Source organism: Bos grunniens, chromosome 1 (genome assembly GCF_055505025.1).
Source record: "Bos grunniens cultivar Pamir isolate PY7600 chromosome 1, Bosgru_T2T1.0, whole genome shotgun sequence".
In the NCBI taxonomy this organism is placed as follows: Eukaryota; Metazoa; Chordata; class Mammalia; order Artiodactyla; family Bovidae; genus Bos; species Bos grunniens.
In genome coordinates this window covers 150,593,913-150,738,091 of record NC_141165.1, presented here as the reverse complement: position 1 = coordinate 150,738,091, position 144,179 = coordinate 150,593,913, and the positions used below count along the sequence as shown (strand labels likewise).

The 144,179-nt window shown below is 42.6% G+C and overlaps 1 protein-coding gene and 1 non-coding gene across 6 annotated transcripts; both read right to left on the bottom strand.

The window, feature by feature from the left end:
* Positions 1-28,883: 28,883 nt before the first annotated feature.
* On the bottom strand, positions 28,884-28,991 carry LOC147380301 (U6 spliceosomal RNA). The gene has a single exon (XR_015135516.1). It is a non-coding gene; the product is annotated as a U6 spliceosomal RNA (small nuclear RNA).
* An 11,505-nt stretch (positions 28,992-40,496) lies between these two features.
* Positions 40,497-108,313, bottom strand: BACH1 (BTB domain and CNC homolog 1). Of its 5 annotated transcripts, XR_015168127.1 has the most exons (6): positions 108,158-108,313; positions 81,723-82,016; positions 76,786-78,123; positions 74,977-75,183; positions 53,819-53,991; positions 40,497-47,706 (listed from the first exon to the last, which is right to left on the bottom strand). XR_015168127.1 is itself a non-coding variant. In XM_086412969.1 (5 exons), exons 2-5 carry the CDS (start codon positions 81,954-81,956, stop codon positions 47,611-47,613), a joined length of 1,875 nt encoding a protein of 624 aa, XP_086269095.1. In that variant the 5' UTR covers positions 81,957-82,016; positions 108,158-108,313; the 3' UTR covers positions 40,497-47,610. The 5 variants fall into 5 exon arrangements, 4 of the variants coding, with proteins under 4 accessions (XP_086269095.1, XP_086269081.1, XP_086269072.1 ...); XM_086412969.1 differs by lacking the exon at positions 53,819-53,991; XM_086412955.1 differs by lacking the exons at positions 40,497-47,706; positions 53,819-53,991 and adding an exon at positions 62,864-66,720 and having other exon boundaries at positions 81,723-82,019.
* Positions 108,314-144,179: the final 35,866 nt, after the last annotated feature.

Genomic DNA, 144,179 nt, shown 5'->3' with positions numbered 1-144,179 from the left:
AGAAAAGCAGAGACATTACTTTGCCAACAAAGGTCCGTCTAGTCAAGGCTATGGTTTTTCCAGTGGTCATGTATGGATATAAGAGTTGGACTGTCAAGAAAGCTGAGTGCTGAAGAATTGATGCTTTTGAACTGTGGTCTTGGAGAAGACTCTTGAGAGTCCCTTGGACTGCAAGGAGATCAAACCAGTTCCTCCTAAAGGAGATCAGTCCTGGGTGTTCATTGGAAGGAATGATGCTAAAGCTGAAACTCCAGTACTTTGGCCACCTCATGCAAAGAGTTGACTCATTGGAAAAGACTCTGATGCTGGGAGGGATTGGGGGCAGGAGGAGAAGGGGACGACAGAGGATGAGATGGTTTGATGGCATCACCGACTTGATGGACATGAGTTTGGGTAAACTCTGGGAGTTAGTGATGCACAGGGAGGCCTGGAGTGCTGTGATTCATGGGGTCGCAAAGAGTCAGACACGACTGAGCAACTGAACTGAACTGAAGATGGTTGAATGGCATCATTGATGCAGTGGACATGAACTTGGGCGAAGTTTGGCAGATGCTGAGGAGCAGGGAAGCCTGGCATGCTGCAGTCCAATGGGTGGTGAAGAGCTGGAGACAACTTGGCAACTGAAGAATATCAAGGCATTCTTTTATGCACATTAAACAGGATTCCAGGAGCACATCTCCCCCGACCCACACCACATCATAATCGTGACTTTTATAGAAGAATATTCCTGCAGACAAGGAGAACACTCAGCTCATACCTGTTCCTTGATCCTGATCCTACCATATCCAGGCAATACCTCCTTCTTATTACCGCTTTAGAAAGCCATGTATTTTAAGAAGTTTCTTAAAATAGATCTTTCCATTCTTAAGCTCCAAATTCAGTTTCAATAATGGAACCAAATGTAAATGACCAGCAATTGACAAAATCAAAAAATTAAAAACAAAAAAAACCTCCTTGAAACAGTAAAAAAATGCTCAATTCCCTGAAAGCCTTTTCCTTGCCACTGTAATCAAAATAATGATTATTATGAAATATAAATTTTCAGGGAAGAGAAGCTTTTTTTTCCTTCAATTTTTATAATAGTTTTCTAGGTTGGATCCTTCTGAATTCATGTGAACAGAGGGATGGTCGGCTGCTTTTTATTCCTCCCCTTGGTGCTTTGCAAATACTAAAACTGATGGCCAGGATGTTGGTAAGGGGAAAATATTGAAATAACACAAAAAGAGTAATGTCTGAACTCAGATTTATTCTATCCACTATACTAAAATACTTGGGTAAAACTCACTGTGGCAAAGTATCGATATTACATGATAACATCCACAATAAAAATGATATTTTCTGTTGATGTTGCTGTACAGAAGAGCATAGAAAACACCAAAACTGTGTGGAAAACACCTGCTTCTTCCCAGCTTTTCCTTTTGGCTGAGACCAAATGGATTCCCAGAGAAATGCTATAAGCCCTCCAGAGGCACCAGACACGGAGCTCTCCCATTCTTATTTATGGCTTGTCCAGAAGACCCTTTGGTTGTGCAGAGGAGGAATATTAGCTATATGTCAGTCATACTTTACTTGTGAGAGAATTTGGTCACTTATAGCATGTTAATAGAAAGCACACTTAAAAAACATTCAATCAAAAACAACTTGTCAAATACAGAAGACTAGAAAACACAGTGACCCTGCAAAAAGAAGTACTCACTCGGGAAAGAGCTCGCTTTACCCAAACAGTACCCTATGCAGACCACGAGGAAGGGAATCCTAGGACAGAAACACAAAGAGCCTGGATCTCAGAAAGAGGAAGTCAAAAAATATTCTTAACAGCATTTATCTTTCATGGAATAAGAGAAGGGAAGAGAATAGACGCCAGAGGAGGCAATGTGGTCACTTCTTTTTTTTTTTTTACCCTGGGTGGGACATGAATGTGGTCACTTCTTGCCTTTTCTGAGCTGAAACCCCAACAACACTTAACATTCAGATGACTTGCCTGCTTTTTACAGCTCTTTTCTCTTAAAAAATTTTTATTTGGGGAAATATTTAAGACATAGAAAAGGAAACAGCAAATAAGTACCTATGCACCCACCTTTAGTTTAAGAAATAAAATAACACTTTGTTCTTACTGTTGTTCAGTCACTAAGTCGTGTCTGACTCTTTGTGACTCCATGGAGCATGCCAGGCTTCCCTGTCCTTCACTATCTCCTGGAGTTTGCCCAAGTTCATGTCCACTGAGTTGGTGGTTGATGCTATGCAACCACCTCATCTCAAAAAACACTAATCCAGTATATTTAATGCCCTGGGTTTACTCATTACAAATATATCCCCATGGCTGCAATCACCATCTGCAGTGATTTTGGAGCCCAAAAAATAAAGTCTGACACTGTTTCCACTGTTTCCCCATCTATTTCCCATGAAGTGATGGGACCAGGTGCCATGATCTTAGCTTTCTGAATGTTGAGCTTTAAGCTAACTTTTTCACTCTCCTCTTTCACTTTCATCAAGAGGCTTTTTAGTTCCTCTTCACTTTTTGCCATAAGGGTGGTGTCATCTGCATATCTGAGGTTATTGATATTTCTCCCAGCAATCTTGATTCCAGCTTGTGCTTCTTCAGGCCCAGTGTTTCTCATGATGTACTCTGCATAGAAGTTAAATAAGCAGGGTGACAATATACAGCCTTGACGTACTCCTTTTCCTATTTGGAACCAGTCTGTTGTTCCATGTCCTGTTCTAACTGCTGCTTCCTGAACTGCATATAAATTTCTCAAGAGGCAGGTCAGGTGGTCTGGTATTCCCATCTCTTTCAGAATTTTCCACAGTTTATTGTGATCCACACAGTCAAAGGCTTTGGCATAGTCAATAAAGCAGAAATAGATATTTTTCTGGAACTCTCTTGCTTTTTCCATGATCCAGTAAATGTTGGCAATTTGATCTCTGGTTCCTCTGCCTTTTCTAAAACCAGCTTGAACATCTGGAGGTTCACGGTTCATGTATTGCCAAAGTCTGGCTTGGAGAATTTTGAGCATTACTTTACTAGCGTGTGAGATGAGTGCAATTGTGTGGTAGTTTGAGCATTCTTTGGCATTGCCTTTCTTTGGGATTGGAATTGAAAACTGACCTTTTCTAGTCCTGTGGCCACTGCTGAGTTTTCCAAGTTTGCTGGCATATTGAGTGCAGCACTTTCACAGCATCATCTTTCAGGATTTGAAATAGCTCTACTGGAATTCCATCACCTCCACTAGCTTTGTTCCTAGTGATGCTTTCTAAAGCCCACTTGACTTCACATTCCAGGATGTCTGGCTCTAAGTGAGTGATGGGTTTGTCTTTTCCAATCATTTTTGACAGTTTTATTCTGTGTATATGTAACCTTTAACAATTCTTGAATTGTGTTATATGTTTTTAACTTTTATATACTTTTTTAAATTTGCTAACCATTAAATATGTTTTAACTTTTTAGCATTTACATAGCTTTATGTATTTAACTTTTACATAGTCTTCAATTTTCTAAAGTATCACTATGTTTATACGGTTCTTTTATGAATATACTTGGCTCTAGTGTATTAATCTTCAGTGCTGCATAGTAGTCCTTTGTGTGAACACACCACCATGAGTTTATCCACTTTTCTGTTGATGACTTAGGTTTGCTATTACAAACGCTTTTACAAAACATATTTTGCTGTGAGCATCTCTGTCTCCTGGACAAGTTGCCATGGGGTATATTCCTGTGGGTTGTTGAGTTATAAGGCAAGTGATCTGCAACTTTATTAAATATTGTAAAACTGATCTCCAGTGTGGCTCCCCCAATTTACATTCCCCCTGCTTGTGTAGGACCTGCCACTGCTTTACATCCTTGTCATGACGTAGTATTGTCAGGTTTTCAAAATTTCTGTCAATGTGATAGGTGTGAACTTACAATCATCTTCTCAAGTGATTATTAGTTATTTCTGTTTCCTCATCAGTGAGGTTCCAAGTCACCATGTTTTTTTATGTGTTACCTTTTTATTGTATTGCTTGTCCTTTTCATAGTGATGAGAATGAGTTCTTCTGTATACACTGCATACTAAGTCTCTGGTGATTGTACATGCTGCAGATATCTTTTTCACTCTTATTGTGATGTCTTTTGATGAACAAAATTTTCATTGTAGTATATGCCATTCATATTTTTTATAATTTGTACTTTACCAGTTTTATTTATTTCATGTCAGAAGTCTTAAAGATATTCTTCTTCATTTTCTTCTAAATTTTTTCAGTTTTTTATCTTCATAGTCAAATTTTTAATATATCTTAACTCAATTTCTTTATGAAATAGTATGGCATAGTGATTAAGAGTGTGGAATCTGAAGCTAGACTGCTTGGGCTCACATCTCAGCTCTATTGTTTTTTAGCCAGTCACTTAACATTTATGCGCCCTAGTTTCTTAATCTGTAAAATGGGTATAAAAAATAACAGTGTCTATTGATAGATAAGTGTGAAGTTGCAACAAGGATAAGCAAAAAACTCTTAGAACCATATGCACTAAATGTGTTTAAGTGATTACTGTTATTACATGAAGTAGGGACCTAATTTTATTTTTGTATGTAGATAGCCAAATTTTCCACTCATTTATATTATTTAGTCCCTGTCTCTCTCACTTTCTAACAATGCCATTTCTGTCACACATCAGCTTTCATACAGTATGAGCATTTTTCTAGCTTCTTTATTATTCCATTGGTCTATTTGTCTATCCTCTAGAAAAATTTCCAGTCTACTTTTTAAATTCCCTTAGTCTAGAAGTCTCTAGTGGAGGTGATGGAATCCCAGTTGATCTATTTCAAATCCTGAAAGATGATGCTGTGAAAGTGCTACACTCAATATGCCAGCACATTTGGAAAACTCAGCAGTAGCCACAGGACTGGAAAAGGTCAGTTTTCATTCCAATCCCAAAGAAAGGCAATGCCAAAGAATGCTCAAACTACCACACAATTGCATTCATCTCACATGCTAATAAAGTAATGCTCAAAATTCTCCAAGCCAGGCTTCAGCAATACATGAACCATGAACTTCCTGATGTTCAAGCTGGTTTTAGAAAAGGCAGAGGAACCAGAGACCAAATTGCCAACATTTACTGGATCATGGAAAAAGCAAGAGAGTTCCAGAAAAACATCTATTTCTGCTTTATTGACTATGCCAAAGCCTTTGACTGTGTGCATCACAATCAACTGTGGAAAATTCTGAAAAAGATGGGAATACCAGACCACCTGACCTGCCTCTTGAGAAACCTATATACAGGTCAGGAAGCAACAGTTAGAACTGGACATGGAACAGACTGGTTCCAAATAGGAAAAGGAGTATGTCAAGGCTGTATATTGTCACCCTGCTTATTTAACTTCTATGCAGAGTACATCATGAGAAATGCTGGGCTGGAAGAAGCACAAGCTGGAATCAAGATTGCTTGGAGAAATATCAATAACTTCAGATATGCAGATGACACCGCTCTTATGGCAGAAAGTGAAGACTAAAGAGCCTCTTGATGAAAGTGAAAGAGGAGAGTGAAAAAGTTAGCTTAAAGCTCAACATTCAGAAAACGAAGATCATGGCATCCGGTCCCATCACTTCATGGGAAATAGATGGGGAAACAGTGGAAACAGTGTCAGACTTTATTTTTCTGGGCTCCAAAATCACTGCAGATGGTGATTGCAGCCATGAAATTAAAAGACACTTACTCCTTGGAAGGAAAGTTATAACCAACCTAGATAGCATATTCAAAAGCAGAGACATTACTTTGCCAACAAAGGTCCGTCTAGTCAAGGCTATGGTTTTTCCAGTGGTCATGTATGGATGTGAGAGTTGGACTGTGAAGAAAGCTGAGTGCTGAAGAATTGATGCTTTTGAACTGTGGTGTTGGAGAAGACTCTTGAGAGTCCCTTGGACTGCAAGGAGGTCCAACCAGTCCATTCTAAAGGAGATCAGCCCTGGGATTTCTTTGGAAGGAATGATGCTAAAGCTGAAACTCCAGTACTTTGGCCACCTCATGCAAAGAGTTGACTCATTGGAAAAGACTCTGATGCTGGGAGGGATTGGGGGCAGGAGGAGAAGGGGACGACAGAGGCTGAGATGGCTGGATGGCATCACTGACTCGATGGATGTGAGTCTGAGTGAACTCCGGGAGCTGGTGATGGACAGGGAGACCTGGCGTGCTGCGATTCATGGGGTTGCAAAGAGTCAGAAATGACTGAGTGACTGAACTGAGCTGAGAAGTCTCTAAAGTTGTTACTCTGGCCTCTTCTTCTTTTATCTACAATCCCACCTCAACAACATTATTTTTTTTCTTTTTTTAATTCATTTATGTTTTAACTGAAGGATAATTGCTTTACAGAGTTGTTGTTTTCTATCAAACCACAACGTGAGTCAGGCACAGATGTACATATGCCCCCTCCCTCTTGAACCTTCCTCCCATCTCCCAGCCATCCCACCTCTCTAGGTTGATACAGAGCCCCTGTTTGAGTTCCCTGAGACATATAGCAAATTCCCATTGGCTGTCTATTTTACATATGGTAATATAAGTCTCCATGTCACTCTTTCCATACATCTCACCCTCTCCTCCCCTCTCCCCTTGTCCATAAGTCTGAACAACATTATTTGTAGTTGTTTGATAAATAACTGAAGGACAAGGGCACTCTTTGTTCCCTGGGGCTGCCGAAACAATATACCACAAACTGGGGAACTTAAACTAGTTGTCTCTCATTTATAGAAGCTGGAAATTTAAAATCAAGATGTTGGCAGAGTCATGGTCCCTCAGGGGCCTATAAAGAAATCCTCCCTTTTCTTTCCCTAGCTTCGCATGCTTTGCTGACAATTTTTGGTGTCCCTTGGGTTACAGATTCATTGTCAAATCATGTCTTCATGTGGCATTTTTCCTGTGTCCCTGTTTTTACATGGAGTTCTTTTTGTAAGGACATCAATCATATTGGATTAAAGATCCCACCTACCCCTGTAGGGCCTCATCTTAACTAATTATGTCTGCAACAACTCTTATTTTCAAACCAGGTAACATTCTAAGGGACTGGGAGTTGGGACTTTCTTTTGTGTGGGGGTAGCATTCAACCCATAACAAGAGCACAGCCCAAAATGCTAACGTTTGAATTCAATCACATCTTTCAATCCTCACCTGAACACTGCAATCCACCTGCTGAGAATTCTTGCCTTTCTCTTTCAGTTACAGTGGTTCAATCCTCCTAGACCCAGTTGTCCTAACTCAGACAAATTTTAAACCAAATAACTGCAAACTTCAAAGAACGATCTATATCAGGAGTTAGCAAAGAATGAAGATTTTAGAATCTTACCCCCAGAGATCCTGATTTAGTGGTTCGAGTTGATCAATGCCAATGCAGATAGTCAAGGGACCACACTTTGGGAAGCACTAAGCCAGACAATAGTGTCATAAGGCACGTTTCTATGGAAGCAGCAATCTGTGGCATAGCCCACCTCATTACTCAACATGCAGGCAGCTGCTTATCAAGCCAAAGGTCTTGGAAAAGGCTGTCTGCAGAGAACTTGAGTTTTCTTGATAAGTTCTCTGGAAAGTTAGATTAATACCACTTCAGAGTTTAAATCCCACTCTTAGAGGATCACAGAATTGAACTGGTTTCATTTTTTAATTAGTAATTCAATTGTGTCTTCAATTTTCACAGGCTGCAAATTCCCTCAAGGTCTAAAGTAGGACACTGCAGGAATCTATTCTACATTAATAAAGCTTGGACCAGAGGTTGCTTTTTTATCCAGAAAAATAAAATTAAAAGACAACAGCTGGTATTTGTTAAAATCCCACTACTTGCCAGCATTTTTCTGGCCACTACTGATACAGCATTGAACAAAATAGACATAATCCCTGTTATTGCAGAGCTTTTATTCTCATTAATGGGAGATGATTGAGAAGCAAGAAAAATTAGTAAAATTAGTGAAAACTCCAGGATGATAGACATTTTTGACTGTTTCATTTAATACTGCATTCCAAGTGCCTAGAATGATCGTTGGCACATAGTTGCAGGTCAACAAATGTATGTGTGGGTGCATGCTAAATTGCTTCATTTGTGTTCAACACTTTGCAATCTGATGGATCCTGGCCCACCAGACTCCTCTGACTGTGGGATTCTCCAGGAAACAATACTGGAGTGGGTTACCATGCCTTCCTCCTGGGGATCTTCCTGACTCAGTGATTGAACCCACATCTCTAATGTCTCCTGCACTGGCAGGGGGTTCTTTAGCACTAGCACCACCTGCATATGTTGACTACCAAATAGTGATGAGTGCAATGGCAAAATAAGGTAGGAATATGGAATAAAGTGCAGGAGGGGATACAATTTTAAATGAGAGAATCAAGAAAAGGTTCATAGAGAAAAGGGTCTTTGGAGTAAAGATCTGAAGGAAGTGAGGATGCAAGCCATGCATGTACCTGAGAAAGAAAGGGACCAGAACTCAGCCTGTGCAAGGGCCCTGAGGCGGGACCAAACTTGGTATATTCAAGGAATAGGGTGGAGACAAGGAAAGGAGGGAGAGAGAGGTAGGATCATGGAAAGATAAGGGCATTATGGATGGACAGTTTGGGAAGAGCCAAAAGTACCCCTGTAATGAGCTTAGCATTTGCTCTGAGAAGGGAAAACCCCAAGGGTTTAAGCAATGGAATAATAGAAACTGCTCATATTTAACAAGTGTATATTCAGCTGCTGTGTTTTGAATACACTGAAGTGCATAAGCAGGAAGTCATCACAAAAACCCACAAAAAATTAGAGTGTCTTGGAACAGAATGGTAGTAGTAGTACAATAAGAAGAAATAGAATTCTAGGTGTATTTTGAAGACTTGGGCAACAGGATTTGCTGAGGGATGAAATTTCAGGTGTGAGAAAAAGAGAGTAGTTGAAGATGTAGCCGGGCAAATGGGCGACAAAGGGAGACAGAAAGGTTCTGTATATTGATTGTGGCAGTGGTTTCATGATACATTCTTCAGTTGAAATTCATTGAATTGTGCAGTTTAAATGGACAGTCTAATGGGCATAAATTATATCTCAAAAGTTGATTAAAATTTTTTTAAAGAGGATAAAGCTAGGGGTTTTATCTTAAGTGACCAAAATAATGGAGTTGCAATTTACATAAATGAGAAGGACAAAAAGAGAAGGCTATTTTGTTGATGGGGAAATAGCAGGAGCTGAAACTCACGTTGAGCTTGAAATACCTATAAGATATGGAAGCAGAGATGTTAAACAGACAGTCAGATATAAAAATCTGGGGTTCAGGAAATAAGCCAGGCTGGAAATACACATATGGAAATTATAACACATAGATAAAGCCATAAGGCTGTATAAGATTATTACAAGATTGAGTATAGATAGAAAATAGATGAGAGCTAAGGACCAATCCCTGAGATGCTCCAGCATTAAGAGATGGTGAAGATGACGAGGAACAGCAAAGATTCTGAGAAGGAGGAGCAGTGATTAAGGAGGACAAGAAGTGGAGTCTGGTACCCAAGAAGGCTAGTGAAGGAAGGTTTCAGAGAGAAAGGAATAATCCTGTGGCAAACACTGCTGATAAAACAGGCTAAATGAAGACTGAGAACTGCTCATTCATGTAGGCAACCTGGAGGTCATTACTAATGGGCTGATAGTGAAGAAAGAGAAAAGAGAAATTAGAGTTAGCCCATATAGTTAATCCATTCATGACGTTTTACTGCAAGAAATGGGAGTGAGTGGTAAGTGAAGGAGAAAGTGCGGTCAAGGGAGAGTTTCCTTAAGATGAGAAAAATCATAGCATGTTTTCTCGCTGATGGGAATGACCCAGTAGAGAAAGAAATGTCAGTGCCTTAAAGGAGCTAGGGGGAAATTGTTAGAGCATTGTTTCTGAGTAAGTAAGAGACAATGGAATTGAGAGCATCGGCAGAAGTGGTGGCTTGTGTCAGGAGCCCAGAGAGCTCTTTAGTTATAGAAACAAGGAGGAGACTGAAGCACAATAAAGCGAGGTGAGGCCAGGGGAGCTGCTGCTACGTCTTCTCTGATTTGTTCTATTTTCTCAATGAAAGAAGCAGCAATATAATCATTGACAGTGAATGTGAGAGAGAGGGATTACCAGGTGGCTCAGTGGTAAAGAATTTGCCTGCCAGTGCAAGAGACACAGGTTCGATCCCTGGGTCAGGAAGATCCCCAGGAGAAGGAAATAGCAACCCACTCCAATATTCTTGCCTGGGAAATCCCTTGGACAGAGGAGCCTGATGGGCTACAGTCCATGGGGTCACAAAGAGTTGGACATGACTTAGCGACTAAGCACACACACACATGAGTGAGAAACTGTTGGAGACTTGACAAGAGAGATCAAACTACGCCAATAGCCAGCTAGTAGGAGAAGGCAATGGCACCTCACTCCAGTCCTCTTGCCTGGAAAATCCCATGGGCAGAGGAGCCTGGTAGGCTGCAGTCCATGAAGTCGCTAAGAGTCAGACACGACTGAGCAACTTCACTTTCACTTTTCACTTTCATGCATTGGAGAAGGAAATGGCAACCCACTCCAGTGTTTTTGCCTGGAGAATCCCAGGGATGGGGGAGCTTGGTGGGCTGCTGTCTATGGGATCGCACAGAGTCGGACATGACTGAAGCGACTTAGCAGCAGCAGCAGCAGCAGAGGGACTGGCAAACCCCAGCCCCTTGGCCCACCTCTTTTTATATGGCCTGTGAGTTAAGAATGGCTTTTACATTTTTTCAAAGTAAATGTAAAGGTAACTATAGCCTTTTAGTAAGAACAGGTGCTTGAAGAGCTCAGGATATTTACTCTCAGCTCACAAAGTCTGTAATATCTACTAATGGCCTTTTAGGAAAAAACTGACTGTCCCTTGATGTAGGAGAATGAGAGATTGAGTGGGTTGAGACTGTACAGCAAGACATGCCAGACGACAGGAAGGCGCTGGGTGGGAGCTTGATAGAATGTCAACACACGGAATCCTCACACAGGCACTGCAAGTGAAATATTAATAACCCAATTTTAGAGATACGCTAATTGGCTTTCAGGGAAGTTCAGTAACTTTCTCAAGGTCACACAAATAGTAAGTGTTGGGATAATGACTTAATTAGCAAATATACAGCTACCTCAAATTCCTGTTTCCTTTCCACTCTGCCATGTCGCATTACAGAAGACTGTGGTCTCTTTCCCTTTACCTAGATTTCTTGCATCTGCAATGGCAAATTGATGCATAAAGGAAGCAGCACGTGCAGCCAATGAGCCACTTCTTAAGCTGGACAGATGTAGGGGTAGACCTCTCCCTGCTCTTGGCTTTGTGACCTTGAGCAAGCTATGTAGCATGTCCAAGTCTCTGATTTTCTCATCTGTAAAATCGGATTAGTAATAATTGCACCATTTGAAGTTGTTGATCAGTTCAGTTCAGTTCAGTCACTCAGGCATGTCCAACTCTTTGTGACCCCATGGACTGCAGCACACCAGGCTTCCCTGTCCATCACCAACTCCCCAAGGTTATTCAAACTCATGTCCATCGAGTCACTGATGCCATCCAACCATCTAATCCTCTATCTTTCCCTTCTCCTCCCACCTTCAATTTTCCCCAGCATCAGGGTCTTTTCCAATGAATCAGTTCTTCACATCAGGTGGCCAAAGCATTGCAGTTTCAGCTTCAGCATCAGGCCCTTCAATGAATATTCAGGACCGATTTCCTTTAGGATGGGCTGGCTGGATCTCCTTGCAGTCCAAGGGACTCTCTAGAGTCTACTCCAACACCACAGTTCTAAAGCATCAATTCTTTGGCCCTCAGCTTTCTTTCTTTTTTTTTTAATTATTATTTTTTTTAATTTTATTTTATTTTAAACTTTACATAATTGTATTAGTTTTGCCAAATATCAAAATGAATCCACTTATAGTCCTACTCTCACATCCATACATGACCACTGGAAAAACCACAGCCTTGACTAGACGGACCTTTGTTAGCAAAGTAATATCTCTGCTAGTCAGCCATGTTTTACCTGTAAAAATGATGGTTTCATATATTTCAAACTATTACCTACCATCCAAGGATACTGTGTGGGTTAAAGTTGTTTTTGTTGTCGCTTAGTTGCTTAGTCATGTCTGATTCTTTGTGACCCCGTGGACTGTAGCCAGCCAGCCTCCTCTGTCCATGAAATTTCCTAGGCAAGAATACTGGAATGGAAGAATGCCATTTCTTTCTCCAGGGGATCTTCCCAACCCAGGGATCAAACTTGCGCCTCCTGTGTCTCTTGCATTGGCAGGCAGATTCTTCATCACTGAGCCACCTGGGAAGCCACTGGATTTACGTTAATATACGTCTAGCACAAAAGCGACTTAGCGCAGCAGCACAAATAAAATGCCAGCATTTAAAGAGCAGCTCTTCTATGGACAATAATAACAGGAGCATCCTTACACCTAAAAAAGTATTTATTTGGAGAGAAGGAGCTGCAAAATGACTCCAACTATGTTCACCTGGCCCAGAGGCACGGGGGGAAATGAAGGGAGGAAGTCTGCAGGAATCCTAGTTGTGGTCAGTCAGCCTCAAATCACACTAACCCTAAGTCTAAAACCATCTTGATAACATTTGGCTTGGAGGAGCCCTGCAGGCCACTTCATGACCACCTTCTAATACTTGGATGACTCATGGGGTAGTCAGCCATTTGACTGAGACATCTCACTCTGCTGGGCCACAGGGCATAGAAATAGGTATAGTGAGTGGAAGTTACATGGAGACAGTTACAAGACATTGAGCTAAAACATTCTGGTACTTAGAATTATTAAGCATGGAATGAGCTGCAGTGGGAGGTAGAGAGTTCAAGGGGAGACCAGGAAAGCATTAGATCATGTATTACTAAAGGAACCACATAATGGGCATGTTCATCCCATAATAAACTAAAAGATCTTCAATCTTTGAGATTCTTTCCAACTCTAAAATAGTATTAGTTAATAGCCCATGACTTCTTGCTCCTTGGAAGAAAAGCTATGACAAACCTAGATGTCACTTTGTCAACAAAGGCCCATATACTCAAAGTTATGGTTTTCCAGTAGTCGTGTACATATGTGAGAGCTGGACCATAAAGAAGGCTGAGCCCCAGAGATGCTTTTGAACCGTGGTGCTGGAGAAGGCTCTTGAGAGTCCCTTGGACTGTAAGGAGATCCAACCAGTCAATCCTAAAGGAAATCAACCCTGAATACTCTTTGGGAGGACTGATGCTGAAGCTGAAGCTCCAAAACTTTGGCCACCTGATGTGAAGAACTGACTCATCAGAAAAGACCCTGATGCTGGGAAAGATTTAATGTAGGAGGAGAAGGGGATGACAGAGGATGAGATGGCTGGATGGCATCACTGACTCGATGGACATGAGTTTGAGCAACTTCTGGGAGATAGTAAAGGACAGGAAAGACTGGCGTGCTGCAGCCCATGGGGTCTCATGACTTAGTGACTGAACAACAACAGTGGCCCTGACTTTGGGCTAGTAATGCTGTAAAGCGAGAACAGCTAGTTAAGTATACCAACCCCACATCCAAGGAGCCATGGCTGTGTGGGTGCAGGAGGGCCTAGAGGAGCTATCCCATGATGAAGGTCAGGAAGGGTGGCAGTGAGGAGATACCCCTCATGCAAGGTAAGGAGCAATGGCTGAGCTTTGCTGGAGCAGCCATGAAGAGATACCCCACGACCAAGGTAAGAGAAACCCAAGTAAGATGGTAGGTGTTGCAAGAGGAGGGCATCAGAGGGCAGACACACTGAAACCATACTCACAGAAAACTAGTCAATCTAATCACACTAGGACCACAGCCTTGTCAAACTCAATGAAACTAAGCCATGCCTGTGGGGCAACCCAAGGTGGGCGGGTCATGGTGGAGAGATCTGACAGAATGTGGTCCACTGGAGAAGGGAATGGGAAACCACTTCAGTATTCTTGCCTTGAGAACCCCATGAACAGTATGAAAAGGCAAAATGATAGGATACTGAAAGAGAAACCCCCCAGGTCAGTAGGTGCCCAATATGCTACTGGAGATCAGTGGAGAAATAACTCCAGAAAGAATGAAGGGATGGAGCCAAAGCAAAAACAATACCCAGCTGTGGATGTGACTGGTGATAGAAGCAAGGTCTGATGCTGTAAAGAGCAATATTGCATAGGAACCTGGAACATCAGGTCCATGAATCAAGGCAAATTGGAAGTGGTCAAACAAGAGATGGCAAGAGTGAATGTCAACATTCTAGGAATCAGCAAATTGAAATGGACTGGAATGGGTGAATTTAACTCAGATGACCATTATATCTACTACTGCGGGCAGGAATCCCTCAGAAGAAATGGAGTGGCCATCATGGTCAACAAAAGAGTCTGAAATGCAGTACCTGGATGCAATCTCAAAAAGGACAGAATGATCTCTGTTCGTTTCCAAGGCAAACTATTCAATATCACCATAATCCAAGTCTATGCCCCAACCAGTAACACTGAAGAAGCTGAAGTTGAATGGTTCTATGAAGACCTACAAGACCTTTTAGAACTAACACCCAAAAAAGATGTCCTTTTCATTATAGGGGACTGGAATGCAAAAGTAGGAAGTCAAGAAACACCTGGAGTAACAGGCAAATTTGGTCTTGGAATACAGAATGAAGCAGGGCAAAGACTAATAGAGTTTTGCCAAGAAAATGCACTGGTCATAACAAACACCCTCTTCCAACAACACAAGAGAAGACTCTTTACATGGACATCACCAGATGGTCAACACCGAAATCAGATTGATTATATTTTTTGCAGCCAAAGATGGAGAAGCTCTATACAGTCAACAAAAACAAAATCAGGAGCTGACTGTGGCTCAGACCATGAACTCCTTATTGCCAAATTCAGACTTAAATTGAAGAAAGTAGGGAAAACCACTAGACCATTCAGGTATGACCTAAATCAAATCCTTTATGATTATACAGTGGAAGTGAGAAATAGATTTAAGGGCCTAGATCTGATAGATAGAGTGCCTGATGAACTATGGAATGAGGTTCGTGACATTGTACAGGAAACAGGGATCAAGACCATCCCCATGAAAAAGAAATGCAAAAAAGCAAAATGGCTGTCTGGGGAGGCCTTACAAATAGCTGTGAAAAGAAAAGAAGCGAAAAGCAAAGGAGAAAAGGAAAGATATAAACATCTGATTGCAGAGTTCCAAAGAATAGCAAGAAGAGATAAGAAAGCCTTCCTCAGCGATCAATGCAAAGAAATAGAGGAAAACAACAGAATGGGAAAGACTAGAGATCTCTTCAAGAAAATCAGAGATACCAAAGGAACATTTCATGCAAAGATGGGCTCGATAAAGGACAGAAATGGGATGGACCTAACAGAAGCAGAAGATATCAAGAAGAGATGGCAAGAATACACAGAAGAACTGTACAAAAAAGATCTTCATGACCCAGATAATCACGATGGTGTGATCACTGACCTAGAGCCAGACATCCTGGAATGTGAAGTCAAGTGGGCCTTAGAAAGCATCTCTATGAACAAAGCTAGTGGAGGTGATAGAATTCCAGTTGAGCTATTCCAAATCCTGAAAGATGATGCTGTGAAAGTGCTACACTCAATATGCCAGCAAATTTGGAAAACTCAGCAGTGGCCACAGGACTGGAAAAGGTCAGTTTTCATTCCAATCCCAAAGAAAGACAATGCCAAAGAATGCTAAACTACTGCACAATTGCACTCATCTCACATGGTAGTAAAGTAATGCTCAAAATTCTCCAAGCCAGGCTTCAGCAATATGTGAACCGTGAACTTCCTGATGTTCAAGCTGGTTTTAGAAAAGGCAGAGGAACCAGAGATCAAATTGCCAACATCCGCTGGATCATGGAAAAAGCAAGAGAGTTCCAGAAAAACATCTATTCTGCTTTATTGACTATGCCAAAGCCTTTGACTGTGTGGATCACAAGAAACTGTAGAAAATTCTGAAAGAGATGGGAATACCAGACCACCTGACACACAGGAAGCAACAGTTAGAACTAGACATGGAACAACAGACTGATTCCAAATAGGAAAAGGAGTACGTCAAGGCTGTATATTGTCACCCTGTTTATTTAACTTATATGCAGAGTACATCATGAGAAACGCTGGACTGGAAGAAGCACAAGCTGAAATCAAGATTGCCAGGAGAAATATCAATAACCTCAGATATGCATATGACACCACCCTTATGGCAGAAAGTGAAGAGGAACTAAAAAGCCTCTTGATGAAAGTGAAAGAGGAGAGTGAAAAAGTTGGCTTAAAGCTCAACATTCAGAAAATGAAGATCATGGCATCCGGTCCCATCACTTCATGGGAAATAGATGGGGAAACAGTGGAAACAGTGTTAGACTTTATTTTTCTGGGCTCCAAAATCACTGCAGATGGTGACTGCAGCCATGAAATTAAAAGACACTTACTCCTTGGAAGGAAAGTTACGACCAACCTAGAAAGCATATTCAAAAGCAAAGACATTACTTTGCCAACGAAGATTCATCTAGTCAGGCTATGGTTTTCCCTGTGGTCATGTATGGATGTGAAAGCTGGACTGTGAAGAAGGCTGAGCACCGAAGAATTGATGCTTTTGAACTGTGGTGTTGGAGAAGACTCTTAAGAGTCCCTTGGACTGCAAGGAGATCCAACCAGTCCATTTTCTGAAGGAGATCAGCCCTGGGATTTCTTTGGAAGGAATGATGCTAAAGCTGAAACTCCAGTACTTTGGCCACCTCACGCGAAGAGTTGACTCATTGGAAAAGACTCTGATGCTGGGAGGGATTGGGGGCAAGAGGAGAAGGGGACGACAGAGGATGAGATGGCTGGATGGCATCACTGACTCAATGGACGTGAGTCTGAGTGAACTCCAGGAGTTGGTGATGGACAGGGAGGCCTGGCGTGCTGCGATTCATGGGGTCACACAGAGTCAGACACGACTGAGCGACTGATCTGATCTGATCTGATAGTACCTAACGGGGCTTCCCCAGTGGCTCATCGGTAAAGAATCTACCTGCAGTGCAGGAGACCTAGTTCAATCCCTGGGTTGAGAAGTTCCCCTAGAGGAGGGCATGGCAACCCACTCCAGTAATCTTTCCTGGAGAATCCCATGAACAGAGGAGCCTGGTGGGCTACAGTCCATAGAGTCACAGAATCAGACAGGACTGGAGCAACTGAGCATGCAGCACGCATAGTGCCCAATACAGAGCAAGCATCTAAGCAACTTTTGACCCTTTCCTCTTGATTCCTCTGTTCCTGAATGCAGGAAGTCTTACGAGGCTGTCTTATCATTCAGCAGTTGTATTCTCTCTCTCCTTTATTTCATTCTGTTTGATTTATCATCTATCTGCTAATTAAGAAACAGACGAAGGAAGAGCTGATTTTAAAGCAACAAGTTTAAGCTCAAATTTTAATCCAAATCCATTGTCATGAAACTGTTATCATATCACAGTCAGTATTTTATATTTAAACTGGCTTTTCCAAGAATAGATCACTGGGATTTATATCACTGTTAGGGAAAGAAATTGTTTTCTGAGAATAGATTGAAAATAAGCAATTGTCATTTGAAAGATATTTAGATCACTCACAGATAGATGGAACAGAATTGATACCTACTTTAGTCTGATTGATCAGAAAAGCCATCCATGTCAAAGACAATATTTAAGCTGATTTCCAATAGACAAGTCACATGAGTCAACAGTGGAGAGAAAAGAACAGAAGGAGCAGCATGTGTGAACATCTTGAAGTAGGAAAGATTTGGGTGTGTTTGAAAAAGAGTGACTCTGGTATAGTGATGGCGTAGTGCAACCTAAGTTTGGAGAGATCAGCAGAGACAGATCAGGTAGAGCCACAGGGCCAAGAAGACTTGCAAGGAGGTCGGATTTGTTACAAATAAAATAAAAAGCCACCAGAAGCTTTATGTTCTGGAAGATGATTACTTTTGCCTGTGATGTGGAAATGGATTATAGAGGAGCAAATGTGGAATCAGAGAGACCATCAAGGAGATATCAACATAGTCTATGAAGGATGGGCTGTGACCAAGAATCAAAAAGAGGGAGAAAAGAGAGAGTCTAGACAGGCTGCAGAGTAGAGTCAGTTGAAGTTGCCAGGGCTTTGGGTAGGGTTATGGGAAAAGGAAATCAGGACTGATTCACATTTCTGGATTGAGTATGTGCGTGCTCAGTCACTTCAGTCATGTCTGACACTTTATGACCCTGTGGACTATAGTCTGCCAGGCTCCTCAGTCCATGGGATTCTCCAGGCAAGAATACTGGAGTGGGTTGCCATGTTCTCCTCCAGGGGATCTTCCCGACACAGGGATTGAACCTGGGCCTCCTGCATTACATGCAGATTCTTTACCATTGAACCACCAGGGAAGCCCCTGGATTAACTAAAGGATAATTGTGCCGTTTATTGGTATAGAACAGACGGAGGGAGGGGTTCACTTATAGAAAAGAAATGAGAAGTTCTATCTTAGATGTATTCATTGGAAGGACTAATGTTGAAACTGAAGCTCCAATACTTTGGCCACCTGACTCAAAGAGCCGACACAATTGGAAAGACCCTGGTGCTCAGAAAGATTGAAGGCAAAAGGAGAAGGGAGAGGCAGAGGATGAGATGGTTAGATAGCATCACTGACTCAATGGACATGAATGTGAGCAAAGTCCAAGAAATATTGAAGGACAGAGGAACCTGACATGCTTTGGTCCATGGGGTCACAGAGCCAGACACAACTTAGCGACGGAACAGCAACAATCTTAGGTGTATATGATTCCAAGTGTCTGTAAGACATACAGAGCCATCAGGTAAGCAGCATTGCATACGGTGCTCAGAAAAAAAGAAATCATCTAGGTTGGAGATATAAACTTTGGAGTCTTGAGTCATAATGATTTTTAAAGACAGAGAATTAATAGGATCACTCAGGGAGAAAGAGTAAAAGAGGATCCACAGCTTAAACCAGAGGAATGCCAATACTTCAAGGGAGGAATAGGAGCCAGCTGAGAAGAAAACTGACTGAGGAAGCCAGTGCATTTGGAAAATTAGAAAACAATAGTGCAATGAGAGCCAAGAGAAGAGAGTGTTTCAAGAAGCAAATGGCCAGCCCCATCACATACCCAAGGGGTGGATAAGAGGACAGAGAAGGAGACATTGCAATCGGCTGTGTGAGGATTGTCAGTGATGCTGAGACAAGAAATTTCAGTACAGTGGTGAGGCAGTGTAGGAGCCATATTGGAATATATTAAAGAAAAGTTCAGGAGGTGGAACCAATACAGTTAACAATCCTTGAGAATTTGGGTTATACAGAATAATGGAAAATGAGTGAAATTAATCTTCAAGGAGCTATGAAACCAAGGTTTGTTTGTTTCTAAGATAAAGATGGAAAATTAGAATATGGTTACAAAACTGATCTGGTAAAGGAACTTCCCTGGTGGGTCCAGTGGCTAAGACTCCACCCTCCCAGTGCAGGGGACCTGGGTCCAGTCCCTGGTCAGGGAACTAAATCCCACATGCTGCAGCTGAAACTTCACATGCCTCCACTAAAAGCTCACATGTCACAGCTAAGACGCGGTGCAGCCAAAGAAATACATATATTTTTTTTTCCTAAACCTGATCTGGGAAAGATGGAAAATTTCATAAAAGTGGGAAACCAAAGTGAAATGTTTTAGAAGTCAAAGAGCACTGGATCCAGACGATAAAGGCAAGACCTGTAACTGGCCCAGATGAACAAAGTGCCCCCATCATGAAGGGAGGGAAAAGGTGAAGTTAGCGACTCCAGCACTCTTGCCTGGAAAATCCCATGGACGGAGAAGCCTGGTGGGCCGCAGTCCGTGGGGTCACGAAGAGTCAGACACGACTGAGTGACTTCACTTTCACTTTTCATTTTCATGCATTGGAGAAGGAAATGGGGACCCACTCCAGTGTTCTTGCCTGGAGAATCTCAGGGACGGGGGAGCCTGGTGGGCTGCTGCCTGTGGGGTCGCACAGAGTCGGACACGACTGAAGCGACTTAGCAGCAGCAGCAGCGCCTTATGAGGGCTGTTGTTGTTAGTCATCAGTCGTGTCTGACTCTTTGCAACCCATGGACTGCAGCACACCAGACTTCCTTGTCCTTCACCATCTCCTGGAGTTTGCTCAAACTCATGCCCATTGAGTAAGTGATGTCATCCAACCGTCTCATCCTCTGTCGTCCCCTTCTCCTGTCCTCAGTCTTTCCCAGCATCAGAGTCTTTTCCAATGAGTCAGCTCTTCTCATCAGGTGACCAAAATATTGGAGCTTCAGCTTCAGGATCAGTCCTTCCGATGAATATTCAGGGTTGATTTCCCTTAGGATTGACTGGTTTGATCTCCTTGCAGTCCAAGGGACTCTCAAGAGTCTTCTCCAGCACGCTAATTCGAAAGCATCAGTTCTTTGGTGCTCAGCCTTTTTTTATGGTCCAACTCTCTCATCTATACATGATTACTGGACCACAGAGAATAATCAAACAAATACAGAATGCAGGAAATCAACAGGAAAAATGACTCATCTCTTCAACAAATAAATGGCTTGTTTAAAAACAAAGAGGTGGGAGAGGAGGAAACTGTTAAACAATAATAGAAGCATAAAAGATAAATCAACCAAACTCTATTAAAAAAAAAAAAAAAAAAAAACTTGTTTGAGTCCTGATGGAACAAATAGGACAATTAACAAATTTTGAGACAATTGAAAAACTTTCAACATGTATTGGAATAATATTTCAAATAATAATTTTGTTAGATGTGATAATACTATTGTGGGTATGTTGTTTTAAAGTCTTTATGTGTTAGAAATGAGATGCGTGTATGCATGCTGCCTCTTCAGCTGTGTCCAACTCTTCGAGACCCCCCTACCAACTGTAGCCCAACAGTCTCCTCTGTCCATGGGATTCTCCAGGCAAGAATACTGGAGTGGGTTGCCAAGTCCTCCTCCAGGGGATCTTCCTGACCCAGGAATCAAACCTATGTGTCTTATGTGTCTTGCATTGGCAGGCAGGTTCTTTACCACTAGCGCCACCCGAGAAGCCCCAGAAATGAGGTATTTACTAGTAAAGTTACTGCGGCCCAAGAGTGCAGAATGGTTAAACACAGTTGGCAAAATAATGATAATTATTGCATCTGGGTGATAGCACCATCAAAGTTTATTATACTCTTCTCTCTAATTCCGGATACGCTTGCAATTTTCCATAATAAAATACTTTAAACAAAGTTGAAATGGAAAAGACAATGTGCCATTAAAATCTGAGCCTTGAGACCTGAAGCTTATAAAGTCCTTTCAGAATCTGAAATCACTTGCAATTTTATAGTATGCAAGAATGATCCAAATACCAATGTGTACTGTTATTCTGCTGAACTGACATTCACCTGTTTGCAGTGTCTTTATAAGAATCCATCATAGCTGGAGACATCCAGTAATCTGCAAAGAGCTGCTTGTCTTTAGCATTTGGCAGACAATAAACAGGTTACAAGTCTCGCTAAATCATCCATCCACTTCCATCTTTAAGCAGGTGAATGACTATGATGGTGGGATTCAACTTCACAGCCAATTACCCCATCTGACTCAGATTTCTTGAGACAAACAGGAGAATAAGGAAACATAAATAGTGGCTGTGTGCAGCCAGATGTACAAATATTTATCTAGCTACTCCACCACTGCAGAGAGTTTTAATGATGTAGTCTGACAGCATAAACGGCAGACACCAATATTGTATGTGTGTCTGAGATATGACAATGTAGCAGCCCCTCTGGGGTGCTTACACCATTTAGGAGTTTCATTCCAATGAAATCCAAATGCGAGAAGCATCCAGCTGTGTGGAATACATCAGGCTTTCTCTTCCTCTTTTCCCCTCTCCCGAACACCTTTGGGACCTGGACTCATTCCAAAAGCCCTGCAGTTTCCTCACAATGATCTATGTCCCCACGTGGCCCTGGTTAAACTGTACCTCTGTATCACCACCACCGCCATTTCCATCACCACTCACACACACACACACATACACACACACACAGGAATTCCTGTTTCTAGCACAGGGTACAGTAGAAATAGATCTCAACGTGTGGTGCTGAGACTTGCAGCATCACCTGGAAACTCCTGAAATTTGCAAAATTCTTGGACTCCCCCCACCCCAGACCTAAGGAACCAGAAGCTCTGGGCTGGGGGCTAACACTCCAAGCTTTAATAAATCCTCCAGGTGCTTTCTAGGCACGGTGAATCTTGGGGAAAGTAGAGAAGGGTCATGCCCGTAAATGAAGGGTAAGCTGGGAGGTTAACACTCAAAGTCTTTTTAATCCTTAAAAATCTCAGGCTGGGAATTCCCTGGTGGGACAGTGGATAAGACTCCACCTGCCAATTCAGGGTATATGGGTTCGGTCCTTGGTCCTGGAAGATTCCACATGCCCTGGGGGCAACTAAGCACAAGGGTGCCTAGAGATCATGCTGTGAGATGAGAAGAAGCCACTGCAATGAGAAGCCCATGCACGGCAGTGAGACCCCACTCACCGCAACTTTAGAAAGCCAGAGGACCGCAGTGAAGACTCAGCGCAGCCACAGATAAGTAAATAAATAAATCTAGGGCAGAGTGGGAGAAGGCAATGGCAACCCACTCCAGTACTCTTGCCCGGAGAATCCCATGGATGGAGGAGCCTGGTAGGCTGCAGTCCATGGGGTCGCTAACAGTCAGGCACGACTGAGCAACTTCACTTTCACTTCTCACTTTCATGCATTGGAGAAGGAAATGGCAACCCACTCCAGTGTTCTTGCCTGGAGAATCCCAGGGACGGGAGAGCCTGATGGGCTGCCGTCTATGGGGTCGCACAGAGTCGGACACGACTGAGGTGACTTAGCAGTAGCAGCAGCAGCAGGGCAGAGTGAGTATAAGACATTCTCATTTTACACAAGAACAAAAATGAATAATTAAGAAATCAAAAGACACATGGTCAATGTGAATTCATTAGAGAAATCACAGAGGTGGGTGAAAACAGGCCAGATAATCCAAAACCAGTGTTAACAAAATAAGTGCTAAATGACTGTTATTGTTTCAGCGTATCTTCCAAACTGAGGTTAACGTAACAGCAGTGTGTGTTGAATCCATTTGTCAACAAGTGCTAATTGAACACCTCTGATGTCCTTTTCTTCAAAGCACAACCACCAATGGAGACACCCAGAAAGAGAGTCTTTGGGGAATTCCCCGAAGGATGTAGGAATTACATCATAATATGAGTAATGTGTATAAGAGACATTAGAGTAAACTTTAAAGGGATTATTAGAAAGTGAGAAAATTATTGGGGTATTCTCTTCTCTGTCTCTGTCTAGTGTATAGAAGAAAAAAAAATCTATATTTTAAAAGGAACAAATATAATGGAAACAGTGTCCAAAGACATCTACTCCACATCTCAGTTCAGTGTGAAGTTTTCCTCCTTCTGACTTATTTCACTCTATATATATTGACAAATATATACGGAATCTAGAAAAATGGTACAGATAAGCCTGTTTGCAGGGCAGGAATAGACACAGACAGAGAACAGACGGGTGAACACAGTGGGGGAAAGGGAGGGTGGGATGAATTGGGAGATAGGATTGACATATATATACCACCATGTGTGAAATAGCCAGTGGGAACCTGATATACAGCACAGAGTGTTCCGTTCAGTGTTCTGTGATGACCTAGATGGGTGGGATTGGGGTGCGGGGGTTAGGAGGAAATCCCAAGCAGGAACAGGACATATGTATACCGGATACACTTCGTTGTACAGTAGAAACTAACACAACATCATAAAGCAATTATACTCCAATAAAACACTTGTTGTTTAGTTGCTGAGTCATGTTGGACTCTTCGCGACAGCATGGACTACATATAGCCCACCAGGCCCCTTGGTCCAAGAGATTTCCCAGGCAAGAATACTGAAGTGGGTTGCCATTCCCTTCTCCAGGGGATCTTCCAGATTGAACCTGGGTCCTCTGCATTGGAGGCAGATTCTTTACCATCGGAGCCACTAGGGAAGTCCAAAAAAATTTTAATTTTTTTTTTTTAATGTGAAGTAAATTGTTGCTAAATTCGAACTCAAAACCAGTATGTCTCTTACTGAACTTTGTGTTTATTGGATCCTGCCAAGAAGCCAGTTCATGAAATCCACTTCTTTGGAAAATCTCCAGGGAGAGAATTTCTGAAATGAGGATTCTGAAGTACAAGTATGTGGGTTATGTCTCTAATTTCCCAGAATACATGTGATTTCTCATAATTAAAATGCCCAGGGTTTTTCTTTGATTTTTATTAGGTTATAAAACTGGTGGGGTAATTATTCATGTTAAAAAGAATTATTTTCAGTTTTAAGCTATCACCATATTCCAAACTCTTTTCCATTTCTCTTCATGGTGGTGAGGCTGTATTTATAAATGTAGAATAAAGTCACCCAGATGATAATATTTCAAATACTCCCTGCCTTCTTTTTAATTAATAAACCCAAAAGCCATCTTTTGCAGAAATGACTGCCTTAAGCTTCAAAAAAGTTTTCAGCTTAAAAGTAGCAAAGTTCAACATTTTATAGTCGGCTGTTTTATTGCAAATTTATGTGGTAGTAGGAAAAATCAGAAAATTGAATCAGGAGATTCAAAAGATGTTAAAATATGGCAGAAACCAGAACAATATTGTAAAGCAATTATCCTCCAATTAAAATAAATGTAAATATAAATTTTAAAAAATGCTAAAGGGGACATTTTCCTCCCTCCATACCACCCTCCTTAAACTTTTACATAATGCAAAAAAAAAAAAATCTTATTTTTCCTTTCTAAAATAATTTGCCTAAATTTTACTGAAGGCTTTTATTATCATTATGACATCTAAAGAGTTAGAATTGAATGTATTTCTGTGGAAATAGACAAAGATCAATCAAATGAGAATAATGAAGGGCTATTTATTCAGAACTTGGATAAGAAGTGAGTCGGCCACTGTCCCTGGCATCTTGGCAAAGATGCAAAGGCAGGCAGGGAAGTAGAGAACTTGATGGTACAAAACAGAGAGGCTTCAGGTGTGCTCTGAGTGCAGGCTGTGGGCTCAGGAAAGCTGGAGGAGGGCTAAATCATAGCAGGGCGTCTTCTGTGAGTGGTTAAGGGTACATATTTGGCTTTTTCTGGTTGACCCTCAGTTGGAAGCGGGACAAAAAATTGGGAAGCTATTTTTAATCAAGTTCTGGGCATTTGGGGTCGACTGTTACAAAAATTACTGTGTAGCCAATGCTCCCTAGATTGTTATTAGAAATAGTAGTCTGACCTCTAAAAAGTCAGCAGTCTGACATATGACAGGCTGGCTTCCTGGATAGTTTATTGTCAGTAAAGGGGCTGGTTTCCTGGGCAAGTTTGTTGTAGGTTGTGGGTCAGAGTTCTATTTTTATATAGGGCCTGGCCATTGTCTGCTTCTATGTTTAGTTTCTCCTTTCCAAGTCAATTATAATTTAATGAGTAGCTGCAATACTGATGTAGCTCAGATTCAGAATAGGACGCCTACCTCTGTGGAAATTTTGGCCCAGCAATCAGAGGAGGTGTTGTACAATTCCCATGTGTATGAGGACCTGTCCAAGTGATAATAATTTGGGATCTTTGGAGAGACAAATCGAAGTGAACCACCCCGGGACAAAGATGGGGCCACAAAGAAAGGTTTGAAAAAATGTCTGGCACAGGCAGATGGTTTCCAGAAAGCAGAGGTAAGACAAATCAGCAAAGCCAGTAAGCTCTAAGACATGAGACAAGATCAGTTCAGTTCAGTTGCTCAGTCGTGTCCAGCTCCTTACTGCAGCACGCCAAGCCTCTCTGTCCATCACCAACTCCCGAGGTTTACTTAAACTCATGTTCACTGGGTCGGTGATGCCATCCAACCATCTCATCCTGTCATCCCCTTTTCCTCCTGCCTTCAATCTTCCCCAGCATCAGGGTCTTTTGCAGTGAGTCAGTTCTTCACATCAGGTGGCCTAAGTATTGGAGTTTCAGCCTCAGCATCAGTCCTTTCAATGAATATGCATGACTGGTTTCCTTTAGGATGGACTGGTTGGATCTCCTTGCAGTCCAAGGAACTCTCAAGAGTCTTCTCCAACACCACAGCTCAAAAGCATCAATTCTTCGGGCCTCAGCTTTCTTCATAATCCAATTCCACATCCATACATGACCACTGGAAAAACCATAGCTTTGACTAGATGGACTTTTGTTGGCAAAGTAACATCTCTGCTTTTTAATATGCTGTCTAGGTTGGTCATAACTTTTCTTCCAAGGAGCAAGTGTCTTTTAATTTCATGGCTGGAAATGTGAGAGGACATGCATCCTAAAGGCCTAAAGGCTCAGAAAGAGAGTCCAAAACCACTCTGCATACCTAACAAAACTCATCCACTGGCAACAGGGCCCAGAGGCCTGCCTGTCTAGGACCCCTGTCCAACCTGATATTCAGCCTGTGTACACTGGTTTGACCTAGCAATTAGTCAGTTCCCCTTTCCATTATGGTGCCAAGACAACTGGTCATTAAGTATGCATTTTAATATTACCCCCACTTCAAAGTGACAGCCAGAATGTAGCCTCAACCAATGGTTACCAAGAATAAACTATTTGGATATAGTTTTGTAAATATACTGTTTCCTTTCAATCTTGTTCTTTAGTCGCTAAGGCATGTCCAACTCTGCAACCACATGGACAGCAGCATGCCATGCTTCCTTGTCCTTCACTATGTCCCAGAATTTGCTCAGACTCATGTCCTTTCAATCTAGATGCTGTGTAAATTGTCTCAAGCTTGATCTGAGCTCAGAATGTATGAGAAGCTAAAAGAAGGAATCAAAGAAAAGTACCCTGATAAGAAGAGGGTACACTTTCCTTATTGAGTGAGGGCCATAGGAAACCTTGAAGTTTGAAATCACACACTCATGTCACCAGGGCAGGTTGAAGGACAACTCCTTGGGATCTGTGGCCATGGAAGGGATTACGTCAATGCTGCAACTGAGGTCATTGCAGAAGCTTCCGAAATGGAAGCCCAGGGACATCCTTGGTGGTCCAGTGGTTAAGACTCCATGTTACCACTGCAGGGGGCACAAGTTCAATCCTTTGTTGGGGAATTAAGATCCTGCATGGAAAAAAAAAGAAAGATGGGAGGCCAAGTCAGAGCAGAGAATGAAGAGGATAAAGAAGAGCATTAATTCTGAGAGTTTCAGCAAGAGAATTGCCAGTCCCCCCTGGATCCCATGGACGGAGGAGCCTGGTAGGCTACAGTCCATGGGGTCACAAAGAGTTAGACATGACTGAGCGACTTCACTTCACTTCATTGATAATGTGACTCCGTCAGGAAGTCACGGTGATGGACACTGCAGGGGTATTTCTGAGTGTGTGTTCAGAGCAGAGACACTGTCTTCCCACCTCATATGTTAATTTGCCCCTGCATCCTCCCAGGTTAGCATCCACCTTAGGTTAAAAAAAAAAGAGGGGTGGACATTTAACAAACATTTTTTACCATTTGAATGTTTCATAATATTTAAGTCCATTTCTATGGCAGTAAATGAACAGATGATATTTGGGGGAAAATATCCAAAATTCACACATGACATGCCACAAGGATGGTAAACTAGTTACTAAAATAGCCAAATAATGTAAAGGTAGTTTTTAAAATACCTTTTTTTTCAGGTCAATATTTGAAATCCCACAAATTCTATGATTCCTGAAAATAAAACTGTACTGAGTATAATTATGATGTTATTTTTTTCTAGTTACTTCTATTTAATGGATATGCATTACAGACCAAAATAGATTTGCTTATTCTGGGAAAGGGGAATTCCTCCCCTTCTTTTGTGCATTTTTAGTTTCTGCCGTTTAATTTCGAGAAGGATCTGCTGGGGGGGTGGGGTGGGGAGCAGGTTTCCCTAGTAGCTCAGCTGGTAAAAAATCCACCTGCTATGCAGGAAACCCTGATTCAATTCCTGGGTTGGGAAGATCCACTGGAGAAGGGATAGGCTACCCACTCCGGTATTCTTGGGCTTCCCTGGTGGTTCAGATGGTAAAGAATGTGCCTACAATGCAGGAGACCTGAGTTCAATCCTTGGGTTGGGAAGACCCCCTGGAGGAGGGCATGGCAACCCACTCCAGTATTCTTGCCTAGAGAATCTTCATGGACTGAGGAGCCTGGCAGGCTGCAGTCCATGGGGTTGCAAAGAGTCAGACACCAGTGAGCGACTAAGCACAGTATATCTGCTCGGGGACAGTGTTGCAGCTGCTATATGAACCAGGTCCAATCCCAAGTCCACAAGCCTTTCCAATCAGAACAGCTTTTCTCTCAAGAAAAGACACCATCTCTTGGCAATATGTTCAGGGATGTTTATAGACATTTCAAAATTTCAGTTTCAGAGCCTTGCAACTTAACTCTTTTTTTTTTAAAGGCCCAATTTACTTATTTCTTCCTTTTAATTAACTTTTATTGGAGTGTAGTTTCTTTACAATGCTGTATTAGTTTCAGGCATACAGCAAAGTGAGTCACTTTTACGTATACATATATCCACTCTTCTTCAGATTTCCTTCCCATTTAGATCCCCACAGATCATGGGGTAAGGTTCCCGGTGCTAAACAGTAAGTTCTCGTTAGCTATTTGTTTTATGCCCAGTATCAATGGTGTATATGTGTCAATCCCAGTCTCCCAAGTGATCCCATACCCCTCTTCCCCCACCTTGGTGTCCATAAGTTTCCTCCCTACATCTTTGTCTCTACTTCTGCTTTGTCAGTAAGTTCATCTATACCTCCTTTCTGGATTTCACACATAAGGGATATTATATGATATTTGTTTTTCTCTTTCTAATTTAGTTCACTCTGTATGAGTGTCTCTAGGTCCATGCCTCTGCAAATGGCACTATTTCATTCATTTTTATGGCTGAGTCATATTCCACTGTAAAAAATATATATATATGAAATGCTTTACAAATTTGCATGTCATCCTTGTGCAGGAGTCATGCTGATCTTCTCTGTATCCTTCCAATTTTAGTATTTGTTGTTGTTGTTTTAGTCGCTAAGTCATGTCCAACTGTTTCAAGACCCCACATACTATATACCACCCCAGGCTCCTCTGTGGGCTTTCCAGGCAAGAATACTGAAGTGGGTTGCCATTTCCTTCTCCAGGGCATTTTCCTGACCCAGGGATCGAACCTGTGTCTCCTGCATTGCAGGTGGATTCTTTACTGCTGAGCCACCTGGGAAGCCCTAATTTTAGTGCAAGCGCTGCCAAAGTGAACAACCAACTTAACTCTTTAAAATATGAATAGAGTAGATGATACAGATCCCTCATCTCGCACACAGTGGGGTGCTGATGATAGTAATTCTGTTGTCTCAGAATCGTTGACTGAGACCTGGAGCAGAAGGCAGAGACACACCAAGCACCTCCCACTCTAAAGACAGCTGCCGACAGCTGGAGGCGTGAACCCCTGCAGAACATTTTAATAGACCAGAGTCAACAAGCTGTACTGATCTCAACCATTTCCCTGCCCTAAGCAAGCACAAGACCACGAAGAGGAGAGGGAGGAGAGACTGCCTGTCATGAGTCATCAGTGAAAAGGTGAGAGCCTCAGTACTTTCCATGGAGGAATAAAAAAGGGGAATACTCACAGATATTGGGGTGTCAGAAACAAGAGGGGGTGGGCATCTTGATCCCCAGGGGACACAGGCCGATGGGGCAGTCATGCTGAGCTGCTCAATCTCGGAGCCTCTCTGAGCAGGGGAGAGGAAGACTCAGAGGGCAGAGAGAGAGAGACTAGAAGTGGGAAAACCAGCCCTCCTGCTACCTGGTGTTTCCAGGAAACCTGAGTCTGCAGTGACTCATGGTTGACTGCAGAAGATAGCTGGGCTAAAGCCATGCTTACTGTACTCCAAACAAGAGGTCCACGCACAGGGTGGGTGTCCCCAGTGATGGAAAAAGAATGGCAGGGTGTATCACTGGTAGTGAAAGCTGCAGTGGGATTCAAAGAACTTGAGCTAGTTAGTCTCCCTTGGTAGGAAACTTGATGGAAACAAGAGATGGAGCTCTGGGTTCATATTAAGAGGTGCGTAAAGAACTCACACGTGCACCCCAAGAAGGAAGCAGCATGGGATGTCCACCCTCAGGGGGTATCTGTACTTGGTCCATCTCAACCTAAGAAGGAATAGCCAATGGAATTATCTGGAGGTCCAGTGGTTAGGACTCCATGCTTCCACTGCAGGGGACATGGGTTTGATGCTCGGTCAGGGAACTAAGATCCCACATGCCGTGGCGCAGCCATAGATAAATAAACACATGTTTAAAACAGGAAGCAATAGCCAAGGGATGGCCAATGCACACCGGGAATGACAGATCCATCCCTTTCCATCTCCCCTCTGTAATCAAGAAGAAAAGTGCCCCAAGAAATGAGAGATAAGGAGTAAAAAAGCAGGCTAAGCTTTCTTCTTCCTCTAAGACCCCTTGGAAAAGCATGGCCAGGGTCAGGAGGAGGAGAGGAGACAGATGGATCTAAAATAGATATTTTAAGCTTGACCCGCCATTTTAAAATATTCATAAGTAAATAAAAAATGCATGGAACTCTGTATGAGGCAGCATTTTCCTCCTCAAATGAATAAACATTTGCAGGTAGTAAATTGCAAGAAGAGCTCTCCAGCCGAGAGGGATGTAGCCCTGAGGTCAGGGAATCACAATGATGAAGCAGGAGCATGGCAGAAGTGACCCCTGCACAGGATTTCAATTCCAGGCCACTGTTTTCTTAGACTTCAGGAAAACTAAAGGTAAGCAGCAAAGTTTAAAGTATTTCATCAAAACTTCAATGAAAGATTTGAAATATGTGAGCAACTGGGTCATAAAAACCAAAAAAAAAAAAAGAGAGGAACTGATCCCCAGCAGGCTCGCCATCACCTCTGGGATTTTGCAGAGGTGAGGAGATCACTTTAGAAGGTACCCTGAGGCCAGGCTCCCCTACTAGAAGGGCAAGAAGTAGGTACTTGCTTTGGCTTAGAAAAGGCTGGGGAGAAAAAAAGCAGCCTGAAGAATAGATAAAGAAGACTTTGCAAAAGCAGAGAAAACTCCCTACCCTAGTGAATACACTAGAGCAGTGACTTTCACACTCCTAGTACCAAAATCCATGATAAGAATAACACACACTGTGACCAGGACCCTGGCCACCTGGACATGCATCACTAAGATTCGTGAAACAGGATTTACTCGCTATGTGCAATGAAGGGACTCTGGTCTTTTACATTCTGTTCTCTTTTTAAATGCTGGTCACAGCTCATATAAATTGATTTCCAGATCCTAGTAGCCTACCAGTGGCAGTATGAACAACTCTCATTAGGGCCAGATGACTCTTAAGAGGGAATTTGGGTCACACACCATGGACACCGTTTGTTTCTTCTCTCCCAAATACGATTCCCATGTCCACAGCCCCCTCTAATGTCATCAGATTGGAATCATGTATTCCTTTAAAAAATGCTTATTTTTAATTATTTGGCTGTGCCAGGTCTTAGCTGTGGCATGGGGCACGTGGGATCTAATTCCCTGACCAGGGATCGAACCTGGGCCCCCTGCACTGGGAGCATGGAGTGGTAACTGCTGAAACACCAGGAAAACCCCTGGAATCACTTACTCCTGATAACCTGCTTTCCAGATGAGTTCAAGGTTACATCTCTCTACTGGTTCTCTTATCTAACTATCTTCCATGCCTTTCTAGCTCTCCCCCTTGTAGACATGGATTAGCCTACCCAACATTGAAAGTGAAAATGAAAGTCGCTCAGTCGTGTCCGACTCTTTGCAACCCCATGAAATATACAGTCCATGGAATTCTCTAGGCCAGAATACTGGAGTGGGTAGCCTTTCCCTTCTCCAGGAGATGTTCCATAGCCAGCGTTCAAACCCAGGTCTCTCACACTGCAGGCAGATTCTTTATGAGCTAAGCCACAAGGGAAGCCCACCCAATATTATCTCCACTAATTAAACACTTTCCAATCCCTTGGTGAGTTAGTCACTACATCGTGTCTGACTCTTTGCTATCCCATGGACTGTAGCCCACCAGGCTCCTCTGACCAGGGATTTTTTTCTGGCAAGAATACTGGAGTAGGTTGCCATTTTCTTTTCCAGGGTATCTTCCCGACCCACAAATCGAACCCAGGTCCCCTGCATTGAAGGTGGATTCCTGCACTGCAGGTGGTTTCTTTACCGACCGAGCTACAAGGGAAGCCAATCCCTTAAATATCCAATATGTACAAGTCATCCACAGGGCCTTCTTCATAAGCATGTCTGAATAATAACAGTAACAAGTAACATTTATAGATGCCAGGGTGTGTCAATCACTGTCCTCAGCTTTATCAATCTATATCTCTGTATTGGTCATCTTTGTAGTCATCCCATAAATAAGGAAAGACAGACCCGGGAAGGATAAGTAAGGACACATAGCTGTTAAGTATATACTTTGAATACAAGGGATCTTGGAAAATTAGCAGGTCATAGAAAAGCATGACACAAAGAATAAGTTTGATCTTCTGATGGGGGGAAGAGGGTCATAAGACATGGAACATCAGTGGGTCTTATGCAGAGTCTCTTCCAGGTTTTACGCTCATGGCTCATGGCATAGAATAACCCTTCTGTACCAAAGGGTTCCAACCAAGAGACTTCTTGCTCTCTCAAAAAGACACACATTTGTTTCAGTTTCAGTCAAAATTTCTACTTTGTAAAGTCAAATCTTGCAATAATTTTATCCCCACAAAACAGAGAAGCGAGATACACATCCTGATAGCATTTGGATGTGTTAACCATCTTTTCCTACCATTTTCACTTGTTTGAAGAATTGTAGATCCTGCGTTACTTGGAATATTGCCTAGAAAAGTCTTTCTCAAGGGAAAGTTCCTCAGAGTAACTGTGCTCATAGGTCCTCAGTTTTCTAGTTTAATGTGACAGCAGAATCTAGGGGCATACAAATCATGTTTAACAACGCTAGATCCTTCACTTAGGATGATATTCCTTTCCACTCCTCCAGGGGGCACCATTTACATAGAATTCAATACAAATGGCACCCGCGGGGATTAGGCAGAGTGGTACTCCTGAAAAATCGTTCTGCTTGAAACCTCTTCAGATATCAGACACCTGGAAAAATAAAATAAATTAATCAAATGAGTTAATTGAATTAATGTTCATAAGGTTGCTCGCTTCCCTTGTAGCTCAGTCGGTAAAGAATCTGCCTGCAATGCAGAAGACCCAGGTTCGATTCCTGGGTCTGGAAGATCCCCTGGAGAAGGAAATGGCAAACCACTCTAGTATTCTTGCCTGGAAAAACCCATGGACAGAGGAGCCTGGTAGGCTACAGTCCATGAGTCCGCAAGAGACATGACTTAGTGACTAAAGAACCACCAAGGTTGCTTAGTGTCCAGAGAATCGGTAGGAAAGGTAGAAACAGATCGTTTCATCACTTCTTCCTTTCAGAGGGAAACTGTCTGTTCTGTTATTAATAATTAATGCCTCTCTTCCAACTGTTAGGTAGTTAGAATAGGGGAAAAAAGTCCAGAATGGTGGTGGCTAAAAGACAAAGAAGGGAAAAGCCCGCCAAAATAGAACAAAGGAAGGTCTGAGGACCAGAGTGAGGACCTCAGGTAGAACAAACAGCATTTCTGACTGGCCCAGTTTACACAGGGCAGGCCCAGGGGGAGGAAAAGACACATAAAAAGAGGAGCCAAAATTGGGCCAGGGGTTTCCCTTCTCTTCACATCTTTTAGGTTAGCCCACCCTCACACCTCCAGGATGTGTTTTCCTTTGTTTTCTAAATAAACTGAGCTGTAACATGGAGCTGTAACACTGGTCCATCCAAGGGCTGTAACACTGGTCCGTCCATCGCTTTGAATTTTTGTTGCAACAAGACAGAACCGATGAAATTACAAATTCCCCCATATTCTCTCTAGAATGTGTTAGTTTCCCTATTGGTCAGGACTTATTCTCAACCATTCTTTCTAAGGTGATTTTGTGGATATCTGATTTCATTCCCATTATGCTGATTGTCACATAAAATTCTCTGAGTTCTCTGAGTTCCTGAATGTAGTGCTGGTTCTCATAGTATGGTCCCTGGGTGTCAGCAGCAGCATCACTTGGGAACTTGTCAGACGTGCAAATACTTGGGCCCTAACCCAGACCAGATGAGACACTCTCTAGGTGTGGTACCAGACATCAGTGTGTTTTCTAGTCTTACAGATGATTCTGACGCATGCTAAACTTTGAGAACTATTGCCTTAACATATAATTTCCAATTCCACTGACACCAGAAACACCCATGAGGTTTTTTAAACTACGTTGCTGTTGTCATTCAGTCACTAAGTCAGGTCTGACTCTTTGCAACCCCAAGGACTGCAGCACGCCCCTGTCCTTTACCATCTCCTGAAGTCAGCTCAAACTCATGTCCATTGAGTTGGTGATGCCATCCAACCATCTCATCCTCTGTTGTCCCCTTCTCCTCCTGCCCTCAGGGTCTTTTCCAGTGAGTCAGCTCTTCGCATCAGGTGGCCAAAGTATTGGAGCTTCAGTTTCAGCATCAGTCCCCCAAGTGAATATTCAGGTTGATTTCCTTTAGAATTGACTGGTTTGATCTCCTTGAGTCTAAGAGATTCTTTCAGACACCACAATTCGAAAACATCAGTTCCTCAGTGCTCGACCTTCTTTATAGTCCAACTCTCATATCCATGCATGACTACTGGAAAACCCATAGCTTTGACTATACAGGCCTTTGTCAGCAAAGCGATGTCTCTGCTTTTTGTTACGCTGTCTATAGGTGCCCTGGATTCTCTCCGGGCCACTGGGAGAGTAAAAATAACTTTGGAATCAAAAAGATCTGGGTGGAAATTTTAGTTTTATCACTCACCAGTGTGTTCCTGGATAAGGCTGCATTTTCTCATCTCTGAAGTGATGATAGTAGGACCTGCCTCCTAGGAATGTGTTGGAGGTAAAATGTAGCAAATGCCTCATACAGAGATTGACAGTGAATCCTCTTCCTTGGCCTCTATCACAGCTGGAATCTCATTTGCCCAGCCTGTGAGGGTGCAGGTCTCATCTTACCCAGAATCACAAAACAAGAGTTGCCAGAAGCTGTTTCCAAAGTTTCACAAATAGCCTAACATTTTCACAGCAGTTATTGGGGGTTTTGCCATGAATCAGTGGGAACAATACAGCCCTGAGATCCCACGAGCTATTTCAAACTCTAGATTGATGAGTACAGGAGTTCCTAGGAAGTGATATTTACCAACTGAGAGCATTATAATTGTTAAAGTAGCTGTTATGAACCAGATCATATTCCTGCTGACAACAGGGAGGCAAAGAATTTCAATGGTTGCCTAGAAAATTGAGTAAAAGTTCCCCAAGTCACCTGCCACACACAGGTTTGTTTTTCCTTAATTATCTGGGTAATTGCTTTGCGTCCTCTATCTGCCTTTACCAAGAGACACCTGGGCAGAAGAGTGAGCAGTTTGAGTGTTTACGGGGCTGCCTGCTGAGTGCAGCTTCAGGCTGCCCATCTTGGTGTGGTGACTTCTCCACTGTCAGTGGGACACGCCTATCAACTCCTCCCGTCCCCCGCACCAGAACTAATGAGGCCTTTCTAATTAATCTGGGTCCCTGCTCTGGCAGAATTACATGGTTTGTCCTTTTTTTAATGTACATGAAATTATCTGCCTAAAATCAAATCATTTCATTGGAAAACATAATACTCAGATCAATTTGATAATATACATACAAATTTGCGAAGGAGTCAAGACAGAAACAATCAGGTCTCATCAAGGCAGCAGTCGTTTTCTTAAATGTCATTTTTGACAAATCTGTACAAATCAAACCAACACTCATCAAACACTGTCTCTGAATGAGAGTACAGAGCTCACTAGACAGTTATCACTGGATTTCCTGAATGTAAGATAAAAGGTAAACATTAGAAGCCAAAGTTGAGATTGGAGCTGGTGAGAGAGTTAGCAAATACACCACTTATGGTGCAGAAAAGACATTTTTCGGAGGCACCAAAACATCCTTCTTGGCCTGAAGATGGTAGGCCAAGTGCAAGTACAAGTCAAAGTTTCACTCAAAGACACAGGACTTGAATTGCAGATGCCGAGTGACACAGATCAGCTGTCCCTCCCGGATGACACAGGAGGTTTAGTCTTGCTTATGCTACTTCTCTGTGTTTGTGAAAAGGCCCATTGTATGAGTCAGGATAGGCCAGGCTATGCTGCCGTAACAAATAACCCCAAGTCTCAATAAGTTATTGCTACAAATGTTTACCTATTGCCTGCTTTGTTAGTCAGGATTTTCCAGAAAAACAGAACAAATTGTAGATAGATAATGAGAAATTGGCTCATGCGATTATGGAGACTAAGACATCCCCAAAATCTGCAACCTGGAGACCTAGGAAAACTGGTTGTGTAGTTCAGTCCCAGTCTGAAAGCTTGAGAACAAGGGGAGCTCATGGTAGAAATCCCAGCTCAAGCACAGAAGATAAAATGAGATGTCCCAGCTCAAGAGCTGAAACAGAGAAAATCAAGAATTCTTCCTCCTCTGGTTCTGTTCATGCTCTCAACAGGTTGGATCATACCCACCTACACGGAGGAGGTAAATTTACTGAGTCCCATCATTCGAATGCTAATATCATGTGGAAACCCTCTCACAGACACATCTGGGAAAAATGTTTAGTTAATACCTGGGCACCCTGTGATCCACTCAAGCTGACATGTAAAATTAACCATCACACCAATGTAACATGTCAAACAAAAGTTGGCTGTGGCTTTGACCCACTCACCTTCACTCAATGAACCACAGTAAGGAGGACGAGCAACATTCCAGGACCAGTTGGGACAGACTGAGGGAAGGGAGACATGGGAGAAATATGCACTGATTCTTAGTGCTTCTGCCTGGAAGTGATGCATGATCCTTGCGCACATACCTCACTGGCCGCAGCAAGTCAAATGGGCTCTCCTGAGTTCAGCATGGTGGGAAAGTAAAATCCTTCCACAGCAAAAGATGGAGGGGAAAATGAGGTATTAGGCAAACAGAAAAAGATGTTTCTCACTCTAACATACTAACGGAATTCTGATGGGGTCCCCAAATAAATGCTCCTTCTAGACCATACTCCACAGACTTCCCCTCAGTGCCCCACTGCACTTCTTACCACTACTCCATGCAAGCCAGGCTTCTGCTGTACTCGAGGAGAGTTGCAAGCCCCTCCTTCAGTCCCTAAAAGTGCTGCACATGTCTGGATGAGCATTTAAGACAATTTATTGCAGGCTTGATTATATTCTTTGCAGCCAAATATGGAGAAGCTCTATACAGTCAGCAAAAACAAGACCAGGAGCTGACTGTGGCTCAGACCATGAACTCCTTATTGCCAAATTCAGACCTAAATTGAAGAAAGTAGGGAAAACCACTAAATCATTCAGGTATGACCTAAATCAAATCCCTTATGATTATACAGTGGAAGTGAGAAATAAATTCAAGGAATCTGATAGATAGAGTGCCTGATGAACTATGGATGGAGGTTTGTGACATTGTACAGGAGACAGGGATCAAGACCATCCCCATGGAAAAGAAATGCAAAAAAGCAAAATGGCTGTCTGGGGAGGCCTTACAAATAGCTGTGAAAAGAAGAGGAGTGAAAAGCAAAGGAGAAAAGGAAAGATATAAGCATCTGAATGCAGAGTTCCAAAGAATAGCAAGGAGAGATAAGAAAGCTTTCCTCAGCAATCAATGCAAAGAAATAGAGGAAAACAACAGAATGGGAAGAACTAGAGATCTCTTCAAGAAATTAGAGATACCAAGGGAACATTTCATGCAAAGATGGGCTCAATAAAGGACAGAAATGGGAGGGACCTAACAGAAGCAGAAGATATTAAGAATAGGTGGCAAGAAGAACTGTACAAAAAAGATCTTCATGACCAAGATAATCACGATGGTGTGATCACTGACCTAGAGCCAGATATCCTGGAATGTGAAGTCAAGTGGGCCTTAGAACCTTCTTACACTACTGGTGGGAATGCAAACTAGTACAGCCACTATGGAGAACAGTGTGGAGATTGCTTAAAAAACTGGAAATAGAACTGCCTTATGATCCAGCAATCCCACTGCTGGGCATACACACTGAGGAAACCAGAAGGGAAAGAGACACATGTACCCCAATGTTCATCGCAGCACTGTTTATAATAGCCAGGACATGGAAGCAACCTAGATGCCCATCAGCAGATGAATGGATAAGAAAGCTGTGGTACATATACACAATGGAGTATTACTCAGCCATTAAAAAGAATACATTTGAATCAGTTCTAATGAGGTGGATGAAACTGGAACCTATTATACAGAGTGAAGTAAGCCAGAAAGAAAAACACCAATACAGTATACTAACACACATATATGGAATTTAGAAAGATGGTACCAATAACCCTGTGTACGAGACAGCAAAAGAGACACTGATGTATAGATCAGTCTTATGGACTCTGTGGGAGAGGGAGAGGGTGGGGAGATTTGGGAGAATGGCATTGAAACATGTATAATATCATGTATGAAACGAGTTGCCAGTGCAGGTTCGATGCACGATACTGGGTGCTTGGGGCTGGTGCACTGGGACGACCCAGAGGGAGGGTATGGGGAGGGAGGAGGGAGGAGGGTTCAGGATGGGGAGCATGGGTATACCTGTGGCGGACTCATTTTGATGTTTGGCAAAACTAATACAATATTGTAAAGTTTAAAAATAAAATTAAAAAAAGAAGAAAAAGAAAATAAAAATAGTCAGTCAAAAAAAAAAAAAAAAAAGAAAGCACCACTATGAACAAAGCTAGTGGAGGTGATGGAATTCCAGTGGAGCTATTTCAAATCCTGAAAGATGATGCTGTGAAAGTGCTGCACTCAATATGCCAGCACATTTGGAAAACTCAGCAGTGGCCACAGGACTGGAAAAGGTCAGTTTTCATTCCAATCCCAAAGAAAGGCAATGCCAAAGAATGCTCAAACTACTGCACAATTGCACTCATCTCACACGCTAGTAAAGTAATGCTCAAAATTCTCTAAGCCACGCTTCAGCAATACGTGAACTATGAACTTCCAGATGTTCAAGCTGGTTTTAGAAAAGGCAGAGGAACCAGAAATCAAATTGCCAACATCCGCTGGATCATGGAAAAAGCAAGAGAGTTCCAGAAAAACATCTATTTCTGCTTTATTGACTATGCCAAAGCCTTTGACTGTGTGGATCACAATAAACTGTGGAAAATTCTGAAAGAGGTGGGAATACCAGACCACCTGACCTGCCTCTTGAGAAACCTATATTCAGGTCAGGAAGCAATAGTTAGAACTGGACATGGAACAGCAGACTGGTTCCAAATAGGAAAAGGAGTATGTCAAGGCTGTATATTATCACCCTGCTTATTTAACTTCTATGCAGAGTACATCATGAGAAACGCTGGACTGGAAGAAGCACAAGCTGGAATCAAGATTGCTGGGAGAAATATCAGTAACCTCAGATATGCATATGACACCACCCTTATAGCAGAAAGTGAAGAGGAACTAAAATGCCTCCTGATGAAAGTGAAAGAGGAGAGTGAAAAAGTTGGCTTAAAGCTCAACATTCAGAAAATTAAGATCACGGCATCTGGTCCTATCACTTCATGGGATGGGGAAACAGTGTCAGACTTTATTTTTCTGGGCTTCAAAATCACTGCAGATGGTGATTCCAGCCATGAAATTAAAAGACACTTACTCCTTGGAAGGAAAGTTATAACCAACCTAGATAGCATATTGAAAATCAGAGACATTACTTTGCCAACAAAGGTCCGTCTAGTCAAGGCTATGGTTTTTCCAGCAGTTATGTATGGATGTGAGAGTTGGACTGTGAAGAAAGCTGAGCACTGAAGAATTGATGCTTTTGAACTGTGGTGTTGGAGAAGACTCTTGAGAGTCCCTTGGACTGCAAGGAGATGCAACCAGTCCATGCTAAAGGAGATCAGTCCTGGGTGTTCTTTGGAAGGACTGATGCTAAAGCTGAAACTCCAATACTTTGGCCACCTCATGTGAAGAGTTGACTCATTGGAAAAGACTCTGATGCTGGGAGGGATTGGGGGCAGGAGGAGAAGGGGACAACAGAGGATGAGATGGCTGGATGGCATCACTGACTCGATGGACATGAGTTTGGGCGTACTCCAGGAGTTGGTGATGGACAGGGAGGCCTGGCGTGCTGCGATTCATGGGGTCGCAAAGAGTCAGACATGACTGAGCGACTGAACTGAACTGAAAGATAACAAGGACATTATAAAGGAGAAAAATGAAAGAAAACAATAATCCTGGATAGGAAATATACACTGGTCCTTGAATTGAATCCCTCAGCCATATGCCCTCCACTAGTTTTCCTTCTCTGTGGGCTCCCCAAGCCCACCTGTCACCTTGAGCTCTCAGTCCCCAGGGAATAGTCCTGACCCCGCTTTTTCTCACTGAAAGACATCATTCATCATATCCTCACTCAAACCCCACCATAACCCCACAGAGATTCGATTTGCTCACAAAATTCAGCTCTGATGATTTTATTCAGAGTTGTTTAGCATCTACAGTTTCAATTTGTTGATTCTAAGATAGAATTTTGACTTTTGCATGAACAATGAGCCCATAGAAGAGCAATTTTACTCAAAGATGATGAGTATCTTCTACCTGAGTAAGAGGAAATTACAGCTAGATTCATAATACAATTTGTGTCCATTGTACTCCAAAAGATAATGACACTGTGTGTGTGTGTGTGTGTGTGTGTGTGTGTGTTGTGCTTATTGTGGACATAGATATGCATGTGTAAAGCGAGTACTTCTTTTACATTTTACATTTAAAGTCGCTCAGTCGTGTCCAACTCTTTGAGACTCCATGGACTATACAGTCCGTGGAATTCTCCAGGCCAGAATACTGGAGTGGGTAGCCATTCCCTTCTCCAGGGGATGTCCCCAACCCAGAGATCAAACCCAGGTCTTCCGCATTGCAGGGGGATTCTTTACCAACTGAGCCACCAGGGAAGCCAAAAATCTCACACTCGTAATTTGTTTCCTCCTGCCGCTTAACAGAGAGATAAAAAATGTCTGACAGTTGCAGCCTATTTCCTCTGTTTGGACACCCCTAGCTTTCCTGCCTGTTACCCTCTCATTCTCCCCTTTTCTTTTAGGAGAATTATGTTGCCTAGGGAAAGGGGCATTGTTCTCATTCTGTAACTGCTTCTGAGCTGAGAAGGGGCATCTTCCCTAAACTGGTGATGCAACATATTTTCCTAACCCTCATATTGAGGATCTCTGATCCAGGGGCACCAAGTAGTAGTTCGAGGAAGCTGCCGAAGTGGCAAGAGTGTGAGCAACCATTTGTAACTTAAAAGCCTTCATGCGTCTAGAAACAAATCCAGTTACACAGTTACAGATGCAGGGAGCAAACAGCAAAATCAGAACAATCAGCAAAGTTAGAAGTCACATTATGTCCACAGTTAAGGTACAGAGTGTTGCACCAGTCCATTTTAGGATTGTTAGATGTCATCAGATTAAGAAGAGGCATCATGTATGATTGTTGTTGTCGAAGGTATTCACAGACTTGGAGGAAGTCATTTCCTTGAAGTGGAGACGCCCACCATAGGGAAGCCCTCCGATGAAAAGGGAAGCACTCTGCAGACCCAGCAGTTAGACTGATTGTGGAAGGCAGCATAGGAATGACCCCAGGACAGGAAGGCATTGTCTTGAGGATCAAACGGCAGACTCAGGACTTTTGGAGTCAGCAGAAGCAGGCTCACATAGATTATCAGGCCTGTCCAGATCAAATTCAAAGGAAGTTGTGATGCTCATTGTCCTCGTAGGAGTCCACATGGTATGAAGAAGCACTGTGGGGAGAGCCAACCTGTCTTGGGTCCTTTGGATGCCCCGCAGTCTGCAACCCTCCACTCGGTGCTCTGATGTCAATGGGGTGCCAGAGACCCACAGGCAGGGTCTTTCCCAGCCCCCATGCATTAGCTCCAGAGTACTTCCTGGGTGTTCATATATACATAGTTTGAATATTCATGTAAATAATATTTTATGTTTTGCATTTTCACTTAGGTCATAAACATGTTTCAATATTTTATATAATTCTCTTAATTAACATGGTTAAAAACTACACAATATTTCATCCTGATACAATATAATATTCCATCTATACAATATTCCATCTTGAAAAACTGACATAATTTAATAAAGCATTCTCTTAATTTAGATAGTTTGCTTTAGTTTGCTTTATTTAGTATTATGAATGAGCTTGTCATAAACTGCTTCATGCTTATGAATGTTTGCTTCTGTGAGATTATTTTACTGAGGTAAATTTCCAGGCATAAATTCAATATTTCACATAACTGCCTTAATTAACATGGTTAAAAACTATAACATTCCTGACTTAATAATATAAATATTATTACTTTGTCCTAGTTTTATATGCCTTCCTCAATTTACATTGATTATGAATAATTTTACTGCAGTATTAGATAATATCTTTATTTGAAACTTGTGTTAGCTCAGTTTAATTTGATCAACTAATAAACTCAATGAAATACACATAGTTTACTTCTAATATGAAGAAATTTAAAAAAAAAAAGAAGAAGAAGAAATGTTAACCCCTCCAGAATTAGCCTATAAATATTTGCACTGGGATAAAGGAAGCTTCTTTTTATATAAAGGCCTTCTGATATACACAAATTATATGTGTATGATAACCTTTTGATTGCAAGTAACAGAAATCAAACTTACACTAATTTATGCAAGAATCAGAAACCAACACAATACTATAAAGCAATTATCCTCCAATTAAAAATAAATTTTAAAATTAAAAAAAAAGAATTAGAATATTATTAAAACTCTCTTCCATCTCCTTCTGTCTAGACCTTGCTTCATCTTCTCCTACTGGAGACAGATGTCTGCACCTGGAGCCATTCCCAACAGTTCTACTCCCAAAGAGAAAACGAGCTGTTTGTTGCATATTGGAAGACTGCTTCCAATTCTTCATCCCTCAATGCAGCCACATATTAGCCACGACCTGATTGCAGGCAGTATATCTGTCTGCCCTGGCTTTGGGCTGGTGCACGTGACTTGCTTTGGCCAATAACAAACGGGTGGAGATGACAGCGTGCCACTTCTGAGATGACATCTCTGATACTTTGTATGTTCTTGCTTGCTCTTTTGTGGAACATTCCCCACTAGTCTGCTGGAAGTTAAAGAGACACATGCAACAGATGTGGAAACCTGAAATGTGGACTAGAGATACCCCAGCTGCATGTACTTTTATTTTTTGAGTTATATTTTAAATATTACAGTAATCCATTTTTTTTAAACTAACATAAAAAGTGAGCTAATTACTAGTTAATACAATAAATAATAAATACCTGTAGACCACCAGGCTCCTCTATCCATGGAATTTTCCAGGCAACAATACTGGAGTGGACTGCCATTTCCTTCCCCAGGGGATCTCCCTGACCAAGGGATTGAACCTGAATCTCTCGAGTCTCCTGCATTGACAAAAGGGTTCTTTACCAGCTGAGCCACCAGGGGAAGCCCCAAATAATAAAACTATATGTAATTGGAATCTCCATTATGGCCAGCAATTCTAAAGAAAGAAAAAGGAAAAGAAGAAACAAAATGCAATACTTACCAAAAGTCAGAAACAGCAATGTTTCTTTAGATTAAAAAAAAATCTTAAAATGTGTATTTGGTAATAAACATATTTTAAAATCCAAGTGAAAAAGAAGTAGTCTTTTAAAACATCATTTACCATAACTGAGGAAAAATAGGAACTGTTTTCACAGGGAAGTAAAGAGTATTGTCTCTCAAGTCACAGGTTAAAAGGCTGCCTTTAACGTCTTTTTGTTGCCATCTGGCCCCCAGCATCAGCTCCCAGCAAGGGTTCAGAGTAATCTATTTGGTGCCAAATGCAGGTGACCAACTGAGCGGCTGAACACACATAACTGTGCAGGTGAGCTAACCTAGTGGAAGAAGATGCAGAAGGAACCAGCTAGAAAAGCGAGGCAAAGGAGAAAGAAATAGTACCAGGATTAAACAGAACAAGGGCTGAGACTCACGGCCAGAGAGAGCACAGAGGAGAGCTGCACACGCACCCTGGTTCCCAGGGCCCAGGAGCGACCACAGCAGCGATCTTCAGTGAGCAAGGCAGACCACAGCAGAGCAGAGAACCCTGGAACACCAGACAGCTGTTTCTGAAGAAATCCATCCAAAAGCGAAGCAGGATCAACAAGAACAGGATCCAGAGGAATGAAGTTCGCAGGAGGGGAGGCAATGCCAGCTTCTGTCTAGGGAAATTACACACAGGGCTTGATACCCAAGCATCTAAGAGAACCAAGCCGAAACAGGCTGGGTAAGCAGCCTCGCCTCCTTGCGAAGGGCATTCCGGGGAGCGATCGCTTTCAGTTATGAAGCAGACAAAAATTATTTCCAAATGCCATTATTTCCAAAGATAGTTCTATTGATATGCTTCCCCATGCCTCTCCCGAGATCCATGATGAACTGCAAACGGCCTGCAGATCATAGAGTACAGAGTAGAAATAGCTGGGATGGGCAAGAGCAAAGCAGAGACTGAAAACTGGGCGCCCTTCAGGACTGTTCCACTAAAGACTTTAAAGATCATGTAACATCTTTATCAAACGACATAGTCATTTGAACTGCAGGAAAAAAATCTGTAACTGGGAGGAGTGGTTCTTTTCATACAGGAAGGTTTTTCCTGTAGTTGATTAACTTCAACGCTGGGCAGTAGAAAATAGGTTAATATGGGGAGAGTTAAAAGGTAAACTTTCCTCTCTCGAATCATTTTCAGACATTTGAGAATGTATACCTTTTTTTTTAACTTCCTCTTGGAAGGGTTTAAGGATGATAAGAGACTGAAAAGGGAATTTGTATTAGAAAAGGAGGAGATTTATGACAGAAAGCACCTCTCTTTTCTTGGTTGGGCTCAAAATACCTTGAAATAACTTTGTAGTTCCCATAAACCTGTCCATGCCTTCTTTAATCCAAAGAGAGACCAGTTAGGTGTCCCCTGAGAAGGTTCCATGGTAAAAGAATCCACCTGCAGGGGATGAAGTTTCAATCTTAGGGTCTTGAAGATCCCCTGGAGGAGGAAATGTCAACCCACTCCAGTATTCTTACCTAGAAAATCCCACGGACAGAGGGGCCTGGTGGGATACTGTCCACAGGATCTCAAAGAGTCAGACATGACTTAGCGACTGACAATTTCACTTCACTTTAACATCTCTATAGGGCGTCCCTGGTGGCTCAGAGGTAAAGAATCTGCCTACGGATGCAGGAGACAAGATGTGGGCTCAATCCCATCAAGAAGATCCCCTGGAGAAGGAAATGGCAACCTACTCCAGTATTCTTGCCTGGGGAATCCTATGGACAGAAGCACCTGGTGGGATACTGTCCATGGGGTCACGAAGAGTCAGACATAACTTAGCGATTAAACAACAATAACATCTTTACAACTATGGACATATGTTGATCCAACTTTTGATATCTGCAGCAGGAAATCAGGCTAAATGCGAAAAGTCTCCTCCCTTGTCTTTTATCTTTTTAAGTATTTATGAGCACTTGCCAAGAATTAACCAGAACAATGGTTGTATCAGTCAGGGTTCTCCAGAGAAAGAGAGATAGACTAAAAGAATAAGTGTGTGTGTGCACATGTACATCCACACACACTGGGACCCGTTCCTACAGATAGGGTGGGATCCATGTCACCCACAGCACCTGGTCTGTGAGTGGGAGAGGGGATGCTTCTGGGGGAAGGGGGTGCTTCTGCGCTGGCTGGAGACAGGTACCTTACAGGCTAGAGAGACAACCAATAGAAGACCACCCCTGCCAGATGGCAAGAAAGTGTCAGGGCCTTTTCCCCATGAATTCATTTTCCTCCTGTAAAGTAGGGAGCTCACATAATTACAGGGAGAAGAAATTAAAATAATTTGAAAACCATTCATCCCATCTACAAAATACTCAGTCTCATCTATACAGTTATTTATGGTTTTCTAAAGTACTTTGTGTGTCAGTACTTTGACTTGCATAACAGCAGCTCTAGGGGGCCACCTGGAGCTCTAGAGGCTTCCCAGATGGCTCAGCGGTAAAGAATCTGCCTGCCAAAGCAGGAGACATAGGGGACGTGGGTTCGATCCCCAGGCTCCAGACAAGGGGCCTGGTGGGCTACAGTTCATGGGGTCGCCAAAGAGTCGGACACGACTTAGCAACTAAACAATGGGGGCACCATCTAGTGGGTAATAGGACCCCCGCTGGACACCTGACGTGAACCAGGCTTCTGTGCCACTGCTCAGGGTGTGTCCCTCTCGTGCTTACTGAACAGGAAACTCCCAGCCTACATGTCTGCTGGGAGGGAGATTCTCGGAGGTTCCATGAGAGGGTGCTCAGAGGCTGAGTGAGAGCAGACGAGGAGGTGCAGAAAGAGAAGAAGAGGTTCAAGGCAAGAAAAGGAAAGCTCAGAACAAAGTGCCCACTGCCAACAGCACGAGTGGTATTCGTTTTCACAACTGGGTGACGAACAAACAGAAATGGATTATCTCACATATCTAGAAGCTAAAAGTCCACGATCAAGGTGATGGCAGGGTTAGTTCCTTCTGAGGAGTGTGAGGAAGAGTCCACCCTTTCTAGCTTCTGCTTGCAGGCAATCTTTGGTGCTCCTTGGCTTGTAGGCACATCAGTCATCTCTGTCTTCATCTTTACATGGCGCTCTCCCTGCATGTGAGTCTGTCTCCTCCAGAGGTCCTCGTTGTGTAAGCACATCAGTCATGCTGGATTAGGATGCATTCTGCACTGCTGTGTGCTTGTGTGCCTCATAGCCAATCTTTACGAACCCAGAGACTGTAGCCCACCAGGCTTCTCTGTCCCTAGGATTCTCCAGTCAAGAAGACTGCACTGGGTTGCCATTTCCTCCTCCAGGGGATCTCCTCGACTCAGGGATCAAACTTGTGTCTCCTGTGTCTCCTGCATTGCAGGCAGGTTCTTTACCAAGCAGCCATTGAGGAGGTTCAGTTCAGATCAGTTCAGCTCAGTCGTTCAGTTGTGTCTGACTCTTTGCAACCCCATGAACCACAGCACACCAGGCCTCCCTGTCCATCACCAACTCCCGGAGTTTACCCAAACTCATGTCCATTGAGTCGGTGATGCCATCCAACCATCTCACCCTCTGTCATTCCCTTCTCCTTCTACCTTCAATCTTTCCCAGCATCAGGGTCTTTTCCAATGAATCAGCTCTTCGCATCAGGTGGCCAAAGTATTGGAGTTTCAGTTTCAACATCAGTCCTTCCAATGAACACTCAGGACTGATCTCCTTTAGGATGGACTGGTAGGATCTCCTTGCAGTCCAAGAGACTCTCAAGAGTCTTCTCCAACACCACAGTTCAAAAGCATCAGTTCTTCGGCACTCAGCTTTCTTTACAGTACAACTCACATACATACATGACCACTGGAAAAACCATAGCCTTGACTAGATGGACCTTTGCTCAGATGCATCCTAAAGGCTTCATTTTAACTTGATTACTTCTGTAAAGACTTCAGCTCCAAATCAGGTCACTTTTTGAGGTACTGGGGTTTAGGTCTTCAACATCTGAATTTTTGAGGAAACATGTTTCAATCCATAACAGATACTAGGTGTTTAGAGCTGAGCCCACCGACCACAGGTGAATATTGAGCATTTGAAATGTGGCTAGATGGAACAGAGATGAGCTGTGAATGTAAAAAAGACACAAGAGTTCAAATACGCAGAGTGAAAAAAAAAATGTAGGATACCTCCATAATCTTTATACTGATTACCTGCTAAATACTTTTGACATATTGGGTTAAATACACTATAACACAGAATGAAGATTAATTTCCTCTCTTTATTTTTACATTTTTCAATCTATGCGGCATCAAGAAAATTTAAAATTGCACATGCAGTTTGCATGTGTGGCTTGCCTTAGATTTCTATTGCACAGCACTATTCTAGAACCTGAAATTCACCAGGTCCCTGACACCTGGACACTTAGTGAGAAGATATTCTGAGCTTCTCATACAGTTCTCTGACAATGAAGGCAAAATTAAGCATTTGATTCACTTAAAATGTGACATGAAGTAGATGGTAAACATTAAACATTATACCTGTGCAACCTACTCTAAATGTGAAATAAGGCTTTGTCTAATCTAAGTGACAAAGGCTGTATATTGTCACCCTGCTTATTTAACTTATATGCAGAGTTGCTATTGCTAAGTTGCTTCAGTCGTGTCCGACTCTGTGCGACCCCATAGACGGCAGCCCACCAGGCTCCCCTGTCCCTGGGATTCTCCAGGCAAGAACACTGGAGTGGGTTACCATTTCCTTCTCCAATGCATGAAAGTGAAAAGTGAAAGTGAAGTCGCTCAGTCATGTCCGACCCTCAGCGACCTTCCAGGCTCCTCCATCCATGGGATTTTCCAGGCAAGAGTACTGGAGTGGGGTGCCATTGCCTTCTCCGTATATGCAGAGTACATCATGCAAAATGCCAGGCTGGATGAAGCATAAGCTGGAATTAAGAATGCTGGGAAAAACAGCAATAACCTCAGATATGCAGATAGCACCACCCTTATGGCAAAGAAAAGCTGAGAAAGGGAAGAGGAACTAAAGAGCCTTTTGATGAAAGTGACAGAGGAGAGTAAAAAACCTGGCTTAAAACTCAATATTCAAAAAACTAAGATCATGGCATCCAATCCCATCACTTCACGGCAGATAGATGGGGAAACAGTGGAAACAGTGACACACTTTATTTTCTGGGCTCCAGAATCACTGCAGATGGTGACTGCAGCCATGAAATTAAAAGATGCTTGCTCCTCGGAAGAAAAGCTATGACAAGCTTAGCATACTAAAAAGCAGAGACATCACTTTGCCAACAAAGGTTCATATAGTCAAAGCGATGGTTTCTCCAGTGGTCATGTATGGATGTGAGAGTTGGACCATAAAGAAGGCTGAGCATCGAAGAATTGATGCTTTTGAACTGCGTTGTTGGAGAAGACTCTTGAGAGGCCTTTGGACGGCAAGGAGATCAAACCAATCAATCCTGAATATTCACTGGAAGGGCTGATGCTGAAACTGAAGCTCCAGTCCTTTGGCCACCTGACGCAAAAAGCTGACTCATTGGAAAAGACTCTGATGCTGGGGAAGATTGAAGGCAAGAGGAGAAGGGGGTGAAAGAGGATCAGATGTTTGGATGGCATCATCATGGACATGACTTTGAGCAAGTTCTGGGAGATGGTAAAGGACAGGAAAGCCTGGCATGCTGCAGTCCATGGGGTCGCAAAGAGTCAGACACAACTGAGAGGCTCAACAACAAAAGTGACAGAAGATACATTTGGTCAATAAGGGTCACACTTTATTTTTATTACTAAGAACTTAATTTGGAACAGGCCACCCAATATCATCTTTAATAGTGGTTCCTGTTTAAGGTAATCACTTTTTCATTTACCTCGTATGAGAAAAATGCGGCTACCTAGCAAGGGTGCCTTTTATTAATGATTACCTCAGAATGGTACCAGTCATTATAAAAGACGGTTTTCCAAGTGAGTTTTTGCATGTGCTCCTTGCCGATAAATCATGGGTTCCTTAGTGGAGTCCCATCAGTGCAGATGGATTTTGCTTTATGAAATGCACTGGGTTGTAAATACTCTGACCTTGTTTATAAAGGGAACCGGTTAGTTCACTTAATAAAGACATTAATTTGCCATGCAGCTTGGACTGATTACTCATTAGCTGCTCTCTCCTGACCAGCAGCTCTGACTTAACAAACGCAGTTGCTCTAATCGTAGGCAGTGGTGTGCTGCCACCTACGGCTGGAAAATAAAAAGGATCCTGTGTGGAGTCCTGCAAAAGCCACAGTATTGAAAAGAGTTAGAGTGGGGGGAAAAAAAAGGTTAGAACAAAATGCGTTAAAAAATATACAACTTCAAGAGGGAGGGGCCATATGTGTACCTATGACAGATTCATGTTGATGTATGGCAGAAACTAAGGCAATACTGTGAAGCAATTACCCTTCAATTAAAAATAAATGTATTTTTTGGACCTTTCTCATGGACCTTTCCCATGTTAAAATCATTGTAAAACACTGACTTCCAGCAAAAGAAAGCCTCGATGAAGCAGGTCATATAATATCACAATTGCAAAGCCTTAACCCAATTATTCTTGGTGGGGCTGGTGCAATTCTGATACATCAAACAGTGTGCGGTCTACTATAATCACTTCCCAAGTAGGACACTGTTTCTGTTTCCCAGAACTCGCCTTGGGATCTCCACAAACATGACTTCAAAAGTGGATCGTATGTTAAAGGCAGAAATGTAAAGCTTTGGTGCAAATCTTCCTCCTTGACCCAAGCCTTACGTATCAACCACGCACTAGACCTCTCCACACGGAAGCACACGCTGTGCCTTGCACACTGCCCAGTCATCACTGAAGCCTTCCTCAAACCCGCTTTCATCTTTCTGAACAGCCTCACTGACTAGCAACCACTTCTACTCATCATTCAAGAGGGAAATCTGGGAATAGTCCACGATTCTTCTGTCCTTTTTTACCAATCCTCCTTCCCACCTAACAGCAGTCTCCCTTTTCCTACCTGTTTCATGCATCTGGCTCCTGCTCACTTGCCTTCCAGCACTTTCTTAGTAGAGCCCACCATGATCCCTCCTCTGACTATAGCCCTGGTCTCTTATTCATCTCCCTACCTGTTTTATGCATCTGGCTCCTGCTTACTTGCCAACCCAGACTTTCTTAGTCCAGCCCACCATCATCCCTTGTCTGACTATAGCCATGGTCTCTTATCCATCTCCTCCATTCCATTCTTTCTCTCCACAATCAGCTCTCCTCACAATGGCCAAAGCAAACTTCCTAAAACACAGGACTGATCATATCACGTCTTTCAGAAGTTTCCTGTTGTCTTTAAGATAAATTCCAGATCCATCACGTACTTATCACGGCCTGGACTCTTCTCAGCCCTCTCCTGGCTCATCGCGCGCCCCTCCTCCAATCTGGAATCCTCATCACAGGGACCACACACACAGCATTCAGTCATGCTAGATACACATTTCAGGTCTACAAACCAACCAGGTGCTCTCTCGCCCCTCAGCTTTCCCAGGCGTGGTCATCTAGGCTCAGAACACTCCTCTCCAGCCCCCTTAAAACAGTTTCCTGTTCACCTTCCAGAACTTCACTGGTTGGCTCCTTGCAATCCCTCCTCAGTGTCTGTGTGTGCATGGATGCTCAGTCATGTCTGACACTTTGTGACACCTATAGACTGTAGCCCGCCAGGCTCCTCTGTCCATGGGATTCTCCAGGCAAGGATACCGGAATGGGTTGTCATTTCCTTCTCCAGGGGATCTTCCAGGCCCAGGGATCAAACCGCATCTCTTACATGTCTCCTGCATTGGCAGGTGGGTTCTTTATCACTAGCACCACGTGGGATCCCCAGTTTCTGTACCTGAGGGTAAATCTCAGGAAGGCAGCTGGAGTCTAGAGTCCAGATATTCTAGCATTCATTCCAGTTATCTATTGCTATGTAACCACCCCCTAAACTTTGTGACATAACTATAATTTTTCTTTGTGTTCATGGAATCTGTGCCTGCCCAGTTGCTTCAGTCGAGTCTGACTCTTTGTGACCCCATGGACTGTAGCCCACCAGGTTCCTCTGTCCATGGGATTTTCCAGGCAAGAATACTGGAGTGGGTTGCCATGCCCTTCTCTAGGGGATCTTCCCAACTGAGGAATCGAACCCTCTTATGATTCCTGCATTGGCAGGCAGGTTCTTTACCACTAGTGCCACCTGGGAAATCCTGTGGAATCTGTGAGTCATGGACAAAGATGGTTTGTCTCTGTTCCATGGTATCTGAGATCTCAGTTGGGGAGACTCAAACAGCTGGATATGGCTTGAATGACTGGGGATTAGGGTCATCTGGAGGCTTCTTTACTGTGGCTCTGAGCCTGGATCCAGCCAGTACCATCAATGGACATGCCTAACATAGGGTCTTTCTGTGTGACCTGGGCCTCCTCACAGCCTGAGGGCCTTGAATATCTGGGCTTGTTCATGGTGACCAAGGGTTCCAAAAACAAGTATTCTGGTATATTAAAAAAAAAAAAAAAATTAGGAGCTGCATGTCCTTTTGAGAGCTAGGTTCCAGAAGTCTCATAGAATGAGTTCTATTGGACTTCCCTGGTAGCTCAGATGGTAAAGAATGCACCCACAATGCAGAAGACCAGGATTCGATCCCTGAGTTGGGAAGATCCCCTGCAAAAGGAAATGGCAACCCACTCCAGTATTCTTGCCTGGAGAATTCCATGGACAGAGGAGCCTGGCGGGGCTAAACAGTTCATGGGGTCACAAAGGGCACGACTGAGCAACTGACACGAACTACTGGTGAATGCAGCCACAAGTCTACCCAGGTTCAAGAAGAGGGGCCATGACACAGATCCCATTTGTCAATGGAGGAGTGTCAGAGAATCTGTGGGCAGCCCGAGTCCCTGCTGGATGGTGGAGGCTAGAAGAGCAAGCAAGAACAGATCATTTAAGAGTGACTCCCAGAAACCAGCTCCATGAAGGGTAGATGGAGAGAAAAGTCAGACCGCAAGACTTCAATCAGGGAACAGAGAAGAAAATCTGCACGCTTTACTAGCAAATGCCTCTGTGCAATGATATATCCCGGATGTGGAAATAAAAACTAAATCTTCTAGTTAAATATTGCACATACCTGGTGCATTAAATGGGCCAGATTCAGAAAAGACAGTCCTGTAACGTCTGCTCTTCTTCCACCACTTGTAATACTATGCGACGTCTCTTCCCTACCCCCTGGTGGCAGCTCGGGCAAATCTCAAAACTCTACCATCGTTTTTGACTCAAAGAGTAGTTTTATTTTCAGGTGTTCAAAAACCCGGAACAGAATCTATTCAAAATGTACATTGTGTTTCAAAAATGGCATAGCTTCACACCAAAATCCAGCAGTCTGGCTTCTTTTGAAAATCTGGGGACTTCCTGACAGTCCAGTGGTTGAGACCACCTTCCAGCACACGAGGTGTGAGCTGAATCTCTGGTCGGGGAGCTGAGACCCCACGTGCCTTGCGGCCAAAAGAACAAAGCATAAAAAGGAAGCCACACGGTAATGAATTCAGTAAAGAGTTTCAAAATGATTTACACCAAAAAAAAGAAAGAAAAGAAAACCTGAAGATCTGGTAACAGCTGAGCTGCCCTGCAACAAACGGCAGGCTCAGAGGAACGCTTGCCCCTTTCGGACAAGGGGAATGCCACAGCCCTGCTCGTCCGGTTCTGTGAATTGCCTCCCGGCTCTGGGACTCGCCCCAGAATGGACACATGGCGTCTTCTTTACTCCCTGGCTCCCGTTCCTCCTCCTTGGCCCCTGTTTTTAGTTTTCTCTATACTGTTGATCTGTTTCATCCAGGGAGGCAACCAGACAGCAGCTTTCCCCTGGGGGTGGGGGGCGGGGTGCATCTCTGTGGTCCCCTCAGGGATCTCCCACAGGGACATGTGTGAGGCACCTTCCACGCGACATCTGACAATTACTGCTCCATCTGACACTCGCCTTCACTGTACAAATGTCTTGTCCCTTATGAGGGACGACATTTCTTTCTTTTTTTTGAAGGGGACAACAGGATGAGATGGCTGGATGGCCTCACCAACTCAATGGACATGAGTTTGAGTAAACTCCGGGAGTTGGTGATGGACAGGGAGGCTTGGCGTGCTGCAGTCCATGGGGTCACAAAGAGTTGGACACGACTGAGCGACTGAATGAAGGATGAAGGCACGTCCTTACAGGGCTTCAGCCTACTTACCTGCCATGGCACACACTTGGCAGCAAGGCGGGCCCCGCTGTGGTAACAGGGCAGGCTGCCCTGCTCTCTCTGCCCAGCCCATCCTCTCCTGCAGCTCAGCTGGCCTCCCCATCATTAGACCTCTCCACTGAGGACGCGGGGCCTCTCCCATCACACAGATGGCCGGCTCCCCACTGCAAATTATTAAGAGCACACATCAGGTTTTTATGTTCTGTGCACAGGTCAGAAAAGAACTTCCAGACACAAGACAGAATGAAAGGAAAACAGAGTTTATTAGACCAGGAGACACTGTGAGCAGGCCAGCTTTTCCAGTGGTGAGGGAGTGTGTGTGCTAAGTCACTTCGGTTGTGTCTGACCCTTTGTGATCCCATGAACTCCTCCATCCATGAGATTTCCCAGGCAAGGATACTGGAGTGGGTTGTCATGCCTTTCTCCAGAGGATCTTCCAGACCCAGGGATCGAACCCACATTTCACGTTTCTTGCATTTGGCACATGGGTTCTTCATCAGTAGCGCCACCTGGAAGCCCATGACAAATATGGGTCACCTGCCTGTTTTGGTAGCCAGGGAACAAAGGAATGGAGTAGGAAGCTTGTGAGTCATTTGCTGATTGGGTGGGATACGTGTCATTTCCTTACACAGGGAAGGAGAAGAACATGATTTCTAACATGGGACAGGAAAGGGACGAGCCAGGTGCCGGGGACCGCTCAAAAATTCCGCAACGGTTCCAACACGGCAGGAAGGGTAACGAGGATCTGGTACTTTATGTTCCTGCGTCTACGGCCCCTTGAGCTCATCTCATACTTTTGGCCTCTGGGCACCACAAGGTTCCTTAAGAACCCTTTCTTACTTGCCTCGGAGAGCAACCCAGGGGGAAACACACCAGTATCTCGGGTCAGACGCATCCAGCCGGGAGCAAATGTTGGCCTCCCCTTCCAGAGACACCCCATCTGGGTGAGGTTCTCCTGGTAGGCCCCCTTTCACTGAACTGGGAGGATCAGAAACTCCCCTTCCGTGCCCCACAGCAGCCTCCATTCTGATGAATTCACCTGAAAGAATCTAGTCTCTCAATGGACCTTGAGGCTTCTCTTATCTAGACTGGAAACCAGAGATTGGCCAAAATTCTCATCCGGCCTCTGCTAGTAAACCCTGGAGGTGCTTCCCAAGCGATTCTATGGTAAAAAATCTGCTTACCAATGCAGGAGATGCAGAAGATGCAGGTTCGATGCCTGCGTCGGGATGATCCCCTGGAGGAGGAAATGGCTACCCATTCCAGTATTCTTGCCCGGGAACTTCATGGACAGAGGAGCCTGATGGGCTACAGTCCACAGAGTCGCAAGGTGTCAGACACAACTGAGCACACACATGCGAGCAGTAAGCCCTGTACAAATGCGTCTATGCTGACATCTCTCTTTAATATGTGGGATCAATGTCTCCCACTGTCCTCAGCTATGAGGCTTGAGCTGAAATTCTAAGACAACAATGTCCCATGACACTCCTGTTACATATGAGACTGCATTTTCCTTGATGTATCAACGTTAGACTCTATATTTAGCAGTATGCAATAGAACTTTCTACAGGGATAGAAATGGTCCGTGTCTGCACTGTGCAAAGTGGCAGCCAGCAGCAACATGTGGCTGTTGAGAACTTGAAATGTCACTAGTGAGGCTGAGAAATTGAATTTTTATTACTACTTCATTTGAATTCACATAAGTTTACACAGCTTATTGTGGCTAGCAGGTACTGTATTAGAGGGCACCACTCTATGTAATAATAAGACTAAAATTTATTATATGCTAGCTATGTACTAATTGGGCTTCCCTGGTGACTCAGACAGTAAAGAATCCACTTGCAAGGTGGGAGACCTGGGTTCAAGCCCTGGGTTGGGAAGATTCCCTGGAGGAGGGAACAGCTACCCACTCCAGAATTCTTGCCTGGAGAATTCCTTGGACAGAGAAGCCTGGTGGGCTACAGTCCATGGGGTGGCAAAGAGTCGGACACAACTGAGAAACTTTCATTTTATGTACTAACTGGTTTTCTAAAAGGAATTATTCCAAACATTGTTTTATTTGATTCTTACTATAGCCATGCAAGATTGATCTCTTCTCCATTTTTTACTTCATAACTTAAGTCAAAAAATAATCTTCAAAGTATAACCAACTAAAGCTCATTTAACTTCCCTCAGTTCTTTATTCAAATAGCATCTTCTCAGATGACTTTCCTTTGCCAGCTTGTACAAAGCTCCCACTCTGCTCTTCTGCTTCTGTGCTTATTTTTCTCAAGGCCTTTTTCACCTTCTAATATACTCAGTGCTTTATATTTCTGCTTCTGGTCCCTTTGTCTGGACTAGAATGTAAACTTGGTGAGGATACAGATTTTCATCTCTCTCTCTCATGGGTCCCTGGAGCCAAAACAGTGTTTAGTGGTTCCTCCTGGAGCTTACTAGGATTTTGTTGAATGAATGAATGAGCTGCCTTCTAGAAGAGACAGTCCTGCTTCACGAAATCCCCACTGTTCTGCTGAGCCCTTGTCGGAGTTTGCAAGTGAGATGGTCCAAAGCCATCCTCGGAGACTGAGAGAGGAGAGAGCTGCATGTGGGCTCCCCAGGGCAATCGGGGGAAGAAGGGAAGAGGCAAGAGTCGGTGAGCTGTTATGAGGCCGAGACCCCACATGAAGCTGGGCAGGCTGTGAAAATCCCCCAGGGGAGGGGGAGACCTCAAGATGGAGCTATCACAGTGTTCACACTGAAGCTGTCTATATTAAACTGAAATAAATATATTCCCCCAAATTGCAATAAAGCCTACTCTACCCATTCAGCTCTAGTGCCAGAGGCAGTTCTTTACTGAAGTATAGTTGATGTACAATATTATATTTTATAGGTATATAATAGAGTGACACAATTTTAAAGGTTATTCTCTATTTACAGTTATTATAAAATACTGGCTATACTTCCTCTGCTGTACAATATATCCTTGTAGTTTATTTTAATATATAATAGTTTGTACCTCTTAATCCTGTACCCAGGGAGTATTTTGTTTGCTTACTTACCTGCTTACTTATTCATTTGGGTGAAATTAAAGGAAGCTATTGACTTTAATGACTTTATCAACAATGTCTAAAATATAGCACAAGAAACAATAAGGTGAACTATTTGGATGGAAGAAACTGCCTAAGACAGCAAGGAGATCAAACCAGTCAATCTTAAAGGAAATCAACCTTGAATATTCATTGGAAGGACTGATGCTGAAGCTGAAGCTCCAATACTCTGGCCAGCTGATGCAAAGAACTGACTCATCAGAAAAGACCCTGATGCTGGGAAAGACTGAGGGCAGGAGGAGAAGGGGACAACAGAGGATGAGATGGTTGGATGGCGTCACCGACTCGATGGACGTGAGTTTGAGCAAGCTCCAGGAGTTGCTGATGGACCAGGAAGCCTGGTGTGCTGTGGTCCATAGGGTCACAAAACATGGGATGCGACTGAGCAGCTGAAATGAACTGAACTGAAGTACCTAATTCAGAGTCACCATGAGACTCTAAGCCAATCGCACCACAAATATCCACGTTCACTCTCCAGAAATCCACCTTTCCTTCCCAATTTAAGGAGAGTATTCACTCACTATGTGTCAAATAGCTGACTAGGACTTTAAAAGAATATGAATGAAAGTTTGAGTCAATCTGACTTCGGTCTCAAGGGCCAGAAGACCCAGTATGGCATATGTACAGATAAAGAAGCTACAGGAGAAATCAAGTGGACTCTCCTACAGCTGTTCAGTAATGAAGTGTCAGAACCTGGCTTAAAAACTCAGTGTCTTCACTCCAGGCCCACGTTCCTTCAGTCCCCATCGTCTTCTTTCTGAAAAGATCTGGACTTTTGCCTGAGTCATTACTTAAATCTGTGCAATTCCTTTAGTCCTTAAGTGCATACTTCCTTTTTAGCCTATTTAAAACACATTTGCAGCTGTCAGGTCTGCCAGACCCTAGCAAACACAAGGCCCGTCTATGAAGTGCTTGGACTAGCCAAATTCCCCTACTTTATCTTAGCAGCTTGAACTCTTTTAATTTATACACGCTCCACTCCTCATTCTTGTCAGTTTCAAACTCCATTTTTGATTCCACACCAAGCTGCCCTCTCAGGTTATACTAATTTATCTGGTGGGCCAAAACAGGGCTGTCTGAGCAGATACCCAAATTTCTAGGCATGGTACGAAGGATTTCTTGGCAGACTAAATTTACCACAACAGACACCTCAAATATCAGATGTTGAGCACAGTAGATGAGGTCTTCTAAAAAAAAAAAGCAAATAAAAATCTCAAAGAAGCCTGAAACACAATGTTAAAAAAAAATTCTTTTTTTTTTTTTTTTAAAGAAAAATTTATTTCAAAGGTACTGGTAGTGGTCCTGTTCATTTAAGGTTGTTATCGTTTAAATCAAAGCAAACCAAACAGAAGTTTAGCGATTTCACAAAAGATAATTCTTTGAAATTAATAGTCCAAAGCAAAAAGACTCAAAGTTTCTGAGGTGGATCAAAGAGGTATTATTTTAGAAAGATTAAATTACAGTGAATATTTCCATATTTAATCGTGCTCTGGGTATTATTTGCAAGACTTGCCTCGAAAGAGATTAATATCACACCAGAAACCTGCCTAACAAGACAGTATCCAGAAAATTATTTAGGTCCAGTCTCCAGAAAGAAGGAAGTTAACTGTTTAGGAAACAGTGGCTTTCCAGACAGTGAGTAAATGGAAGCTAAAAGGGGAGAAGGGAAACAGTGTCTGCTGAAAAGCCCAAGAACAAGTGAAGTCGTTCAGTCGTGTCTGACTCTGTGCGACCCCATAGACGGCAGCCCACCAAGCTCCCCTGTCCCCGGGATTCTCCAGGCAAGAACACTGGAGTGGGTTGCTATTTCCTTCTCCAATGCATGAAAGTGAAAAGTGAAAGTGAAGTCGCTCAGTCGTGTCCGACCCTCAGCGACCCGATGGACTGCAGCCTTCCAGGCTCCTCCATCCATGGGATTTTCCAGGCAAGAGTACTGGAGTGGGGTGCCACTGCCTTCTCTGTTACTGTCTGAGTTCTTTCTAAATGAAAAGAGGATATGTGACAATCAGTTTTTAAAATCCTTTCCATTTTCTTTTCACTTACACTTCTAGAACAGTGACTTCCCTGGTGGTCCAGTGGTTGAGACCCCACCTCCCAGTGCAGGGGCCGTGGGTTCAGTCACTGATGGGGAAACTAAGCCCCTGGACCACAACTAGAGAAGGCCCTGCCCACCACGAAAAGACCCAGTGCAGCCAGAATAAAAAGTAAATTAAAAATGAAAATAAACGTCCAAAACCTACAACAGTGTAGATAACAGAGGTGAAGGGGAGAAAAAGAAGTGCTTGGGCTTAAGCACAAGGTAATACTTTGTTTTTAACCCTGAACCTACAGCTGCCTCTAGAAGCAGAGGAGGAAGTGGGGAGGCTGGAAACGTGAGTTCATGACCTTCACTGAGGCCTGCTTCTCTCTATACCTTGCTGTTTCTCTTCTTGTAAGCTCTCCATAAGGTCACAAACACTCCGACACGACTGAGTACACACCCAGTAATAGTGTAAGCTTTCCAAAGTCACCAGAGTCACTGCCTCCAGATAATTCCTTCCCACATTTCCCCTTTAATCTCCTACGCTCTGGTTTCTGGGAGATCATCCGTTAACCTCTTTACCCCTTCCATCTCTGGAGAGCTGGGAGTTGATTCATGAATTTGGAAAAAATAACTGGCTCTTCTCCGCTTGGGCATGGACCTTCTTCCTCTTGGGATACGCGTGCAGCACGTCTTGTGCTCAGCCCCACTGCACAGCCATGCAGATGAAGCAGAGGCAGGGCGGGCGGTGTGCTGCTGCTTAGAGGACAATCTCTCAAAATCTCTCTTCGTGGAAACCAGGAGCAGGGAAACGTTCATTTCCTCCAACAGGGAACAAACTGATGACACAAACGTGCCTCATCCCGGAGTTCACACCCAGATCTCTCTCTAAGCTACATCTTCAACTACAGTTTATTGTTTCCTTTTGGTTTTCCACCCACCATTCCTTCATTTTATTTCGCTACTTGCTCATCACCCAGGAAGGGACTATGAAATCCTCCCCAGATACCAAATATTTGGTGGGGGCGTGGCAGGGGGGTGGGCGGAGGGCAGTGTTTAGAGATACTGAGAAACCACAATCAGAATAGAATTGGGTGGTGAGGACCCATGTGATCTGGAACCTCACGGCACCATGGCGCACAGTGGGGGCCAGGGGATCTAACTTTGGTGTTGCCTGGGGGCTTGCACTGGGCCCAGTGGGTTTTCACAGTAGCTAGCGCAAGTGGCTTGGGTAAGAGCTTTTAAACCAGACTGTGAGCCTTTTGAATTTGGACGGTCATTGTGGCTTATATTTTACTTGTAAAATATGACTTTCTGTGGGGTTCTAACTGCCTCTGTGAGCTTTTGAAAAGGCTCAGTGGGCATCTTTAAGCCATAGGTGCCAGGACCTCAGCAGAGGTGTGGGTCACCCTTCACAGGATCAACAGCACTCCTTTGGAGACTCCAAAGTGGTAATGGCTCCATGCCAAGACTCTAAAGTGACTCAGAGTTAATCATGACACACACAACAGTAGCACGTATTTGTGCCACTTGGTTTGAAATTGAGCCAATATCCAACCATTAGCACAGCTACACGCCCAGAACACATACCCAGTGTGCCCAAAGGCTGTGGCAGATGACGAGTACCCCAGAGAGTTTCCTCGTCAGTGCCCACTTGCCAGATTCTACTGCCTACGGACCTAAATTCAGCTGACAGAAATACCCCTGCCCACAGAAAAAGCAAGGGAATTCCAGAAAAATATCTGCTTCTGCTTCACTGGCTATGCTAAAGCCTCTGACTGTGTGGATCACAATAAACCCGTGGGAAATTCTTAAAAGAGATAGGAATACCAGACCACCCTACCTGGCTCCTAAGACACAGGTATGCAGGTCAATAAGCAACAGGTAGAACCGGGCATGAAATAATGGACTGGTTCAAAACTGGGAAAGAAGTACGTCAAGGCTGTCACCGTGTTTAACTTATATGCAGAGCACATAATGCAAAATGCCAGACTGGATGAGTCACAAGCTGGAATCAAGATTGCCAGGAGAAATAGCAACAAGTTCAGACATGCAGATGATACCACTCAAGTGCAGAAAGCAAAGAGGAACTAAAGAGCCTCTTGATGAAAGTGAAAGAGAAAGTGAAAAAGCTCTCTTAAAACTCAACGTTCAAAAAAGTGAATATCATGGTATCTGGTCCCATCGCTTCATGGCAAACAGAAAGGGGAAAAGTGGAAAAAGTGACAGATTTTATTTTCTTGGGCTCCAAAATCACTGCAGATGGTGACTGCATTAAAAGACACTTACTTCTTGGAAGGAAAGCTATGACAAACCTAGACAACATATTAAAAACTAGAGACATTACTTTGCCAAAATAGGTCAGTATAGTCAAAGCTATTGTTTTCCCAGTGATTATATATGGATGTGAGAGTTGGACCATAAAGGCTGAGTGCCAAGGAATTGATGCTTTTGAACTGTGGTGTTGGAGAAGACTCTTGAGACTCCTTTGGACTGCAAGGAGATCCAACCAGTCCATCCTAAAGGAAATCAGTCCTGAATATTCATTGGAAGGTCTGCCGCTGAAGCTGAAGCTCCAATACTCTGGCCACCTGATGCAAAGAGCCGACTCATCAGAAAAGACCCTGATGCTGGGAAAGATTGAAGGCGGGAGAAGAAGGGGACAACAGAAGATGAGATGGTTAGACAGCATCACTGACTTGATGGACATGAGTTTGAGCAAGCTCCGGGAGATGGTGAAGGATAGGGAAGCCTGGCGTGCTGCAGTCTACGGGGTTGAAAAGAGTTAGACACGACTTAACAACTGCAAAACAGCAAAAGGACCTTAGAAAATGTGTGCAACATGGAATAAATGAACTTGCAGCAGCACGATTGTAGGGGCCCTGCGCAACACCAAGAGCACAACAGCCTTGCGAGCACAGCCCAGCAGCATGAGCCCTCAGCCTGGGCAGGCAACCTCAAGGCACGACTTCCAGAAAGGACTTCACAGGGCTGTTAGAACTGGGAAACATGTACACTGCTTTCCTGCTTTTTTCAAGGCAGCTGGGTCCCAATGCATTACAGTGTGCTGGTAAGGTTCTAGCTTTTAACTGGCAGTGCCAGGCCAGTGTCACTGACCCTACGCTTGCCACCCAATTCCAGTCTGTATGCAGGACCAAGGATCCAAGGCTGGTCCCTCAATAATCCAAAGTGGCTTGTCTTTAGGTGCCTCTGGATTGCTTACATCCATGTAAAGGAGAAAACATCCTTGGGAAGGCAACTTTCTTAGCTCTAAACATTGCTTTGCAAGGGGCAGCCTACTCATCTCTGAGGCTCCAATCTGAATATGCCTGTTCACATAGGGATGTGGCCTCCAAGCCCCTAGGGGGAGCTCTCACTCAATCCATCCTGGGTACCAGAAACCCCTTGGAAGCATAAGAGCACATGAAGGTATTATGCAATGGTGAAGTCTCTCCCCCAGAAACAGTCAATGTCTAAGGTCAAAACTAAGCCTCCACCTACCACGCAACATTACACGCAGAGGAGACTCACAAAATAACTAGACCAGCAGACCTTGATCTGGATTGCCGGTAACTCTGAGCAGCTGCCCAAAGCATGATTACAAAGGCCTGGTTAGAAGTTGAATGTAACATGGTTGATTTGATCCTGCAGATAAATTTTTCAAAACTGAGGACTGAAAGAGATACCCCTTAACCCTACAGTTCTAGCCAAAGACTAAAATTAAATCAGAAACAAGGTTAAAACCTGTGCTTCTTTAAATACCTGGTGATTGCTGAGAACCTTTTCAGGCATGATAATCAACTAATGAAAAAGACCCCTTCATACAGATGCCAGAGCCATACTGTTTATTGACCAAAAGACCAAAATTAGTAAATTCGTATGAGAGGTGAGAAAATGGAAATGGAATGTACAAATCTAGTCGATCAGAAGCAGTTTTCGAGACTTTTATTGAACTGTCATTTTATTACCAACATTTAACATTCCTAGTTTTGCTACATTTGGGCAAGCACAATAGGAAGAAAATGTAAATTAAATACTTTGAAAGTTCACCTTTAATGAAACATGATCTTGATAGGATATTGATATATAAATTTAGTGGTTTTATTGCATTGTTAGAAAATTATATTATGAAAGATACAAAAAAAATCAATAGCTGTTATTATTTCTGTTTATTTTACAATCAGTATGCCATCTTTTGCCATTATGGCTTTAAATTTTCATTCTGCCCAACAGGTTTCAAAGAATAGTTTATTACATGCTTTAATAAAACAGTTAAAATATTTACAAATTCAAAATAGATGTTTCATAACTGAAAAAAAAGTTCACCTGAGAATTCATTATAACATTGCCATTTTTTTATTTTTTTTCTCCAAGTTGTTAATGTGGCTGAGTGTCCACATGCAACCTGTATCGTCTACTGTGTCAAATATATTTGATTCCTTATTTTAAATTAGTTAAGCATTAAGCTATAGTAAATTATAAGATGTACAGATGTAGTACTTAGATTTATATCCATGTTTGTTCTGGATATAGCAACTTAACAAATTATTTGCTACAGCTGCAGGATTCAAATAATGAGAAACACTTTAAGGTATGGTTATTTTACTGAGTTAGACCTAACAGCTTTTAAAAATCATCAAGCAGTGAGAAGGCTAACTCATAAAATAAGGAACCATAATCGTGTAAATACACCATATACAAACTGAAAATCACCTTTGCAAAGTTCTGCATGAAGGAAAAGATATACACTGTATACACATAATCCTGTCATTTGTCTTCGGCAGCATCAAAAAAAAATCAATTTAAAACAAATTTTCTTAGAAAAAACGTCTTTAGAAGTTAATGTTAAAATAGGCATAAATGTGTAATGCTATGCAATATATAAAAAACTTCCCCACTTTATGGCCAAAAGACAAAGATAAAAAAATTTTTATCTCTCTGTTCCTCTGGATTACAACTTGAAAATCATGTAGGTATGAGGTAGTGTAGTTACTTGTATTACATGCTGGTTATTAAAAGTAATGCTCTATTTTATGAAATAATACACTTGGCCAATAATTAGAATATCATTAAAATAAACCTTAATGCTAAACTGTTTATATGTAGCGAGAAATTTAATCCAAGTGCCTTAAAAACTGTATTTAAACTCTGAAGACAGCTAGGTTTCATCATAAAATAGGAAGTAATCTTTCAAGGCAGTTATTTACAGTAGCAATTAAAGTACGAGACTGACACTTGTACATACACAGACTGGTGCGAAAAATAGCCGAGTGCACACTGAGGTAGGAAATGAAGGAGTCCGCCGGCTTGGGTAAGATTTTACACACTGTAAACCAGAAAAGGTTTTATATTATTTTATATTTTGAATTTAAAATTACAAGTATCAAAGAAATAGCTAGATGGAAGAATACACACACACACACACGCATACACCATTGATCACTGTTTTGTAGTATGGGATTCATTATCATAGAATTATATTCTCCTTGACAAATTCTTAGGTGTACTTATAAAAGCCTCTAGAAAATAAACAAGTCCAACTAGTTTTTTCCTACAACAGCTAAGCTGATAATAGAAATAACATACAAACCACTGAAAAGATAGTGGCAATAGCTCCCGCAACACCAGCCCCCATGAAAAAGGGTAACATTAGACGAATTACTCTGAAATGGGAAGCCTGGTCCCCATGTCGCCTCACAGGCCTATTGGCTTCAGACCCATTCCTACACGTTAACTACACAAGCCCTCTGCCAGACTCAAGATGCACTCTACACAAGTCAGGTGTCTAACCTCAGTGAAATGAAGTACTTTCCAATCCAAACTCTAAAAATTACTTTCTGTACCCTTTCAAACTGGATTCTGCAAACGTTTCTCTGAATGCAAATATTCAATGTTGCTTTCATCACTGACAGGTCCACAGCTTTCTATAACAGCAGAATGGCTAAGAACCATTGCATAATGGCATGGGATAAGGGTTCAGATTATTAGAAAACTATCTTAAAACAGGATTGAATAAACACAAAGACTGATTTTAAAATGCCCAAGTCCAAAATGATGGGTGTGCCCTTACGCGCTAGATTTGGGGAGGAGAGCAAGAGTAAATCTGGCTTCCAAATTCACACAGTGGTACAAAATTATGTTTTTAGCCTATCTCACAAACCTACATGGTTGTTGTGGACACATTTTGATCTATCGTAATGCTTTTTACAAAGAAACCACAGACCTTCAGAGACAGGATGGGAAATGAACTGCCACTCCTGATAAATGCAGGCCATCTTTCCCTGCAACAGCGGGTTCCCTTGTATGAGTGGCCTCTGGCGGGCAGGCCCCCAGCCTTGTCCCGGGTGAGCACTCCAGGATTCCAGGGAGGCTAAGACAAGGCTGCCATCACAGGAGCTCACGCCACTGTGTCCTGAGTTTTATTTCTCCTTCAAAAGGACGAGAATGTGAGCAAACAGAAAGATCATGCTGGACCCAGATGTAGAAGAGAAGAAGAGGAAAAGAGGGAAATGACACTTATCTACTGCTGATGCAGCCACGACTCTTAAAGTCGACACTGAGGAGGATCAGGAGCCTCTGCCAGAGGCCAGCCTCCTGCCCGGGGTTCCTAACTGTTTCCAACGTAGCCGAGAATCACAGCTACAGGCCAACCAGTCTCCACTTTCAGCGAGAGCTGAAAGAGCAACACGCCAGGGTTCAGGCAAGATGGTCTCTATGTGTTCCCACTTCAGGCCTACAGCACTGTGCCCGAGGTGGTGACACCTCACTTTTCAGTAGCATGGAACTCTGTCAGCATTACTTGGAAGAACATTTTCTTTTAAACCAGTATGTTGTAAGAAGGCCGGATGATTAATCTTTTGCAGGCTACTTCTTTAGAGCAGGAAGTGTCTGCAGAGGTTTCAACCTGTTTAACTGTTGTCTGATTCGCTACAGTTTTTCACTTTCTTGTTTACTTTGAACACTGGGAAGAATCATTGCTAATAGCTGTTATTCTTTAAAACTGAGCAGTTTTCAGTACCCTTGCTGGAAAATCCCATGGACAGAGGAGCCTGGTATATGCTACAGTCCACGGGGTCACAAAAAGTCAGACATGACTGAGCGACTTCACTTTCTTTCTTTCAAAGCCTTACTGCATTTCCATGTGGGAGTTTTCAGCATCCAGGTAGCAGATCATTTCTGCCCCTCCTGTGGAAATGAAGGAAAAGTCAAGGCTGACATCAAAGGAATTCCCTTAACAGCAAAGTATGAGGGAAGACAAACCATACTGTCAAGAGACAGGAGGCCATATCAGGCTTTTAAGACAATGTCAAGATGTCAGTAGGAAATAGCCGGAGGTGCGTTTACTCATCAGTAGTACACTTGTCGGTCATCTGTTGACAGAAGTCTGAGATGCCCCCGCTCTGGCGGCAGGGCTCCCTCGTCTCTGAGAGGGTGCTGGTGGCCGTCTGGGACTCCTGGCCCCGCATACCGCCCGCCTCGCCGCCCTTGGTGCTGGGGTAACATAGGCTGGGCTCCCCGGCAGGCAGTCCAGCTGCAGGCCTTTCAGACAGACTCAGGATCGAGGGTAACACGAGCTCACTATCAGGAGTGCTCTTGCCTTTCTCGGAAATTAACAGGGAGAGCGGGCAGTCGGAGGCTGAGTACTTGGCAAGGATCTGTATCTGTTCTTGACTCAGAGCCGCTTCTTTACAGACTTGCTGGCAGAGCCCGGTCAGGTTCTGCTTGGTCTCGCCCAACGTGGACAAAATGTGATCCCTCTCCTTCAACAAGCTCTCCTTTTCGTTTTGCTGTAGGCGAGAAAGAGAGTACGGTGAGCTGTGTTGATGAGCTCGTCAACATGGCTAGGGTGTGCATTCATTCATATCCACGGCACCTCCTCATCATGTAAGGTCATGGGGAATTTTTCCTGCCAATTCCATTCAAAAATATACTCAATCCTGAGGCTCATAAGCCCTCATCCCTAACAGGCCTACACATATCTTGGAGTTCAGAAGTACTCAGATTCTAGAGACAAAGTATACATGCACACATAATTCCTCCAGCAGCATCTGAAGCAGCACCCCACTCTCAGGCACCTTCCCATTTCTAAATAAGACACACGAAAGCATCAATAGACAAAGTAGGATACATAACAACTGGGTACCCTGATCTAGCCTTGTGTCAGTTTTTTGGCCAAAATAGTTGCAACAGACTTGCACAGTTTTCAGAGTTTTTTGGATCTGTGGACTGCAGATAAACCCCTGCAGACTCTGGGGATGAAATACAACCTCCACAAAAGCACAACTGAAGTGATCGTAACTCCAAAGATTCCAATCACGACTGGACATTAGCTGTGCCAGACACTGTGCTAGATGTTTCCAAACATACCATTTCAACTATGTAATCCTCACGATGACTGCTGATTTCAGGACTATCAAACACATTTTACAGATGGGGTTCAGATTTTAACATGCCCAGAGTCAGAAAGCTAGTACGTGAGTGATTGACATGTGAAGAATGGAGGGGGAGGGGAATTGTGTTTATTAATTACTATTATTGCTATTAATTACTATTATTGCTAAATCGTGTCCAACTCTTTTGCGACCCTGTGGGCTTTCCACAGGACTTACTAGACACACTGGAGTGGGTTGCTATTTCCTTGTCCAGGGGATCTTCCTGACTCAGGAACTGAACCCAAGGCTCCTGCCACATCTCTTACACTGCAGGTGGGTTCTTTACCACTGAGCCACCATGGTTTCCCAGGTGGCACTAGTGGTCAAGAATCTGCCTGACAATGCAGGAGACATCAACAGACTCGGGTTCAATCCTTGGGTCAGGAAATCCCTTGGAGGAGGAAATGGCAACCCACTCCAGTATTCTTGCCTGGAAAATCCCATGGGCAGAGGAGCCTGATGGGCTACAATCTGTGCAGACACAGAGAGTCAGACACGACTGAGCACAATTATTACCCCTATTGGTACTGTTATTATTTTCATGTTAAATGATTATCCCTGTAAGAAAGCCTACCATGAAGTTTTGGTCAGGTTTTCCCAGTCCCAGCCACCATGTCCGCCATCACTGGTCACTGCGGACAGCGTGTCTTTTTTTCTATCATTGTGCCACCTCATCCTTCCGATTCTACCACTGCACTGCGCCTAATCTAGTATGAGCTAGAAAACCAAATCATCAAGCTGGTTATAACGTAAGAGAAAATAAGTGTTGACAGAGGGTCAAAGATTTCTCTTGTGAAATCTATGATAAATCTCCTGGCTTCTGCTCTTTGGCAACTTCAGGGGAGCCAGAGCTGTTAAATGTTGCCAGTTAACATTTAGACAGGTTGCTTCACAGTAGCCATCTGCAATGGCCAACCTTTAAATAGATGCTCTTTCGGGACTAAAATAGTTAAAAGGTTAAAAAAGAAACCTGCTTTACACAAAAGTACTGCTGTGGTTTTATATTAAAGTTTTCCTAAATAAATAAATAAAGTTTTCCTACAAAACTGCGGGTGACTCCAACTATGGGTAGTCAGGTTTTAAATATTTCAGGGCCATCTAAGACTTTGAAAAACGTTGCACTGAATAAGAAACACTAAATTTTTCTATTGCAAGGTACATACTTCTATTTACTGAAAGTGAAAGTGAAGTCGCTTAGTCGTGTCCAACTCTTTGCAACCCCAAGGACTGTAGCCTACCAGGCTCCTCAGTCCATGGGATTTTCCAGGCAAGAGTACTGGAGTGGGTTGCCATTTCCTTCTCCAGGGGATCCTTCTGACCCAGGGATCAAACCCCAGTCTCCTGCATTGTAGAAAGATGCTTTACCATCTGAGCCACCAGGAAAGCCCCTGTTTACTGAAGCATGATGTATATCCTGAATGAACACATATTTCACACACACACAGAAGGAGCAACTCTCCAGCAGCAAGCATGCATTCTGGAGTCTAATACCTGCTATAAGAGACTAGGGATTTTTACAGAAAGGGGTGGCTCCCCATCTCTAAACAAGAGGTGGCTTCCCAGGTGGCTCAGAATCCCAGGTAAAGAGAAGGCTTTACCCAGGTGGTAAAGAATCCGCCTGTCAGCGCAGGAGACACAGGAGACTTGGGTTTGATCCCTGGGTCGGGAAGAGCCCCGGGAGGACAGCATGGCAACCCACTCCAGTCTTCTTGCCTGGAGAGTCTCATGGACAGAGGAGCCTGGTGGGCCACAGTTCACAGGGTGGCAAAGAGTCAACCATGGCTGAGCACGCACACAGATGCAAGGCAAACCTATGAGACACTGCTGTAAATGGCACAGGCACACCAACGGGATCGTGTCAACAGCACGCACCAGCTGGCTGAGGAGGCTGGCTCTCCCCGGCAAGCCCGGGAAAACACTGACATCAAGAAGACCAACAACTATTATGAGTTCTAAGAAATTAAACTAGAAAAAGATTAATCCATGAGTCCACTGTGATACTAAAAGGATGTGGTCGGACGGAGGAAAAAGAGGAGGGAAGGAAAGTTCTTTTTAAAGAGGAATACCAATAAATGTAAGTGGAATAACAAAACTGGAAAAATCCTGATTTTGCAGTCCCCGTTGTAAAGGCCATCATCACATGCTTAAAACCAAAGGACAAAGGAGTGTTGGGGAACCAGATATTCACAAAGTGCCTAATTAACAGTCCACAGAAAACAATCACAAAGGCAAAAAAAAAAAAAATTTGGAGATGATCTGCCCCCGTGCACTCAAGTGGAACAACATCCTGACACGGTGTCTCCCCAGGTGACCCAGTATGAATGTTTAATCTCGATCTAGGAACACACACTTTCACAGTTTACATGAAATACAAAGAGCGAAGGAAGGAGTTACATAAAACCAAGGGGAAATGATCAGACAAACATTAAAAGTATGACATTTCATGAGAACGCTGGCCTAGACTCTTAAAAAACTTATTATCGTTAAAAAATAGAAGGGGGGCAGTACTGGGCATATACCCTGAGGGAACCATAACTGAAAAGGATACAGGTACCCCAATGTTCATCACAGCACTATTTACAATAGCTAGGACATGGAAGTAACCTAGATGTCCATCCACAGATGAATGGATAAAAGAAGTTGTGGAATGGAACACAATGGACTACTACTCACCATAAAAAGGAGTGCATTTGACTCAGTTCTTATATATATACATATATATATATACACACACACACACACAATGGAATATTACTCACCATAAAAAGGAATGCATTTGACTCAGTTCTTACATATATATATATATATATATATATATATATATATACACACACACACACACACACACACAATAGAATATTACTCAGCCATAGTGACATGTCCTGGAGGAGGAAACGGTGGCCCACTCCAGCATTCTTGCCTGGAGAATCCCCACAGAGGAGCCTGGCCGGCTCTAGTCCATGGGGTCGAAAAGAGTCAGACACAACTGAGGGAGCAAGCGATTGACATGTACTCACTGCTATACTTAAAACTAACACAACACTGTTAATCAACTAGACTCTCCTAGAAAACAAAGATTTTTTTAAATTAAAAAAAATGGAGGGAGAAGGGGGAGGATTTGTTCTAGACTGAGAGACTAAAGACAAAACTAAAAACATGTGAGAATTGGCTCCTACTTTGCAAAGAAAAAATGTATATAAAGTATGCCTAGGGACAATAAGGGTAATTTGAATAGGAACTACATATGTTACCTAAGATTTATTGATTTTCTCAGGTATGACAAAGATATTGGTAAATATATTTGATAAAGATATCAAAAAATGTCATTTTAGAAGATTCATATTTAAGCATTTAGGGGTGAAATGTCATAATGTGGTAGGTTTCAAATGATTCAGAAAACAAAACAAGAGCCATAAAGACGGACAGGGAGTATAGCGAGAAGATCACCCAACTGTAGTTACAAAGAATCCAAGACTGGCTAACAGGGACAGAGGGACAAAGACCCACAGACCAACCAAGCAGAGCAGGGGACACAGACCTGGCCAGAGAGACAGAGACCAGGACCCACAGGAAGAGGCAGAAAGCAAAGATGGCCAAATGTCAGTGCCTGGTGAATCCACCGCAAGTATGTGGTTGTCTACCGCACTGTTCGTTTAACTTCCTGCAAGCTTAGAATGGGGAGGAGGAAGATGATTCTCAAGAACAAATGAAAACACATTAAGCGGGCTCCCTATGAGACTCCAAGCATTTTATTGGCAAGGGCTATGTCTCACTGATCTTTGATTCCCCTGGTACCCAGTACATTTAATATGAATGAAAAGCAGATACTCGCAGAAAACATAACTACTAATTTTTACTGAGCCCTGAACACGTGTGGGGCAGGACAAAGAGCCTTCCATCTCTAGCTAAATCTCATCCTCGCACCAGACCTGAGGGAGATACTACTCTTATCTCCTTGTCATTGATGAGGGGATTGGGTTTTGGAGAGGCAACGACCTCTCCAAAGCCATCAAGGGGCCAGGCAGAGTTTTCAGCTGTTTGACTCCAAAGCCTCCATCTGACGTCTGTGTTCTAGTGCAGCAGGTTCTAGAAACTTAGTGTGCATAATAAAGACTCACACTGGAAACTTGCAGAATGCATGTTCCTGGGCCCCTCCCACAGGTCTGGGATGGGGCTCCAGAGGGAGCATTTTGAAGGCGGACTCCTGGGTAACTCTGATGCCAATTGTACACAGGTCACATTTCAAGACACGCTGCTCAAGGGCCTCACAGAGTGGCAGCGGGAAGGCCCCAGAGGGCCCACAGCAGGGTGTGGAGATGGCAGCGCCCATGTGACTAGAGCAGTAGTTAGACTGTGACCAGAAAAGGGTTGTTTTTAATACAATAATCTTCACGACCAAATTCACAATAGTAAAGACAGACTGGGCTTCCCTGCTGGCTCAGAATGCCTTCAATGCAGAGAGCTCTGGGTTCGATCCCTGGGTTGGGAAGATCCACTGGAGTAGGGAAAGGCTACTAGCCACTCCAGTATTCTTGCCTGGAGACAAGCCACAGGAGTGCATACAGTCGGACATGACTGAGCGACTAACACTTCCCCTTCACAAAGACAGGTGAGGTCATTTGACTCCTACACCATCATCCTGGACGAGGGCAGTGAAATGAAACAATGTGTGATCATGTCAACCCCGAGTTCCAGAACTTTGTGAATGCTGTGATTTCTGATCACTTATAAGATGATATCAATCAATATCTGATTTCTTCTAAGAGAAATTACACTTTAGCAACTTATTATTTTTCTTTAAAAAGCAAAGTTTACTTCAAGGTTACCTTTGTTTGAGACCACAATGGTATCAGAGACACATATTGTCTAACTTCTGATTTCATCTTACAGAAAAGAATAAACATAGACCTTGAGAAGAATCCTATAAAGATGACAGCTTTGTAAGTCAAACACGTTAACAAGGTGAATGACTGTTGAACTTTGCTCAAGATCTTCTATTTATTGGCAAAAGGAAAGTCATGATTTTTGTTTGTAAATTATAGATATTCAATTCTTACAGTAAAAGCAATACTGAATTAATACCTAACCTTTAACATACTATCAAATTTTAAATTAAGATTAAAAGTCAATACCATCAATTTATCAACCAAATAAATATCCACCTTTTTTTTTCTTCAAAGGTTACTGACAGATTCCAACAGGACATTCAAATTAACATCTCCCTTTGGCTTGCCCAGCATATAAAGACCACCTGAAGCATGCTTAAAAGACATTTACTCCTTGGAAGAAAAGCTACAAACCTAGACAGCGTATTAAAAAGCAAAGACATTACTTTGCTGACAAAGGTCCATCTAGTCAAAGCTACAGTTTTTCCAGTAGTCACGTATGGATGTGAGAGTTGGACGATAAAGAAAGCTGAGTGCCAAAGAATTGATGCTTTTGAACTGTGGTGTTGGAGAAGACTCTTAAGAGTTCCTTGGACTGCAAGGAGATCAAACCAGTCCATCCTAAAGGAAATCAACCCTGATTATTCACTGGAAGGACTGATACTGAAGCTGAAGCTCTAATACTCTGGCTACCTGACGTGAAGAACTGACTCACTGGAAAAGACCCTGATGCTGGGAAAGACTGAAGGGGGAGGAGAAGGGACGACAGAGGATGAGATGGCTGGATGGCATCACCGAGTCGAAGTACGTTGAGTTGGAGCAAGCTCCGGGTGTTGGTAATGGACAGGGAGGCCTGGAGTGCTGCAGTCCATGAGTCAGACAAAGAGCCAGACATGACTGAGCGACTGAACTGAGCAGAAGCATGCTTCACACATGGTTTTCATCTCACTGACCCACCTTAAAAATACTATTTTCAAATCATTATTCGTTTTGTAATCAAAATACTTTTTTTCACGTGCTGATCCATCCACAGTCTACTAGGCTATTACTCTTAGAAGCAACTACAAAAGTTTCCTAAGAACCATGGGAAAACCAAATATTCCCTTCTACTGAAAATTAACCAAGAGTTATTCCACCAATGACATGAAAGGAATCTTTCTATAATGAGAGGCAATATAAACAGTGAGGTCCAAACCCGGAGTCTACAGAGTAGGCAGAGACATTATGAAAGGAACAATCAAGGGAGAGAAAACTGAAAATTGATAAATAATAGTACAGCAATAAGAAGAAGAAAGTAATATTTATTGAGTACTATGTGCCAGGCATTTTTCTAAAGACTTGGATGTATTAGCTCATTTAATCTTCATAAACTGGAGAAGGAAAGGCAACCCACTCCAGTATTCTTGCCTGGAAAATCCCACAGATGGAGGAGCCTGGCAGGCTACAGTCCATGGGGTTGCAAAGAGTCAGACACGACTGAGACACTTCACTTCACTTCACTGCACTTCCAGTGTTTTTGCCTAGGGAATCCTATGGACAGAGAAGCCTGGCAGGCTACATACAGTCCATGGGGGTCACAAAAGAGCTGGACACGACTTAGAGACTAAACAACAATAATCTTCATAAATGAATACTCAGTTCTGTAAAGTAAGAAATGGTATTATCCCATCTTACAGAGGAGAAAACTGACGGACAAAGATATGACATAGCCTACCCAGAGTTACAGGGGCTTCCCTGATAACTCAGACAGAAAGAATCTACCTGCAATGCAGGAGCTGCAGGAGATGTGGGTTCGACCCCTGGGTGGGGAAGATCCCCTGGAGCAGGGCATGGCAACCCACTCCGGTATTCTTGCCTAGAGCACGCCATGGAGAGAGGAACCTGGTGGGCTACATTTTAGGGCGTCGAAAAGAGTCAGACACAACTTAGTGACAACGTGCACACACAGAAAACAGAACAGTCAATGACCATTTTTACCGCATCTAGACACTGTCTCTGCTCTCGTCTCTGACCAGGGTTTTAGCTCTAGCTGGCCTGCACTATTATCTTTCTTCACACAACGCTTCCTTCTGTTAGTACCAACCACTACCGTACAAAGAAAACACTGGTGAAAATTAATCCATTTTTTAGTTAATTTGTGTTTTGATGTCGGAATAAAAAATAAGATGTAACAAAGTAGGCATTCTTATCCCTGAGGATCTCATTAGGTATTAAAATTTTCTATTTATATTAGCACATGAATTTTTCCCTTAGATGAAAGATTCAAGTTGGCTGGTTCACTTTGCTATCAACCAAAACAAGTTACTGGTTCATTAAAACCAACAACTGAAACATATTTACAGACACCAAGCACAACACAAAGAGATTAAAGTGTTTTATCATTTCTTTCATTTTTACTCAACCACCAGAATTAGATAGTGAAATTATCTTTAATCTATAAATCACTTTTTACAAAGACACATAGAAATAGTTCAACTTACATATGACAGTATCCCACTATATACACAAAATACTTGCTTAGGTAAAATTATGAAAATCCTCATTGCTTTTCATCTCCTTATTTTTCTGAAAATGTCACATAGTTTATTTTTTTAATATTAATTGGCAAATTTTAAAATAATTGAACATTATATCTGACTTAGGAATTGAAACAGCTATTTCCTTATAAAAAAGAAAGACAGAATGAACTGTTGGAATTAGAATAAGAAGAAACTTCTAGACTCACCAGCTTCTCAATTTCTGATTCAAGATTCTGTATACAGTCAAGCTTCCTCTTGCGACAGCGCTGTGCAGCAATTCTGTTTTTACTTCTTCTCCGAATATCATGGATGCAATCCAGCTGTTCTGGAGTCAGTTTGTGCATTTTCAACAAAGATTGAAAATCATTTCGAGAGAGTGAAATTATTCGTTGTGCATTAAATGGCAATTTTACCTAGAAGGTGAAATAAACATTAGCAATTATTGCTGCATTTTTTGGTTTTACTTAAATCTAGGAAGAGGAAAATATGCATCTATGTTTTCCAGGGAACTTTATTTAGACTTAAAAAAAAACCCTCTATCATCTCCAATCTCTATACATTCTTTTTTTTTCCTTCATTATTTCTGTTCTATTTTCAAGAGGGTTTAGAAGAGAAATTGAGAAGCAGATTTTTTTCGCAAATCAAACATCATAAACACAAATATTAATGTACTTACGGTGAAAAAACAGAATTTAAATTATTTTACTAGGGCATGTCAATACCCCATAGAGATCTTTAAGGCGTTTTCTAAAGTGTTTTAAATGTATTTTTACCCAAACCAAAAAAATTCTGTTTTGTTCTTTGACTTCTATTACTGTGTAGCACCGACTTAATATTGTGTATAACAACACCAATAATTTCTAAAGCATTTCTGAAAATTTATTTTTCTGTCAGAAAAATGGCAGTTTCACATAACTCATTTTACTTGCCAATGCAGAAATGGTTAGAAAAACCTTATGAATATTTTAGTCATTTTCAACATATTTAAATTTCAAATAATAATAAGATAATCTTTAAAAAATAATACTGTGGGAAAGTTTAATTATCAAAAAGAAATGAAACATTTGTCAGTTTCTACTTAGTCTTTCAAGGTTACAGAAATTAGTTACATAAAATATTCTAAAATTTCTTAAATGTTTCATTTAAAGACTGTCATAGTTTCAAGCACTGCATTTACAAATGTCATACAAAAATCAATATATATAACTTCATGCTTACATATTACTTCTTAAATAATGAAACACTTCCTTCCAAAGCCAAGGGGGAAAAAAAACCTCTTCATTGTTTCAAACTATTTTATACCTGTTTTAACAGGTATAAAACCAAAGAGTATGATAAAGAACTAACGAACCTTTATTATTACTGGAACTATAGTCAAGTTTTACAAAAAAGCATCTATCAAATACCAACATTTATACACAAAGTACACAGATCAAGATTAGTGTGATTAATAACAAACTGGATACATGTAGTTCATACTAAATTATTAAGACATTCTTTAAATTAATAGATGAAATGACTAAGGAAAACTAAGAAAAAATTTTATAGCTATGAGAAACCAGTATAAAGAAAACTCTGGACCGGAAGCCACATTCCTGCAACTGGTCATTGCTAAGTCATTGCTAAGTGACTAAGTCCCACGTCTAGACGTCCTTGTGGCAGTGAATAAGACTGAATATATGCTGTATTTAACCAGGAGTTAATCATCAAATGATTAGAGAATCATTATTCTTTTTCCTCTCGGGACCTGGCACTTGATTTAAACAGTTACATGGCCAGTGTGGGAATCCACTCCCTGCTTAACAGAACAAAATACACCTACTTGAAATAAAGGAACACAGCAGTCCTTCCAACTTCATCACCCACTCCTGGTATGTATCATACCGTGGTATAATTAACTGAGTATGGGTTTCCTCCTCCCTCCCTGAGCCAGATCACATTCCCAACAGGAGCAGACACAGTCAGCCCAGTTAACGGTGGTCAATGACTTGAGCACACACTCCTTTTCTGCTCACCTCACACTCTTGTTCTCTGGCTGAACAGGGCTCACTGTCCCCTTCGGTATCCGTCTCCGAGTCGTCTCCCAAGCTGATCACACAAGCGTAGGGACAAGGCTCCTGCTGGGGCTCTGAAGCATAGTCATCAGTTCCGATTTCCAGGCTGCTGGAACAGCCCTCGGGACTCAGAGTGCTTATAAAAGGGCAACTGACAGAACTCAAGGTCGTGAAAGTCCTCTGGCCCGGTTCAGGGCTCTCGCTGATCCTGATGCCTAACCAGGGACACTCAGACCGCTTCTGGGGGTAGTTCTGCTCTGGGCCGTCTTTGGCCACGGCAGGTGACAACTGCATTTGGCAGGGAGCGTCCGTGTTGCAGATGTCACTCCAGAAGCCCTTCGCGAGGTGCTCTGCCACCTCTCGCTCCACGCTGCTCAGATCACTTGCAGCAAGGCCACTCTCCTTCCTGGGGACGGAGTCTGATTTCACATCTGGACTCTCACCGAAAGCCTTCTCTTCTCGCACATCGGAACCCGACGAAGGCTTTTCCGTTAACACTGTCGTGTTCTGCGTGCCAGCAAAATTCAAGTCACCGTACTGGTCGTACGTGTGTAAGACAGACAGAGAGTAGAACCCGTGGGGGTCTGCAGAATTGGGGGGGCAGGGAGTTGTTTCTGTTTTTCCAGATGAGCCCTGGGAAGCGGGATCTTTCTTCTTGGCTTCTTCATGTTCCATCGCTGACTTTCTTTCTTCACATTTTAAAATCACCTGCAAGTCTGCACAGTCCTGGATTCCTCCTAGACACTCATTTTCCGACGGCTCGTGAGGCTGAACAGAAGCAGCCTGAATGTCTTTGACGCTGGACTCCACAGTTCGGACTCTGTCAGTTCCAAACGCTTTCTGGAATTTTCGGTATTTGGGGCATAAAGACGGCAGAGCCAGGGCAACATCCTTTTCTAAGCACATGGATTCACATGTTTGGCTGGCACTGTCCTGCAGAGGAGGAGTCGCTTTTGCACTGCCTTGATACCTACGCAGTTTACAGTGAGGGGTTTGGACATTTTTGTTGTCCAGAAATTCCTCCACCTCATCAATTTCTAAATCCTTCTGGTCCAAAAGAGAAAACTTAAAATCTGGTTTCTGGCAAGGCGAGGAGAAGCATTTTTTTCTGGGGCATTCCTGCTGGTCTGCAGTGGAGTCCAGAAACTTGTATTTGAGAAACTGAAAGCAGGATTCCTCAATATCAGGTACGCCTAAAAATTCCACACACTTGTACACCTCATCCACATTGTCCTTACTGAGTATCAGTTTAGCAGTGTAGGCAAACTGAATTAAAGGTTCAAATCCTTTAACTGTCACCTGTTAATATACAAAACAAAAACAAACACATCACATAAAAAGCTGTCTAGCAGATAAGGACGAGAGAAGTAGCAGGGTGGCAAGATGAAAACCTCTTAGTGATACTTATAAAACAGGGATTTTAATTTGGTGAGAAAAAAATATTCCTCTCAGAAATGTAAAGCTAAGGGAATCTAGCAAAGCTTGCTTCTCACATCCTGTTCACTGGGACCACACCCTCCACTTTATAGATATCCACTCATGATGATCCGTGGAGTATGATTTACTCATATGAGATAAAGATATAAACATTACCACAACTTTCTGCATTAGTGGAAAGAAGGCATCTATGGAATAAAGCAACATGGATAAACGTTCAACACCCTGTTTCGAGTGCTGGGGTCTGCTGCCATCCTAGATCTGCGTGGTTACCATATTCCAAACAACTCCTCAACCGTGATCAACTACTAAAGTGGAATATTCAATGCTGGAGAACAGTATAGCTAAAGCAATGAAAGTATTCCTAACCATGGTGGACAGTAAATGGCTACCTATCAATTATCTTAGAGTTTCTAATAAAATTTTTAAAGATTCAGATTTACAAAGTGATCTACGTGAAGACCTAAAACTTGTGCCTAGTACAGTCTCAGCAAAGAATTCAAGGACTCTAGCTAATAAAACCTTTAAGCTCAAAACTGTACATTTACACTGAACCTGCCTCTGCAGAGAGAGGGAGAGATGACCCCTACTGAGGGCATGGAAAGCTTCATTCTAGACTCAAAATACAAAAATTAATTTTAAAACACTGAATTCCAATAAGAGTGATCAAGATGTAATTTTTCTGTGATCCTCTTAAACACCTGCTAAACTGGGCATACTTAAGTAGCTTTTAAATAGCTAAAAAAATAAAATAAAAATAGCAACATCAAATACTGGTGAAGATGTGGAGAAACGGGAAAACTCACACATTGCTGGTAGGAACGTAAAATGGTGCAGCTGCTCTGCAAACCAGTTTGGCAGTTTCTTATAAACATGCAACCACCATATGTCCCAGCAACTGCACTCCTATTCTTTTATGCCAGAAAAATGAAAACTCATCTTGCACAAGCGCTCACTGCAATGTTATTTGTAACAGCCCAAAATTGGAATTAGCCTGATTTCCTTCAATAGGTGTACAGCTAAATAAAAACCGGTACACCCACAGTATGGAATGCTCAGCAATAAAAAAGAATACACTGAGGATGCCTAAGACTTGGGTAAATCTCAGAGAAATTATGGGAAGAGGAAAAAGGCCAATCCCAAAAGGTCACCTACTGAATGATTCCATTTATGTGACATTTTTCAGATGACAAAACTTTAAGAAAGGAGGACAGATTAGTGGTTGTCAGGGATTAGGAATGGAGGGAGGGGTGAGGGAGTATGGATGGAAACCAGGAAGGGAGTGAGTGGGATTATAAAAGGGCAACACAAGGGATTCTCGGGTGGGTGCTGAAACTGTTCAGTTTCCTTACCGTGGCAATGGATACATGGACCCATCCAGAAAATGAAACTGTAGAGAATTTCACAGCATACTCAATTTAGTGCAAGTAAAACCAGGAAAGCCTGAGACGGGTGAATTGCATTACTGTCAAAATCCTGGTTGTGATACACAATTTCGCAAAAACACTCTACCATTGGAAGAAACTGAGCAGAGTGCAGCAAAGGGGCTCTCTGCCTTATGTCTTACAGCTGCATGTGAATTTACAATGATCTCAATAAATGTTTCAACTGGGAATTTTTAAATAAAATAATCAAGAGGCTTTAAAGACAGCTACACAAGGATCTTTTCAATCTGTCATTATGATGAGACACTTCAAATATCTGAAAATGTGTATCTTATATTCAAATTAGAATGAATGAATGCATACATACACACGTGCATGCAGATACCTTTCCTTCCATATACAGGAATCAAATTTTTTTCTGCTTGGAAAGTCTTTTTAAGTAATTTGAAACTACAGATCATAATGAGGATATCTCGATTAGGATATGTGTTGCTACTTGTTAAAGAACAACGGCTGACCAATAGTTGGCCCTTCTTGCCACTGCCTTGGTATTATATTATTTGCTCCAACTTCTGCCACAGAACTGACAACCTGTAGCTACCATTTCATGGATGTATGTATGCATGGCCAGCAATAAGCTGAACTGTAGACTCAGTGTCATCACAGAACAGCCCACACAAACCTGTTGTACACAGACAGGTTCTACATACTTTGTCCAAATTCCTTTTAACAACTTCTAACGTGTGCTGGAGAAGACTCTTGAGAGTGCCTTGGACTGCAAGAAGAGCAAACCTGTCCATCCTAAAGGAAATCAGTCCTGAATATTCATTGGAAGGACTGATGTTGAAGCTTAAACTCTAGTACTTTGGCTACCTGATGTGAAGAACTGACTTATTGGAAAAGACCCTGATGCTGGGAAAGACTGAAGGCAGGAGGAGAAGGGGATGACAGAGGATGAGATGGCTGGATGGCATCACCAACTCAATGGACATTTGAGTTTAAGCAAACTCTGGGAGACAGTGAAGGACCCGGAAGCCTGCCCTGCTGCAGTCCATGGGGTCACAAATTGTCAGATACAACTTAACAATGAACAATATGTGTGTCCCAATGCACAAGGCTCAGCACTCTTCTAGTTGTAGTCACTAATGAAGCCAAACAAACTGTTAAAACTGCCAGTGTACCCAGCACTCCTGCCCTAAGAGTCGTCTCTTAGAGGTAGGATGGTAACAAGAACCTAAGTGTCTAGGTGTGTGAGCTCCATAATAGGCTTGGGGGGAAAGGTGTGTAAGAACAAGGCTCTATAAATATGACACAAAATCATCTTTCTTCTACCCAAGCACCGTCTCAATCTCAAGAAAGAAGAAAGGGAGAAAACCCTTCTGGAGTACCTAACAGCCACGTGTGGACAAAATGAGGAGGCTGGAATGCATAATCTTTTAGGTTTCCTCCAAATTCTAAAACATCCGGCTTGAAAAACGAATAGATCTGGCAACTCGGACTCATAGTTAAAACAATAAAACTGAGCAGCACAGGGAGGCTGTCCCCAGTAATTCCCTTTCAGCCCCGTCCATGAGGGCAGGTCGGTCATAGCCAAATTCAGGCTTGGGAGGACCCTAATCCCTGTCACAGATGTCCATCACAGGAAAAGGTCCAAAGGGGGAGTCCCGCCCAGGTGTGCGACCTCTCTGAATGCCCGTATCCACTGGTGAGGCATTTCATTAAAACGTAACAGAGGGTCAAGCTATTCAACAGCCCAACAGACACTAACATCCAAAGTTAATCATTTCAGAGACTTCCCTGGCAGTCCAGGGGTTAAGTAAGACTCTGCACTTCCACTGCCGGCGACAGAGGTTCGATCTCTGGTGGGGGAATTATGATTCCGCCTGCCTTGAGGTGCGGCCAAAAAAAAAAAGTAAACCAGTTGACAGAGAAAATGCCAGGATGTCTACAAAGCAAGTTAAATGTGCGGCTGCAGAAGCACGGGCAAGGGATGACGGGGAAGACGGGGTTTTGCCCTAACGGGATCAACCAGGGGAGACTTAGTTTGTTGCATGAACGCGGGGCGAGCTCTCCCACCTCTCCGGGCAGCGTGATGCGCGGCTCAGGGCCGGCCGCGCCGGCGAGCCGGGCGTGGAAGTAGGCACTGCAGGCGGCCAGCACGGCGCGGTGCGCGCGGAAGGGCCGGCCCTCCACCAGCACCGTCACGTCGCACAGCTCGTCCTTCCGCCGCTGCTCGTCCAGGCAGCGCAGCACGTGCGCGCCGTGCACCGACGACTCGTAGGCGAACACTGCGTTCTCACCCAGCCACATTCTGCGTCCGGGGCGGCGTCGGGAGGGTCCGAGAGAGCATGCTTCTGACGGTCGTCAACCCTGCTGAGACACAGGCTGCGGTCACTCATGGAACGGCTTGGGAAAGAGGTCTGTCCTGGCGGCCCCAGCAGGTACCCATCAACACGTGGCTGCTGTTTAATCGCTCAGTCGAGTCCGACTCTCTGCAACCTCATGGACTGGGGCCCTCCAGGCTCCTCCGTCCATGGGGTTTTCCAGGCAAGAGTACTGGAGTGGGATTTGCCTATGTTACACATAATAAATCTTTTAAAAGAAAAAAGGCTCCTGAGAGCCTGGAAGCATTTATTCACTTCACTTCATTTAATAGAGATTTTTGATAAGCAATTTTTATAATAATAGGAAACATATTCTTGGGGTGAAGGGGGGGAAGACCTTTTGAAGCAAGGATTTTATGGCTCTGAAATGAGGCATTTAATACAAAGAAAACAGCTCCAATGAGCAAACCGGGAAGGCTGAGAAGTTTCTGGGGGGCATCCCAATCTGTTGCTTTAAGACATTAATGGGTGCGTGTAGGTCACCAGAGGTCCCACTCTGGGCTGGGCTAAATGGTGGAACAGGCAGACAGCACTTCACATGCTCTGCGTCCCCCATTTCCCAACACTTGACGGCAGGCAGGAGGGCGTGGCGCTCCAGAACAAGGGATGCATTCTACAAAAGGCAAAGCTCCTCCCAACACGAAGAGGAGCAGGATTTCCTTGATTTAAAGACTCAGGTCTGCCAGGCCAAGTCTTAGTAATTAATCTTTTTACATAACAAGTCTTACTTAACACTATAAAATGTAGATAACAAATAGGACTACTCCATCATTAACAACACGGTTCACCACACAGAGGAACTCTTGGTTTTCTCAAAATGCTAAAACAAAAGGGAAGATTATCAAAAATGTATGTTTTTAAAAACACATACTAACATATGAGCATGCCTGCCTGCTAAACTGCTTCAGTCATGTCCATCTCCTTGCGACCCTATGGACTGTAACTCACCAGACTTCTCTGTCCACGGGATTCTCCAGGCAAGAATACTGGAGTGGGTTGCCATGCCCTTTTCCAGGGGATCTTCCCAACCCAGGGATTGAACCCATGTCTCTTACGTCTCCTGCATTGGCAGGCGGGTTCTTTCCCACTAGTGCCACCTGGGAGGCCCATACTAATACAGAGTAGCCTCCAAACAGCTTTTGAGCGTATATATACCCAACACACACACGAACAACTACGGGCCTCCCTGGTGGCTCAGTCGGTAAAGCATCTGCCTGCGGTGCAGGAGACCTGGGTTCCATCTCTGGGTCAGGAAGGTCCCCTGGAGAAGGGAATGGCAACCCACTCCAGTATTCTTGCCTGGAGAATTCCATAGACAGAGGAGCCTGGTGGGCTATAGTCCATTGGGTTGCAAAAAGTGGGACAGGACTGAGCAACTGAACTGACCCAGCCCCACCCCCCCAAAAAAAAAGGACAGTTTAGTTGCTACATTGTGTCTGACTATCTGACCCAGGCACTGGAGCCCACCTGGCTCTTCTGTCCATGCAATTTCCTAGGCAAGAATACTGGAGTGGGCTGCAATTTCCTGCTCCAAGGGACCTTCCTGACCCAGGGACCACAAGCTCCTCTTCTGAACCTTACTCATGTCCCAAAACATGAAGGTCCTCAAATGTTACATGACTGAATAAACATGACTGTTTTCACAGTTGCTATAGGCCAAACAAAAATGAAAGGAGAAATAAAAACTACTAAATCCAGACAGACTAGGCCCAAAGTTGTGTCCCAGTCTCTGCGATCCTATGGACTGTAGCCCGTCAGGCTCCTCTGTCCATGGGATTCTCCAAGCAAGAATACTGGAGTAGGTTGCCGTTTCTTCCTCCAGGGGATCTTCCCAACCCAGGGATCAAACCAGCGTCTCTTACATCTCCTGCATTGGCAGGCGGGTTCTTTACCACCAGCGCCACCTGGGAAGCCCCAGTCATAGGTGAATTCTACCTCAAAGACACGATGTCTCAGTAACCACACAAGACATGCATCTATGAGTTCTATTCTACTTATGTGTTCATTTTTAAGGTGCTCATTATAGCTGAAATATTAAGTTCCTCAGAAACAGTCAATGAAAACAAAATCTCTCACTATGTGGTTAAACTTTTCCCAAGGTCAAGGATCACAACCTATCATTTATTTACTGATTCAGCATACCGCATGAAATCATGGCAATTCAAAAACCACGTCCAAGGACTAACTTGACTTTCGGGTTGTGCCCACGTTGAAAGGGTAGTAAATGCCCTTTCGCAACTGGTCTTGGTATTTCAGTTATCAATATAAGGAACTGTTAAGAGTAGTGGGAGGAGCTATCATTCAATGAAACTGTGTATCTGGTGTGTGTGGTACTGCAGGGACCACTGCCTTCCACTTTATCCAAGACTGTCCACCTCCCCAGCCAAGCCGGATTCAACAGTGACCGTGCGCCTTGCAGTGGCCCTGGACAAGTCCCCAGCCTTCTTATTCTGTCCTATCATCTGCCCTGATGATGATATAAAACTACATAAATCCTACCCTCATATTCTGTGAGGCCACCATGGAAAACTGGGGAAATTCCTCAAAATAATGAAGACCAGAACTACTGTATAATCCAACCATTCCACTTCAGGGTATTAATCCAAAGAATATGAAAACACCAACTATAAAACATACACACCCTCATGTTCAATGAAGCATTATTTATCATAGCCAAGATGTGAAAATAACATAAATGCCTATCAACGGATGAATGGATAAAGATATGATGTACATTTACACTACTCAGCCATAAAAAAATGAAATCTTCCAATTTTGACAGTATAACGTTAAGTGAAATAAGTCAGATGGAGAAAGATAACTATTGTGTGATCCTCACTCATATATGAAGTCTAAAGAAAACAAACAAAACAAAATAAAATTCATATACACAGAGACTAGACTGCTGGTTACTAGAGGGGAATGGGCTTCTCTGGTGGCTCAGACGGTAAAGAATCAGCCTGCAGCGCAGGAGACCCGGGTTCAATCCCTGGGGTCAGGAAGATCCTCTGGAGAAGGAAATGGCAACTCATTCCTGTATTCTTGCCTGGAGAATTCCATGAACAGAGGAGCCAGGCGGGCTGCAGGGCATGCGGTCACAAAGAATCAAACGCCACTGAGCAACTAACACTTTCACTTTTACTTACTAGAAGGGAACAGGGTTCAGGATGAGTAAAATAGATGAAAGGCGTCAACTGTATGTATGGTGATGAATGGTAACATTTGGTGGTTATTACTTTGTAATGTATACAGATGTGGAATTGTAATGGTGAACACCTGAAGGTTATATATATACAATTGGTATATAATGTTTATATACCAATTTTACCTGAATTAAAAAAAAAAAAAAAAAACACTATACTGAAAGACACTGACAAACACAGAATAAACGGAGAGGGACTTTGACCTAAAACAAGCGAGGCCCAATCCCCACAGAGCTGCTGTCAGCCCACATGTAATCCAACCATTACATGTTGCTCCAACTAGTCTGTTCACTACTCGCCTCAAGAGAGAGTTTATTTTTGGCTCAGTCCCCTTGTTCAGGCAGTTCTGGCTGACAGGCTACCTCATAAATTCATGCCCAGCTTACAGCTTTGGGCCGTATGCCAACACCAAGTTCCAACAGCTGCAGCTGAGAGAAGCTAGAAAATCAGGGAGTCAAACAGCCACCTGGGATGATGCCTCTTAAAAGGGTCAGGTCTCCCTTTAAGTGGACTGACCTGACTCCTCCCAGAAACCTGGGCCTCGTCCCTGAGACCTCCCACGCTCGGCCCTGGGGTCCAGTCTCCTCCCAAGCCCTGGTGCCTCTGTCCCTTGCAGCTAAGACCCACCTGTGTCCATCTGTCCTGCCACAACTCCAGTCCAAGCCACACTGGCTCTTGCCTAGACAAATGCTGTTTATCCTCTTGCAAGGCCTCACAAGCTCACACATGTACAAATATAATTATGTAAAATAAAAAGTGACACAAATGTTCACAGAGCAATAGTTTATCCTTACTAGTGCAACATAGTCTAATTTCTACTCTATTAGAAAAAAAAATCCAGTTGTGATCCACTCAAATTTTAAGAACCAATAATGGACCATGACCTCACACACTGAAAACATAAGACCACTGGCTATCAGAATAGGGTCTAGAATCATACAGCACCTGGGTTCAGATCTCAGCCCTGCCCCTTACTGGCTATGTGGCCCTGGCAACCTGCTTAGCCTTGCTGGGTTGGGTCTCGGTTTCAAACAAGATTAACAACAGCACCTAGTGAGGGTTGTTGTGAGGTTTACATGAAGACGATTAGGGTAAAGGGTTGAGCACAGTGTCTGGCCCAAAGCCAACAAATTTTAAATATTAGCAGCTGTTAACGATGATAATAATAAAAATAACAAAAGCCTCAGTCCCCCGAATCCCCTCATGATCCCCTCCAATTTATTCCCCTCCATCAAAGTTACAGCTCCCTTGCTAAAAACCCCACAATGTCTTCCAAATTCCTTATGATCAATTCTAAATCCTTAGCATGTCCTCCAGACCTACATGGTCGGGTTGCCCATTAATCCAGCCTTGCCTCAAAGCCTTCGTCTCCCTCTCTCGCTGTTCTCCAGCCTGACCATCCTTCCTTCCCACTCCACAGGCACCAAGCTCCTTCCAGCCTCAGGACCTCTGCACATACTGTCCCCACCCCCTGGACTTCTACTCTTCAGCTGGCCAACTCCTCACCTGTTAGGTCTCAGCTTCAATGTCAACACCTTGCCTGACCTGTTCTCTGTCACAGCTCAAGCTTGTAACAGAGTACCTGGCCCAATGCAGGTACCTGCTTCTGAATGAATGACGGCATTTTTAGTATAAACCCAAAATGCAGATCGTCTAACTTCATCTTCCAGACACAGCACAGTCAGCCACTCCAACACACAGAGGAACAATGCGCTGAGCCAAGTACTCAGAGAAAAGTCCTTGGATAGCTTTTCCAGAGTCAGAAATACAATTACCCGGACCCTGGCCTCACTAGCGTGGAGCCCTACATAAAGTTATTCTGAAATTCAAATTCAACTTTCCTCATTCTGAAAACCATCTAGGTGGTCAGTAATCTATTTTTACCAAGTGACATTAACTAAGGAATGACTAAATTAGCCAAGAATGGCACACTCAGTCACCTTCTGACATTTTTCAAACATAAACAGTAAGCTATAACATCCCCACAGAGTCTTCCGGGCCTAAATTTCTGTGAATTTATTAACTCCAAATTTAGATTCCTATCTTATACCTGAATTTTTCTATGTTCTTAGAAATAGAAACCATTGTTATAATTCAAAACAAAGGTTCACTGACCTGAGCAAATTGCTGATTCATTCTGTAATGCTGATAAAGGATGAACAGGCATTTTAAAGCTTCCTGCATCTCAATTTGGAAATAACTTCTGCTCTCTGCTCAGTACACAATTTAAATTTTAAGTCACCTCTTGATATTTTGCTTTCCAAGTCATTTTTTTAAATGAAACAAATTCCTGTGGCTTTACCATATTTTAATAACTTTAAGGTAATTTATCTAAAAAAAGTATACAAACTGTTAAAATCCTGAGGTGAATACTCCATCATGGAACCAGATCTATAATGCTTCAGAACAGAAATTCAGAATGAAGATGGAGTTCCCTGTGCACAGAAGAGCTGGACTTTATTCACTTCAGTGAGAAGTCTCACAACTTGGTTGTCTAATTCTCAGTGTAGAAGGGCATGGGAAGTAACCTAACACCAAGGACTCATAAGAGAGAAGGACCATCATCCACACATCCTTCATCTTTCACTTGAGGATGACAAATGTTCTTTCTACAAGTGCCTACCTGTGCCATACAGCAGACTGGTGCCATGAAAACACACACACAAAAGACAGTCCACACATTAAAGAAGAATATAGCCTGGAAATGTTTGAAAATGATACCTTGGAGTGAAAGATATGACAATGATCACTATAATCAACTTACACAGGAACGTGGGCAGTTCCTAAAGGTATCTGCAGTAAGACTTCAAATAAAAACTACTTTCTGGACAATTCTCATTTAACCATAATGTTCAATTAATTGGAAGGGGAATATAGAAGAAGAAGGCAGCAAAGGATGAGACGCTTAAATAGCACCACTGACTCAAAGTCATGAATTTGAGGAAACTCTGGGAGACAGTGAAGGACAGAGGGGCCTGGCATGCTGCAGTCCTTGGCGTCACAGAGTCAGACATGCCTTAGAGACTCAAGGACAACAACAAAGGAAGAAAGAACATAGGAAATCCAAGTTCCAGAACCAAAAGAAGAGCAGCAGATTCTTCTGTTATATCCTCTTACTACAGCAAATGTAAGAAACAATGAAGCCTCTGATGTGTGTAACATATGTGGCAGCTATTCGATTGTTAATGGGACTGTTATATCTCGATGGAGTATAACTGCGTTTTGAAAACAAGAACTAGCAACTAGAATTGGCTCATACTAATAGGGCGTATTTACTGAATTATGTATTGTCTACCATGCACTTGTCACTATTTTATTTACCAACTTAGAGGCAGGATTTACATTGAATGAACTCAATGAGTTTTAAATTTAAAATACAGAATTCAGTGAGTTTTGATACTTGTATGTGTGGATGAAACCACCACCACAATCAGGATAAATTTCCATCCTTCTCAAAATTCCATATGCCTTTTTGAGGTCTCTCCTTCCCTGGTCCCCTGGTCCCAGGTAACCAATGATTTGCTTTACATCACTGTCGATCGGTGTGCATTTTCCAAGATTTTTGTGTAAACAGAATAACACATACTATTTACGTAAACAGAATGTACTCTGGCCTTCGGTTTCTTTCACTCAGTTTAATGACAATCAGGATGGGTACATTCGATGTTTGGGTTCTTTATTGCTGAACAGTATTCCATTATATGTACACACCACCATATGTTTATCCATTTAACTGTGGATGCACTATTGTAATAAAGACGTGTGCTTGTGTGCTAAGTCACATCCGTCGTGGCTGACTCTTTGCCACCCCACGGACGGTAGCCTACCAGACTCCTCTGTCCATGGGACTCTCCAGGCAAGAATACTGGAGTGGGTTGTCCTACTCTCCTCCCTGGGATCTTCCCGACCCAGGGATCGAACCTGTGTCTCATACATCTACCTGCACTGGCCAGCAAGTTCTTTACCACTAGCGCCACCTGGGAAGCCCGTAATAAAGATGTACTGTTTCCAGTTTGGGGGTTGCTCTAATAAAGCTTCAGGGAACATCTTCACAGACGTATACTTTATTTCTCTTGGGTAACTAAATACCTATGAGTGGAGAAGCTGAGTGATATGGTGCTGCTGCTGCTGAGTCGCTTCAGTCATGTCTGACTCTGCGTGACCCCATAGACGGCAGCCCACCAGGCTCCCCCATCCCTGGGATTCTCCAGGCAAGAACACTGGAGTGGGTTGCCATTTCCTTCTCCAGTGCATGAAAGTGAAAAGTGAAAGTGAAGTTGCTCAGTCGTATCTGACTCAGCAACCCCATGGACTGCAGCCCACCAGGCTCCTCCATCCATGGGATTCTCCAGGCAAGAGTACTGGAGTGGGTCGCCATTGCCTTCTCCTGAGCGATATGGTGAGTTTCTGTTTAACTTCTTAGAAACTGCTAAACACTGTTCCAAAGTAATTGTATCCTTTTCTTGCTACCAGCAGTGTGTGGGAACTCCAGGTGCTCCACATTCTCACCAACCTTGATAATGTCAGTCTTTTTAATCTTAGCTATCCTAACATATACAGTGGTACAGCAGGAGACGGTGAAGGACAGGGAAGCCTGGCCTGCTGCAGCCCATGGGGCTGCAAAGAGTCGAACACGACTGGACAATTCAACAGCAGCGCTGTGGCTTTAGTTTGCATTTCTTGATGGCTAATCATGTTGAGCATCTCTATATACGCTTGTTAGCCATCTGTATATCTTCTTCTGTGAAATGTCTGTCCAATTATTCTGTCCATTTTTAACTGGACTATCTTCTTCTCGAGTTGAAAGGGCCAGCAGAATTTTGATCAAGATAGCAGTGAATCTAAACAACAATTTTGGGAGAACTGCCATCTAACAAACCAAGTCTCCTGAGGCATGAACATGGCATATCTCCCCATTTACTTAGGTCTTCCTTAATTCTCTCAGCACTATTCTCAAGTTTCTTAGGAAAGAGGTCTTGTACTCTTTTGTTAAACTTATTCTTAAGTTTTTTTGTTTTTGTTTTTTTATAGTTACTATAAACGGACTTGTTTGTTAAACTTCACTTTCTGGTTCTCTTCGATAGTATAGACATAAAATTGATGTTTTTAAATATTAACCTTGAATTCTCCACAACCGTACTTCATTTATTAGATCTGTTTCTTTGTAGATTCCTTAGTATTTTCTATGTACACAGTCATGTCATCTGCATAGAGATAGTTTTACTTCTTTCCATCTTCACACTTTTTCGCACTTACTGCAATGATTTGGTAGTGAGAGTAGTGAGAAAGGGCATCCTTGCCTTATTCCCCTGTAATGAAAGTGTTCAGTATTTCATCATGAAATATGACATTAACTATGGGTGTTCTAAGATAGGCAACTGATGGGCAGAAAGGGAGGTGCAGTAGTTACTATGCCAGTTAACTTAGGACTCCTGTAAGATACTCAAAGGGAAAATGAAAAAGCAGAGTGAAAACTTCCAACAGTTCCCCCTGAGGAGTAAAATTCCCAAATTCACTCAGCCTCTTCCAAGGGGCTTCGTTCCTACACCGCTTTCGAAGTATTTGCCCCAGACATCTATAAGACTGCACCATCAGGGACTAGAGATCAGTCATCAGAGGGCACACCTAAGACTGACTCTCTCAGAACCTTGCAAATATGGTCGATGTCTGCTCTAGAGATCACCAGAGGCAGACAGCACGGAACAGTGTTCTATAACTGGAGGACAACCCTGCCAGTGGGCAAATTACGTACCTCTAACAATTCCTTTTTTTGGAGGGAGGGGGAGAAGGGACAAGAATAGTACGTCACGTTGTTGTTCTTCAGTCGCTTAGTCCTGTCCGACTGCTGGGAGGATCAAATGAAATAATATACCTAATGCCCTTAGGAGCGCCTGACACATACCAGTGTTCCCTAATTGTCAGTGATTATTTGAATTTGATGTTAGAAATGTTTTTGTAAACATAAAAGATCCTGAATAGCCAAAGCAACCTTGAAAAAGAAAAACAGAGCTGGAGCAGTCAGGCTCCCGGACTTCAGACTACACTACAAAGCTACAGTATTCAATGCAGTGCAGTACAGGCACAAAAAAAGAAATATAGATCAATGGAACAGGAGCGAAAACACAGAAATAAACCATGCACCTATGGTCAATTAATCTATGACAAAGCAGACAGAAGAAAGAGTCTCTTCAGTATCTATGACAAAGCAGACAGAAGAAAGAGTCTCTTCAGTAAGTGGTGCTAGGGAAACTGAACAGCTCAATGTAAAATTAACTTAGAACATTCTCTAACACCATACACAAAAATAAATGCACAACGGATTAAAGACCTAAATTTAAGAATGGATACTATAAAACTCTGAGGAAAACACAAGCAGAACACCCTTTGACAAAAATTAGAGCATATCTTTTTTAATTCATCTCCCAGAGTAACGGAAATAAAAAAAAATAATAATAAGACCTAATGAAAGTTAAAAGCTTTTGCACTGCAAAGGAAACATTAAACAAAATGAAAAGACAATCTACGAACGGGAAAAAACATTGCAAATGATGCAACCAACAAGGGATTAGTCTCCAAAACACACAAACAGTTCATACAGCTTAATATCAAAAACACGAACAACCCAATCAAAAAAACAGGCAGAAGACCTAACAGACATTTCTCCAAAGAAGACAAACAGATGGCCAAGAGGCACATGAAAAGATGCTCAACATCACAAATGATTAAAGAGAAATGCAAATCAAAACTATAATAGGTATCACCTCACACTAGTCAGAAGGGCCATCATCAAAAAAATCTACAAATAATAAATGCTGAAGAAAGTGTGGAGAAAAAGGAACCCTCCTTCAGTGTTGGTAGGAATGTAAATTCATATAGTCACTGTGGAGAACAGTATGGGGGTTCCTTAAAAAACTAAAAACAGAGCTATCATACAATCCGACAATCTTTTTCCCAGAGAAAACCATAATTTAGAGAGATATATGCAGCCCGACGTTCACTGCAGCACTACTTTCAATAACCAAGGCACTGAAGCAACCTAAATATCCATCGACAGATAAACGGATAAAGATGTGGTCTATATATGTGTATACACACATATACACACACACACACAATGGAATATTACTCAGCCTTAAAAAGTGAATGAAATAATACCATTTACAACAACAAGTATGAACCTAAATAGTATCATACTAAGTAAGCCAGACAAATGTCATATGATATCACTTATATGTGGAATTTTAAAATAAAGATACACATAAATTTACATTAAAATAGAAATAGACCCATAGACATATAAAACATGCATGCTTACAAAAGGGGAAAGGAGGGGCAGGGAGAGGGATCACTTAGGAGTTTGAGATTAACATATACACATTACTACACAGAAAACCAACCAGGATATACTATATAGCACAGGGTACTGTACTCAAAATTCTCAAATAATCTATAAAAAAAAATTTAATAATCTGAATGTGTGTGTGTATCTGAATCACTTTGCTACACACCTGAAACTAACACAACATTGTAAATCAACTATATTTCAATAAAAAAATAAATGTTTTTGAGTGGCATCGAGTGACCTTGAAACTGTAAGGAGAGAAACGTAATAGCATGTTACTTAGCTTTCCAGTGCTCAATATTGACACAGGTATAATAACATGAACACTGCTAACTGGTTTTCATTTTTCAGAATAATGGGAGACTTAATCATGGTTATTAAATGAAATGTAATTATTAACCTTGACAAATAAAGGGGACAGGGTGAGAGATAGAATCAGACAGAACCCAAAGGAAAAGCAGTATTTCTTTATGACGTATACTGAGTCAAAAGATACTGCCTTAAATACTGTTATCTGCAAACAGATAACATCTTAGGTTCATAAATATAATGAGGGCATAAACAAAAAACAGAGGTAACCACCAAAGAACATTAAATAGCAGAAACGGGTAAAGACGAATATTATCTCTGAAGCCAAATAAGGTGTGCGATAGACGAGACTGCTTTACGATAAATCTATTGTTTTTAAATCAAAAACATGTAATACTTTGTAAAAACACGAACCTAAAAGATGTTTAAACAGACAATAAACAAAATAAAAAAACAGTGAAACTCAGTTAAAGTCTAAACTGCTGATAACTTAGCTGTGAGGCTTATTGCAACTTTTTAAAGATTCCTCAAACAGAAAAGGAATTTGATAAAGAGAAAAATCTATCTTTAACCAAAATCTTAGATTACTTTGACAAAACTAGGAGATAGTCAGGGAAGAAAAATATAATAAGATTTCTTCTTGTTTGGGAACAATGTTATACATACTGTTTAATATTACATATTGACAAAGATATTAATTCAAATAGATTCTTTAAAAATTTAAGGGTATCCTTCAGGGAAACAAGCTGTTAAACTGCCTGAGTCACTGGAAGAAACCCTGATGCTGGGAAAGATTGAAGACAGGAGAAGAAGGGGACGACAGAGGATGAGATGGTTGGATGGCATCACTGACTCGACGGACACCAGTTTGAGCGAGCTCTGGGAGTCGGTGATGGACAGGGAAGCCTGGCGTCCTGCAGTCCATGGGTCGCAAAGAGTCGGACACGACTGAGCGACTGAACTGAGAGCACTGATTCTCTGAAAGCTGTTTTATTTCTGCCAAGAAAACCACTCACATAACAAAATTTGGCAGCTGCTTTTGATAACACTGATGATCTAAACCACGAGCTGATTCTTTAAGGAGACCAATAAAATTGACAACCTTCTGTAGTCTCACCAAGGAAAATTATGAGAAAAAGAAAAATACACAACATTTCCATTGTTATACAAAAATACTGCAGTGGCTCTTAAAATTTCTTGACCCTCCACACATCCTTCGAACCACAGTAAAATTTACTGCTCTCCTTTATAGTGCTGCTGTGCTGTGGTCAGTTGTGTCCGACTCGTTGCGACTCCACGGACTACAGCACCCCAGGCTGCTCTGTCTATGGGATTTCTCTGGTAAGCATATGCGAGTGGGTTGTCATTTACTTCTCCAGGGGATCTTCCCAACCCAGAGATCAAACCTGCGTCTCTTGCATCTCCTGCATTAGCAGGTGGAGTCTTTACCACTGCACCACCTGGGGAGCAGGCCTTTATGGTAAAACTAAAAAAAAAAAAACAACTATTTATATTCCCACTGTCTCCCAACTCTTCCCTCTCTCTCTTCATTTGAGCCCACTAAAATCAAGCCTTCTCCCCTCCACTCCCTGGGAATTACTCTGTGAGGATCAGCGGCCTTCACATCGCCAAATGGGAAATATTGAGTCTTCTCAGATAGCATCTTAGCAACACTGACCAGGTTGATCATTCCCTCCCTGAAATCCTTTCTTCACTTTGCTTCCTGAATACCACGGCCTTCTGATTTACTGCCTCACAAACACCCCCTTGTCAACCTCGTGGATTCCCCCTCTCCTCCAGGGCTCTAAGTGCTGGGGAACCAGGACTTGGTCCTCCCATCGCTCCTTCTCTTTGTAACACTCCCTACAAGAATTCATCCAGACCCACAGAGCAGATACGATCACTGATGGACTTGGTGTATACTCTGATATTTACATTTCGTCTAATCTCGCCTATTTTCGAACTCTGTACTCACGTATCCAACCGCATGCTCAAATTACTACCTGTATGTGTCTAGCAGACATCTCACATTGAACATGTCCACAAACCTTGGTTCCTCGACCTCCAGCTAGGATATACATCAAAATATTAACAATGGTTACATTTAGGTAATTTTTCCTTGTTTCTGCCTTCAAATTCTTAACTATAAACACATATTACTTTAGAATCAGAAAAATGTTCAAACAGACAACAAACTATAAACAAAAATATGTGCCTTCAGAAAAAAAAGGCAGTTCCATTTCAGTTGTCTTTAGGGCTCCCAAGGAATGTCAGTTATTTTTTCCCCCTTTATAATGGATATTTTCTCCAGTCATCAGTAGATACTGATTTATCACTGACCGGAAAATTCATGGGTAACTCTAAAACACTGTTTTAAATCAGGCTCCATTGATATCTCCACAGTAATTACAAAATAATTAAATTTCATAGAAATTTTAAAAGATGCTTTGATGTGGGAAAAGACCTTGTTACAGGAAAATAAGAAGAAAAGATCCATCAAGTCCAGTCTAGCTCTGTGAATACAGGCAAATGTGCGTCCTTGTGACTTAGGCGGGGAGTCCCTGCCCTATGTGCATCCCAAAGGTCTTTGAAAAAGATAAAGTATTACACACAAATACAAAGAATTATGAAATGCATAAGAAAATCAATTTTAGCACCACCAGCAGCATGATATTGGAAAGAACAAGTAGTGGGATATAATTAAGGTAATGCAGATATCTCCAACAGTGTTATCTCTAAGATCTTAACCTCACCCTACAGGTTCCCCATAAGGAAAACAACACCAACACTTACGTCAAGGACTGAATGGTTGGCTGCTTTTAACAGCACAGTGCCTGGCATAAGACTTATCGTTATTATTCCCAACTTTATGCAAGTGACCAAAAGAAAACTACATTTTCCAAGGTTCTACAAACCCAAAAAGTTAAGCTACAAAACACAGAGATTCCGGAACCTCTAAAAATGAAAGAATGAGTAAGCCTACTAGTGATCTCAACAAGATAAAAACAAAGTATTAAGATTACACAAGTCTGCTCAAGAGAATGGATAATCTCATAGACCCAAAGAATTCCCAACTAAAAGATGACATTCATCCAATACAACACACTTCCGTTACAGATGAGGAAACTGAAGTCCCGAGACGGTAGTATCTTAAGGTTAAAAAGGTCTTCTTCAATGTAATTGAAATATTACATTTCAATTCATATTACATGATCTAAATAGTGATGCTGTGTTGAGGACAAGGGTAAAAGTGAGAAGGAAGAATACAAAGAATAGAGGGAAATGCCTCAAGGGTCCTCTGCGTGTAATGAGAACGTTAGACAAAGATTAAAAGGACATTTAGGGAGTAGACATTTCCCCTTATTATGCAATATTTGGTTTATTAATTTCTGATCAACACTTCTTGAATCACATAGATCATTAAAAATCTCATAGATCATTAAAAAGAATCTGACACTAAACTAGGCTGAACTTAAACCAAAGTTAAGTTATACCCAATGAAATATCCATAGAAATTTAAAAGAAGGACACAGTGCTAGAGATATTTCACCAAAAGTTACTTTCAATACAGAATAATAAGTGTTCCTGTCCTACACTCATAATGAAATATTCACGGCATTTGTTTTCAAGCTGTAAAAATTATAGCCGTGATTTACATTATTTCTAATTGCCTAGAGGAAGTGAAAACCTTAAAACTAGACCTCGGTCAGAATGACCTTCTGTAGGTCTAAGACTTGACAAATATAGTATGCAAAGCAACTGAAAACACAAGCAAACCACGGAAAAGGGGCCCTTGAAATTCCCAACCACTCCAGAAACACCTTCTCATCCCGACTCCTAATAAACCTGAGTCAAAAAAAAAAAAAAACAGATTAAGAGAAAAAAACATTAAGTAACAATGTTAATTATATAAGGCAACAGTTACAGTAGGTCTTCCCTGGTGGCTCAGTCCATAAAGAATCTGCCTGCAATGCAGGAGACCCAGGTTCAATCACTGGGTAGGGAAGATCCTTTGGAGAAGGGAATGGCTACCCACTCTTGCTTGGAAAATTCCATGGACAGACGAGCCTGGCGGGCTACAGTTCACAGGGTCACAAGAGTCCGACACAACTTAGCAACTAACACCACCAACCACCACTGCAGCTGCAGTAGAGCAATTATAATATGAATCACAGATACGAAACTTTCTAATTTTAGTAGAGGTACTAAATTGAAATGCTTTATTTAAAGATAACTTAATCCACTAATCCCTGGTAGGCAGTACAGTGCTAGGTATCTCAATAAACATAGCTACAACTAAAATTTTAAAATCTGTTTCTCATTATTGATGTTAACTTGGAAGTCAAAATTACCATCTCTAAAATGGAAAACATCAAGCTGTAGGCTTTCCATCTAGCCTTTAAAGAACTAGTTTCCAACATATAATCCCAAGATTTAGTCAGCTAAGTAATATTAATTTGAGGCCTATTTTTAAAAAAGCTAAAATATTCCTCAGTTCAAATATTATTTGAGGAACAACTGACTAGGCAAATACTATTGTTTTTCATCTGAGATGGAAAGTGTTTCGGCAGTACTGTCTTTCTAAATTCTACCCAAAAAAGTAATACCATTTCAGAAGCCTCCCCTAACCATCTATCACAGCTATTCATTATTCTCGATTAGGAAAAAAAAAACCTATTAACAGTTACTCTATATTTGATGAATTCACAACACTAAGTGTTTCTTTACTTATGCTGCTTGTTTGCCCTTCCTATGGGGAGGGCTGTGCTGTGCGCTGTGCTTAGTTGCTCAGTCGTGTCTCTTTGCGACCCCATAGACTGTAGCCCACCAGGCTCCTCTGTCCATGCGGATTCTCCAGGCAAGAGTACTGGAGTGGGCTGCCATTTCCTTCTCCAGGGGATCTTCCTAACCCAGGATCAAACCCAGGTCTCTCACATTGCAGACGGATTCTTTACCATCTGAGCCACCAGGGAAGCCCAAACAAAGCACCAAAAACGGGACTGAGAAGAAGGAAACCAAGTCCTCTGAACATATATCAGAGTGCTGGGAGCAGTTTAGAGTGTAACAGAAACACTGCAAAACTGAAGTGGAATTATTTTTGAAGTTTGAAAGGTATGGCAAACAAGCTAACCACAGGACAGCTTTCCCTCCGACAACAATGAGTGTGTAAAGAGGGACTGACGGATCTGTTTGTAACCAGATTCAAGGACGTGGGTTCCAAAGGGTCCTGGCCGATTCAGGCAATGAACCAACTACCCAAGCTGGACTAGCCTCACCACTCACGACAGCCACAGACATCACAGGTGGGCGTGCCCTACAGAGGCCGAGAGAGAGTGGTTCCTCTTGGGTTAGATACAATCAGAAGCTACAAGACACACTTATGTATTCTCCTTTCCCTGCAAGCAGGAGGAGGATCACAGAGAACTGTAGAACTGTTTAGAGGACCGAAAGAAATATATTCCTTCTACACCTAATTTTTGGGGTAGAATGGGCAAATTTTCACAACTTTAAAAGTTAAACATTTAAAAATAAAACATTTATGTGATCTGATGGTAAAAATAATACTTGATCATAGTAGGAAATAAGAGGGGAAAAAAATCACCTAAAACCCCAAATCCAAAGACAACCACATATTCTCTCTCTACTCAGAAGTATGTGTCTACAGAGTAGCAATGACATTTATATGCTGCTGCTGCTAAGTCACTTCAGTCGTGTCCGACTCTGTGCGACCCCACAGACAGCAGCCCACCAGGCTCCGCCGTCCCTGGGATTCTCCAGGCAAGGACACTGGAGTGGGTTGCCATTTCCTTCTCCAATGCATAAGAGTGAAAAGTGAAAGTGAAGTCGCTCAGTCGTGTCCAACCCTCAGTGACCCCATGGACTGCAGCCCACCAGGCTCCTCCATCCATAAGATTTTCCAGGCAAGAGTACCGGAGTGGGGTGCCACTGCCTTCTCTATATGCTACCACTTGTAATACAGATAGCTAGTGGGAAGCTGCTGTGTAACACAGGGAGCTCAGCTCGGTGCGCTGTGGCCACCTAGAGGGGTGGACTGGTGGGGCTTGGGGGAGAGGGGAGGCTTAAGAGGTAAAGGATATATGTGTACATACAGCTGATTCACTTTGCTGTCCAGCAGAAATACACTCCAATTGTAAAGCAAATATATTCCAATTAAAAAAAAAAAAGTACCTGTCTGCCTGTAGTGTTGGTATAAGTAGCAGGCAAGCACGACCCTGTGGGCCATCCAGCTATCATTCGCCCCCCTCGTTTTCTAACCAAATCCTGACTGTGCCTACAAGTCTACTCCACCTGAGGGCGTGCGTTTCTGGGGGTAACAAACCCTAGTCCCAACCTAAGACGAATCACAATCCATTTCAGCCAGTCACTGTGGTCCCCTTCCCTTGACACTGACTTGTTTAGACATAAATTTATGCAATGCTGACTCAACAGAGGAGAGGCTGGGGTGGCATCTACTATGAGGTCTTTGGGAAAGGCTTTTATCACTGATAGAGAGACATCACAGGAAAAAAAAAAAAAGGCTTCTTCCAAGAAACTTAGTCATACTTACATGTACACTTGAACTTGTGGCAGTCATCTTGCAACCTTAAGAGGAACTAGCCGTGGGCAAAATAAACATATATCCTGCATTTTCAACTTTTTCTCACTGACCTTACTTTTAAAAACATACACACACAGACACATCTTTCTGACCCAACCTCCCCCTACTAAAACCGCTCTCTCTTCTCTACTCTTCTCAAAAAAGCTATCAAAACAAGCTGTTTCCTCCCCTAAACTATGCACTCATCATTGACATTCCTAGGCTTTTTAAATTTTCCAAAACTTATGCTTCTTCTACCCTACATTTTCAAGGCACATTTGACATGTTGCTATTTTGGCAATGAACACACGCTACAGTAATGGTTTGCCCTGCAGATTATAATCTCTGAAAACACTGCCAATATCTAGAAAAGTTCCTGGCATATAAAGCACAAATATGTGTTTCATAAATGAAATGGAAATCCAATGCCTAACAGACAGGCATATCCCGAATGTTGAAATGAGTGTAGCAACCCTACAATCTACAAGCACCAGAATATGCCTTTGTGTGTGTTAAGCTGGGAAGAACAACAAATGCACAGGAAAACAAGAGAGCAAAGTGCCTTGAAACCTGAAGACACAATTCTTCTTTACTCTCCAGGAATCAGAGGGCTGGTCAGAGTTAACTCAGTAGCAGAGGGGAGGGCGTTTCCACACCCTGAGATACCATTGGTATCTCAGAACCAATGGCGGGAAGGCGTGCCAGGATCTGGGTGACTCTGCCACTGGTCAGCTCTGCTGCCAACCTGCGCCAGGGAGGAAGCCCTGCTGCCAACCTGTGCCAGGGAGGAAGGGGCGTCCCAGCCCTCCCGGGGCCTGGAGCTGGCAACGCATCTGACCAGTGACAACGGGCACACCTCAAAGGCCAGCCGCGCACAAGCACACACACACACACACACGCAAAAACCAAAGAAATACATTAGAGCTTAAACTGTACTTGCAACAGTCCAAGAGACAAGGAAGCAGGCAAAGTTGGTGGAAGTTCCAGATTCAGCCCTACCCAGCACCTCCTTTGGTATGACAACTAGGAATGAAGGGATGTAAGCAGAGAACTCTACTCAGTTAAGCAAAAATGCTTTTCTACTTCAAAAGTCACTTCTGAGTGTGAAAGAACTGATTAAAAGAGCAATGGCTTTTTTTCTCACTTCCCTTTCTAATTTTAGTAATAAATCCTATATAGAAGGCAATGGCACCCTACTCCAGTACTCTTGCCTGGAAAATCCCATGGATGGAGGAGCCTGGTAGGCTGCAGTCCATGGGGTCCTAAGAGTCGGACACGACTGAGCGACTTCACTTTCACTTTTCACTTTCATGCATTGGAAAAGGAAATGGCAACCCACTCCAGTGTTCTTGCCTGGAGAATCCCAGGGGCGGGAGAGCCTAGTGGGCTGCCGTCTATGGGGTCCTAAGAGTCGGAAGTGATTTAGCAGCAGCAGCAGAGGAGAGTCCTGGGCCATGCTGGGCACACTCCTCAGAAAAACAGTAAATAAAGAGACACTAGATATTTTTCAGTAGTCATGTATGGATGTGAGAGCTGGACCATAAAGAAGGCTGAGCACCGAAGAATTGATGCTTTTGAACTGTGGTATTGGAGAAGACTCTTGAGAGTCCCTTGGACTGCAAGGAGATCAAATCACTCAATCCTAAAGGAAATCAATCCTGAATATTCATTGGAGGGACTGATGCTAAAGCTGAAATTCCAATACTTTGGCCACCTGATGCGAACAGCCAACTCATTGGAAAAGACCCTGATGCTGGGCAAGACTGAAGGCAAAAGAAGAAGGGGACGACAGAGGATGAGATGGTTGAATGGCATCACCTACTCAATGGACATGAGCAAGCTCCAGGAGATGGAAAAGGACAGGGAAGCCTGATGTGCTATAGTCCATGGCGTCACAAAGAGCTGGACACAACTGAGACTGAACAACAAGATACTTTGAAAATGAAAAGTGTCTTGGACCAAGATCTGACAACCACAGTTTATAATACAGTTCAGTGCAAAATGCTAATGAAATCAGTGATGAAATTACTGATCAAATGAAATTACTGATCTTACCAAACCCCACTTACTCCAAAAAGACAACCTAATCATTGAAACCTAATCAATTCATTGAAAGACTAATAAATCTTTTATAGCTGCCCATTTTATAGCAAACTCTCTGAAGGACAAGTACGTCTCCTCACTGATTTAACTAAATTCCAAAAGATGCTGGCACACTTTAGAGGAGAATAAGGTATTAAGGATATGAAGATAGCAGCAAGTAGGAAGTGAAGTGGATGGGTCATATCATTCCAACAGGGTCCTAGGAGGTCACCTCCTTAGGCAAAAACATCTCCCTTGTGAATCCTAGAGGCTGACCAGTCAATAAAGAGAGAGATCAGTGTGTGTGTTGGGGAAGAGGAAGGCAGAAGGAGAAGGCAAGACATTCTCTATACACATACCATGGTTAGTCTATAACCTTAGAGGTGGGATACTGCCAACGTCCAGGCAACAAACAAATGGAAAAAATGACCCCATCATATAAAGTGCTTTTTAATGTAATTTGACTTTAATGGGGGATGGGGAAATGGAGTGCAGCTGACCACAATGACTAAGATCCAATCTAAGAAATGACAAAGTAAAAATGACTTTACCAGATAGTACCTGGGGGACTGTTATTTCCTTACAAAAATATCCTTTCATTACTAAGTTTCCTAAGCCATTAAGAAAATGACTTGCTGCTAAGTTGCTTCAGTCGTGTCCAACTCTGTGCGACCCCATAGACGGCAGCCCACCAGGCTCCCCCGTCCCTGGGATTCTCCAGGCAAGAACACTGGAGTGGGTTGCCATTTCCTTCTCCAATGCATGAAAGTGAAAAGTGAAAGTGAAGTCACTCAGTCGTGTCTGACTCTTAGCGACCCCATGGACTGCAGCCTACCAGGCTCCTCCGTCCATGGGATTTGCCAGGCAAGAGTACTGGAGTGGGGTGCCATTGCCTTCTCCGAAGAAAATGACTTATGTTTATTTTTTAAAAGGCCATGACTTGCACAGAGCTTCAGCTGCATGGAGGTAACATTCTCTAAACAGTGTCAGTACTGAGAAAGGAGCCAGCAGCCCGCTGACTCCATGGCAGGCCCGCTGTGCTTCTAGGACAGTCATTAACAACCAAGATCCTGGCAGTCGCTCTGTCTTTGTTCCTTACATTTGCTTGGGGACAATTTTTATGATGCTATTAATATTCTCTAAACTGGCCCTGATCCTCAATAACACAAAGGATCGGTTCTAGAGGAGTGATCATATTAAAGGAGAATAGTAGCCAGACAACCCAAATTATATTTTGCCCAATCTAATCCTAAGTCAATTACAAGGACAAAGAAGTCACAAGATAAATTTTCTTTCTATCTTAGGAGATGAACTAAAAGAATGATTTAAATCCAGCTGCTTCCTCAATCCTCACACCCATGAGGGAAACAGAAAGCAGAATTCTCAATGATCAAGAGTTTTAATTTGGTACACATTTCAAGTAACTTAAGAGTTTAGCAAACACTGTTTTTTCTTTCACTCTTTCGAAAATTCCCAATTTCCAAAGCACAGAACTAAAATGAATCCACATTATACCACCAATGCAGCATCTGACAGTTTACTGAACACACACAGCCAAACCACATTAAATGTTCCATGGAGACAAAATAGAAGACATATATCATTATCAGTAAGAAACTGACACATTCTAGTCAAAAGGATGCTCAAAACCTTTGACATGACCTTTCTGAACTACTAATAGATGCAAGAAGCTATGTGCTAAATACATCCACTGTTCATCATGGATACCTCTCTATATTAATACAGGGACGTCATTTTTTAAAAAGTACACCACCTAGATGTAACTAACTGGCAGGTAAATTTACATTGCAAATGTTCACGACATACAAGCAGTAAATGAGAATCAATATTAATAAATCAGTTCTGTCTTGATGTTAATAAGCAGGAAGAGACCGGACAGGTTACTAACCTGCCAGACCACAGCGTCCTCAACCATAAGGGGAGGAATAAATAGATTAGATGCAGGATGGCAGGTGTTTTCATTTATTAAAAAGCCAATTCCAATTAACTGTAATAACAGCCTCTAGAGCATTTGGCTGAGACTGTTTAATCGGCTGATCTCTTTAATAAAAAGCCATGTCCTGTGCTCCTTGCCCTCAGAAGTGGTCTCTGTTTGAGATGCTGCTAGCGATTTGTCAGGATGTTCACTTGAGCTGTTTTCCCAGTAGCAGCCACGAGTGGCACACCCACGCGCTTCTCTTCAATCTCTCCTCTGATCAATGGTTGAAAGCAGCTCAAGGAGGCGACAAGACAGGACTGTAACCAAGTATTTCAATGAACTAAAGAACAGACGATCACAACCAACCATATTGATGTTTAATGTGGAGCCAGCACTGTTCTAACCACTTAACACATATTAATGTACTTAATCTGCAACCACCTCTATGACGCAGATTATATTATCATCATTCCATTTTACAGATGAGAAAAGGAGACACGACTAAATGAAGTAACCTGTCTGAGGCTTCATGGCAGGTAAGTAACAGAGCAAGAACTTGACCTTCAGCAATCTGGCTTTAGGTGACTCACTGGCAGTAACTCTGCTTACTGCTTCTCTGTCAACTGTACAGTGATCAGACCCACCACTTCAGTTCTGTCAATACTACGGCAGCCAGAAGCCCAGGTTTCACGGTGGGTGTACGGCTCTATTTTATCTGCAGTCATGAAACGTTTGCTTTCTCCAAGGGGCCTGGATCCAGGCAATTAGTGCTCAAACTACCCATACCTTGGGCTTGGGCAGATTACCTTATTTGGCATATTTTTTTTAATTAAAATAGTTTCATAAGTCATCCATTCCACCACATAAAATACACCATTTAGTAGTGCATGCGTGTACTAAGTCATGTCCAACTCTTTGTGACCCACGGACTGTACAGCTCTTCTGTTCATGCAGATTCTCTAGGCAAGAATACTGGAGCGGGTTTCGATTCCCCTCTCCAGGAAATCTTCCCAATCCAGGGATCAAACCTGCGTCTCTTATGTCTCCTATGTAGAAGCCTCAGGAAATCGAGTTTAGGGTTAGGACGATTCTCCCATTAACAGAACATTGGTCAGAAAGCTGGGAGGAAGAGATAATTCCTTAAACCTAAGTCTTGGAGAGGATAAGCATTGTGATGAGAATCTCTGACAACTGGCCATTTTAAGGGGTTTTGTGACCATTATTCTCAACATCATTTCTCACAGTACAGGAGTGCAAAAGGCATATGGCCTACAAGATTTTAACTGAATGGTAAATACTCACCATCCCCCAGCATGCCTAGAAGGCTGATTTTCTGAGTAAATCACATTCTCCTAAGGGGAGAAATGCCACTTTCCAAGTGATCTGCTCAATATGTAGTCTTCTTAATCCTTGTTAAAGGGGCCCCTTGTAAACTTGGCCCCCTAAAAATGCAGACTTTGAGGAGTAACAGCACAGAGTAATTGTTCAAAGAATGTGTTACATACAAATTATACTGCAGTGTGCAGATTCTTTTCCGGTGGTCCCATTATACTCTTTCACTTATTACTACACTTCAGATCCTATCCATGAAACAAACCAACCTCCTGACTTGTCTCCAAATTCAAAATACATGGTATCATAGGTAATGGGCAACTCTGCATTTTTTGTTCTTTCCATTCTCAACATCAACAGTGTAATGATGAAATAAATGTACCCTCAAGCTTCTAAATCTTTAATATACAGGATTTTTAAAAAACCACATGTGAAATAATTTATATTAATTAAGAACATCTGAAAGAATGATAGCTTTTAAGAGGAAATCACAAGTTTAAAAAAAAAAAAAAACAAACCCTAGTTGTTGAAAGAGTACTATTGGCAGTGGTTAACAAACTATGTTCCCAACGGTGGGGTTTCGGGGGCGGGCGGGCGGGGGCATGCAAAAAATCTACGTTATAAAACATGCATGTACTACTGTTAGTCTGTATCTTGAAGATTAATGTCTTTCTTATTTTATAGAAGTGATGTTTCAAAAAAAACCAAGGGCTTATTGTTTTCTTCCAAATGAATCATCTGGCACCCACCTTAGAAGCCCAAATCCCTAAAAAATTCATGATTTCTAATCTCTTCTAGTTGCAAACGTAAAGGACCATTTTCCACTACAAAATATCTTAAATAAAAGCCCATCAAAAAGAAAAAAGATTCATTCTTGTGACCACAGATAAGGGCCAGCTGCTCCCAGTTCACATTCCCCATCCCTAAACTTTGTAGACAACAGGGACTGTATGCTTGGGTCTCGGGCGTTTTTTAAAGCAAGAAGTAATGATCCAACTTGGAAAGACACCAGCGTCATCACTCCTCAGACAATAAGACAGACAGCCATATGGTTTGCCTTCCATCAGTCAGCACTTTCTAGACTTGACCCACAGAGACCTGTTAATTCCACCCACGTTCTCCTCTCCGCCACCGGAAACTACTACTGTGTGCCTGAAAAGCCACGGTCCATGAAAAACCAAGAGGCAGGCTCCTTCGGCGTTCTCCTAAATCTTTATGAAGGACAGATTAAGCGCGTTTTCTGAGATGTATACACCACACAACAGCAAAACCACAGGGAAACAAAAAAAACCCTGAGTGCAGTAAGAGAAATGAATATTTCTGTTACAGTACTGTTGGGAGGTGACTCCTAGCTGCACATTTCTTTCTCTGTTTTAGCTCTCACTGGCACAAACTTCTTAGGCAGTAGGTCACGAGGCTGCTCTGTGTTTAAACACCACCTCAGCATTAGTTGGCCGCTTCCTAAGAGTGCTGGCACCTCACCCACTGATTACCTGCATCCACTCACACACAACCCCAGCTTCAGGCCTCTGAGGCAACCCTTCTGGAGTGCTCCTTGGCCTTTTATAGTGGAGGCATGTGATGAGCGTACCGGCACCAGCTGTTCCTAATTACCTCTCCGGCTGGGGCGAATGACTCAGCAGCCCAACTTTCTTTTTAAGGAGTCATTTACCTTGCGAGCCAACCAACAAACGGAACAATGGTAAAGCACTTGACACGGCTATAGGTTAAACAACAACAATCACGCACGATGCCAGGCTATCACTTAAACCAAGGCGGTCCTACAGCAGGCTGACACCAGGTGTCTCCCCCACCCCCACCCCGCCCCGTCCCCAGGCTTCCCTAGTGGTTCAGACGGTAAAGAATCTGCCTGTAAAGTGGGAGACCCAGGTCCGATCCCTGGGTGAGGAAGATTCCCCTGGAGAAGGGAATGGCAACCCACTCCAGTATTCTTGCCTGGAGAATTCCACGGACAGAGGAGTCTGGCGGGCTACAGACCACGGGGTACAAGAGAGTTAGACACGACTGAATGACTAACATCTTTCTTTACTCCAAAGGTTGAAATAGGAAGCCTTTTCCAGTCCAGCCAGCCCTTGCACCACTACCCAAGACCAGGAAGAAGCCAGCCGGCCTCTTCCCACTTCTCTGCTTGACCATGTGAAGCGCTCAACCGCGCTCCGTCACTCGCACGCCCGGGTGTTTCCACCCCCTTTACCATTCGGAACTGCAGCCGGAAAGGCAAACCCCTCCTGGCTACAAAGAGTGTCAAAACACAGGAACCCAAGATCTAGCCCTCCACACCCGATACTGACAGAATTCTCGCCCAAAAGACAAGGCGTCCCTACAAAACAGCCTTTGTTCCTCCGAGAGTGACCTCGCAGCTTGTTTCCCCCCGCCCCCGCCCCCACGCAATTTCTTCCACAATGACTACTACGCTCTACCTCGGAATCAGCCCGAACCCAACGCTCACTTTGCACAAAAGCCTTTCTGCACGATTCTACTCAATGACACAAAACTGCCGCGCAAGGACGCGCGAGCGACGGCACTCGCCTGAAACACGCACAAAGCTGGCGTCTCTACGAGCAACTCCCACTCTCACCCGACTGTGGGAGCCTTTGATTACAGCGTGCTGAGCAAAACTCCCAACAAAGAGGGTGGGGGGGTGGGTGGGGAGGTGATCCTGGGATCCCCTGGGGGCTCCCCCCAAACCAGTCTTGGCGAAACCCAGCCAGCTCCTCAAGGTGGTGGTTGTGCTCCAGCCACCGACTCGGCCTTTCTGAGTCCGCGATTACACGCGCCACCTACACCCCCCGGCTCTCCCCCACCAGGCTGGGCAGACGGGAGGCCGACAGCTCGCGGGCCGCAGCGGCCGAGGGTGGGCGGGAGAACAATACGAAGCCAGGCCGGCCGTGCGGGCGCTGCTGAGGTGTCACAGCCGGGCACACCGCGCGCGGCATCAGGGCGGGGGTGAGGTGCGCCCGGGAGGCGGCGGAGGGCACCCCCCCCCCAGCCCCGCGGCGCCGGGTAAAGTACAGAGCCGGCCCGTAAACAGCGGCGCTGGCGGCGGCGCGCGGGGCCGCTCGCCCCTTCCGGCGGACGCGGCCCCTTCCAGGAACCCGAGCCCGAGCCCGAGCCGCCCCGCGCGGGCCCCGCTCAGAGGCCCCCCGCGCCCGCCGCCCAGACCCAGTGAGCCGCCGCCCCTAGTCCTCCCCTCCGCCGCCACCCCCGGATCCGCCCGAAGACCGCCGACGGCTCCGACCGCGCGCCACCGCCCCGCCGAACGCTCCCGGCGAACGGCGCCCGGGACAGGAGAGCCACTCACCACAGCCGAGGCGCGGCGCGGCCCGACTGACGGCGGCGAGCGAGCCCGACGGGCCGCGCGGGCAGCGATCAGGTGACTCACTCCCTCACGGCGGCCAGCCGCCCCCTCCGCGCCCCACCCCTCCCTTCGCTCCTAAGCCGCGGCTGCCACCGCCCCGCCCCCTCCCGGTCCCGAAGCCCCGCCCACCCACTTCACGAGGCCCCGCCCCGTAGGCCAACCTCACGAGGCCCCGCCCCTCCCGCTCCTGCGCGCCTAAACCCCGCCCTCCCGAAAAGCCCGCCCTGTACGCCGGCCGGGAATCCCGACTCTGCGGATGCCTGCAGCTCGCTCCCTGCTGCCAGAAGCCCACCCGACGGGAATGCAGGGAGGGACCGTACGCGGGTACCGGGCAGGGCAGGGTAGTCTAGCAGGCGATGGTGTCTTTGCAACCTCCGCGGACGGCGCCCCTTTGCAGGCACAGCCCGGTGTCTGAACGAAAAAAAAAAAAAAACACCTGAGGACCATCATCTCCTCCTTTCCTGCTTCAAGAGGAAAGGAAAAGCCTGATGGCCTGCTCGCTCGGAGTGTTGCCTGGACACCCGGAGTCGAGTGCCAGCGGACACCAGGAGGGGAAGACGAGCGCCGGCCCACGTCCCTCTCCCCAGATCAGACCCCATCAGAGGTAGCTTCTGGCAGCACGCTCCTCTGCCTTCTCCTGGGTGTGGCAGGGGGCCCAGGTTCGCAGGTATTTGAGCTTTCTGATAAAGACGCGTCAAATGCACCCAGGGTTTTGTAGAAAGCATCTGGCAGCCCTGGTGTCTGACAGAGAAAACAACAGCGTCGGCTAGCAGGTGTCCCCTTTACGCCGTGGCTGCCAGGAAACTTGGAAACGGGTTCAGTGTCCTAGTGGTGTCAGCCAGCTCATCTCGGTCCCAGGTCAGACATCCATCTCTTCTGCTGTTTATTCTGGTGTTTATCCAGTTGTCGGCTTTAAAATTAAGTTCCCAGTCTACTTAAGCATCTCTGCAGTTCAAAGCACTAACTGTGGGCAGAGACGCCCACCTGGCAAAAAGCCTACACTTACCAATCTAACGGGAGACCCGAGTGTCCCTTTCACTGTGCCGATCGGTTGGAGGCCGGATCTTGGGATTTTGCGATCGGCTTTTGATTGTTGAAACACAAGTCACTGATGGTTGGACAGCATCAGCGCCAGGCGGAGAAGGCAATGGCACCCCACTCCAGTACTCTTGCTTGGAAAATCCCATGGATGGAGGAGCCTGGTGGGCTACAGTCCATGGGGTTGCTGAGAGTCGGACACGACTGAGCGACTTCTCTTTCACTTTTCACTCTTATGCACTGGAGAAGGAAATGGCAACCCACTCCAGTGTTTTTGCAGCACCAGGAGGTGGAGGCTTTTTCTGGGGTAGGAAGGAAGACAACTCTGCACCTCCCAGTGCAAAAAAGGCTGCCAAGTTAACAAAAGTCAGGTATTGTCACTTTCGTGACTACATTTGTACTCACAGACTGAGACTGAGGGACATTTGAGTTATATCCAAAATACACGAGAAAATGACGAGTGAAATTGTGCAGAGTCCAAGGGGCGAAGTGGTTGACTGTAACCTAGAATTTGGACAGGAGGTGACATCTACATTGAAGAATAGGCCCCCATAAGCTAAGGAGGGAAGACTGTATGCAACAGTCTAAAGGGAGAAGGCAGATGGCATTTCAGGCTGCCTGAGTTTGTGCATGCATGTGTGCTAAGTCCCTGACTCTTTGCCACCCTATGGACTGTAGCCCGCCAGGCTCCTCCATCCATGGGGTTCTCCAGGCAGGAATACTGGAGTGGGTTGCCATCCTCTTCTCCAGGGGATCTTCCTAATCCAGGAACCAAACCTGCATCTTTTATGTCTCCTGCATTGGCAGGTGGGTTCTCTACTACTAGCGCCATCTGGGAAACCCTTGTGTTTATTTAATATTGAAATGGTAAGTAAGGTGAAAGGAATGTAGTCTCTGACTTGGGATGTTCACAACTTCTGATTTAAAAAAGGCAAAAATAATTTAAAAATAAACTATTAGTATAAGGATATATTGTACAACACAGACATATTTATTTTATGATGACAATAAATGAAGTATAACTTTAAAAATTCTAAGTCACTATATTATACACCTGTAACATATAACATATAATATTGTACATCAGCTATACTTCAGTTTTTTAAAAGGCAGTAATAGAGAAAGAAAGAAGACAATATTGGAGCAGAAGAACTTAATGTGACAGGGGCCAAATTGGTGAAAGAGGTGCTACTGGAATACCAGATTTAATGACAACCTAATTGGTTCAGTGTAGGGTCTGAGTAGGGAAAAATTCCTGTGGCTCCAAAAACCAGTTGGGGATTAAAAATGGCAAAAACTCTGTTGTCACTCTCTCCATCAAGAGGGGAATTTGTTTTCCAACCATTTGAATCTGGACTGATGCTATAACTGCATAGCCAGGAGAACACTGCAGAAATGATGCTCTGTTAATTCTGGGTTTAGTCTTTGGATTGGCATCTCCCACTTCCTCTTTCTTGGGACCCTCCCTCTCAGACAAGTCACCATGCTGTGACAAGCTCAGCATGGGACTTGTGTACCCTCTCTAGTCAATTGCCCCCAGCAGAACAACCAGGCAATTTGTTGTTTTTCAGTTGCTCAGTCGTGTTTGACTCTTTGTGACCCCATGGACTGCAGCACACCAGGCTTCCCTGTCCTTCACCATCTCCTGGAGTTTTCTGAAACTCATCACTCATGAGTCAGTGATGTTATCTAACCATCTCCTCCTCCGTTGCCCCCTTCTCCTCCTGCCCTCAGTCTTTCCCAGGCAGGCTACCGTCCATGTCTCTCAACCAGCCAATATTTGGTATCAAATGTGTCATGAGTGAGTCATCTTTGATGTTCTGTTCTAGTCAAGTTTAAACACGACTCCAACCCCAGCCAAAAACAAAACTAAAAAACTCCTAATAGAGTGCAATGAATTCATAAAAACTAAGATAATAAAATGATTGCTGTCTTCAGCCACTAAGTCTTGGAGTGGTTTGGTTAAGGAAATTGTCTGGTAATGGAGTAGAGCATGAAAATGTACTTAAATTTGTGAGAAAACTCACAAGGTCAGTGGTCAAGGCTGAGAGGAAAGTTCAAATAAATAAAACAGGAAATATGTAGAAGAGACTCATTTTAAACCTGTGTCAGTCTCCTTGATCTGAGATGACCCTTGAGATTCTCCTCAATTACAAATTAATTGTGCCCCAAAATTCCTTCAGTCTGCTGTGTTGATAGAATTAAGTAGAGAAATCCTTATTCTCTCAGAAATTAATGCTAAAAATTGTTCTTCACAAATATATACTGTACATATATTGTTGTTGTTCAGTCACTAAGACGTGTCCAACTCTTGACACTCAGGATGCCCTCTGCCTCTATCAAGTGAAGAAAGTAAAAGTGGCTCAGTTGTGTCCGACCCTTTGCAACCCCATGGACTGTAGCCCACCAGGTTCCTCTGTCCATGGGATTTCCCAGGCAAGAATACTGGAGTGGGTTGCAGTTTCCTACTCCAGGATATCTTCCCGACCCAGGAATCAAACCCTTGTCGCCTGCACTGGCAGGCAGATTCTTTACCAGAGCTACCAGGGAAGCCCAGCCTTTACCTGGAGCTACTGCCAAAGCAACATGATGCCAGGGCTGGTGCTAACCCTCCACCTTGGCTTGCCTCAGGGTGCTGCTGCTGCTGCTGCTGCTAAGTCGCATCAGTCCTGTCCAACTCTGTGCTACCCCACAGACAGCAACCCACCAGGTGCCCCCGTCTCTGGGATTCTCCAGGCAAGAACACTGGAGTGGGTTGCCATTTCCTTCTCCAATGCATGAAAGTGAAAAGTGAAAGTGAAGTCACTCAGTCGTGTCCGACTCTTAGCGGCCCCATGGACTGCAGCCCACCAGGCTCCTCCACCCATGGGATTTCCCAGGCAAGAGTGCTGGAGTGGGGTGCCATCACCTTCTCCAATGCATGAAAGTGAAAGTGAAGTCGCTCAGTCGTGTCCGACTCTTAGCAGCCCCATGGACTGCAGCCCACCAGGCTCCTCCGCCCATGGGATTTCCCAGGCAAGAGTGCTGGAGTGGGGTGCCATCGCCTTCTCTGAGCCTCAGGGCACACTGCTGTCCATTTCCTATCTGTTTCCTGCCAGTCCCCAGCTTTATTCACCAGGTCCAGTCTTGGGGATAACCAGAGTGAATATATTAAACACATATGAAGAAAGAATGTAACTATCAAAAAGAGGAACTCATCAAAATCTGAAGCCGAGAAGAGGGGAGCCAGAGACGCAAACACGGGCAACACATGCTGGCACTGGGGTGTGAGGGTGAGGGCGCGGTAACAGGTATCTCCTGATTTTCAAAAGTTCGCTTTATACCACTTTGATTTTTACAGAACACCTGCATGAGTACTTAGTTTTACTAACAAAAAGAAATCTGAAGAGGGTTTTTATTTTTATGGAAAAAAGTGAAAATAGCATTCAGCTTTTGTTTCTGGGAGAGAGGCATGGCAACCCACTCTAGTATTCTTGCCTGGAGAATGCCATGTACAGAGGAGCCTGGCAGGCTGCAGTCCATGGGGTCTCGAAGACTGAGCGATTAACACTTGGTTTTGCAGTGAGCCTTCGTAGAGGAAGGGCTGCCCTGGTGCCTCAGACAGTAAAGACTCTGCCTGCCATGCAGGATTTCCGGGTTCGATCCCTGGGTCCGGAAGATCCCCTGGAGAAGGGAATGGCTACCCACTCCAGTGTTCTTGCCTGGAGAATTCCACGGACAGGAACCTGGCAGACCGTATAGTCCATGAGGTCGCAAACAGTCAGACACGACTGAGCGACTAACACTTCTATTTTATAGAGGCAGCGCACATCCTGCTCGCCAAGAGTGGCGCCACCCAGCTCATCCCCTGAGAACTGCACTCAGCATCTCAGTGTTAAGTTGCCACAGCTCTGAACTGTATCCGAGCATGTGTTTTATCTCAATTTATTTTGAGCATTCATAAGCAATATATATCCTAAGGTAATTATGTCTTAACTTTATGCCATTTCAGCTTATGAAAGCTTTCATAGGAACACTCTACTTTCTCTCAGAAGGTGAGGAAAACTGTATTTTATTCCCAGGTACTGTTACATACAGGTTGCAGGGAGGATGGGAGCTGAGGGCTACCGTGTCTTAGTTCCACTAGATTAGCCACCAAGGTCACCCCATTTACATCGCCATTTGATTTCATTCTAATGATTTGCTTCACATATACATCTGCCTACGGGGAAAGATTATTTCATTAGTGAGCATCAACAGTTGGTATGTTTGCTGGCAATATTCTCATCATAAACTAATAAATCATCTTTCTGGTTGTCTTCCTGCCTCTACAGCTTCGAGTGAGTGAGTATTCAAAAGACAGAGTCACTGAGAGGAGTAGAGTTCAAGTTTTCTGACTACAAGTATAGAATAGTACTGAGTGTGACAAGGTAAAGCCCAGGGTGACCTGTCCTAGGTCCCCTACTTCACAGGAACTCTCTTTGTATTCATCGCTAGTGAATTTTAGATCAGGGGCACTATGCCACCCATTCACTTCTCTTTCCCTAGATCCCTGTTTGGCAGGCACGGCTAGTTGTCTACTCAGTATCCATCGCCCCTTCTTCTTTCTATTCTGATTGAAAATGAAGTCGCTCAGTCTTGTCCGACTCTTTGCAACCCCATGGGCTGTAACCTACCAGGATCCTCCATCCATGGGATTCTCCAGGCAAGAATACTGGAGTGGGTTGCCATTTCCTTCTCCAGGGGATCTTCCCAACCCAGGAATCGAACCCACATCTCCCTCATTGCAGGCAGACACTTTACCCTCTGAGCCACCAGGGAATTCTGATTGAATGTGTGCTTAAAAACACTTGAAAACACCGCTCCAGACTCCCATAGCCATGTGACCTAGGTCTTGGTCAACCAGATATAAGTGTGTATACACTCAGTAGCAGTTCCAGGAAAGCACTTACTTTTCTGATAACAGAAGACCAAATCAGCCAACGTGCAGTTTTGCCTTGTGCCCTCCCTGCCTTGCGTGATTGGAAGTAGGGCTCTTTTCTTTCATCCCTGAAGATGAGAACCACACTCTAAGGATAGCAGACCAGGAAGCTAATAAAAAGCTCAAGTCAGCTGCTCATGACCAGTCCTGGTTGTGGGGTTCACTCTTCTTATCATACCAGAAAAAAAAAAAAAACAACCCTATTACAGTCAGGCTTGTAGAGTTGAGTGTCAATTCAATGAAGCCAAAGGCAGCCTTAACGGATAACTTTTCTTTATTTCCAGGCTTTGCCAGGTCCCCCATATTATTCTGTTTGAAGCACACCCTGAGAACCCTGAAGTCACATATCCTAAGTTATGTGGGAATGAATAAGTTGTTATGATCATATGCAAACTATACATATGACCCCTAACTAGCAAAAAAACAGCAGTGAAGAGTAGTATGATTGTGTTGAGAGTACTAAAAGGACAAAAAATTGATTTCATTATGAAATTGCAGAGTATCATTATTGATTTCTGGATTGCCATATCCTCTTAGGTATAACTAGGTCACAAATAAGAAAAGAGAGATGCAGTTAAGTCGGTAAAAGTTCTCTGATAAAATTCCAGGAAATGGCTCTTCTAAAACGTGGGATGGTTGCCAAAAAGGGGTAAGAAGGAAGTTAAAATTGTTCAGAACAATGGATTTTAGCTCCTCAAAAACATTGGGAAGCATAAGGAATTGTATGGAGTTATCTTCATAATTGAAACTCTTCCTCTTTTAATATGCATTTTATAACTGAACCATCAAAGTCTGCATTGCAGTTAGATTACACGAATTGAAAGAAGCATATCAACTTATAGCAGCCAAAACAAAGAAATTCACATCTATGCCATGAAGCTGTAAGAATTAGGAGATGTTGAATCCATTTAGTCAAACAAAATGTCTTTTCACACTAATAATTTGAGAATTTTTTCCTAAGTAGAAGGAGACTTTAGAATTAATATTAAGTTTAGAGTTCTAAAAGCATCCATTTAAACTGATGAGAACATTAAAAAAAATTGCCTCCTGGCTAAATAAGATTTCCAGAAGAAGCTCTATTGGGATATTTTTTATATCCCTTAGGATAAATGAGGAAAGGAAACCTAGGGCATATCTCTAATTAACTACATGTGCCCCATGGGTTTCCCAAAACAAGCTCTAATATAGTTTAATTCTTTATCCTTAGCAATGAGAAGTCAAGCATAAAGCCATGTGCAAGCACCACATGATGTGCAATAGAAAGGAAGCAAAAATAAACATAGACTTTTTTTTTTATCATCTTTAATAGGCAAAATCCATACTTCTGTTACCAGATCCAGAGAGATCAAGTTTTGCCCTTTGTACTTCTCTATTTGGGGTCTGAAATCCCTTGGAAATTAATTTGGGGAGGATAAAGGTTTTGCACATTCAGAAGTTCTCTGTTAAAATAAAAATTGCTTCAAAGGACAAGTACATCAAGCTGCCTTCAAGGACAACCACAATTAACTCTAGAAAGAATAAACTTATAAAAATACTCATGGTGTATGGGGTTGAAATGCATTTTGATAGGAAAGTAGGAGTAAGTAGAAGAAAATTGGAAGCTATACCTGGGAGCCATGCCACTTAAAGAACTGTGATGCAGTCAGGAAAAGCAATTGAGGGGCATTGAATGCAAAATAGTACGATACTGACAGAGACCAATTCAGAATTATGGCCAGGAGCTGGCACAGCTTTGGAGAACTAATGTTTCCTATTCAGTAAATAGGTAGTGAACAGAGTTTTGCCAAGAGAATGCACTGGTCATAGCAAACACCCTCTGCCAATAACACAGGAGATGATTCTACACATGGACATCACCAGATGGTCAATACCAAAATCAGATTGATTATATTCTTTGCAGCCACAGATGGAGAAGCTGTATACCAGCCAGCAAAAACAAGACAGGGAGCTGACTATGGCTCAGATCATGAACTCCTTATTGCAAAATTTAGACTTAAATTGAAGAAAGTAGGGAAAAACCATTAGACCATTCAGGTGTGACCTAAATCAAATCCCTTATGATTACACAGTGGAAGTGACAAATAGATTCAAAGGATTGGATCTGATAGACAGAGTGCTTGAAGAACTATGGATGGAGGTTCATGACATTCTACAGGAGGCAGTGACCAAGACCACCCCAAAGAAAAAGAAATGCAAAAAGGCAAAATGGTTGTCTGAGGAGGCCTTACAAATAGCTAAGAAAAGAAGAGAAGTGAAAGGCAAAGGAGAAAAGGAAAGATATACCTGTTTGAATGCAGAGTTCCAAAGAATAGCAAGGACATGTAAGAAAGCCTTCCTCAGTGATCAACGCAAAGAAATAGAGGGGAACAATAGAATAGGAAAGACTAGAGATCTCTTCAAGAAAATTAGAGATACCAAGGGAACATTTCATGCAAAGAGGAGCACAATAAAGGACAGAAATGGTATAGACCTGCAGAAGATATTAAGAAGAGATGGCAAGAATACACAGAACTACACAAAAAAGATCTTCACAACCCACATAACCATGATAGTGATGTGATCACTCACCTAGAGCCAGACATCCTGGAATGTGAAGTCAAGTGGAACTTAGGAAGCGTTACTATGAACACAGCTAGTGCAGGTGGTGGAATTCCAGTTGAGCTATTTCAAATCCTAAAGGATGATGCTGTGAAAGCGCTGCACTCAATATGCCACCAAATATGGAAAACTCAGCAGTGGCCACAGGACTGGAAAAGGTCAGTTTTCATTCCAATCCCAAAGACAGGCAATGCCAAAGAACGCTCAAACTACTGCACAGTTGCACTCATTTCACACACTAGCAAAGTAATGCTCAAAATTCTCCAAGCTGGTTTCAACAGTATGTGAACCTGTGAACTCCCAGATGTTCAAACTGCATTTAGAAAAGGCAGAGGAACCAGAGATCAAATTGCCAACATCCACTGGACCATCAAAAAAGCAAGAGAGTTCCAGAAAAACATCTACTTCTGCTTTATTAACTGTGCTAAACTTTGACTTTGTGGATCACAACAAACTGGAAAATTCTTCAAGAGATGGGAATACCAGACCACCTGACCTGCCTCCTGAGAAATGTGTATGCAGTTCAGGAAGCACCAGTTAGAACCGGACACGGAACAACAGACTGGTTCCAACTGGGTAAAAGAGTACATCAGGGCTGTATATTGTCACCTTGCTTGTTTAACTTACATGCCGAGTACATTATGCAAAATGCAGGGCTGGATGAAGCACAAGATGGAATCAAGGTTGCTGGGAGAAATATCAATAACTTCAGATATGCAGATGACACCACCCTTATGGCAGAACGTGAAGAGCATCTTGATGAAAGTGAAAGAGGAGAGTGAAAAAGTTGGATTAAAACTCAACATTCAGAAAACTAAGATCAAGGCATCTGGTCCCATCACTTCATGACAAATAGATGGGGAACAGTGGAAACAGTGCCAGACTTTATTTTGGGGGGCTCCAAAATCACTGCAGATGGTGCCTACAGCCATGAAATTTAAAGAGACTTGCTCCTTGAAAGAAAAGCTATGACCAACCTAGATAGCATATTAAAAAGCAGAGACATTACTTTGCCAACAAAGGTCTGTCTAGTCAAAGCTATGGTTTTTCCAGTAGTCCTGTATGGATGTGAGAGTTGGACTATAAAGAAAGCTGAGTGCTGAAGAACTGGTGTTTTTGAACTGTGGTGTTGGAGAAGACTCTTGAGAGTCTCTTGGACTGCAAGGAGATCAAACCAGTCCATCCTAAAGGAAATAAGTCCTGAATATTCATTGGAAGGACTGATAATGAAGCTGAAACTCCAGGACTGTGGCCATCTAATGGGAAGAGCTGACTACTTGGAAAAGACCCTGATGCTAGGAAAGATTGAAGGCAGGAGAAGAAGGGGATGACAGAGGATGAGATGGTTGGATGGCATCACCGACTCAATGGACATGAGTGAACAAGCTCCGGGATTTGGTGATGGATAGGGAAGCCTGGCATGTGTCCAGACATGAGTCAGACATGACTGAGCAACTGAACTGAACATGAATCCTGTTTCAAGGTCTACTTCTGGGAAACCTGACCTAGGACCTAAGTGAAGAAGCTTTCTGTCTTATTCTGTAATGAATGCTTGGTAATTAGGGCAAGCTCCAAGTTTAAATCTTGCCTTACTACTTAGCTGTGCTGACTTCTATGTGCCTGCTTGCCATCTTTGAACGTTTTCAGTTTTAGTACTATTTTCTTCCTTCTTAACACTATCAGAACTTAGATTTTGAGTTGCCTAGTTAGAGGAACACACCAATGGTTTTTGAATGCTAGGAAAGAGTACACTGATATGTTACTGCATTTAATCTTCATGACAATCCCACGGGATCTGTTTGCCCACCCCTATTTCATGATGAGGAATTTGAAGGTCAGAGAAGTAATTTATTTCCAGTATTACCCTGAATGAATATTTAAATACAAAGAAACTTATATAGAATGTAGAGTTTTTTATAAAAAGATAAAACTCTATTATGCATAGCTACCACATTAAGGATATTTGAATGGAAATTCCCCAAAGTAGACTGTAATCAAAAGTTGACTTCCCTTTCAAGGATCTCCCTCCCAGTCTCACCTCCGCACTTCCCGACACCTCTATACACTCAGCAGCTAAATAATGACTGTTGAATGGATAAGTATATGAATGAATCAACAAAGAACAAGGAGGTCACATATACTAAAGCTTTTACTGAACTGTAAAATTCAACTGATGGCCTTCTTGCTGCTGTAGCAAAAAGCTTCATTTGTTAATTTAAAAAATATATCTAGGAGAGAGCAAGATGGTGGAGGAGGACGTGGAGTACATCTCTCTCCATGGATACATCAGGAATATACCTTCAGACACAGAAGTGAATGAACACCAGCTGAGAGCGGACAGGAGTACCTGACCAGTGGAAGAGAATATATAGACCAATGCAAAACTCAGTAGGACTAAGGAACTAGAAGGAAAAACAGGAGTGTTAGAAGGACTGGACCTACCCTTGGCAGGTGGGGGAACTGAACCAGGGGTCCGATCCCCACATGGGAGCAATTGTCTGAGTCAGAAGAGAAACATTTAAGGCTGAGAGTGAAAGAGCTGATCCGTGGCAGCCTAAATGGAATGAGAATCAGTCCTTCCACAGCCATGCATATCCAGGACAGAGTCGCGGATCCCCTGGAAGGTGTAGCAGCTGGGAGCTGGAGTTTAGGGATTGTGGAGCAATCCTACTTCCTGTGGAGTGAGGGCTGCTGTTGACTGCGGAGAGATGGATTGAAGGGATGTGAGGGAGGAGATTGTGGTGGGAAATGCCTGTGGAGGAAAGCCGGGCCGCCATGGAAGCAAGGCGATACTGCTGAGTCACCGTATAGGGTGGAATCATCACCATAGCCACTCTCTCCCCACACGCCGGCATTGGTAGCTGAACAATAGAGAGGCTGCCCCGACAAACGCCTGATGCACTGAAGTACAGAGTAGGACCCCACCCAGGGTGCTCCCTTAAGTGCTTGATGCACCCATCTACAGAGTAGGACCCCAGGCAGGGGGGCCCCTTTGTGTGCCTGACACGCCGAAAAACAGAGACGGACCCCAGACAAGGAAACTCTCCTGAACCGGCAGAGCTAGAGAAAGACTGGCCAAAGAGGGCTTCTGATCGACAACAACAAGAGGCTTGAAAAAAGACTCTGATGGCGCCATAACTCTTGTGGTGGAGGCAGTCCATGTCCTGTGCACTTGGCACCGCCAGGGTCCCCAAAAGCCAAGCAGCTGCACCACTTTCACACTCAGCTCTCACTGGGGCAGAGCTGCTACAGGCAAAAAAATGTCTTGCATCTATGCGTGCAGGGTTGCTTCAGTCGTATCCGACTGGCTCTTTGCACCCCTGTGGCCTGTAGCCTGCCAGACTGCTCTGTCAGGGAGAGGGGTTCTCCAGGCAAGAATGCTGGAGCATATTGGCCGATACTGCTCTCCATAACCTTCAAGAGCTCTATATTTCCTGCTGCCCTAGCTGCCAACTCCCCTGAGTACCTGGTGCTGCCAGAACCCTTGTGACCCAAGCAGCTGCACCACCTCCACACCTGGCCCTCATAGGGGCAAAGCCAAGTCCTCCAGGGCAGCTGCAGGAGCAAACCCCGGTGGAGGACCCACATGCAGAGGTGGAAATAAAACCACAATTGAAACCCAGGGGCGCTGTGACTAAGGAAGAAGACCCAAAACCCTCCCACCAGTTGTATAAGCTGCAGAATAAATCCACATGATCAACGAGGCAGACTCTGTGTCTATGGAATATATAAAAGGTCATTGAGAGCTCCCACAAAAGAAAACACAGTAGTTCAGATAGCAGTGGACATTGGAGGCAAGAACACAGAGCAGTAGAACCAGATTAGAATCTGAGCAGCCCACACAACAGGCCCAGAGATCAGCACAGTGTTGGAGGGCATCCTAGGGAGGTGAGGTGGACTGTGACTCCCATCGAGGGAAAGGACTCTGACAGCAGCGACTCAAGAAAAACATTTATTATTCTTATGTTTTGATTGTTCTATAGATTCTTTTGGATTTTTTTCTTTTCTTTTTTTTCCTTTTCCCCCCACCCTCTGTTGTAGTTATCAATTTTCTTGGCACTTTAAAAATAATTAAGCTTTTGAGCTTTTTTTTCCTCTTTTTTTTTTTTTGTCTCAGTCATATTTTTTATTGTTGTTATAAACTTCTGCCTCTACATTGGACTTCTGCAGTTCTGTGGAGTTTGCCTTTTTTTTCTTTTCTCTTTTTTTAATTTTAATTTTTTTTACTCTATTATTATTTTTTATACGTTTATTCCTTTGTATGCCTTTCCTTCTGTTCTTTCCCCCTTGCAGTTAATCTTTAATATATATAAATCTTCTTCATCTACCGCTATTTAACTTTACGTATCTATTCTTTCTTTTCTTTCCTCTCAATGTATTAGTTCTGTTTTCATTGCTTTATTCCCCAATTGGCACCTTGCTTTAATTTTGTTTTCCAGTTTGTGCTTTAGTTAGTTTTATACTGGTAGATATACTTTTTGGTTTCCTTTGCTCACTGGGCCAATCTATTGTACTCTATTTTTGTTGGGCTGTTTTGATTTTGCTTGTGGGTATGTAGGTATATGTATATAGCTGGTCACACTTTTTACTGTTGTTATAAACCTCTGCATCTACATTGGGCTTTTGCTATTCTGTGAAGTTTTCCTTTTTTCTTTCACTTTTTTCTTCTTTTCTCTTTTTCATAATTTTAACTTTTAATTCTTTTAAACCTTTTATATTTTTTCTATATTTATTCCTTTGTTTGCCTTTCCTACTGTTCTTTTCCCCTTGCAGTTAATCTTTAATGTACAAAAATCTTCTTCATCTACCTCTATTTAACTTTACATATCTATTCTTACTTTCTTTTCTTTCATTTCCCCTCAGCAGATTTGTTAGTTTTGCTTTCATTGCTTTATTCCCCACTTGGCACCTTGCTTTAGTTTTGTTTTCCGGTTTGTGCTTTAGTTAGTTTTGTTCTTAACTTGTAAATATAATTTTTGATTTCCTTTGTTTGCTGGGTGAATCTATTGTATGTTATTTTTGTTGGACTGTTTTGACTTTACTCATGGGTGTATATGTATATGTGTATATTCCATTATTTTAATTATTATTTGCCTGAAAAACAAAACCCATATATATGTTGTCTACAAGAAACCCACTTCAGACCTCAAGACACATATAAACTGAAAGTGAGAGGATGGAAAAATATATTCCATGCAAATGGGAAGCAAAAGAAAGCTGGAGTAGCAATCTTCATATCAGACAAAACAGACTTTAAAGAAGATTACAAAAGATAAGGAAGGACACTACATAATGATCAAGGGATCAATCTAAGAGGAAGGCATAACGATTGTGAATATCTATGCACCCAACATAGGAGCACCTCAATACATAAGACAAACACTAACAGACATAAAAGGAGAAATTGACAGTAACACAATAATAGTAAGAGACTTTAACACCCCACGCACACCAATGGACAGATCATCAAAACAGAAAATTAATAAAGGAACACAAGTCTTAAATTATGCATTAGATGAGATGGATCTCATTGATATCTTCAGGACATTCCATCCAAATGCAGAAGAATACACCTTCTCAAGTGCACATGGAACATTCTCCAGGATAGACCACATCTTGGGTCACAAATCAAACCTCAAAAAATTTAAGAAAATTGAAACCATATCAAGCATCTTCTCTGACCACAATGCTATGAGACTAGATATCAATTACAAGAAGAAAAAAAAACTATGACAAAACACAAACACGTGGAGTTTAAAAAACACATTTCAAAATAACCAATAGGTTAGTGTAGAAATCAAAAGGGAAATAAAAAAATCTCTAGAAACAAATGACAATGAAAACACAACTCAAAACCTATGGGATGCAGCAAAAGCAGTTCTAAGAGGGAAGTTTATAGCAATTCAATCCTACCTCAAGAAACAAGAAAACAACCTAACTTTACACCGTATATTGTCACCCTGCTTATTTAACTTATATGCAGAATACATCATGAGAAACGCTGGGCTGGAAGAAGCACAAGCTGGAATCAAGATTGCCGGGAGAAATATCAATAACCTCAGATATGCAGATGACACCATCCTTATGGCAGAAAGTGAAGAGGAACTAAAAAGCCTCTTGATGAAAGTGAAAGAGGGGAGTGAAAAAGTTGGCTTAAAGCTCAACATTCAGAAAACAAAGATCATGGCATGGCATCCGGTCCCATCACTTCATGGGAAATAGATGGGGAAACAGTGGAAATAGTGTCAGACTTTATTTTGGGGGCTCCAAAATCACTGCAGATGGTGACTGCAGCCATGAAATTAAAAGATGCTTACTCCTTGGAAGGAAAGTTATGACCAACCTAGATAGCATATTCAAAAGTAGAGACATTACTTTGCCAACAAAGGTTCGTCTAGTCAAGGCTATGGTTTTTCCTGTGGTCATGTATGGATGTGAGAGTTGGACTGTGAAGAAGGCTGAGTGCCGAAGAATTGATGCTCTTGAACTGTGGTGGTGGAGAAGACTCTTGAGAGTCCCTTGGACTGCAAGGAGATCCAACCAGTCCATTCTGAAGGAGATCAGCCCTGGGATTTCTTTGGAAGGAATGATGCTAAAGCTGAAACTCCAGTACTTTGGCCACCTCATGCGACAAGTTGACTCATTGGAAAAGACTCTGATGCTGGGAGGGATTGGGGGCAAGAGGAGAAGGGGATGACAGAGGATGAAATGGCTGGATGGCATCACTGACTCGATGGACATGAGTCTGAGTGAACTCCGGAAGTTGGTGATGGACAGGGAGGCCTGGCGTGCTGCGATTCATGGAGTCGCAAAGAGTCGGACATGACTGAGCGACTGATCTGATCTGATGGTGGTTTCATTCCTAGTTTTGTAAGGAATCTCCATACTGCCTTCCATAGTGACTATATCAATTTACACTCCCACCAACAGTGCAAGAGCATTCCCTTTCCTCCACACCCTCTCCAGCATTTATTGTTTGTAGACTTAATGATGGCCATTCTGACTGGTGTGAGGTGATGCCTCATTGTAGTTTTGATTTGCATTTCTCTAATAATAAGTGATATTGAGCATCTTTTCATGTGTTTGTTAGCCATCTGTATGTCTTCTTTGGAGAAATGTCTGTTTAGGTTTTTTCCCCACTTTTTGATTGGGTTGTTTGTTTGTCTGGTATTGAGTTCTATGAGCTGCTTGTATATTTTGGAAATTAATCCTTTGTCAGTTTTTAATTTGCTATTATTTTCTCCCCTTCTGAGGGTTGTCTTTTCACCTTGCTTATAGTTTCCTTGCTGTGTAAAAACTTTTAAATTTAATCAAGCCCCACTTGTTTACTTTTATTTTTATTTCTGTTACCCTAGGAGGTGGGTCATAGAGGATCTTGCTTTGATTTATGTCATTGAGTGTTCTGCCTATGTTTTCCTCTAAGTTTTATAGTTTCAGGTATTACATTTAGGTTTTTAATCCATTCTGAGCTTGTCTTTGTGTATGGTGTTAGGAGGTGTTCTACTTTCATTCTTTTACATGTAGCTATCCAGTTTTCCCAGCACCATTTATTGAAGAGGCTGTCTTTGCCCCATTGTATATTCTTGCCTCCTATGTCAAAAGTAAGGTACCCATAGGTGCATGGGTTTATTTCTGGGCTTTCTGTCTTGTTCCATTGGTCTATATTTCTGATTTTGTGTCAGTACCATACTGTCTTGATGACTGTACTTTGTAATATAATCTCAAGTCAGGAAGGTTGATTCCGCCAGCTCCATTCTTCTTTCTCAAGACTGCTTTGGCTATTTGGGGTCTTTTGTGTTTCCATATGAAGTGTGAAACATTTTGTTCTAGTTCTGTGAAAAATGCCATTGGTAATTTGATAGGGATCGCATTGAATCTGTAGATTGCATTTGCTAGTATAGTCATTTTCACAATATTGCTTCTTCCTACCCAGGAACATTGAATATCTCTCCATCTGTTTATGTCATTTTTGATTTCTTTCATCAGTGTCTTATAATTTTATGTGTACAGTTTTTTTGTCTCCTTAGGTATGTTTATTCCTAGATATTTAATTTTTTTGTTTCAGTGATGAATGGGATTGATTCCTTAATTTCTCTTTCTGGTTTTTCATTGTTAGTATATAGAAATGCAAGTGATTTCTGTGTATTGATTTTGTATCCTGCAACTTTGCTAAATTCACTGATTAGCTCTAATAATTTTATGATACTATCTTTAGGGTTCTCTATGTACAGTATCATGTCATCTGAAAACAGTGAGAGCTTTACTTCTTCTTTTCCAATCTGGATGCCTTTTATTTCTTTTTCTTCTCTAATTGCTGTACCTAGGACTTCCAGAATTATGCTGAATAACAGTGGTGAAAGTGGACACCCTTGTCTTCTCCATGGTCTTAGGGGGAATGCTTTCAGTTTTTCACCACTGAGAATAATTTTGTTGTAGGCTTATCATATATAGCCTTTACTATGTTGAGGTAGATTCCTTCTATGTCCATATTTTGAAGTTTTAATTATAAATGGGTGCTGAATTTTGTCAAAGGCTTTTTCTGCATCTATTGAGATTATCTTATGGTTTTTATCTTCCAATTTGTTAACATGGTGTGTAACATTGATTTATTTGCTTGTATTGAAGAATTCTTGAATGCCTGGAATAAACCCAACTTGATAATGATGTATGAGCTTTTTGATGTGTTGCTGAAATCTGTTTGCTAAAATTTTGTTGAGGATTTTTGCATCTATGGTCACCAGTGATATTGGCCTGATTTGTGTGTTGCCTTTCTCTGGTTTTGGTATAAGGGTGATGTTGGCCTTGTAAAATGAGTTTGGAAGTGTTCCTTCCCCTGCAATTTTTTGCAACAGTTTTAGAAGGATAGGCATTAGCACTTCTCTAAATGTTTGATAGAATTCTCCAGTGAAGCCATTTGGTCCTAGACGTTTGATTTTTGGGAGATTTTTGGTCACAGCTTTAATTTCAGTGCTTGTAGTTGGGTTATTCTAGAAATAATTTCTATTTTTTCCTGGTTCAGTCTTGGAAGATTGAACTTTTCTAAGGATCTGTCCATTTCTTCCAGGTTATCCATTTTATTGCCATATCACTTCAGTCACTCAGTCGTGTCCGACTCTTTGTGATAGCATGAATTGCAGCACACAAGGCCTCCCTGTCTATCACCAACTCCTGGAGTTCACTCAGACTCACGTCCATTGAGTCGGTGATGCCATCCAGCCAACTCATCCTCTGTCGTCCCCTTCTCCTCCTGCCCCCAATCCCTCCCAGCATCAGAGTCTTTTCCAATGAGCCAAGTCTTCACATGAGGTGGCCAAAGTACTGGAAGTACTGCTTTAGCATCATTCCTTCCAATGAACACCCAGGACTGATTTCCTTTAGAATGGACTGGTTGGATCTCCTTGCAGTCCAAGGGACTCTCAAGAGTCTTCTCCAACACCACAGTTCAAAAGCATCAATTCTTCAGCGCTCAGCTTTCTTCACAGTCCAACTCTCACATCCATACATGACCACAGGAAAAACCGTAGCCTTGACTAGACCAATCTTTGTTGGCAAAGTAATGTCTTTGCTTTTTAATATGCTATCCAGGTTGGTCATAACTTTCCTTCCAAGGAGTAAGCGTCTTTTAATTTCATGGCCGCAGTCACCATCTGCAGTGATTTTGGAACCCAAAAGAAAAAAAGTCTGACACTGTTTCCACTGTTTCCGCATCTATTTCCCATGAAGTGATGGGACCGGATGCCATGATCTTCGTTTTCTGAATGTTGAGCTTTAAGCCAACTTTTTCACTCCCCTCTTTCACTTTCATCAAGAGGCTTTTTAGTTCCTCTTCACTTTCTGCCATAAGGATGGTGTCATCTGCATATCTGAGGTTATTGATATTTCTCCCGGCAATCTTGATTCCAGCTTGTGCTTCTTCCAGCCCAGCATTTCTCATGATGTATTCTGCATATAAGTTAAATAAGCAGGGTGACAATATACAGCCTTGACGAACTCCTTTTCCTATTTGGAACCAGTCTGTTGTTCCATGTCCAGTTCTAACTGTTGCTTCCTGACCTACGTACAAATTTCTCAAGAGGCAGGTCAGGTGGTCTGGTATTCCCATCTCTTTCAGAATTTTCCACAGTTTATTGTTATCCACACAGTCAAAGGCTTTGGCATAGTCAAGAAAGCAGATAGATGTTTTTCTGGGACTCTCTTGCTTTTTCCATGATCCAGCAGATGTTGGCAATTGGATCTCTGGTTCCTCTGCCTTTTCTAAAACCAGCTTGAACATCAGGAAGTTCACGGTTCACGTATTGCTGAAGCCTGGCTTGGAGAATTTTGAGCATTACTTTACTAGCGTGTGAGATGAGTGCAATTGTGCGGTAGTTTGAGCATTCTTTGGCATTGCCTTTCTTTGGGATTGGAATGAAAACTGACCTTTTCCAGTCCTGTGGCCACTGCTGAGTTTTCCAAATTTGCTGGCATACTGAGTGCAGCACTTTCACAGCATCATCTTTCAGGATTTGGAATAGCTCAACTGGAATTCATCACCATATGACCCAGCAATCCCACTCCTAGGCATAAACCCTGAGGAAACCAAAGTTGAAAAAGACACATGTATCCCATTGTTCATTGCAGCACTTTTTACAATAGCTAGAACATGGAAGCAACCTAGATGTCCATCGACAGATGAGTGGATAAAAAAGTTGTGGTACATATACATAATGGAATATTACTCAGCCATAAAAAGGAATGTACTTGAGTCAGTTCTGATGAGGTGGATGAACCTAGAACCTATTATACAGAGTGAAGTGAGTCAGAAAAAGAAAGATAAATATCATATTCTAATGCACATATACAGAATCCAGAAAAATGGTACCGAAGAATTTATTTACAGGGCAGCAATGGAGAAACAGACATAGAGAATAGACTTATGGCCGTGGGGAGAGGGGAGGAGAAGGTGAGATGTATGGAAAAGTGTAACATGGAAACTTACATTACCATATGCAAAATAGATAGCCAACAGGAATTTGCTGCATGGCTCAGGAAACTCAAACAGGGGCTGTGTATCAACCTAGAGGGGTGGGATGGGAAGGGAGATGGGAGGAAGGTTCAAAAGGGAGGAGATATATGTATTGCTTGCTTGCTTGCTAAGTCGCGTCAGTCGTGTCAGACTCTGTGCGACCCCATAGACGGCAGCCCACGAGGCTCCCCCGTCCCTGGGATTCTCCAGGCAAGAACACTGGAGTGGGTTGCCGTTTCCTTCTCCAATGCATGAAAGTGAAAAGTGAAGATGCTCAGTCATATCCGACTCTTAGCAACCCCATGGACTGCAGCCCACCAGTCCATGGGATTTTCCAGACAAGAGTACTGGAGTGGGTTGCCATTGCCTTCTCCAGATATATGTATACCTATGGCTGATTCATGTTGAGGTTTGACAGAAAACAATAAAATTCTGTAAAGCAATTATCCTTTAATAAAATTTTTTTAAATATATATATTTGTCTGCTATCAAAGAAAAGCATAATTGGGGTATTCAATCACATAATAATTATCTTATTTTAAGATAATTTTCCTCCCATGGGAATTTTCTGTTTTATCAATTATGTGTCTGCTGTATTTTTTAGAAAACAAGCTTTGGTTAGCTTTAAGTGGAAATCAATTATGTTAACATATGTGCGTATGTCTTTAGATAAAAATAGTAAAGATGAAGAAATAAATCTGCCTGTTTTCCCAAGTGTAAACCCTTTCAACTCTTTGAGACAGTAGAAGAGAAACACGCTGAGAAATAAAATTCTTCAATCACAAAAAAAATTATTTTAAGTTGAGAAGGTACAAAGGTATAGGAAGCAGACCCCACTGAACAGTCTACTAAAGGATGGCAATTAAAACTTTCCAGGAGAGAGAGAAAAGGGAATGGATGGAGACTGGTCTGCTAAGTATAACTAGCAAGAAGAAAAATCAGAAAAAGATGTATTTTGAGGGGAGGGGAATCTCAGTGTTAAAATATGGAGGGAAATTAATGGATGAAGTCAAAGGAACCATTGGAGGAATGGAGAGAAACTTCTAAGGAGAACAGTAGAGACCATTTCCTGAGATTTGGGGTCAGGAAAAACTCTCTGAAAGTTGTGATTAGAATAATTACCACGGTAAATCAAACATGAACTCAAGTGAGTCCATACAGGCCCTCCAAAAAGCAGACTCCAAGATGAGATTAAACATGCAGATATTCAATCAGGAGGAATGCCTATGAGAAAAGGAGCAAGGAGAGATCCAGAAGAGACTTGTTCATTTGCTCAGTCATGTCTGACTCTTTTCATCCTCATGGACTGCAGCATTCCAGGGTTCCCTGTCCTTCATCATTTCCCAGAGCTTGCTTAAACTCATGTCCATTGAGTTGGTGATGCCATCCAACCATCTCATCTTCTGTTGTCCCTTTCTCCTCCTCCCTTCAATCTTTCCCAGCATCAGGGTCCTTTCCAATGAGTCAGTTCTTCACATCAGGTGGCCGAAGTATTGAACCTTCAGCTGCAGCATCAGTCCTTCCAATGAATGTTCAGGGTTGATTTCCTTTAGGATTGACTGGTTTGATCTCCTTGCTGTCCAAGGCTCTCTTACAAGTCTTCTCCAGCACCACAGTTTGAAGGCATCAATTCTTTGGAGCTCAGCCTTTTCATTGTCCAGCTCTCACATCCGTACGTTACTACTGGAAAGAATCCCCATGCAATGTGGGAGACCTGGGTTCAATCCCTGGGTTAGATAGATCCCCTGGAGAAGGGAAAGGCTGCCCACTCCATTATTCTGGTCTGGAGAATTCCATGGACTGTATAGGCCATGGGGTCACAGAGTTGGACACGACTGAGTGACTTTCACTTTAACTTTTGTGAGTTTCCATTGTGTAGTGGTCATCATGCTTGCCTAACTTGTGAGAAGTCCTTGGTTTGAAACCAAGTGGAAACAAGTGCTACTATTTAGGGCTTCCCTGTTGGCTCAGACAGTAAAGAATCTGCCTGCAATGCGGGAGACCCGGGTTCAATCCCTGGGTGGGGAAGATCCCCTGGAGGAGGAAATGCAACCCACTCCAGTACTCTTGCCTAGAAAATTCCATGGATGGAGGAATCTGGTAGGCTATAGTCCATGGGGTCTCAAAGAGTCAGACACAACTGAGCAACTTCACTTTCACTTTCTTTTGACTAAATGGACCTTTGTGGGCAAAGTAATATCTCTGCTTTTTAATATGCTGTTTAGGTTAGTCCTAACTTTTCTTCCAAGGAGCAAGGGTCTTTTAATTTCATGGCTGCAGTCACCATCCCCAGTGATTTTGGAGCCCAAGAAAATAAAGTCTGTCACTGTTTCCTTTGTTTCCCCATTATTTGCCATTAAGTGATGGAACCAGATGCCATGATCTTCATTTTTTGAATGTTAAGTTTTAAGCCAGCGTTTCATTCTCCCCTTTAACCTTCATCAAGAGGCTCTTTAGTTCTTCACTTTCTGCCATGAGGGTGGTGTCATCTGCATATCTGAGGTTATTGACATTTCTCCTGGCAATCTTGATTCCAGCTTCTGCTTCATCCAGCCCAGTATTTCACTTGATATATTCTGCATAGAAGTTAAATAAGCAGGGTGACAATATACAGTCTTGACGTACTCCTTTCCAAGTTTGGAACCAATCTGTTCCATGTCCTGCTCTAACTGTTGCTTCTTGACCTGCATACAGATTTCTCAAGAGACAAGTCAGGTGGCCTGGTATCCCCATCACATTAAGAATTTTCCACGTTTGTTGTGATCCATACAGTCAAAGGCTTTAGCATCATCAGTGAAGCAGAAGCAGATGTTTTTATGGAATTCTCTTGCTTTTTCAATGATCTAACAGATGTTGGCAATTTGATCTCTGGTTCCTCTGCCTTTCCTAAATCCAGTTTGTACATCTTGAAATTCTCAGTTCACTCACTGATGAAACCTAGCTTGAAGGATTTTGAGCATTATTTTGCTAGCATGTGTGGTAGCTTGAACATTCTTTGATATTGCCCTTCTTGGGGATTGAAATGAAAACTGACCTTTTCCATTCCTATGGCCACTGCTGAGTTTTTCAAATTTGCTGACATATTGAGTGCAGCACTTGAACAGTATTATCTTTTGGGATTTGAAATAGCTCAGCTGGAATTCCATCACCTTCACTAGCCTTGTTTGAAGTGATGCTTCCTAAGGTCCACTTGACTTCATGCTCCAGGATGTCTGGCTCTAGGTGAGTGGTCCACACCATTGTGGTTATCTGAGTCATTAAGATCTTTTTTGCATAGTTTTTCTGTGTATTCTTGCCAGCTCTTCTTAATATCTTCTGCTTCTGTTAGGTCCATACCTTTTCTGTCCTTTATTGTGTCTATCTTAGCATGAAGTATTCCCTTCAGTCAGTTTAGTCGCTCAGTCGTGTTGACTCTTTGCAACCAATGTTACCTTGGTATCTCTAATTTTCTTGAAGAGATCTCAGTCTTCCCCATTCTAATGTTTTCCTCTACTTCTTTGCATTGTTCACTTAAAAAGGCTTTATTATCTCTCCTTGCTTTTCTTTGGAACTCTGCATTCAGGTGGGTGTATCTTTCCTTTTCTCCTTTGCTTTTCACCTCAATCCAAACTATAAGGAGGGAAAACAGCCCCATCTATCAGCACAAAATTGGATTAAATACTTAATCCAATGGCCTTACTGAGCAAGCGGGCTTGCTGCAGTCCATGGGGTGGCAAAGAGTCTGACACAACTGAGCGACTGACCTAAACTGAATTGAGTGTGGCCTTGCCAACCAAAACAAGACCCAGTTTCCCCACAGCCATTCCCTCCCATCAGGAAGCTTGCACAGACCTCTTTTCCTCAACCACCTGAGGGCAGACAGAAGGAAAACTGCAATCACAGAAAGCTAACCAAACTGATTGTGATGGATCACACCCTTGCCTAACTCAATTAACTATAAGCCATGCTTTGTAAGGCCACCCAAGATGGACAGGTCATGGTGGAGAGTTCTGACAAAATATGGTCCACTGGAGAAGGCAATGGCAAACAACTTCAGCATTTTGCTGAACCACTCTTTTGCAACCAGCATTTTGCAACCACTCTTCCCTTGAGAACCCCATGAACAGAAGAGACTAGCAGAGTCATAACTCTTCAAAAGTCTGACCTTGAGCAAAGGAGAGCAGGAGAGAAAATCGCATGGAAGTGTTCTAGAAATGTGGTACAGTCTAATGAGGGTTCAATGAAGCCATCAGGATATCCCTGAATTGACACTGGTAGGAGTCTGGTGGTTTCATAAATAGGTTTACCTTAGTATTTCTACACTCTATCACTGGCAGGAGCAGCCCATGGGAAGGATGGTCTTGAACAAAGGTATCTTCGCATTTCAAAGCTTCACAGATGAGGCCCTTGAGCCATTGCAGATAATGCTGTGCAGTTCAAGGTCTAAGAAGTACATTCTCATGGCCACTTTCAGATCAGATCAGATCAGTTGCTCAGTTGTGTCCAACTCTTTGCGACCCCATGAATTGCAGCATGCCAGGCCTCCCTGTCCATCACCAACACCCGGAGTTCACTCAGACTCATGTCCATCGAGTCAGTGATGCCATCCAGCCATCTCAACCTCTGTCGTCCCCTTCTCCTCCTGCCCCCAATCCCTCCCAGCATCAGAGTCTTTTCCAATGAGTCAACTCTTCACATGAGGTGGCCAAAGTACTGCAGTTTCAGCTTTAGCATCATTCCTTCCAAAGAAATCCAGGGCTGATCTCCTTCAGAATGGACTGGTTGGATCTCCTTGCAGTCCAAGGGACTCTCAAGAGTCTTCTCCAACACCACAGTTCAAAAGCATCAATTCTTTGGCACTCAGCCTTCTTCACAGTCCAACTCTCACATCCATACATGACCACAGGAAAAACCATAGCCTTGACTAGACAAACCTTTGTTGGCAAAGTAATGTCTCTGCTTTTGAATATGCTATCTAGGTTGGTCATAACTTTCCTTCCAAGGAGTAAGCGTCTTTTAATTTCATCGCTGCAGTCACCATCTGCAGTGATTTTGGAGCCCAGAAAAATAAAGTCTGACAGTTTCCACTGTTTCCCCATCTCTTTCCCATGAAGTGATGGGACCGGATACCATGATCTTATTTTTCTGAATGTTGAGCTTTAAGCCAACTTTTTCACTCTCCACTTTCACTTTCATCAAGAGGCTTTTGAGTTCCTCTTCACTTTCTGCCATAAGGGTGGTGTCATCTGCATATCTGAGGTTATTGATATTCCTCCCGGCAATCTTGATTCCAGCTTGTGCTTCTTCCAGCCCAGCATTTCTCATGATGTATTCTGCATATAAGTTAAATAAACAGGGTGACAATATATAGCCTTGATGAACTCCTTTTCCTATTTGGAACCAGTCTGTTGTTCCATGTCCAGTTCTAACTGTTGCTTCCTGACCTGCATACAGATTTCTCAAGAGGCAGGTCAGGTGGTCTGGTATTCCCATCTCTTTCAGAATTTTCCACAGTTTATTGTGATCCACACAGTCAAAGGCTTTGGCATAGTCAAGAAAGCAGAAATAGATGCTTTTCTGGAACTCTCTTGCTTTTTCCATGATCCAGCAGATGTTAGCAATTTGGTCTCTGGTTCCTCTGCCTTTTCTAAAACCAGCTTGAACATCAGGAAGTTCACGGTTCACATATTGCTGAAGCCTGGCTTGAAGAATTTTGAGCATTACTTTACTAGCATGTGAGATGAGTGCAATTGTACAGTAGTTTGAGCATTCTTTGGCATTGCCTTTCTTTGGGATTGGAATGAAAACTGACCTTTTCCAGTCCTGTGGCCACTGCTGAGTTTTCCAAATTTGCTGGCATATTGAGTGCAGCACTTTCACAGCATCATCTTTCAGGATTTGGAATAGCTCAACTGGAATTCTATCACCTCCACTAGCTTTGTTTGTAGTGATGCTTTCTAAGGCCCACTTGACTTCACATTCCAGGATGTCTGGCTCTAGGTCAGTGATCACACCATCGTGATTATCTTGGTCATGAAGATCTTTTTTGTACAGTTCTTCTGTGTATTCTTGCCATCTCTTCTTAATATCTTCTGCTTCTGTTAGGTCCATACCGTTTCTGTCCTTTATTGAGCCCATGTTTGCATGAAATGTTCCATTGGTATCTCTGATTTTCTTGAAGAGATCTCTTTACTGAGTTTCAAAAAAATATTATAAAGTTATAATATTTAATTATAACTTTATAACTTAATTTAATTTAAGTTTAATTAATTGTAACTTTATAACTTAATTTAAATTAAGTTTAATTAATTATAACTCAAATTTATAACTTATAATAACTGAATATTATAAAGTAACATCCCTTTTATTTTCAGCATTTCACAAAAAAATAATACAACTAGTCACCTTTTATTGAGCACAGTGTGTACAGTTTGCTAAACACCTCATATATTTTTTTCTTTTATATTCCTCAGAGCAACTCCATGAGGTTAAATGCCTCCCCCAATAATACAAAATTAGTAAGGCATAATGCCAGGATTCAGCACAGGCATTTCAACTCCTGATCACCACTTTGCAACTTCTAATTATAATACCAACTTTGGTATTAGGTAACACTGTCTTGAGAATTAAGGGAAATAATTCCTGTTAAAGCCCTCAACCCGGTGCCTGCCCAGGTATTGAGAGACCAAAGCATGTTACTGTTATTGGATCATTGAGGCAGGACTTAGATCCAACCCTGACTGAAGCCAGCATCTGCACTCTTAGCTACTCCATCAGTATATCAGTGTAAATTCAGTATTTCAATCAGATAGTATTGGGAGCACCTGAAAAGGCACTGAAAACAAAAAAGGAAGGATAGAACTAAACATACTTTCAAAAAGTAGTATCAGTCACACAGATAGAATTCAATGATAGGAGATACTAGAAATGTAAGGTACACCTCCTCTGGTTCCCCAGGGAAGAAAGTCACATAGGTGTGGCCTGTTTACTGCTTATTCTTAAATAGAAATATGTAAAGCTTATGAGACTGCCAATGGGAAAAGGATGAGACAAGTTACTCTCTACATTCTTTCAAAGGAAAGCAGAAAGGAAACAAAAACATTTGCAAAAGAAGGCATCTGGATTTCTGCTTATGACTGAGTTGGAGTAATAGAGACAAGATTTACCCTCCCACCAGAAACAACCATGAAACCTGAAAACAGTATGAAACCATGGCTTTTAGACGTTGGATTCTGACAACATAGGACAGTGCTCGCTGAGAAAGGAGAAACACACAAGATGAGGCCTAGACTACTACCTAGAAAGCATCAGTGTAGGTGGAGCCTCATGGTCAACATGAGTTGTGGATATGGAGCTGGAGGGAGGTAGGCTGGAGAAACCAAGGCAGCTGGAACTCATAGCGCAGAATGCTGAAGGCAGGGAGCTATACAGAGAGAGAGCTCCAGTGATCTGCATATAGTCACCATCAAGTCCTCAGCTTAGTAATGGTTGGGGCATGCCTGAGAGGAAAATGCTGGACGATGGGGGAAAGCCACCCACAAGGAGCAAAAGGAACAAATAGTGAACCTCATGCAGGACTGAGAATAGTTCAGTTTTCTACAGGCCCGAGGAGAAAATCTCATAATTCATGGGGCCTTGAGTAGAGCACTCAGGAAGTTATTGCCTCAGTAAGTAAGTAAGTAAGTGTTAGTTGCTCAGTTGTGCCTGACTCTCTGTGACCCCATAGGCTGCAGCCCACCAGGCTCCTCTGTCCATGAGATTTTCCAGGCAAGGATATTAGAATGGGTTGCCATTTCCTTCTCCAGGGCATCTTCCCAACCCAAGGATCTCCTGCACTGCAGCCAGATTCTTTACCGACTGAGCTAAAAGGGAAGCCAAAGACTGCTCTTGTCTCACTTAACAAATCTTGAAAGCAAGACTTGAAAAGACCAGACGAACTGAATACATGTATATAACCAACAACTAAATTAATATATCAAATTTTTCCAGGACCCCAGATGAATCCTTGTTGTCACCTCCCAATAATTACCTCTTTCTTAAACTAACACCATAAATTTTGCCTGTTTTTTGAATCGCATATAGGCGAGAATGTATGGTATACAATCTTGTATCTGGCTTCTTTATCTGTATGCTATTTTGCAAAATTTGTCCCTGTTATTAGAAATAGCTGTAATGTATGTATTTCATTCAGTTCAGTTCAGTTCAATCACTCAATCATGTCTGACTCTTTGCGACCCCATGGACTGCAGCATGCCAGGCCTCCCTGTCCATCACCAACTCCCGGAGTTCACTCAAACTCATGTCCACTGAGTCGGTGATGTCATCCAACAATCTCATCCTCTGTTATCCCCTTCTCCTCTGCCTTCAATCTTTCCCAGCATCAGGGTCTTTTCAAATGAGTCAGTTCTTCGCATCAAGTGGCCAAAGTATTGGAGTTTCAGCTTCAGCATCAGGCCTTCTGATGAATATTCAGGACTGATTTCCTTGAGAATGGACTGGTTTGATCTCCTTGCAGTCCAAGGGACTCTCAAGAGTCTTCTCCAACCCCACAGTTCAAAAGCATCAATTCTTCGGCACTCAGCTTTCTTTATAGTCCAACTCACATCCATACATGACTACTGGTAAAACTATAGCTTTGATTAGATGGACCTTTGTTGGCAAAGTAATGTCTCTGCTTTTTAATATGCTGGCTAGGTTGGTCAAAGCTTTTCTTCCAAGGAGCAAGGGTCTTTTAATTTCATGGCTGCAGTCACCATCTGCAGTGATTTTGGAGCCCCTAAAAATAAAGTCTGTCACTGTTTCCATTGTTTCCCCATCTATTTGCCATGTATTAATTTTACTCTTGGTGGGCATGGGGGTTGTTTCTACTTTGGGGATATTATGAGTAAAGTTACCATGAACAACTGTGTAAAGTTTTCTGGTGAATGAATAAACACATTTGTATTGAGTGTACAACTAAGAGTAGAACTGCTAGGTCAAAGGGAATACAAATGTTCAGTGTTAGTAGATACTGCCTAACAATTTTCCAAAGTGGTTGTTTAATGCACATTCCTACTAGTGATGCATAAGAGTTTCAATTGCTTCACATCCATCGAAACACTTGGCATTGTCCATTTTTTAAGTTTTGCCCATTCTGGTAGTCTTGTAATGATATTTCTTTGTGATTTTAAGTTGCGTTTTCATGGTGTTAATCCCATTTCATAAATATATTTACCACTTCAAAGTCCTATTATAAAGTTTCATTTTAGTCTTTTGTTATTTTCTATTGAATTGTGTGGATTTTTCTTAAGGAGTCCTAAGAAGATTTTTTTTCAAGTGTGTTATTCTGGGCATATGTCTTTGTCTGTTTTTTTTTGTTTTGTTTTTTTTCCTTCATCCTGTGGCTTGCCTTTCAATCTCTTAATTGAGTTTGGTTTTGGTCAAACAACTTTAAGAAGGTAAAATTTATGCATGGAACAGATTTTAAGTGTGCAGTCCTATGATCTTTGACAATGTATGCACATGTGTAATACCAACAGTCTAGAACATTTCCAGCATGTCAAAAAAGTCCTGCATGCTCTTTTACCTTACCCTCCTCTTCCAGGCAACACTGATAAGATTTCTGTTACCACAGCTTAATTTTGTCTGATCTTAAGCCTTATGTAAAGAAATAAGAAAGTAGATTCAATGATGTTATTGTGTGTGAGTAACTCATTCAATTTATTGCTGAGTGTACATTTGTATTTCTGAAACACAATTTGTTTATCTGTTCACCTGTTGAAAGACCTTTGGGTTGCTTCAGTTTTGGACTGTTGTAGATAGTGAAGTGAAAATTGCTCAGTCATGTCCGACTTTTTGCGATCCCATGGACTTCAGCCTGCCAGGTTCCTCTGTCCATGGAATTCTCCAGGCCAGTATACTGGAGTGGGTAGCCGTTCCCTTCTCAAGGGGATCTTCCCAACCCAGGGACTGAACCCAGGTCTCTCGCATTGCAGGCGGATTCTTTGCCATCTGAGCCACCAGGGAGGCTGTAGATAAAGCTCCTATAAATATTCCTGTACATGTTTTTTGGTTTTTTTGTAGATATATATTTTTAGCTCCCTTATTCTCTAGAAATGGAATTGCTGGGGATAGGATAGGTGTATCTGAAACTTTATAAGAAATTGCCAAACTTGCCAAACATTTTCAAAGTTTTGCAACATTTTATACTTCCATCAGCAATGTATGAACCTTTCATTTGCCACATATACCCTCCAATACTTAATACTGTCAATCTATTAAACAGAGAGAACATTTGATTCCAGTCTTGTCTGTGGCTTGCCTTTTAATTTGTTTTTAATTGGTGTATTACTCTGAAGTCCAATCTATCAGTTTTTCTTTTTATGATTAGTGTTTTTTGATTCTCATCTTAGAAATCTATGCCAACCGCAAAATCATGAAGTTGTTTTCTCCTTTATCTCTTCTGGAAGTTTTATCATCTTAGCTTTTACATTGGGATCTATTTTCCATCTTAAATAGATTTTTGTGGATGGCATGAGGGAGAGATCAAGGTTAATTTTTTCCCTGTGTGTGTGTGTTAGTCACTCAGTTGTGTCCAGCTCTTTGCAACCCCTTGGACTGTAACCCATGGGGGCTCCTCTGCCCATGGAATTCTCCAGGCAAGAATACTGGCGTGGGCTGCCATTCCTTTCTCCAGGGGATCTTCCTGACCCAGGGATCGAATCTCAGTCTCCTGCATTGCAGGCAGATTCTTTATTGTCTGAGCCACCAGGGAAACCCTTTTCCCCCATACAGATATCCAAATTTTCCACACCAATTGTTGAAATTATTTCCCCCATTGATTTGGCTTGGCATTTTGTCAAGAATTGATTACCATATAACAATGGAACAATTTCTAGGTTATTCTCTCCTTCAGTTCTTTAGGTCTATCCTTACACTGATATTATACTATTTCAATAATGGTAGCATTATTTTATTTTACTTTTTAATTTAATTTTATTTATTTTAATTGGAGGCTAATTACTTTACAATACTGTATTGGTTTTGCCATACATCAACATGAATCTGCCACAGGTGTACATGTGTTCCCCATCCTGAATCCCCTCCCACCTCCCTCCCCGTATCGTCCCTCTGGGTCATCCCAGCACACCAGCCCCAAGCATTCTGTATCCTGCATCAAACCTGGACTGGCAATTTGTTTCTTATATGATACTATACATGTTTCAATGCCATTCTCCCAAATCATCCCACCCTCTCCCTCTCCCACAAAGTCCAAAAGACTGTTCTATACATTTGTGTCTCTTTTGCTGTCTCGCATACAGGGTTATCGTTACCATCTTTCAAAATTCCATATATATGCATTAATATACTGTACTGGTGTTTTTCTTTCTGGCTTACTTCACTCTGTATAATAGGCTCCAGTTTCATCCACCTCATTAGAACTGATTCAAATGTACTCTTTTTAATGGCTGAGAATCAATATAGTGAAAATGAGTATACTACCCAAAGCAATCTATAGATTCAATGCAATCCCTATCAAGCTACCAATGGTATTTTTCACAGAGCTAGAACAAATAATTTCACAATTTGTATGGAAATACAAAAAAACCTCAAATAGCCAAAGCAATATTGAGAAAGAAGAATGGAACTGGAGGTATCAACCTGCCTGACTTCAGGCTCTACTACAAAGCCACAGTCATCAAGACAGTATGGTACTGGCACAAAGACAGAAATATAGATCAGTGGAACAAAATAGAAAGACCAGAGATAAATCCACGCACCTATGGACACCTTATCTTTGACAATTATGGTAGCTTTAAAGTGCACTTTAAAATCAGGTATGTAAACTCTCCAATGCTTTTCTTCTTTTTCAGAACTGTTTGGCTATGCTTGGTCCTTTACAGTACATAAGAATTTTAGAATGTAAAAGAAGAGTGTTTAAAGCATTCTGAATTTTTATTCTGAATAGGAGAAGGCAATGGCACCCCACTCCAGTACTCTCGCCTGGAAAATCCCATGGGCGGAGGAGCCTGGTAGGCTGCAGTCCATGGGGTCACTAAGAGTCGGACACGACTGAGTGACTTCACTTTCATTTTTCACTTTCATGCACTGGAGAAGGAAATGGCAACCCACTCCAGTGTTCTTGCCTGGAGAATCCCAGGGACGCGGGAGCCAGGGAGCTGCCATCTATGGGGTCGCACAGAGTCAGACACGACTGAAGCGATGCAGCAGCAGCAGCAGCAGCATCTATAGATCATCTGGGGATAAGTGATAGCTTAATCTTGAATCTTGCAATACATGAACATGACATATTTCATATTTACTTAAATATATTTCAGTATTTCTCTGCAATGGTTTGTAGTTTACAATATACCAGTTCAATAAAGCAAGAAAAATAAACAAAAGGAATGAAAAATGGATAGACTTAAAATGTTATGTTAACAGTTAACATGCTTTTTATGTAGAGAAGACCTTCCCTGGTGGCTCAGATAGTAAAGAGTTTCCCTGCAATGCAAGACACCCAAGTTCGATCCCTGAGTCAGGAAGAAGATCCCCTGGAAAAGGAAATGGCAACCCACTCCAGTATTCTTGCCTGGAAAATCCCATGGACAGAGAGGAGCCTGGCAGGCTACAGTCCGTGGGGTCACACAGAGTTGGGCACGACTGAGCAATTTCACTTTCTTTTTATATTGAGAAAGGTAAGAAAAAAAATTTAGCTTACCAAAATTAATGAATAAATTTAGGACTTCCCTGGTGGCTCAGTGGTAAAGAATCTGCCTGCCAATGCTGGAGACACAGGTTCAATCCCTGGTCCAGGAGGATCTCACGTGCCATGGAGCAACTAAGCCCATGTGCCACAACAGTTGAGCCTGTGTTCTAGAGCCTGGGAGCCGCAACTACTGAAGCCCTCGCACTCTACAGCCCATGCTCCGCAACAGGAGAAGCCACTGCAATGAGAAGCCCACACACCGCAACTAGAGAGCAGCCTCCACTCATCACAACTAGAAAAAACCTGAGCAGCGACGAAGACACAGCACAGCCAAAAATAAATAAATAAATAAATAAATTTTGTAATAAATTTAGTGAGGTCACAGAATACAGGATTAATAGCCAAAAATCAAATGTCTCATACACATTTTGTCAAATTTATTCTTCCTGTGTTATGATATTTGATGGTATTATAAATGGTATTATTTTTTATTTTATTTTTCAGTTTATTGCTACTATAGAGACAATCAGCTCTGTGCTTTTACACCTACTATTGGTGGTGGTGGTGGTGTAGTTGCTAAGTTGTGTTCGGCTCTTGCGACCCCATGGACTATATAGCCTGCCAGGCTCCTCTGTCCATGGGATTCTCCAGGAAAGAATACTTGAGTGGGTTGCCATTTCCTCCTCCAGGGATCTTTCCGACCCAGAAATCAACTCAGGCCTCCTGCATTGCAGGCAGATTCACCTACTATTATCTCGCCCTAAATAGCATTACCCTCAAGGCAGTCCTTTATCTCTTCTTTGCTGACTCAGTTCAGTTCAGTTCAGTTGCTCAGTCATGTCCAACTCTTTGCGACCCCATGGACTGCAGCACGCCAGGCTTCCCTATCCACTGCTGATTAATAATCTTTAAGAAATTTACTCTTTACCATGCTAAAACAAAACTTGAACTTTCACAGTATATGAAAACATAGCATTGTAAAGATAATTTTTAAAATGTAAACTACAAATTACTAGTTATAGTGAAATATATTTTAAACTTAGTGAACTTCCTGCTAAGTGACAAAATGCTTCCAGGTATTTCAATTAAGAAAAATGAAATATAAAATTAAATATATTTTGATGGAGCAGTATAAATGCCCTTCAAGGAGCCATCAAAAATAAAGAAAACATAAATAATGTAATTTGACATACATCTTCTATTTGATCCTGGCTTCTGGATAATGCGTCTTCCTTTCTATAGGTCTAGCTCTTCTCATTCTTCTAATTAAATGAAGAAATGAGTCTTTAGGGCTTAGCACAATCTTTACCCCTGGTGAGTGCTCAAAAAATGCCAGTTTTTATTCATTATATAAATAATTTCTAGAAACCAAGACTTCTGGTAAGGCAGAACCATGGATAATCTAGAGGTATTAAGCAATCAGTTTGAAACATGAGAAATAGAAAATGCTTTAGGAGTATTCACTAAAAATACAAATCCAATAATTTGTAGCCATCCTAGCTCAAAAATGTTGAAGTCTTTTGGTTCTTTTTAATAGAAGTTTTAAATGGCTAAAGGAAAGGTACTTGTGTTACAGTCAGATATTTAATCTAAATCCTTTCGTTTCCTTGATCTGTTGTATAGAAATTAAACTCATTGTCATATTTAAATATTTGAGTAATGTTTACAAAATATGCACATTATGTTTATAAACATAACAAAGCAAGAGGTATTTTGAAACAACTCATTATTAATATGTGAACACCAGGTGCTGGGTATGAAAAAAAACAACACTGGAAGCAAGGGCTTACAAGAATAATAACTAGTTAACTTCATATCAGGCATGTATTGTTGTGTAACAAATTACTGTAAATCGCAGCAGCTCATCATAGCAATAAACATTTGTTATCTCACAGTTTCTGTAGGTCAGGACTTTGGGAGCAGTTAGTTGGGGTTCTGGCAGGTGATTTCTCTTGAAGCTGTAGTCCAGATTTTGTCCAGTGTCACAGTCACATTTAAAGGCTTGGATGGGGGTTAGGATTCTTTCCAAGATGGTTCACTCACCTACTACTATTTCTTGGCAAGAAGCTTCAAATACTCCAATTCTGGAATTCTCCATGGATGGCTTGAATAGTCTCATGACATAGCATTTAGGGGGCTACTTCCCCCAAAGGTGAGCCATCCAAGAGAGCAGGACAGAAGCCACATTGTTTTTATAATCTAGCCTCAGAAGTCACACACACTTATTTCACAACATCCTGTGGGTTGCACAACACCATCCTAATCAAAGTGGGAGAAGACTATAAAAGAACATGAAGAGTTGAGGGTCATTAGGTATCATCTTCGAGGCTGGCAACCATGAACTTTAATTAAAATCTAATGCTGTACTAGTTTGCATTCCCACAGATGTAAAGAACAGACTTTTGGACTCTGCGGGAGAAGGTGAGGGTGGGATGATTTGAGAGATTGAAACATGTATATTACCATATGTGAGATAGATCACCAGTCCATGTTTGATGCATGAGACTGGTGCCCTGAGATGACCCTGAGAGATGGGATGGGGAGGGAGGTGGGAGGGGGGTTCAGGATAGGGAACACATGTACACCCATGGCTGATTCATGTCAATGTATGGCAAAAACCACTACAATACTGTAAAGTAATTAGCCTGCAATTAAAATACATAAATTAATTTACCAAAAAATCCAATGCTAATATAGTACTACATGAAAAAAATCAGTTTTAAAATTATGTTACATTCAACAGTATTTTTTAACTTTTAATCTGTATGTATTTCTAAAACATATATACTTCATTTTGTTTTCACCTTTATTTTTAAAAAAGATAGCATGCTGTAGATAATCTCTTGGCACTTGGTATTTTCCACTTGATATTACATTTGTGGTATTTATCCTGTTGTAAGTGTTGCAGCATTTTATTAGTTAAAAATGCTGTATAATATTCTATTGTGTGGTTATACAGTAGTTCTTTAATCCACTCTCCTGTTGAGCACTGGGGCTGTTTCCAGGCTTTCTCTATTGTGAACAATACTGCCAGGAATATTCTTACAGGGAATTCTTACCTTGCTCATTATATATGGGCAAGAGTTTCTCTTGGATATATTCCTGAAGGTAAAATAGCCAGATTACCTGATATGTGTATTAATTCAGCATTAATAGATAATGACAGTCTATTTTCCAAAGTGATAACATCTGTATATATGCCCACTAGTAACACATAAAACATTCAACAGCTAGTCAAGACTTTCTTTCTTTTTTTTTAATTAGAAATTGCTCTGACCTTGATATTTTCATTAAAAGCAAGTGAGAAATACAGCCCTGTCTTGGAGAAGAATACAATCTAAATGAGAAGAAAAATCATATCTAAAACAATTAGAGGCAATTCTAAGATATTATTAATATATAAATGTCATGATAACTCCTTACAGGGCAACAGTAAAACTCAAATTTTTTTTTTTTTTTAAACTTCTTTTTTTTTTAATTTATTTTTTTGGTCTTGCCACCTTGAGGCATGTGGGATCTTAGTGCACTGACCAGGGATCAAACTGGTGCCCCCTGCAATGGAAGCAAGCATGAAGTCTTAAACACTGGACCACCAGAGAACTCACTCAAACATTTTTTTTTATTGTACCCATGTCACAAGAAATTGGACATGCGGTAGTCCCTCTTACACTTCCTTCCCAACCCTTCTTATCAAGGC

Coding starts and splice junctions, on each gene's coding strand:
- BACH1 (XM_086412955.1), bottom strand. CDS start 81,956: ATGTGGCTGGGTGAGAACGCAGTGTTCGCCTACGAGTCGTCGGTGCAC. Junction 78,124..81,722: donor GCATCACGCTGCCCGGAGAG/GTGGGAGAGCTC, acceptor GTATATTAACAG/GTGACAGTTAAAGGATTTGA. Junction 66,721..74,976: donor AATCAGAAATTGAGAAGCTG/GTGAGTCTAGAA, acceptor TCTCGCCTACAG/CAAAACGAAAAGGAGAGCTT.